At 34.7% G+C, this 144,179-nt stretch overlaps 1 long non-coding RNA gene across 1 annotated transcript; it reads left to right on the top strand.

Annotated features, from left to right (window-relative positions):
* Positions 1–55,084: 55,084 nt before the first annotated feature.
* On the top strand, positions 55,085–121,203 carry LOC109121033 (uncharacterized). The gene is made up of 2 exons (XR_002028437.3): positions 55,085–55,671; positions 120,907–121,203. It is a non-coding gene; the product is annotated as an uncharacterized lncRNA (long non-coding RNA).
* The last annotated feature ends 22,976 nt before the right edge of the window (positions 121,204–144,179 follow it).

Genomic DNA, 144,179 nt, shown 5'->3' with positions numbered 1-144,179 from the left:
AGAGGCCTATCTAGCAATCTAAAAAATGGCACCCTACACGTCAAACAAATCATTGTAGACAGTCCTCACAAACACCTAGGTGCTCTTCATCTGTATCAATCTCGGACTCATCAGCAACATCATCAGCTCTGACCTCAACTCCAGTGGTAGCCGGGGGCACTTTTGAAAAAGCTAGTGCTCGAGCCATCTGAGATCTCCACCATCCCAAATGATAAAATAAAATCTCTCCTAAACCTAGTAATATCGGCGTTCAAGGCCATCACCTCATCTGAAGCACCTCGTGTCTGCTCATAAGTTGCGATCTAACAGTAAAGGAATCTAGTGCCAACTTGTGATCACTCATCTCTGCTGTAAGTGGGGCCAAGGTAGCAACTATCGACCTTTATATCATTCCAACAATAAAGGCCACTACCCCAAAAGCAGAACATCAATCAATTGGGCTATATGGCCCATCTTGTAAAGCACTACTAGAGTGATAAGGGGTCTGGAGGATGTTTTGTTGCCTTTGCTCTGGATGTAGTTGCATCCTCGTTGATGGTTATTCCTTGTTATTGTTTCAGGCTGACATGTCTCTACCAAAGACTTTAGGTCTAGCCAAACCTGCAAAAAAACATGAAAAGCATTAGAAAAATTCTAGAAAAGCTATAAAAATAACTGCACGAAGACTTGTCAAACCCCTTTTTCTATCCAGGTCGGTCTCGCCAAAAGTTAAAGAATTTTTTTTAAAAAAAACAGAAAGCTCGTTTGTGATGTCCAGGTCTCTTCAGCGGATCGCTGACACTAATCGACAGAATAAAAGTAGCTCAACGAAAGTTACAGTGTAAGGAATTCGTGGCACAGAAGGTCGATGAAGAACAACTTTTGGCAAGTCACCGAGTGAACTCGACTAGCTCAGGCGTATCGCAAAAATTTACAGAGTAAACTCATCATATTAGGGAAATTAAGGGCGATCGAAGGGGATTTAGGTGAACCACCGAACCAATTGGTGAGCTCGATGAGCTTGCCTAATAGTTCTTCATGACAACTCTTTACCCCACTCTTCAGAATCAAACCTGTAATCGACGAAATCAAAATTAACACTTACACAATGAAATTAAATCAAGACCCATACTACCCATGCCCTTTGAGTACTCAAACATCATTCAATTTGTTCAAGATTGGACAATTGACGTTTTTTGTTGTAATGACCCAAAAAAGGGGCATGATGCCTCTTTTCTATACCCCCAATACAAGTCATCCTAAAACCCAAATAATACGATAAATGTGAAACTTAAAAATAAGGAGAAAGTTTAACACTAATACTAAAGCGTAATACAATGTCATTTACAGAAATCCCCAAAACGTAATTTTCATGTTCCTAAGACCCAAATGTATTATAATGGATTTGAAAGAAATACAACTCTGGAATGATATTGTTTCTAAAATAGAAAAAGATAATACAAATGGAGAAACATAGTCCGCTGAAGCGAGAAGCAACTACCTTACAAACCTCCATAAGAATCCTCAAACAAGGAGAAGAGAAAAGATCACGGATGTCCGGACTAGTAACCTAGAAAAATATAGAAGCAACAGGTAAGTAAAAGAACAAACAATACATGCAAGTAACAGTATAAACACAAGCTAAGGGAATAAAATAGGAATACTCTTTACACCTCAACCGAACCTCCACAACTTACACCTGCATAAAACAGTCCAACCTAACTTTTCACATTTTGCATAGCAAAGAACTAAACAACAACACTACTAATTACAGATCCTCAAAAATAAGCTCAATATTCATCAATCACAACTTTCAAAGGAAATCACTCACAAGATCAACAAGATCAAGTTCACTAATGATAAAGATATGCAATGCTATGGAATGAAATATCAAGTAGAGTGATGCATGATTTACCTAGTGATACACACCCGTTGTCTCTAAGTCTAAGTCCCATGTCAGACATACCAATCACTGCATCCATAGTGGTGTGTGACATGTCCCTCGCTAATAGTATGTATCGTATCATGTGATACGTCCCCCGATGTATAGTCTCCGTTGTTTGTTTTTGGCACGAGACACTTCTCTCAAAATGGTACATCCTTTTAAATTTCTTATTCCTTCTCGATTCCCATAACACTTTTCAAAATGCATTTATCAAAACAATGCACAATTGAGAATGAGGAGATGACCATTTCCATAACATTGCACAGTTCACAACAACACAATCGTGATACAACACCTACAATTAATCAAGAAGCGCTTCAAATCATTCTCAAACATCACACACCAATATATACTCACATTGCCTTTTATTACCCTTTCTCCATTATTATAATTATTCAACGTAGACGAGTGAATTCATCACAAATTCCCATTACCCCCAACACATACCACTAGGAAATGCGAGATTCTATGCACTTAAAAAGAGTTTAGAAATCCACTTGCCTCAAATAGTTGAACAATCACTCCGGGACATAAGTCTTTCCCTTCCATCAAACCTCAAAATAAATGCGATCTATTCAAATAAGTAATCACAATAATATTTTAAAACTAACAACACTCATATGTCTAGTTTAGATCCAAAACTGTACTGAATTTAAAATAAAGTTTCTAAATCTTAATTTCAACCGATAAGTCAAATCTTATACTTCCTGAATTTCAACTCAAGGGCTAAGTCATAATATCCCCAAACACTGAAACACTAATAGTATTCATATGATATAATACACCCAATATTAAATTGCATATCTCAATATAACATATCTTAAATTATAATATGATAATAAAATAAAACAATTGAAATAAGTTAATAACACAAAAGAGTATGCAGAACGTAAATTAGTTATAATGATTTACTACGTATACCATTCTTCATTCCTATGATTCAATTCTCAAAAGGCAATCATTCCCAATCAGTATCCACCTCAAATTATCTACCATCTAGTTCTCTTAGCCAATCCTTACTATTATATTTCTAACCAGACAATACAATATTGTATAAATTCATGTTGTTACAGCAAGTAATGAATTTAACTAGTGTAGAAACCTAGAATTGAAATCTGACCTCGAATGTGATAAAGTCAGCGACTCAATGTTCCTGCACGGATGAGTTTATACTTTCCATTTCTTTATTTTCCTTTCCTTTTCTCAATTAAAATAACTAGGTAGTAAAAGGGAATCCCACTACTTAATTTAATTATATAGGTCCAGTAGTATAGGGTCTTGAAGAAATTTCAGACTTAGACCATTACTATTAATTAAATTAATTATCTAAAATTACCCGTTAATTAAATAATTATTATTTAATAATTTTTTAGAAGTAAAATAATTGTAGTTATCTAATAATCACAATTTCCAAATCAACTACCCTGATTGATAAAACAAAAAAGACCCGGGCAACTATCATCTGGGGCAAAAATATTAATTTTTACGAAAGTCTCCAAAAATAACGGTTTGGGTCATTACATTATCCACCACTAAAACCAATGTTCATTCCTAAACATAGGGAAGAAAAAGGAAGAATAACCTACGTTACCACAAGCATGTGTTAGGATTCTTAAGAGTCGATGTTCATTATTCAAATGAGCTCCTCCCTAAGACCATTCATCAAAATCAACTACTAAGAATTGAACCTTCAAGTCAAACTATGGAAGATCTACAAATCAAGAGTGATTATCAAGCCACAAACTAACCATGAACTCAATCTAAAGTAAAATCCACTGGACTATAATAAAACCATTACGATGAATCTTTTATCACATAAAAAAATTAACATTCTAAATCAATACCGGCTACAATCAAAAAGTGAACATGAACCAACCACCACACACTCATAATGCACAAACAATGAAAGATCTTATCAAGATTCAATTCTCACAACATAATCTTTCCATGAGCTTAAGCTATAAGAATTTATTCTTTAGACATCACGCACACATCAAGGAAGAATCAAACTTATCTAGATAAATAAAGAAAATTGTTAAGTAAACACCTAGAAAGTGATACTCCCAAGCATACAAAACCTCTAATTTCTCATGAACAAGGTTGTATGAGTCGAACTACTGGTATACTTCAACTATCTCAAACAACACAAAATGTTCATAACTGAAATGACCAAATATGTCCAAGAATTTGTCTCTACCAAGAGGACGATAACAGGATCGGTACACCCAATCCTCTACTATAAATTCACCTATACATAGAAAACACGTGTAGTATAAACAGTGAATCATACTACAACTAATTTCTAGTATGAAGACGTTGGTCAATAAGAATATACAGAACCAAGGTAGAATAATAAAACTTCTTTCATAGTTCGTATAAGAATATACAGAACCAAGGTAGAATAATAAAACTTCTTTCATAGTTCGTATATCAAACATTTTCATTCATATGACTATTTCTTTAATTTTGTACTTATCCACAATAACTAGTCTGTTCCCATCACAATATTACAAATACTCGATTCATCAAACCCCGCATTCTTCTCATAGTAATCTATTGAATTAACCACTCTTAATACCAACAAACAACATAACTACACCAGTCATTTACCTTACTCTCAAACAGTTACTAATATGAAAGTATTCTTAGCAAGCACATTGTAGTTACAAATTTTTTTAACTATGACTCTATCTCTTTCTATTTAAGCATCGAATGGTAGATATGGGTCATACTTAAGAATGATAGAATCGTTTCTAATCTAATAGTACTTTTTATCGAGGTACAATAATTAAATCACACCCAATGTCAGCTTCACACAAAGATTCACATAGAATATTTAAAAAATCATTTCAAACCGACATGTAACTCATTCTAAATCTCAAAGGAATCCTTAGTAACATGAATAATTTTGTATACTATAAGCGGAGATAACCTTTATTCACAATCAAATGGTCATGTAACACATCATAATGGTTTTGTCTTCTCTCATCAATTAGTAGTTTCAATTGCCTCAAAATCTTGAATAACCATGTTAAATTTTAGTTCCATACCATAGTTTACTCATAAGTCATCTACCTAAATTTGAACAATCCAAACCAACCATAAAATTTTTATAATTGTAATACCCTAACATAAAATAGGAAGAATTAGAGCCTCATAGGTATATGGTGGTGTTGGTAACTTGGTTAATATATGAATTATGGCTCTAAAAGTTGAGTTTAAAGTGTTTGGAGGTTAAACATCAAGGAACGACCATGACGTTTGGGAACTAGTCTTTTTGGACTTACTGTGTCTTAGTGCCTTGTCATTGAAGTTTGGTGTTACTTGAGGGATAAAAGGTGTGGATATGACTCTTACACTTAGAACATTGTGTTTAGGGACTAAGCTTCCAGGACGAATTCTCGAGGAACACCAGAGGGGTCCTTGAGGAGTACTCTAACATTGGCCAAAAAACATCAAAAACAACTTGACTTAACAATGCCATCTGTGCTCCTTAGACAAATATACGGTTTGTAGATAGTGAAAATAGGTCAATACTTAGTCTAGGGATCCTTATCTACCTCTACAAAGTTTCTGACTAAGACGACGACAGGCTGTTATGGCTCGTCAAGCTATTTACAGTGCGTAGGTAGTAGATTGTAGGTTGGCATTGTGTTGTTGTCAAGGTTCGACTAAGCCAAGGGTGGGTTGGTTAATTCAACCCTTGGATAATTAAATTCATGGGCATTTATTTTAAGTATTTTAGAACCCTTCATCCCCAAAATGCTCTCTCAGTAAAAGTTCCATTAAAGGTGAAGAGCTAAAGGTTACAAGGTCAATTCATTATATTTTTTCAAGTGATTTTTTTGGATTCTCATATAAAAAGGTATGGTGACCCTTTATGTTTGATTAATCTTCCATTGAAGGAGCCAATTAAAACTAGATTTCAATGATTTTCAAAAGGTCAAAATCCTAGTTTTTAATCTAAGCATGGGTTCATTGTTAAGACATTGTAAAAGAATTTATATTTATTATTTAAGGTTTGGTTGATAATGTAAAGTTTATTTATATGGAATTCCTTGAAGAACCCATGTCTTCCTCAAAAACCTAAATTAAATGAAAATTGGATGAATGAATGTATATGGAATAGCATGTGATAATATGCTGTTGGTTTATGAATTCATGTAATTTATTATGTTTTATGATGGATAAGTGTTGTTTTATTGAGGTATTGACATATTTGTGCTTTGGTATGTTTGGATCTAAGGCATTGAAGGCATATTGTGATTAATGTTTTATAGAATTGCTTATATTGATAATGGAATTGGTTATGGAGATATGTCAATTTTCTTATATATTGTGATATCTTGAATATATGGATTAATATTGGTTCTTATTGATATAGATTTGTGATATATATTTATGTGTGATCCACTTATGGTGGAGGTGCTTATTTCATAGCTACATGAATGTGATTTAAATGAAGTCAAAATGATTATGTGTTGAAGTATATATACTGGTGATCCAATGATTGAGTAATGATCTGATATAGAATGAAAATGCGTATCTTGAATTAGCAAGCTAGTGCATCCTCTTCTAGAATAATAAGTGAATCTTGAGTTAATGTCTAAATGATCTTGAATTGGTAAAACTATTGTTAGTAGCCTCTCTACAAATGAAAAATTGTTGAAGTAATCAAGTATAAATATTATTTTTGGTAAGCCTATTGGTGGTAACACTTTGTGAGCAGTCTAGGTGCTAAATTTGAATGTAAACCTAAAAGAGGTAGACCTAATGGTTGTGGAATACTTTTTGAGTGAAATGATGTACCTAAGAGCGGTAGACCTAATGGTGGTGGCCTCCTTCATGTGTATATGTCTTGGGTTGTTAGGATTAAGATTGGTGGCCTCCTCAAGCACACCTTTATATTGGTAATACTAATATTGTATGGGAACTAAGGATAATCACCAAGTGGATATGGTTTAGATGGTGGCTCTTCCCATCGTTTAGTTGAGAGTCCAATGATCATCTTTGGATATCCCTTTATGTATGTTCCTACGTAGGATGTGTATTAGCTCTACCAATAAGTTGAACACCTCTTTACGATGTGGGTATAGAACACCATATTCTGTTATTTAGCTCTTATGGTCTTTGTCGGTAATGCCTTTTCCCATCTTGTGGGATGTGCACTCTAGTTAATTGATAGGTAATGCAACATGTAGGTTGTAGTATGAGATTCTATCTATATATGGCACGAGTAGGATTTGAAGGTGATTGAGTGAGTTACCTAAGTCTTCATGACCAATGTTGATAGTCCTCTAAAGAAAGCTAATAATGAAAATTGACTTATTGTCCCTACAATGTGATGTATATCCCTCTTATATTGATGGAATGGGTTACTTAGAATGTTATGTTGAATTGTAAAGGTCCTTGTCTTAATGTGACCTTGAGAAACACTTAGGTGTGGAATGAAGAGATAATATAGGCTTCCACTTTATATCTTACTTAGGGGTGGTGTCTTAGGTTAAATTTTGATAGATACCTCAAATGATGAAATGATCTATTAATGTATATGTTCACGTATTGTACGTTTATACTAGTTTAAGCATGATTAATTGAGGGGAAGGTTAAAATGTAAAGATAATGGTTTAAATGTGGTATTGTGACTTGTATTTTTGTTCTGACCTATATTATGCCTTTATTGTTCAAATGTTTATAAAGTTTTACAAAATTATATAAAAACATGACTTTTAGCAAAATATCCCTTTTCATCATACTTAGTGATTAATGTGGCAACACCATCTTCTTCATGTTTTATTACAAGTGTAGTTTAAGGATGGTAGTGTATATTCTAGTTCAAGGATTGGATCTATATTCACCAAAACAGGATATGTCCTCATGGATTTGAGGATAAAGAACTCTTATGTTTCCTTTTGATATAATAGACTCTTAGTAGTTTTCTTTCTACTGTAAATGGTTGTATCCCTATGAAGTTGGTGTGGTGTATAAGATAGTTATATCGAGACTTAGTATTCTTTCATTTTAAAGAAGAGTTTTCTATTGTTGACTTTATTGAGAAAGGTTTTAAGTTATCAATATCTTTATCGTGTATGTGATCAATGAATTATAAGAGGCTTGTACAAGAACCCTTCGGGGTCAAGTATATCGTGTTACAACCTAGGGGGGTTCGCTCGGGTCGTGAAAAATTTGGTATCAAATCAAAAGGTTTTGGTACTAGTTTTTAGGATCAAAGTCTTACAAGCTCTGTCTAGTAAAATCTTGTTCATCAGTGTGACGCGCGACACATCTACGTTTGAGAGGCTATAGAGCGATAGAAGTTACACTTCTTTCATTATTCATGAAATTGTGCCTTAGAGTTCAGTGCTATAAGTATCCTTTACCGAATCCTTCTCTTTTGCTTATAGGATACGAATATAAGAGGAAGACCAACAAGGAGAGTGGAAGAGAATATTGTTAATGATGAGATTCTTCCCCTAGGTCTCGAAGATGGACAAGATCCTCAAAGTGATCAACTTTTGGTGGTTCCCCCGGACATGACCAATCAAAAGATTAGGGCGTCTTTCCAAAATTTGGCCCATGATATCACAACCCAAGCAAATAGGAATGTGGGCCCTAAGATGAATGCTTTGGAAAGTACTATGGAGTTAATATTTAGGTACTTTGTGAGGATGAATTCTCTAATTTTCTTGGTTTTATAGTGGAAGAAGATCCCTATAAATTCTTGGATGGAATTTATAAGATTGTAGATTCTATGAGATATAAAACTAGAGAAAAGGCGGAGTTTGCTTCTATCTTTTGAAAGAGGTTTCTCAAATTTTGTTTACTCAATAGAAGGATAAATAGGTTGGTTGATGTGGTTTATATAGAATGGGATGAGCTTAAGAAGGTGTTTCTTAGTTAGTTTTTCCCTGTGAGAAGGGGGAGGTGAAGATTGAGGAGTTTATAAACCTCGGGCAAGGTAGCATGAATGTTGAGGAGTATTCCTTGAATTTTACCCAGTTTTCTAAGTATGTACTATCCTTGATGCCTAACCCTAGAGATGATATAAAGAGTGTCGTGTGGCGATGCTCAATGATGATATGAATCTATCTAGACTACTTGTTTTGTATACTCAAACTAGAGATGATATTGAAGAGGGGTAGATCTAATGATAAAGGTCAACCTAGGTTCAAGAAGAGTACTCCAAATCAAGATTTCTCAAGCGATCCGAAGGGTAACCAATAGATAGGTGGTAAATCTAAAGTTGCTAAAACTACCTCCCATAATTGAGGAAATAAACATTTGGGAAGCGTCTAGTCAGTGATAGTTTGTTCTTTGGTTGTTGAGAAAAGGATCACAAAGTAAAAGATTGTCCTACTCTTATGGATAGAAGAATGAAGGCCAATCAAGCTTCTCTTAATGGCCCAAATCTTGATGCTTAAAAGAAGAAGACTTGTTTTGATGCTTTTCAAGCCAAGGAGGGCAAGTGGACTAGTTCGGATGAAGGTCACGGTATGTAATAGTTCCTTTTTGTTGTGAGTATTGTATTGAGATACCTTGTTGTGTGCATCATAGCCTTAGATGGTTTTTCCCTTATGTGGGGGATGACATAATTGATAACAAGGTTACGAGGGTTCGTTACCCTTATTCTTTTCTTTCTATTCTTACTCAAGGTTTAGATCTAAAGTTTTCTTGTAGCTTGTATTATGTTTTTGAGTCGTAAGAATTAATTAGTTTTTCCATGGCTTTTTGATGTTATGCATACTTTAATTGAATTCTTGTTTAATGAGAAAAAAAGTCAGTTTTCACGAATGAGTTCCTCATGTTAGTTTCATCTAAAATGATTTGCTTAAATTGCTTCATGAGGTTAAGTGTTTACCATGCTAAAATTTTTTACTAAAAGAGTTGCACAAATTTCTTAAAGTTGTCATAGTGAGCCTACTGTGATTTTGAGAAGGAAGACCCTCCTATGAAATGAAGTGTGTAAAGTTTTGATGCATGATGAGTCTGTCGATGTAGAACCTACTTGCTTGTTGTGTTTTGAATTATTGATGTGGAGTTGATGTTTCCTCATAGCAGTATACACTTATATTGATGTTGCATGCTTCATTGTGGGCAAGTGTCATTCGAGGACGAATGTTCCCAATTGAGGGTTATTGTAATGACTCTAAAATGAATTAAGAAGAACAAGAGCCTCATGGGTGTGTGTGATGTTGGTAACTTGATTAAAAGATGAATTATGGCTTTGAAAGTTTATTTTAAAGTTTTTGGAGGTCAAACGTCACTATTACGTCTAAAAACTAGTCTCTTTGTAGCTATTTTGTCCTAGTGTGTTGTCGTTGATGTTTGGTGTTGTTTGAGGGAAAAAGGTGTGGAGGTGAGTCTCACAGTTGGAAAATTTTGTTTAGGGATAAACGTCCGGGTAAGACTCCCCGATGACAACCCAACGGGTCCTTGAGGAGGACCCAAATGTTGGCCAAAAACTGTCAAAAATAGCTTTATGTACGTATGCCATCTATGCCTCTTACACCAATCTACAGTATGTAGATTGTGGGTGTAGGTCAAAGAAGGTATAGGGAGACTTAGCTCCCTTTTCAAAGTCTATGACCGAAACCATGACAGGCTAGTACGGCCCGTCAAGCCACCTACGGTCCGTAGGTGGTGGATCGTAGGTTAGCACCTGTGTTGTTGTAAAGGTTCTCCCGAGCAAAGGGTGGGTTAATATTACATCCTTGTTTTATTAAATGTATGGGAAGTTATTTTAAATGTTTTTAGGTATTTTAGTTATATTAGATCATTTAAATGGTACTTTACGACTCTTTTATTTCAAAACCCCTAAAGTTAGAACCCTTCTTCCCCCAAATTCTCTCTCAAAGAAAATTCCATTAGGGGTGAACAACTCAAGGTTCCAAGGTCAATTTCTACAAGGTTTTGAAGTGAGTTTCGTGGATTCTCATTTAAGAAGGTATGGGGAACCTTTATCCTTGATTAATTATCCATTCAAGCAGCCAACATAAAATAGATTTCAAAGCTTTTCAGAAGGTAAAAATCCTATTTTCTAATCTATGAATGGGTTTATTGTTAAAATGTTTTCAATGCATTTATATTGATGATTTAGGTTTTATTTATTATTTTAAGTTGATTTTATATGGAAGTCCTTCCAAAACCCATGCCTTCTAAAAAACTCTAAATTATATGGATATTGGTTGATTATGAATGTATATTGAATAGCATGTGATAATATGAAGTTAGCTTTTGGATTCATCAATTATTATGTCTTATGATGGAGAAATATTATTGTATTGAGGTATTGGTGTATTGGTGTGTTTGTAAGTTGGAATTTAAGGCCTTGAAGGCATATTGTGATTGATGTCTTGTTGAATTGCTTATATTGATGATGGAATTGGTTATCTAAATATGTCAATTTTCTTATATATTGTGGCATCTTGAATATATGGATTGATATTGGTTCTTATTGATATTGATTTGTGATATATATATATTTATGTGTCAACCACTTATGGAAAGGTGCTTATTTGATAGCTATATGAATATGATTTCAATGAAGACAAGGTGATTATATCTTGAAGTATATGTACATGTTCTTTCAATGATAGAGTAATGATCTTATATGGAGTGAGAATGTTTATCCTGAATTCCTAGGCCAGTGCATCTCTTCTAAACTAATAAATATATCTTGACTTAATGTATCAATGATCTTGAATTGGTAGACCTATTGTTGGTAGCCTCTCTATAAATGAAAAAAATTGTGAATTGTTCGAGGATAAACCTTATTTTGTAGACCTAATAGTGGTAGACCTTCGTGAGGAGTCTAGGTGATTAATATGAACATACACCTTGAAGCGGTAGACCTAATGGTTGTGGCCTCCTTTTTATGTGAAATGATGTACATAGGAGCTGTAGACCAAAAAGTGGTGGATCTTCGTTAGTAAGATCAAATGAGCTACCATTTATACCTTGAAGTGGTAGACCTTATGGTGGTGGCCTCCTTCATGTGTATGTTTCTTGGATCGGTAGGCCTGATGTTTGTAGTCTTCTCAAGCACACCATTATATTGTTAATGCAAATACTCTATGGGAACTAAGGCTAAGCATCGGTTGGATATGGTTATGATTATGACTCTTCCTGATGCTTAAGTGAGAGTCTAATGAGCATCTTTGGATATCCCTTGAACTATGTGCCTACATAGGATGAATGTTAGTTCTACCCTTGGAAAGTCAAACACCTCTATTTGGTGTGGGGTTTGAAATCCATATTCCATGATTTAGCACTCATGGTCTATGTCGGTTAATGCCTATTCCCATATGTTGGGAGGTGCACTCTAGTTACATGATACGTACTACAACGTGTAGGTAGTACTATGGGATTCTATCTACACATGGCACGAGAAGTGTTTTAAGGTGATTGAGTTAAATCCCTAAGTCTTCACGACTAATAATGACAATCCTCTAAATGAATCTAATAATTAATGTTGACATATTGTCCCTATAATTTGATGTATATCTCCCTTATATTTATGAATTGGGTTACTTAGCATGTTATGTCAAATTGTAAAGGTCCTTGTCTAAATGTGGCCTTGAGGAACACTAAGGTGTGATATGAAGAAATAGTATGAATGCCACTTTATGTCTTACTTAAGAGTAACTTAGGGTAACTTTAGATAGAGGACTAAAATGTTGAAATGGTCTATTTAATATATATGTTCATGCATTGTTTGTTGGTACTAGTTGAATCATGATTACTTGAGGGGAAGGTGAAAAGGTAAAAGTAATGGTTTAAATAATATGTTTTCACTTGTATGTTTGTTGTTACTTATATCATGTCTTTATTGTTCAAACGTTCATGAAGTTTGACAAAATAGCATAAAATTATGACTTTCTCAAAATGTCCCTTTTTGCATGTTTTTGCATGGTCATCATACTTAGTGCTTAATTGTGCTAACACAATCTTTCTCATATTTTTACTACAAGTTTAGGTTGAGGTTTCTAGTGGATTCTCTAATTGAAGACTTGGATCTATATTTCAAGACTTGGTATGTCCTTGTGGATTCGAGGACAAAGACTCTTATGTTTTCTTTTGATCTAATAGACTCTTAGTAGTTTTCTTTCGATTGTAAAGAACCATGTCCATATGAAGTTGATGTGGTGTCTAAGATTTCTATGTTAAGACTTAGTATTTCTTTGTTTTATAAAAGAGTTTTTTATTGTTGACTTTATTGAGAAAGATTTTAATTTCACACTATATTTATTGCCTATGTGATTAATCAATGTTGAGTGGCTTGTACAAGATCCCTTTGGGGTAAAATATGCCATGTTGTGATATCAGGGTGTTCTCAGTTGATGACAAGAATCTTCCATACCTCATTGTTTGTCACCAAAAATCAAAACTCAATCTTCATTAAAGTCGTTAAAAGCCCGTGTAAGTTTGTGTCGAATCAATTCATATCTCATAGTCATATGTGAACTCAAAGACAAAACTCATGCAATCTCCAATTTCAACCAAGGGTCTATATAAGACATATTATTCTTTCATCACTCTTAAATTCTTTTCATGGCACAAAATTTAAAAGCTTAAACTCTTCAATACATCAAACTCGTTTTCCTGTCGCTGACTTGCTTACTAATTTTATCCTTTGACTAACAACCCATGATATTTTTACATTGTTCTCTAAACCAAAATATAACATTAAACCTCCCTTAGGTATAACAATCAAATTTAATTAAATTTAGTAGTCAAAGTATTTTAAAATTTTTCCAAGTGGTTCATATTCAATGTGATCGATCATTTCTTACCTTTACAACCCATACCTTTAAAAAATACACTACCACAAACTAAAACTCACAATGAAAACCTTTAATTTTTAATAAAATGTGTAACCAATCCCTTTATATACCAAAATTAACTCATACCTCGAAGATTTTAATGAATTCATATATCTTAGCTTATCATTGATCGCCTCTCCATTGACGTTATCATATGTTTTTCTTAAAATTTAACCGTACTCAATGCCAAACTCAACCCCTCCAAAAAAAACACTCATGTTGAACATCTATAAACACATTTCTCAAATTTTATGCAATAGTTTTAAGCAATATGATGAACCTGTGACACTGTTATCATAAATAGAAAAAATAGATGAAATCACGCGTCTCTAAACCATTTTTTTATTATTTGAAGGTACATATTTTGTCTTTGCACTAAAAGTTAATACATTTATTCTTCATCGCCTCTTTCCAAAGACTAAACAACAATACACTACTTGTTTCCATTTCTGAGACGAACTCCTTTCAATTCTATTCAAGTTGTGTCTCAAAACATCCTACAACTTCCCATACGACCACACTACTCACAAAATTTGTAGCTAACCACAACTTTATATATCTAGAAGTCGTTATTACCATATCGAATCCATTTGACTAAAAAAATGCATTATCGTTTTCATGCATCCTTGTATAATTTATCATGAACTCTTATTACAATTATATTTAGTAGCCATTGAAATCATCTCGAAGTCAACCTCGTTACGACATGATATCTCAAACCCAACCATACCAATCAAATTCAAAGGTCTAACTTATTTTTATATCCACTTTCTTACTAAAATTCTCAATTACCTTCACACAAGTATAATGGTTGGAAATTCCATTTTCTACAATCTTGTCATCATAATATCGATCCACTTCCATGGAGTTTATGATGAAATCACCACTCATTTAGAATCCTATGGATACACTTCAAACCTAAACACTTTAACACCGTACAAAATATCCACCACAAAATTTTCCTTATAATCCGTAGTGACAAGCTAGTTGGGTTCTAAATGTGAATGCAACATGAAATTTTATCACACTAGCATTTGATACAATGGTAACTCCTTAAGTAGTTAGTGTTCAATATATCCGTTTCTATAAACCACTAGTATCATATAGTGAAAGTTTATTAGATCCACAACTAGAACATATCATACCTACCAAGAAGATTGAACCAAAATAATTCACACATTTCTACCCATCGAACAATGGCAAAATATTATCAAATTCGTTCCGTACCTATCCTATGCTATATGTATTCATTCGTACTTTTATCAAGTCATAATCGATGCAACAATTAATGAATTTAACTAGTGTAAAACATAGAATCAAAATCTGACCTAAAATGTCCTAAAATCGGCGGCTCAATATTCCCGGACGGATGAGTTTATACTATTATTTTCTTTCTTTTCCTTTCCTTACTTTAAATAAAATAATTAAGTATTAAAAGTGAAAAATACCACTACTTAATTTTATCATACGGGTCAAGTAGTATAGGGTCTTCAAGAAGGGAAAATTAGTAAACTAGTCCAAAAACATTAAATAATTAGTAAAACCTCCATACTTTAAAACTATTAGTAAAAATTATTTTTTTAAAAAAAAAAGAATGAGTATCCTAATTTACTTCCTATTTTATTTATCTTTCCTTTGATTACACATCTCCAATTACTTACATATGTTCATAAAAAAATTGTTTTATCTCTCTCTAATACTTACCTATTAGGATTCTACTCCAACATTCATAATTTATTTCTCACACTAATTTTTGCCTATTTCTCCTCCATAATTCTTTTTTGTTTCAAAATTTGAATTCATAACCATCCTTTTTATTTAGTATTCATATTAATCCTATTTTTTATTTGTTTTCTGACATTTTTTTAAAATCTATCAGAATATTTGTTTGTAGTTCAAATGTTGATTAAGGTTTGATAACCTCTAAAATAATCTCCAATAGCTTAATCTAAAAAGACTTACTAGAGGTATACAACTTAATCATCAAATTTATAGCGATTTTTCATCATTTAATCTATGTATTACTCAAGAAATAGTGAATAATGTAGGATACACTGCTAAAATAAGGAAAGAGAGACAATCACAGCAATTGCAGGAACCAATCGCCGTGCAAAACCTTCCTCAAATTTCGAAAAAATGGAGAATTTTCGTCTACTCGTGGAAAAATTTAAAAGGACTATGAATACCAAATAGTTGATAAAGAGGTATTTTATTACTTTTGCATTTTTAGTATTTTGAATGTTGAATTGAAGTTTTTTAAGGAATCATATTTTCAAAAAATTTAGGTTAGTATGAAGTTTGTTGCTTTTATTTTTTGTGAGTATTCAAAATCCATTTTGTATGCGTTTTGATATAAAATAGATTTGCAAATGTCTATAGATATTGTCCACGTTTGTATTGGAGAATATTTTTGTTAATTCTGTATAGGTATTTTGTATTTGCAGTTTTATTTTATTTTTGTATTTTCAAAATAATGTTATTTGATTTTTTTCTAAGTCAATGTAAGGATACATACTAACTGTATTTATTGTATTCATTAATTATTATTTCATTGTTTTATATTTAACTAATACTCCTCATATTTTCTTTGTATTCAAACAAAAAAATATTATTCAAATCATTAACAAATACAAAATTAGAGATGTTAAAAATATTTTGTATGCAAGTTAAATGCCAAGTCATTAACAAATACATAATTAGAGATATTAACAATATTTTGTATCCAAGTCTGCAATGTATCTATTTATAATATTTCTTGCATTATGTTTTGAATAGAACTTTTTTTTTCATATTTCAATGAAGTCTGCCAATATATATGTATGCTAAACAAATATTGAAATTGTATTAAGCTCAAATAGTTACAAAATAAATTATATTGATCATATCCTTCTCGATAAATGATACAACATAGTTAAATAAATAGAAAACAAAAAAAAAATCAAAACACTAAAAATGAATTTACTACACTATTTTCGTAAAAAATTGTAACTGCTCCAATTTGTATTCTGTTAGGGATACAATTTCATTCAAAACACTAAAAACAAGCAATCAATGAAAAAATCATGTCTTCCAAAGATATATTTTTATCTTCATATTCAACTTCCAATAAAAGTTCAACAAATCCACTAAAACTAATTATTCGTATGTTGTTCATGGTACATTCAATTTACAATGAATACAAATACGATTTACAAGTATTTACAAAATTTCACATCAAAATTATAATAAATGAGAAAAAACTTGCCTAGTGTAGGTTACCTCTCCTAGGTTGTGTTGTTTGTGAGCTATTACATAGGAGCGGAATTTCATCTTGTGCGAACCCAAAAGGTAGCGACTGAGGTTTTCTTTATCATCAAAGAAAAAATAAAACCAACTTGGTCGAACTCCTAATAGAAAAATCCTTATCCAAAGTTGTTTATCAATAATTTTTTTTTCTCGTGCTTCGTTCAAATCATTATCAAAAAAAGTAATTTATTAATCAATTATAGATTCAATTGAGTCTTGAAAATATATAAAGTGCATCAACAATGTGATCGGCGATGGCTATTTCATTTTGATTTTTTTAACTAATAAGACTTTTAAACAACTGTTCATTCTTTAAAAATTTCTCTCCCCTAAATTTCTCTCCCCTAAATTTCTCCTTTTTTGTTATTTAACATTTGTATTTTTTCAATTAAAACAAATAATGAAAATAAATAGCACATTACTGTTATTTAAATTAATTATCTCAAATTACCCATTAATTAAAATAATTATTATTTAATAAATATCTATCACTTAAATAACAATAGTTATAAAATAGTCAGAATTTTCAAAGAAACTTTCTCCGATTGATAAAATAAAATTAAAATACTCGGGTCAACTATCATGAGGGGTAAACATATTAATTTTTACGGAAGTTTCCAAATTACTTTTTTGGTCATTACATTTGCCTTTAAGAATGAAGTCAACCGCTCCATCATTTGGAAAAGTACGTCATTCATTAGATTCGGGGTTACTCATACTTCTCCACACAAGACCCAACACATATTCAACACAACCAATGATTTCACTTTGATTTCAAAAATAAAAGGCATGGGGACGAATAATTATTTTTTAATAAAAATTCCGATTAATATACAATCGTTCCATGATTACCCAGCCATATTCCATATAAATACTGATTTCATTCGAGTTCAACCACATATAGAGTTTGCTGTTTGGAAAACCAATTTTTTATGCTAAATGTATTTGAAATACTAGGTGGAAAAGAATTCACAAGACAATCCCGAGCAATGATCCCAAAGAAATAAAGGTAAAAATGCAAAAATATGAAAGATATCGGGGTGAGAGTACGAGAGTTGAAAAATTGATAAACTGAAATATTTCTGAATCGAAAACCGTTTGTTCCTTTAAAACCTTTCAGCTTCTGCTCAATTTGGTGGAGTAATTTGCTCCCCTCTAACCACTCAGTGATGCATTGAATGTTTCTTTGGCTCGCTGAGTTTTACAGAACTCCCAGTAATTTCAGGGTACAGACGGCGGACAAAGTCGGGTTTGCCGTTTGGCGAGTTACCGACTTGTCATATCCCACAAGTACATTCTAGAAGTTAGAGTATCCTTGCGATGTCACGCGGCAAATGAGACTTCAAGAAGTCTCATCTAAGCCTCTCGTATCATTCATTGTATAATAAGCATAACTAAAATAAGTAAAACTTGAAAACCTTCTTCACAAACGAAGAACTTTTTTCATAAATAATACGCAAGCAGAAGACTTTCATTTAAAACATTGGAACTATACAACATCTCATTGAACCATCTAGATTTTAGAGTTTACAACACTTGGGACTAATCTCATACAAGACTTAAGACATATAGGAACATGTGGCTATTGTCCTCGAACAGATGAGGACTCACCAATACTTGATATTTAACCCTTAGAAACGTATCCATCCTTCATAGAATGTCAATATTCCATTTCCCTATACTTTAGTCAAGGAGTAAAAGAAGGGGTTAGAATATTAGATGTACTAAGTGTGGAATCCGTGCAAAAATCATGAAATAGGGACATTTATAAATAAGCATAATTTTCATGAATTTCGATTAAAACATCATTCTATAATCATAAGAACAACATTTTACAACTTAGGAACACATAAAATTCATTTAGCCTAAACGTCACATTTTTTAGCAAACAGTACAGTGAAGTCACTTCAATGTACTGTGAACTCAATTCACTGTTACAGTGAAGTTCCTTCACTTCACTTTAAACCCCCTTTAGCATGTAATATTCTCACTCAAAGCTATCCTAAGATTCACTTAAGTCACAAAGAGAGAGACCGCCCATACACCCTCTCTAGATGTGTCTAAACGACCCTCAAAATTACATATAATAAGTCATATACACATTTAATAGACATTAACATAACAACATGAGATTCTGCTACCCAGGTTACTCTAAGGTTCACTTGAGTGAGTTGTGAAACGACCGTCCTTAAAGACACACTTAAGAGATCCTATAGACTCCCAAAAATAGAATCATTCTCATTTAACACATTAACATATAGGTGATATGACATTCTCCTTCTAAAGGCTATCAAAAGACTTACTTAAGTAAATCATGAAGATAATGTCCATAGTGATCTCTTCAAGAAAACCTAAATAATCCTTAAGATTGCCTAAGTCTTAGATCATGTCCACATAATCAACCAATTTCCCTAACTAGAGTCATTCTTATGACATATCTAGGTAAGGTAAGAAGTGGCCATTCTTATTCCCCCTTCACACCTTAACTAGACAACCCTTAATTACTATAGATAAGTACTACTTCATTTTAACATAATCTCTTAACTTAAGTCATTATATTCATTAGTTCATTAAGAAACATTCATCACATAAAGGACATTCAAGTAATGGTCTTATACAAGACCTAAGGGCTCCAAATAACATCTTCAAAGCCTATTGTGCAATGTCTAGATAGCGTCTCATACAACCACCTAAACTTCATTGAACTTATCAAATGCAAGTAGGTATCCTACATGATGAGAATATGCATTAACCGACATAGACCATGTTATCAACTCATGGAATCTATTCTCACCTACTCCGATGAGGGTGTTCTACTTGCCAAGGGTACAACTAGGACACATTCCATGTAGGGCACTTGGCTAAGGAATATGAAGCGCTTCTTTGTACTCTAGTCTCATACTTAACTAGAACGACTTTCCCTTACCATACTCACTATGTGCTAGTCTTCGTTCTCATAGAGTAATTCATACATTAGGTTCACATAAAAGGGTTCCATAACAAGTTCATGACCCAATCACATTTACCCTACCAAGGAAGGTCCACTAAGGCTACCTCACAGTGGCGACAAGAAGCTCATGATGACTTTTGTTAGAATTGGTATGATGTCGTTTCATCCAACTAACCTTAAGTCCATCATTCCTTTACTTTGAAGGATACGATTACGACTTACTCTTTAACAATCTTAACCTTACCCTGAAGTCAAGTTTTTCACATAATCGACTCTTATATCATCATTTAAGGTCACATATCATTCATGTATTCAAGACTAAGAGTCATAACACCCTAAATATATACATCACATATGCATAATCATATATACATCAAGCAAGTGACACAAGTCAACAAAGACAAGATACCACATACTTCACTTTTAACTCATAATGCAAGTCATGCTAGAAACACCTAGAAACAATCTAATATCTTCAAGTCATCCTATATATCTTCATAAAATCATTAATGTACTCCACATAGACTCACAAAGCCAAGTAGGAATAACCAAGAATTACTCCTAACACTATACTCATAATGTTAAAGTCATAGTCTAACATCATCACTTAAGGCAATATCTGTAAAGGAACACACGTATGACTTCACATGTAGATAGATAATGTCATGCTTCACATAATCAACTACACACATAGCCACATTACTTCAAGTAGTTGACAATAAGGCCATGCTCATCATATTGCATAAAGTAACACTAACAAGGCCACGTTAATTGCAAGTAAAACTCATACCACCACAACCATAAGTGGACCATATTAATCATAACATAATTGAACACTAATTAACATCAAAATAGAGTAATTAGGGAAACATACCCCACTTTATCTTACCACTTTGATTTCTAGGCTAAATCACTCCATTCGATATTTCATGGCCTTAACGAAGGCCATAACCAACAACTCAATACAATTTTATTGATAATCAATGAGAACTAGGTCAATTAAATAAATACTTATAGATGTAATACAATCTAGATATCAATTGAATATAATTATTGCATCATTAGACAGCCCATAGAAAATTACATCTGAAATCATAAGCCTTATGTTAATATCAGTTAAATATGCTTAGCATGCAACTGATCTATGAATATCCATTACTCAATTAATCAAATTGAAACAGCCTATACATAATACATACATAATCCATACATGAATCAAAAGCCCATAACGGTCTACACATGAATTCATGAATATCAAAGCATAATCAATTCACCCATATTTTAGGAAATTTAGAGATTTGAGAAGATAAATGATTCAAGGAAAATTTCGTTGGAAAACATCAATTAAACATCAATAACATCATATCTTATCATTTGGAAACAATTTATGCAAGAACCCAAGACTTAGAGTAGAAATTTGACTTTTTCATCTTTTTGAAATTCATCTTTGAAATTGGCACTAAGGTGATAGAAAGACTTGGATGAAGAACTTCCATACCTTATTTGAAGAATTCAAATCTAATTGAAGAATAAACTCCATTGAAGACCCATTTTCAAGCTCCATCTTCACTTTGAACTCACATGGAGGTTTTTGGAGAAACTTTAGGAGGGAAGGGGTTTTGATTTAGATGTGAGGGTTATAAAGAGAGTTTAATGACTTATATACTCTGAAAATACCCATAAACACCTAAAATAATCTTATTCCTATTTTTAACAGACTTGGGGTGAACAACTTCACCCCTAACATTACACTAAGGTGGCAGAAAACTGCCTCAAAGATGACTTTCCTATCGACGGGGCATCACTACCACGACAGGCTGTCACTAGCCACCGTCGGTGGTTATAGTAGCCTGCCAAGGATTCCTTATTCATCCATGTCCAAGTCCCCCACGACAACACCCTTCGACGGGGCATCAACAGGCCCACGAGCCGTCGACTTCTCTGTCATCTGGGCCAGCCTGGTACTGTGTTGGCAACAGTTTTAGGTCATTTCTCAAGGATCCTTGGTTGGTCCTTGGGGATGTTCGCCCAAAAATTTCTAATACAAATATGTTCTTATACAATCTTAGGACCAACCACAAGATTTTCATAAAAAAAAACACGTAAAAATCGTTGAAACATACATAGCCACATAATGTCGTTTGAAGGAAAGCCTTTCAAACGTCTTGGAAGTTTGACCTCCAAAGTTTACGAAACTTGACACACTGACTTTAAAAACCATATTAACTAATTTAAGAACCATATGAGATCATGAATCACACATAAACATATAAAACCACATATGAGACAATTAGGTGACTTAGTCGTCGAATGTCTTGGTCGTCCCTTGATGTTTGACTTTAAATACACCAAAAATCTTAGCTAGTTCCTCAATATCACATTATAGAAAAAATTATGACCTTATATCACCATTGCAACCACTTTAGGATGTACCTTTACCTAAATAATTTTTGGGGTCTTACATTCTCCTCTACTTGGACAACATTCGTTCTCGAATGACACTTCTAACTCTCCGAACACTTCCAAGAGTAACGATTCAATTAGAAACTCATAAACTTTCCATATAACACACAATAAAAAAGAACACATCAATCTCACATAACTAAGAGAATCACAACACAACAAGAAACTAGAAAACATTCTATAACTCATCATTCTATAAAACTCACATTCTTCATTCCAAATAGCAAAATCTTACTTTATATTCAATATCATACTTATATACATGTGTTGTAACCACATTTCAACAATTTTAAACCAACGAATCAATTAGTCAAAATTCAAAAAAATTCAAGGTAACATCATATAAACATCTTTTACAACATAATCATGACTTCATTAAATACACAATGCAAGAAAATAATGAAATTCAATTTCAACAAAACTTCAACTAAATATGCACATAATAAGGAGAAATTTAGGAACTCATGTACAACCAAGATACCAAGAACTTTTTGGTTTAGGCTTGAATAAACATATTATGAAACGTAAGGGAACCTCACTCCAAAAGAGCATTACCCTTTACCATATTCCCCCACTTAGGAGAAACCCATTTTAAGGTCAACATAACATTTACTATAAGTAACTCCCTCGAGGCACCTTAAACCATACTATTACTTTCTCAGCCAAGTCTATCTCATGGAGACTAAAGGCTTTCAAAGGTCTCATTATCTAACCACTACATCCCCCTTACTAGGAGAACTCACATTTACTCCTTCAAATCCCATCACCTCCCTTCCTATGGTTGGGGTCTTAACAACATCAAACTATCTTAACAACCACTCCTTCAAATTCTCACACTATATCTTACCATTCTTTCAACCTTCTCTGCCCTTCAAAAGGTAACCAAGCCAATCTAAGGTCAAAGCCACCATCTATCACACCTCATTTCACAAGTCACAACTCATTTTTTCCCTCCCTCAACCCAAACTTCATAAAGTCACCCTCTAGGGACAAACATATAAGGGAAACAAGGGAAAGACAGCATATACCAAACTCTTAGGCACGATTAGATGAATAAAAAAGTGAAACTTTTCCTAGAATCCAATAGCCTCCTATTTATAATGTGGCGTACTTCACATTATAAACAAGAATCTACTGGATATAGTTCATACGATAACATAAGACATTCTGTAAACCTTATGCTCTGATACCAAGTTCATCACATCCCACAAGTACACCCTAGAAGTTAGAGTATCCTTGCAATGTCACACGGAAAATGAGGCATATGGAAGTCTCATCTAATACTCTCGTATTATTCATTGCATAATAATCATAACTAAAATGAGTAAGAATTTAAAACTTCCTTCACACACAAAGAATTCATTCATAAACAATACGTAAGCGGAAGACTTTCATTGAAAACATTAGAAATATACAACATCTCATTGAACCATCTAGACATTTAGTTTACATCACTTGGGACTAATCCCATACAAGACATAAAATAAAGACTTAAGACATAAAGGAACATTTGCCTATTTTCCTCGAATCGATGAGGACTCACCAATACTTCATCTTCAACCCTTAGAAACCTATCCATCCTTCATGGCACACCAAGATTCCATTTCCCTACACGTTAATCAAGGAGTAAAAGAAGGGGTTAGCACATTAGATGTACTAAGAATGGAAGCCATACAAAAACATTGAAAAAGGGACATTTAGTGATAAGCATGTTTTTTATGAATTTCGATTAAAACATCATACTATTATTATAAGAACAACATTTAACAACTTAGAAACACATAACAAATCATTTAGGCAAAAAGTAACATTTTTTGCAAACATTACAGTGAAGTCACTTCACTGTGAACTCAATTCACTATTACAGTGAAGTTCCTTCACTTCACTTTAAACCCCCTTTAGCATGTAATTTTCTCACTCAAAGCTATCCTAATATTAACTTAAGTCACACAAAGAGAGACTGCCCATACACCCTCTCTAAATGTGCCTAAACGACCCTCAAGATTACTTATAATGAGTAACATGCACACTTACAGACATTAACATAAGAACATGAAATTCTTCTCCCAAGGTGACTCTAAGGTTACTTGAGTGAGTTGTGAAGCGATCACCCATAAAATCCCTTACACACACACTTAAGAGATCCTATAGACTCCCTAAAATAGAATCATTCTGATTTAACACATTAGCATATACATGACATGACATTCTCCTTTCAAAGGCTATCAAAAGACTTACTTAAGTAAATCAAGAAGATAACGTCCATAATGACAATTAAAGATTACCTAAATAATCCTTAAGATTATGTAAGGCTTAGATCATGCCCAAATAATAAACCAATTCCCTAACTAGGGTCATTCTTAAGACTTATCTAGGTAAGATAAGAATTGACCATTCCTATGCCCCCTTCACAACTTAATAGGACTTTAATTACTCTAGATAAGTACTTCTTCATTTAAACACAATTTCTTAGATTAAGTCATTATATTCATTAGTTCATGAAGAGACATTCATCACATAAAGTACATTCAAGTAATGGTCTTATACAAGACCTAGGGACTCCAAATAACATCTTCAAAGCGTATTGGGCAATGTCTTGATAGCGTCCCGTACAACCACCTAAAGTTCATTGAACTTATCAAATGCAAATAGGTATCCCACATGATGAGAATATGCATTAACCGACATAAACCATGTTATCAACTCATGGAATCCGGAATTCTAACCTACTCTGATGAGGGTGTTCTACTTTCCAAGGGTAGAACTAGGACACATTCCATGTAGGCACTTGGCTAAGAGATATGAAAGTCTTCTTTGTATTCTAGTCTCATACTTAACTAAAACTACTTTCCCTTACCATACTCACTCGGAGCTAGTCTTTGTTCTACTAGAGTAATTCATACATTAGGTTCACATAAAAGGGTTCCATAATAAGTTCATGACCCAATCACATTTACCCTACCAAGGAAGATCCACTAGGGCTACCTCACAATGGCGACAAGAAGCTGATGATGACATTCCTAGGGATTAATATGATGCCATTTCAGCCAACTAACCTTAAGTCCATCATTCCTTTACTTTGAAGGATACCATTACGACTTACACTTTAACAATCTTAACCTTACCCTTAAGTCAAGGTTTTCACATAATAGACCCTCATATCATCATTTAAGGTCACATATCATTGTTATATTCAATACTAAGATTTTTAACACCATAAATCAAGACATCACACATTCATAATAACATATACATCAAGCAAGTAACATAAGTCAACCAAGACAAGATACCACATACTTTACTTTTAAATCATAATGCAAGTCATTCTAGAAACACCTAGAAACAATCTTATATCTCCAAGTAATCCTACATATCTTTATAATATCATTAATATATTCCATATAGACTCACAAAGTCAAGTACGAATAACCAACACTTAACCCTAACACTATACTCATAATGTCAAAGTCATAGTCTAACTTGATCACTTAAGGCAACATAAGTAGAGGGACACACGTATGACTTCACATGTAGATAGTTAATGTCATGCTTCACATAATAAACTACACAAATAGACACATTACTTCAAGTAGTTGCCAATAAGGCCATGCTCATAATACTATCTAAAATAACGTCGATAAGGCCACGTCAATTGCAAGTTAAACATATAACACCGCCACCATAAGTGGACCATAATAATACCAATATAAATGAAGTCTAATTAATAGAAAAATAAAGGAATCAGGGCAGCATGCCACACTCAACGTCAATTGCAAGTAAATCACCCCATTCGATATTACAAGGCCCTTATCCAAGGCCATAACCAACAACTCAATACAATTATATCGATAATGAATGAAAAATAACATTAGAAATCATAAGCTTTAAGTCAATATCAATTCAATAAGCTTACCATGCAATAGATGTAAGAGTATCCATTACTGAATTAATTAAATTGAAACAAACTATACATTATATATACATAATCTATACATGAATAAAAAATTCATAACATTCTACACACAAATTCATGAATATCAAAGCATAATCAATTTACCCTTATTTTAGTGAAATTTAGAGATTTTAGAAGATCAAGGGTTCATGGAGAATTTTGTTGGAAAACATCAATTAAACATCAATAACATCATATCTTAATGTTTGGAAACCATTTATGCAAGAACCCAAGACTTAGAGTAGAAATTGGACTTTATCTTTTTGAAATTTTTAAAAATCATCTTTGAAATTGGCTAAGGTGATAGCAAGCCTTAGATGAAAAACTCTCATACATTATTCGAAGAATCCAAATCTAATTGAAGAAGAAACTCCATTGAAGCCCCATCTTAAAGCTCCATCTTCACTTTGTTAGTAAAGAGTAGTGTCATCCGGGGACGAAAGTTCCTAAGGGTGGGATAATGTAACAACCCTAAAAATAGATATGCTAAGTAATGCTTAATGTGTCTAGAATGCCAACGATTAGATCGGGTTCATACGGATTGATGCACGTAAAATCAGACCTCGGAACCCTTTCTACATACAAGCTAACTATCTTAGGGAGTTATTTTATCTACAAAAGGTTGGTTCCAACCATGTAGGGCTCTCGAATACGAAGAATTACTCAAAGGAGTATTTTTTCGGACTTAAAAAAAGGAAATCTTAGGTTGGAAGGCTCTAGGGGTAAAATGGTCTTTTTCCAGGTTATGTGTAGTATCATAATTATGCTAAATATATAATTTATTATTTAATTAATAAGGTGGAGGGGCATTTTGGGGAGACATGGACTAAATTGGGCTCTTGAAGTGAAGTCTTGCTCCACCTGGGTTCGAACCTAGGTGGAAGCAATAAATTAAATTGTTTTTAAATTAAGTTGGTAAATTAATGTAATTAATTTATATTTATTAGTCATTATCTGATTTAAAATAAAACGAAATCATATTTTTAATAATTCAATAAAACCTTATTACACTAAGTCCTAAACTAGACTCCTAAGCCTAAGAAAACTCTTCTCTCCCACGCTCATGTCTCTCTCATGTCTCTATCACTCTCACTCACGTTTTTCTCTGCCAAATAACGTACAAAAACAGTAGGTAAACAAAAGTCCTTCACACTTGAAGAACTCACAACGAAAATTATAAACAAACAACTAATAAAAATTGCTAGGCAAAGAGAGGGTTTTTCCGTCAAGTTGGTGTTGAAGTTGTTGGATTTGGACGTGTGTTTGGAGGTATTCTTTGGGCAGAAGTTGAAGTTTGAACGTCAAAAAAGGTATGGTTTCTCTTCTCTCTTGGTCCTTTTCCCATGATACCCCTTAAGGTTCAGAATATTCATTCCGAAAACTAGGATTGTTCCCCGTTGCATATCCCTGTCACTAGCTCCCATTGAATCATTGGTTGGTTATGTTTGATGGTAGAAAAATAGGGATGAAAAATGTTTTCGTGATGATTATGTGTTTATATGTATGTTTGCAATTATGTGACGTATGTTGATGTTTCCGAAAATGTAACTACGTGTGTATGTGTATGTTACAATGGCTTTTGTTAGTTCTTTATATTTCATGACACATGTTGATGTAAATGTGATGTTCATATGAGTTGAAATGTGGCTGATTTAAGGATATTCTCTTCTCTATACGAATCCATGAAAACACACCTAAAACGTTCTAAATGCACTACGAAATTCCCCTAAGAACTAAGGTGTAACTTGATGAATGGATGTTGAAAAATTAAAAGAAAATTTCCAGCTTCTAGTGATGAATTTCGGTAAGCAAAGAGGGTTCAAAATGTTGAAAATGAATTAGAACGAGTGAGGTCCTGGAGGATTGAACCTATGACCTCACCATGTTAAAACCCATAAAAATAAAGAAGTAAAAATAAATGTGGTGAAGGGGATTCGAACCATGGGATTGGCTAGAAAATGTAACTTAAAAGAAAAAAAATAAGAAATGAGAGGAGTGGGATTCGAACCCACCAACTCTCAATCAGATTTAAGGAAGAGTAAAAGAAAAACAATATGTGAGGCATGGGAATCAAACCCACGACCTCTACGCAGTGAAGCAGAGTCAAAGGAAATGAAAGAAAAGAGGTGTGAGGCATGGAAATCGAACCCACAACCTCCTAGGCAGATTTATGGGGGAAAATTAAACAAATTAAAGAGGGGTTGTGGGGGGTGGAACCCACAATCCCTCGGCCAAAGGAGAGAAATTTAAAGGCAATGAAAATAGAAAGTAAATGAGGTTGTGGGGGTTTGATCCCACATCCTCTTAGTTCCATTAAGCAAAAAATGAAGAGAGAAATCAAGGGAAAAATAAAATGAAGGCATTGGGGCTCGAACTTGGGTCCCCAAGCCATATGGATCAAACAAAAATGAATAAAAAATGGAAGTGTTGTTCGAGAGATTTGAAAATTGGGTTCCCTTGTCCAAATTCCATATTGATACATAAGTCATACATTAATAAATGTTCAAAAATAATGTTGCCTATATAGATCAAAATCGAGATCTTAACATACTTACAAGATGCATAAGTCTTGTGCCACATAATCTAAGGGAGATATGAATCACTTAAAAGATCGATGAGTGAAGCCTCATGGCTTGTGTGTATATAACCATAAGTCTAGTATACATTTAAAACTAAGTGAACCTAATATGTATGTAACGAAATGACAAAACCCTAGAAGGGTTAACTAAGAGTGTGAAACACACTAAATGGCCAAGTGCATTGGCATATGATGAAATAAACATTCACGAAAAAGGGGTAAGTAATTATGAAGAGGAAATGTGCTAAAGCTAATAAATGTGGTGACAACATGATAAGAGGCTAATGTGAAAGATGAGACCAATATCAAATGATCCAAAGTAAATGTTACCAAAAAGTACTTACTTATGAGAGTGTAAAGCTAAAGAAGAGACCAGTCTCCATGAACACTCTAACGAAAGTATTGAGATTAATGTATACTTAATACTAATGATGAGATGAGAAATCATCTATTGAGCTATGATGTCCTTATACTAGAAGTCATCTTTCATGACGTATGAGTTGAATGTAATGTAACTTTATATAGAGCACCGATAAGCTACCTTTGAGCGGTGATGCCTTCTTTTGAGAAGAGCGGAGGTTCACGTAACTCTAATGAGATGAGACTGTTCGGCATGCTTGGTATGGGTCTTCTTATATCTCTTAGTCTTTGAACCTATATTGCCAATATAGGGATCTAGCAGGGTTCAATCCCCATATATGCTAGCATGTTATGTGTCACTTTGATCGGTGATTCAACCTCTTTTTGGTGTGGGGCAGATACTGGATTTTATGATGCTCACATGATCTATGTCGGTTAAAGTTAAAGTCCCAATGAATGAATGAGGTCAGCCTCAAATGATGCACATAATGAAATGAATGATACCAATGGTGTTGGAATAGGATAATCAAGAGGTGTGATAGACTTAAGTAATGACACTAGGTCATTCTTGATCATTGCACAGTGAACCCGATGAAAGTATTAAACTACATCATAGGTATAGCTGGTGTTTACACTAGCTTATGAATGTATGAAGTGAAGTACGTAGGAATGAATGAAGAAGACTATGTGTTTGCTAAATAAGGCTCCCTAGGTGAGGGCCCATATGGTAAGCCCTCATTTTTGGGGAGTCTTGATGTCTAGTCCATGATTCTAAAGTCTCATGGAGTATGAACAAATGATATGAATGATATTATGTGCTATGCGCAATAGGTTATGTTCTATGTGTAAGACGTTATATTGTGTGCAATATGATACCTATGATGATGCATGTTACTCTCATGGCATGACTTTCCTATTTCAATTTAACAAGTCCACTGACTTTCCTAATCCAAATTTGGCAGGTCCACTAACATTCCTAATCCAAATTTGGCTAGTCTACAGACTTGTCTTTCCATAAATCATGTTGTTAAGAAAGAGTTATTCTTACTTATGCATGTCCTTGATATGTGCTTGCATATACCCATTCGTAGTACAAGTGTGTACTAATCCCGTACGACTCTATATTTGTAAGTGCAGGCATAGGTGGACGTTAGAGTTTATAGAACGACATTGGAGCTATCCGGACATGTATCTTTCATCCTGATTTGGTAGCCCTCATGCTTTAGAGGATGTCTACTGTTATTTTCTAGTTTAGATGCAGGCTTTAGCTAGTGGAGCATGTTCCACTAGTGTTTCATTTCCACTTTCATTTCACACTTTGTATTGGTGTCGTTTTTGCAAAAATACGTTTAATGCAATTACAAACTATTTCTTTCATTTGATGATCTTAATGTTAGATGGTTGATTGTGAACATTTATGAGTTTAAGTAGAATGTCTTTAATGAATGTTAAGTAACAAAAAGTTCGAAAATTTCCGCTAAAATTAACCTAGATAAAGTAACGATGACATATTTAGGCTTGTCTGCAATCTCTGAGAGTTCAACGATGCCGGTCTCGTCTGGGGTCTAGACTCTGGTCGTGATAGTATCTTCAATGTGAATACTATTCCAGCCAAATCTCGGTCATCTGTGGGGTAGTTCTTCTTAAGAGCATTAAACTTTCCAGAGGCATAAGATATAACTTTGTCATTCTATATTAACATATAACGCAAACCAACACTAAATCCATCACAATAAACTTCACAACCTTTTAGTAACTTTCGCTGAAGTCAAAATTTGAAGTAGTCAAATTTTTTCAATTGAAGAAAGATTTTCTAATCATTGAAACTCAACTGTCTGCATTGTCAATTTTGTCAAATAAGACCCTTATATTGAAAATCCTTCAACTGATCTTTCAACTCTTTTTGAACTCTGTAGGTGCCATTCTCTATGGCGGAGAAGAGATAGGACGAGTATTTCAAATGATGTCTATGTAATAGTTTATCTCTCTTGGGAGGGACTCGTAATGATTATCTGGGAAAGCTTCTGGAACTCTTTTACTATTGAAGTTGAAATTGACTACATATGAGGTATCTCAATTCTAGAGTCCTTAACTCGGATGAACTGATAGACACACCCCTTGGAAACTAACTTTCTTGGCTTAAGGTACGAAATGAAACGACCCTTAGGTATTGCTAAACTGCTTTTCCACTTAAAGACTCGCTAGTTTGGAAACTGAATCTTTACAACTCGAATTATACAATAAAATGAGGCATAACAGGCGTGAAGCCAATCCATACCAAGAAACAACTTCGTTCTACTCCTCATATCAACAACCATATCCTTGCTTTTCTTAGCTCAGGGGGAAAGAAAGACCCTATGAAAGCACTCTCAAAATAGTCCAACTCAAAAAAATTTACGTGTAAGCGCGAGTTACATGAAACATCTTAGAGATAAATTCTAACATATGAAAGGAGTACAAAAGAAGTGAAAGAAATCCTAAACGTTGCAGCCTCCTAATTATAGATGTGGAACACTTCACACCGATAACTAGAACTCTACAAACATGACTTCATAAACTCCCCAATAGTCTTGAACTCACTGCTTCGACAAAAATTTTGTAACGCCCCGAGCCTACACTCTGAGTGTGGTCGGCACTTAAAAATCACTGTTGGTCCTCAAGCAAACCCTTGGCCTAGCTTACATAACTCAGCAAAAGAATTAAAGCTGTAAGATAGATTTCAAATGCTTAACAACTTAACTGCCTCAAGCTGAACTCAAATGTTTAAAAACATTTAACTTAGCCAAACTTGAAACTCAATTTTGAACATAAGCCAATAAAAAGATAATGACGAATGACTACCATTTGAGTGACTATCTATGAAGCCTCTAAAAATGAGATGGATGTATGGGAAAGACTACCGATTATCCTAACAACTGAAAATGAAATTGAAAACAATGGAAAATGAGTCATCCGAAATTCAATGAGGCTCACCAACTGCCTCTGAGATGCTCGTTGGATCAAGGGTACGCTAGGTGCCAATCGTAGTTACATGTGTCTACATCATAATACGATTCAAGCAAACTGACATCAATACATTCAATTTACGAGTATGCGAGTTGAAATGCTAAAATAAAATAGGCTTGAAAGAGAATATGAAAGAAACACTTACCTTTGCTCTTTTCAACTCATGAATACATAGCAAAACCCATTTCATTATAATGAAATTTACAACAACTGCAATATAAAGAAAAGGAAAACTATTTAAAACATGATGTCAACTCATAATCATAATATCATAAAGACATACCATGCTTCCTCTGAAAGTCTACTTGTGTAATGCATGAACGAAGCACCATACCCCAACTCATAGTAAGCAGAACTCCTTAAGGAACTGTGCAATTACTACTATGGGAATTTCTCTAATCAAAAACCACCACTATGAGCCTAAGTGATGATACAACATCTTTATCATCACGCTGCTACACTGTCATATACTTGTTGTCCTATAAAACTACTTAACATAGTGGATCCACTGTCTTAACTTATGTGATCATTTAAATAGTATGAACCATTCATACACATGATGACTACATGGTTTATGGAGACTTGAGTTAATATGAACTTGCATCCCCATATTGGTGCTCAATACTACTCCCTCAAATATACTTTTCTCATATGTTTTTAAAAAAACTTCTTTCTTTGGTTTGAGAAAATTACTCAAAACTTAGCTTAAAAGCTCTCCTTAGTAATCGATGTTCCCTTTCTTTCTCAAATGTGAAAACATTTTAAAAGTCCTTTGGAATACTTAGTCCCCAATAGACTTTGAGATGTGAACTCAAATCATTACACTTAGCTTAATTTGAAAATTCTATTCTTTAAAACAAGGGTAAAATATTTGAAAAAGACCGTGAAAACTTTGATGAACTTCACTTGACTTGACTCTTGACTTTGATCTCAACTCTTAATTTAATCAACTCTTAATTGATACTTCGATTGAATAATAGATTTAAGGATTATGATTTGTATTCGAAAAGACACCATCATATTTAGAAATTATTTGGAATTGAGAAACATTAGAAAAGCGACGAAATCTCTGTCTTGGAAAAAGTCTGCGATGGGATGATGCTCCCAAATAATTATTTATGAAATCAGGTTTTGATACAGTGTAGTCTGAGTCCTCTTCATGATGCGGAGTGACTTTATGTTCAAAGAGGGAACAAGTCCACGACGCGGTCTTATTTTACATTACCTGTCCGACTTTTTCCTTCTTCGTTTTGAAGCCCAATTCGCCTAAACTCAAATATTGACCTCTAATTCATTTCAGATCCTGATACCCAACATTAATACTTACGAATCTAAGTTAAAGAAACTCTAACTCAACCTACAGACCTCAAAAAATCCACAAATCTATGAAATTCAGGAACAACATCCAATTTCAAGAAATCATGTCAGGAACATAACCTTTAAAACTCTCTAAGGACGAGCTTTACTAAACTAAACCTGTTAGGCGCGTGGGTTAATGAAACCAACCCTTATGAGATACTCACATACCTTGTGGTGATCACCCGCAATGAAATTCACAAGTTATTCTTGACGAACTCGACGATCTTGGCTCATTTTTCCTTACCTAACCTTTCTCCAAAAGTATAAAACTGAACAAGTTCAGTTTAGGACCTTAATAATATTACCAAAAATGAATTTAAATAAAATGTAAGAGAAAGACCAAAACACTTTTTAAAATCCCTATTGGACTTTCGTTATTCCAACAGCCAAACTTCCAAAAGGCATAACTCACTCATCCCAAATCAAAATTGCGCAAACTCGGCGGCTTTTGAAAGATTGTTTCAAGGGATTTCCAACCATATCTTGAAGTACACATAAATCATCATGAGTTAAATTTTATTGACGTTTGAAATTGACAAAAAACTCACTTTAACTTACAAATTTCCATATTTTTAATTTATTTCCAAAAATAGCTATTTCCAATTTCTAAAATTCCTTATAAGTTATTTTTAGTTTCGAGATGTTACACAAGCTCAAGCTATCCATATACACGGTGTGGAACAAATAGGAGATACTCTTACCAAGGCCCTTTCAGACATAGCCTTCGACATGCACATGTTGAAGCTACGCGTTGTTTCACACTGCCTACCTTGAGGGGGTGTCTCAGTGCATTACTTAGAGTTTACTACTTCCACCAGTATATGTTTTTAGTTATTCTGGTTTAAGTCTTTTAGTTACTGCCTCTCTTTACTGTTTAATCAAGATTACTTTATCTCCCCATTTTGTGGGTAAGCTTAAGATATTGTTAGACTTAATTGTGTATATCATGCTGTAATATTCTATCCATAATCTATTAAGTTCTTCTACGACTTATCTTGTTTATTTAACATACGTTGTTTTTCACATTCCTATTATATCAGATAAAATATTATCAACAACAAAATGATGCATTATATATAAATTGTATCTTATGAACTTGAAATTGACTTACAATAGCAATCTTACAAATTAAAGTTCAACTTCATTCAACACCTAACCAATGCAATGTACTTGATAACTTGATTAGTGATTAATTTGTGTATATACTTGATAACTTAGTTTTACTTAGTTATTGATTCATTTAGGCGGATACATTGGAGTTAGTAGATGATTCATTCATTCATCTAATTGATAACTTCATTGTTATTTATTGTGATACATTTATTGACACATATTATTTTAGCTTACATACACCATTTATTCACAACCTTTTTGTATTACATTATTATAAACTATAAAATGATACATTTTATATGAAATATTTATATTATCAACTTTAAATCTTCCACAATTGTATATTTATGTTATAAGACAAATATTATATATTCGACCAGAAACATAGATTGAATAAAGATTTTCATATGATGCAACAACCTACTAACATTAACTTAAATTTTCTTTTTGATCGTACTATGGAAACATTAAATTAAATCTTGATTTTATTTTATTTTTTCAAATTTTTTCTCAGGTTTAATAGGTGAGCTAAGTCTGACCACATCATTGATACTTCGGAAGAAATTCTACCTAGTTACGGAGTAATATTTAGTATATTTCAATTAGATTTTCTTATTGGATATATTTAATTTTTACTTAAAGAGATTGTATAAGATATTAGCTTGATATAATTTTAATTGTTTTTAATTGTATGGTCGTGAGTGACTTCCCTTGTTATCTTGCAAATATTATTAATTAATTTTCAATTAATGCAACTCCAGTGTAAAGATTAACATCAATATGAAAAAATTAAATGTCATGAAATGATTGTAACTAGTGACAAAATATTTTATAATTAAAATGTAACTTTTAGCACGGTTAAAAGGAACTTTTCAAGACAAATAATTTCGTCATGAAATTTAATAGTTTGTTATAAGTTGACTATATTCAATGAGAAACAATATATTCGTTCAATACTCTCCTTTTTGTTGAATACAAATTAATTTTTATTTTGTGACAATTTTAGTTGACTATTTTCAAAGACTTAATAATCTTAAGTATACTTTTACCGACACACGTTATTCACGCCTCGATCCTACACCCTGGACGTGGCTGGCACTCGAGAACAATGTATGGCCCCAAGTGAACCCTTGGTCTTGCTTACTTAAACAGTGGACGACTTTAAGCATTATTACCATGATCAAATGCACTTTACACAACTGTATAATAAAATAACTTAGAATGTTTAAATGTCAACATTCAACTATGATAATCTAAAGACAACAGAATGACTAACTGTCTATGAAGCCTCTAACAGAAAGAGGGATGTCGAAACAAGAACCCTGATCGTCCTAACAAGGAAATACTGAAAGCAAAATAAAAGGGGTCCTCCATAATGCTAGGAGGATCAACATCAAGGAGGAGTTCGATGCTCATCATGGTTATTTTTGTTTATACAATAAGAAGATGGATGCCAATTGGCATCAGTACATTAAATGGACAAGTATTCGAGTTTAAATGCTACGCATAACATGGGCTTGAAAAGAATTTGAAAGAAACTATTACATTGACTTTACTCAATATAAAACAATAAAATACATGCATTATATGGAATGTTTGTAAAATAGTTGAAAATATCTTAGTTCGTTCAACAAAATGCGACAACAAACTCAACTTAACTCATATAATAAAGTAATATACTTCCTAATAATAAATTTGTTTTAATCATATATTTAAGGTCGAAATAACGTTTTGAGTATAAAAAGGACTCGTTAGTGAATAAATTACATTTTCTCTACCACAAAATACATATAACTTTAGAGACAATTACTATTGTAATTGATTGAACAAAAATGTAGTTAAGATATAATAACTTTTAGTGAAAAAATCATACAACTAGATACAAATCTTTTAAATTTATGACAAATAAATTTGTCACAAATGTTTATACATTTAAGAAAAATTTTCGTATTGTAGTTAATACAAATTTTAATTGACAAACCACTAAATCACCTTAAGTATACTTTTGTGACACACGTTATGTCACGCCCCAAGCCTAAACCAGACGTTGCTGGCACACGAGAACCATTGATGGCCCCAAGCGAACAGTTGGTCTGACTTACTTAGTCAGCGGAAGACCTAAGCAATATTACCATGATCAAATTCACTTTACTCAACTATTTAATAAAATAGCTTAGAATGTTTAAAAGTCAACATTCAACAAGGACAAAATTAAAACTCAAGTCTTATAGGAAATGACATTGTAAAAGACAACGGAATGACTAACTGTGAAGCCTCTAACACCAAGAGGGATGTCAGAACAAGAACCCTAATCATATTAACAATGAACTATTGAAAGCAAAATAAAAGGGGTCCTCCAGAATGCAAGGATGTTCAATATCAACAAGGCTCTAGGTGCTGATCGTGGTTATATGTGTTTGTATCATAAGAAGATGCATGCAGGCCAATTGACATCAGTATATTAAATGTCAAAGTATGCGAGTTTAAATGCTAAGCATAACATAGGCTTGAAAGAATCTGAAAGAAATACTTGGCTTGGCTTTACTCAACTCATGAATAACTCAACTCAATATAAAGAAATATAATACATGCAATATGTGGAAATCTTGTAAAACAGTGGAAAATAATTCAGTTCGTTCAAGAAAATACAACAAGAAACTCAGCTTAATTCATATAATAAATTAATATAGTTCCTATGGGAGTTTCTCTAACTAACAACCTGGACGATGAGTATAAGAGGTGGTACAATGTCGTTCCCACGCCGCCAGAACTGTCCTATACTTTGTCGTCATATAGGACACCTTCAGTAAGTGGATCCACTAGTCTATGCTAAAAAACAATTAGAATTCATCTAAAAAGTATGATCTTCGATTACCCATAATGGTTATATGGTTTATGGAGACTTGAGTTATATGAACTCATCTCCCATAGTATTTCTCAATATTACTCTAAAATGTACTTAGCTCATATATTTTAAAACAAAACTCTTTCTTTGGTTTGAGATAATTACTCAAAACATAGCTTAAAAGCTCTCTTGGAATTTAGTGTTTCCTTTTCTTGTTCAAATGAAAATATATTAAATCTTGAAACTAGTTAGTTCACTTATATCTTTAAAGAAATGAATTCTTACTCTTAGTCAATTCTAAACTAGAACTTAAGTCTTAATAATTAAGTTAAAACATTTCAGAAAGACTTTTGAAAACTTTATGAACTTCTCTTTGACTTGATCTTTAACTTCTAGGCATAACTCTTAACTATTCCTCAATTTAATTATGGATACAAGGATTATGATTTATGATAGAAAATATCTCATGATGTTTACGATGTTCATTAAATAGCTTAACATGATAAAAGATCAAGAAATCACTGTGTGAATGGGGGTCGGCGACATGGAGATGTATTTAAATTTTTGTCGTGAAAATAAATTTTGAAATACAATGGTTTGTGACAATTCCCTGACGCGAAGAAATTTTCTCAAATCTGAGGAGAAGGTCCGTGACGTAGCCCTATTTCCCAGTTTCGCTTGACATTTTTCCATCTTCATTTTCCAGTCCCAATTTCAAAAACTCGACTACTTTTCTCAAATTTTCTTTAGATTCAGATGCCCAAAAAATTTACCCAAGAACCTAACACAAAATAACTCTAAAAATCAACAAAAAGATCTCAGAAACTTCTTAATTCAGCCCAATTCAAAAAAGACATGAAATCCAAGAAAACATGTCAAGAACATTAAACCTTCAACCTTTTTAGAAAGAACGTCGTCGATCAAAACATGTTTGGCTCGTCTGTGAACGAACATAACACTATGAAAGTCTGACATATCTTGTAGGGTTAAATCCTTGGCGAAATCCACAACCGAATAACGTGATCTTAGCGATCTTGAGCTTTTCGATCAAAACATGTTTGGCGCGTGTGTGAACGAACCACACACTATGAAAGTCTCACATATTTTGTAGGGTTAAATCCTTGGTGAAATCCACAACCCAATCACGTGATCTCAGAGATCTTAAGCTTTTATTTTCCTTTCTCCTCCTTTCTCTTTTCTTCCATCCCTAGCGTGAATTTCCAATTGATCAAACTGATCTAATTTTTTTTAACATCCGAACTTCCAATGGGCATAACTCACACATACAAAATCTAAATCCCACAAACTCGACGGAGTTCGAAAGATTATTCCAAGATATTTACTAATATATCTACAAAAAAACCTAAATCATGCTGATCTAAGAGTAATTATAATTTGAAGGTTACCAAAACCTCAACGTATTCTAACATAACAAAATTTCCAAATTTTTCATTCTTTCCAAAATGACTGTTCCAAGTTATTAACTCCTTCATAGTCATTTCAATTTGTGAAATTTTACACATTAAGTTACGACTGAGTGAATTTTTTTTTGACGCAAGTTATTTAGTGACGAAAAATGATTTACAAGTGACAAATTATTTATCCTTTATAGTCAATTTTGTTGTAGTGAATTTACTTTGTTTTGAATAATTTACCGGTGCTACTATAAACTATTTATTTTTTAATATTTAGATGGCTTATATTTAGTAAGGTAGATTTGGTAAAGTTACTCCTATCATTTGCTACTTCCTAATCTCTGTGTCAAGTCAATGGTGGATAATTGTTGTTAGACTGAGGAAATATAATATATTAATAAATATTTCATCGACTAATTTACTTTTATATGTATTATTCAACAATATGCATTCTATAAAAGTGCGCTTATTATTAGTTAATGAATAAAATGTCTTTTTCAAATAAATAGATTCCTATTCCTTTTCTTTAAAACAAATTTTTTCCTTAATAATATGTTGATAATTTTCCATCTTGAATGTTTCACGCCATGAGCCTACACCCTGAACGTGGCCGACACTCGAGAACCATTATTGGTCCCAAGTGAATCCTTGTCCCTGATCAACTATTAGGGGAAAGTTTACTCAACATTTAAAAGAACTCAAAAGTAAGTTGACTCACTATCTCAAAAGGTAAACTTGGAATATTTTCGAAATAGAAAATTCAACTGGCCACAAAGGAAACTCAAGTTTCAACATTTAACAAAAGAAATGGAAAGGACTCTAGAACTACTAGTGTCAATCTATGAATTATCTATTTACTTAGATGGACATCGGGACAATATTGATGAAGTACTAATAACAAGAATAGAATGTTAAAGCATAAACTAGGGATCTTTCGTAAGCAAGGAGGCTCAACAAACAACTTCAAACATGAATGGATCAATTGAGCGCCGGTGACTGATCCAGATTTCTTGTTTTTGTGTCACAAAAGATGCAGGACAAATGACGTCAGTACATGAAATGTATGAGCATCTAAGGGTAAATCTAAAACATGACATAAGCTTGAACTAAAACTTAAGAAACAACTAACCTTGTCTCAACTCAACTCGATCTCAACTCAATTCAATATAAAGCACTGATAAAGCAATATAAATAAAATCATTTAAAACAGCAGATAGCAACTCAATGTATTGAAATTAAAAATAATAATTTAGTTTTATGTAAAAATACAAAATAAATTATGTTTGGGAAATATTCTAACTAACAATCATCTGTATGAGATATGCGTCACGATCCAAGGGTACCCCCTAGATGTAAGAAGGCATATCCATACAAAACACTTAGTCCACATAGCATAAGCAGAAGAAATTTTTTGAGTAAAACAATATTTCAAGTATAAGAATTTTTTCATTAAAGAAAGCGAAAGTCTAGACACTTTGTTTCATCATATCAATTTATTACAATATTGAATAAATTTGGGACGAACTCATACACCATGTCCAATAACAGAAAGTACATGAAAAAAACTAGACATAAGGAAATCCGTCATTGAACCATGAGGACTCACCAAGCTCGGGAACAGTCAAATCCAAGCTCTACCACAAATAAGATTACCTCCAGTGTCGGACCGTAAACGTGAGGAAAATGTCGGCTAAGAGTCGGTGTTAACATAAAAATGCACTAAGTATGGTAGACATGCATAAAAATTCTTTAAAATGCAAAAGGGCATTTCAATTCATGACATGCAATTTAAGAAGCTTGAACATCATATAAAAGATAGATGGAAATCTTGAGTCATAATATAATAGTCAACATAATCTAACATCATATTTATAACTTTTGAACATTTAAGTGATACTTCCTTAAGAATGCCTATTAGTATTATCATTTTTGGAAATAACCTTAACCGACATGAGACCACGTGAGCTATAATAATATCACCCGGTGTTACCCACACTGGAAAGGATTATCCTACTTGGCTAAGCTAGAACCACAATTTGACAGCTTAGGTAGATCCACTAGATATATATCGTACAAGGGAACATAGTTTATAGGATAGGGAGATTGTTAGTAGGCTCCAACCTTTTCAACGGGAGAGCTTCCATCTCAAGAGATTGCTTCTAGAAACCCAGCCTTTCTAGTGGGGGAGCATCCATATCAAAACAATATTTACTCAGTGCTAAGCATAAATCCCACACAGTACTTATTAAGTCATAAATTTTTTCATGTCTCATTAAGGGGTGTCCTGGACACTAACCCAACATAGTTCATTAGGATAGCTCATTATATCACGCGTGAGAAAAACTTTTCCCGTACATGTCTACATGTAAGTATTAAATTCAATTAGGTTAGAAAGTCGTTCAACCCTAGAATCTTTATTATGTGAGAAACCTTTGACATCATGTTCAATATGTGTTCATGAAAATGTCCTTTCAATCAAAACAACAACAATGACATAATCATTGACACTAAACTTTCAAAGTGTCCTTAAAGCATTTAAATAAATATCATAAAAGCTTACATAATCTTATAATTTACCCTTTCAAGGTTCACGGTGTAATTTCAATAAATACATCTAAAATTCAAGCATTACACATGTATTTCATTGTCATTCCTGTGATTCTATCACCCCATGCATAAATCCATAAAATACCTTTTGCATAAACAAAAACCCGCATCATATCATCAACTATGAGAAATATGGGAATTTCATGTGTTCTTAGGGATACATCATAAAACTCATTAGAGATCATCAATTCATGCTTAACAAAACTCAATTCAAGCATTAAAATCAACTTTGAAAGGAACCTATGACTTTTGAATCAAACACTAACATTTGGGGATTTCTTTATTATAAAATTGAAGGTTTTGAGAGAACTACATTGATGAAAGCTACCATTACTGAAAACCACAATACGTTAACAACAAAGACCAATTCTAAGATTCAATAAGACAATTGAAGTGTAACATTGAACACATATGAACTTCCTTTTTCTTCTCCTTCCGTTTCTCCTTCATTTCTTCCACCCCCTCCACCTCCTCAACCCCCAACTCTACCTCACTCTTCTCATCTTCCTCGTCCTCCTCCACCTCCACCACTACCTCCTCCTCTTCCTCCTTCTTCTCTTTCTCCTCCTCAACCTCTTTATGCCCATCCCTTCAACCCTCTCATGAAGTAGTGCAACTTGTCTTCCTCAACCATGGTGCCTATATTTAATGTCAAGGAAGAAAATTCCTTGATATACACCATCATCATGCAACTTTTTTTCAACCACCCAGCTTGTCCCTTAACAACCCAGACAAAATGCTTGGAAGGAATTGAGTTTTCAATTCTTTCTTAAACATTCCCACATTTCAGTATGTGGTAGATTTGAACTTTCCCCTTTAGAAAACCTTGTTCTCCACCAAACCATTTTATCATCACTTAAGCACATTGTTGTGATTGACACCTTTTAACCATACATAACCTTTGCTACCTTTGAAGTAGTTTTTTACATCCCAAGGAAAGTTCTCTCATTTCTTAGCACTCCTCACACAATTGCAATCCTTAGATACTGGTAAATTCAACCTTTTGGGGTTAATAGTACCTTACAACACCCGATGTAGATGAAGAAATTCACCACACAAATCTTCCGTATCTTTAATAATCATTTCTATTTATGTTTAGGCAATTTTATGTTTAGCAGCATAGACTACTTCTGACACTTCAGATTTTTAACTCAAGACCTCTTTATTCAAGGTTATTTCTTCATTCAACCTTTGAATTCAAGCGACCAGATAAAAAAAGTACTCCCGATCATTTGTCCCACAAACCAGAGCCAAACGTGCTATCCTCTCCCATAGTTCAACTACTCCACCAGCCATCGAATAAATCTAAGTAACGCTTTGATACAAAATTGTCACACCAGTAGACTATGTCACCTAATTTCAGTGCAAAAGGTTAGAACAATGTACGGCAGTCAAGTCCAACTTAACTCAGCCGGTTCACAGCCTAAACAACCTAAAATTCAATAACATTTTTCTTTCTTTCTTCCTTAGATTATTATTCAAACCTTAATATTAAAATTAACATAAGATATAAAGTAAAAACCCAACGTTTATATTGATAATCAAAATAAATAAAAAGGGCTCACTCGTTAGTATAACATGTCTATCCCAACTTTAATTTTGACTTCGATTCAGGCATAATCACAAGTCAATTGCTGGCTTTGACAACTTTTTAAACCTTAAAGTTTTTTCTATGTGTCTTAGTGAAATTCAAGACTTAATTCTTCCCTCTTTCACTGTCCCTTTTTTCTGTCTTAGATGTCACCAAGACTGTCCATTTAAAGACCATGTGGCAGTCTTGTGTTTTACAATGCATAGTATTTTGACACATGTCTAACACTTGTCAAGAAATTACAAACTAAATTAAACTTCAGCTGACATCCCCAAATGATAATAAGCATTCATATTTCAAATTCAAAAAGCAATTTAAAGTTACAAGGAATCTAGACACAAGCGGTTACAAAAAAGGTAACCATAGCATGTGCTTGGCATGTGACTTTGACTGAGTGGATTTAGGTCCTTTGCTGCATTTTACCTCCATAATTTTGGTTACAATATAATGTATAAAAATTGTATAGTCATTGCCTCAACAATGTCTGACTGAATCCATGTGCCTATTTTTCACGCATTCTCACTACCAAGGCTTTGCCTCTTCCTTGCATGTGTTTGCCTTGGACATGATAACTTTCAATCAACTTGTGCCATTAATTATTTTCTTTCTGCATTTTTTTCACATTTGTCCATGCCTTAACTTACGTCAGCTTGTTTTTCCAGCACTTGACTAGATTGTGTTTTTCCTATGCTAAACCAGCCCTCAATCGTTGTCTGTCAAAGTCCATGCCATCCCATGGCCTGTTTCCTTGAGAACGTCCATGTAATGTCATGACACTGCCTTAACAACATTGTATGAAATCACTAATTCATGCCAACACTTCAACCACATCTAACATGATTGATTCCACCCACAATTTGGGCCTGGACAAAGTCATTATTGCAAACCCTTTGTCTCTACTTTGCCAATTTTGAGTAGCCGGATCAGGACCCTTACAGTGGTGCACTATTTGGTAGTTAGAGAAATTTTTTTATCGATAATCTCCTTAAAGCGTTTGATGTATGTGTATTAAAACTTGCCAGTCGAGACAATATATACACAATCTCATATGTCAGTATATTTTGTTGAGAGATTTAGGCAGAGAAAGAAATTTATGAGGAAATACAATTCAGGAATTTCTCTTTTAAATATACTATTATTACCTGAAAAATCTTTAAATATCATATACTATAGTTTGATGACCTTACTATTATACTGGATTTATGGATTACTTTTTTAGTTAATGTAATTGTCTTATCATAATGTGTCTGCTATATATTGATAGAAAAGGTGCTCAAAGCAAGAATGTTTGGCTAATACAGGTCCTGTTTTTGATATAGTGCAGAATAGTCCTAAACTTTGTCTTCGCCTCTTTGTTTCACTGTATGAATACCGTGCCTTTGATGTCACAAATTTATCATTTGTGTCTCCCATATCTTGTTGTCATTTAACATTCCATGATAATGACTATTCTTTTGAAATTACAATCTTAGCTAGTCTTCTTTTTGTACAAAAAACTTAACATAAATAGGAATAATGAAATTGCAGGTCATACCCCAGAAAATTACTAAAAGATTGAGGGATCTGCTATAATCTTATGTATGTATTACAGGCCCAAGTATTTCAACTTTTAAGGTACAATATTCTACTATTGGCAATACATTATTCCTCAAAAATGGGTGGTGATAATATTAGTACATTCATACTGTTAACGAAAATAACATACTTAGATTTATGTACATTGGTGCCTCTAGGTTTGATGTTACAATGTTGGGTAGTAAAAGATTGTGTGAGAAAGAAGGTTCATTTTACCTTACAAAAATGTTAGCACGGTGATGTTGCATGTCGAAGCAGGACAAAGAGGTATAGCAGTAAGATGCGATATAACTACTTGATTTGCTGAAGAAAGTTGCAACACCAACTCATTGTCCTGATTTTTATTTTCATTTGTATTCAGTAATGTCATTAATAATATAACATTCCCACTATTTATTTGATCATCAATAATGACATTATTAAATACCAAAAAAAATTAGTACAAAGAGTTGGCATTGCAACTTCCTTTAGCAACTCAATCCTTAGACATTCTATTAGTTGTATCGTTCGTAACTTTTGCAGGTGTCTTTACCATATTTTTACATGCAACATCAACATCCTCACATTTTTTTTAAAACGAACTTATTTTCTCGCACGAGTTTTGACTATTGAAAACAGAAACATCAAACCTTAAGGCTTTAATGTACTTGAATACTAGTAAGTCGTCTTCCCCATTGGGAATGGGCATTCACAAATTCTTTGCACCAATTTATGAGGAATAGTATATCACAAATTGCGGTCATTTCTACAGTCCAAGTTCAAAAACTTAGACTTGTAAGACTTGCTTAAACTTCTAGTTCTTTCATAAAACTTTTAGCAATTTTCTAGGGTATGAACTGTAATTTTATCTCCAAGTTAAGATTTGTGTATTATGTACAACAAGAAATCTAGATCATATAAATAAAAGATTCAGACGAGCAATCAAAATCGATAAGAAGCCATAATATATTTATTTATAACCTTAAATCATTATAAGTAATATATTATCAAATTACATGTTTGGATTACGTGGTATGTCGGATTGTTTTAAAGCATAGTTTTGATGTCTTTGATTTGTTGGATTACTTTTTTAGTTCTGTTGGTTATCTTATCTTAATGTGTCCTTGCTAATGATATATATTTATTGAAGAGGTGCTCAAACATGATTTTGAGCAAACATTTGTCTAATCAAGGACTTGTTTTTTCCTCAATATGCAAAGAGTCCTTGACTCTTTGTCTTCACATCTTTGTTACGATGTATTAATACCAAGACATTCATGTAAGTAATTTCTCAAATCTGTCCACCATATCTTTCTCTTAAAAAATGAGAACGACTATGTTTTGAAAAAAATAGGAATTACAAGTTTTAAAGGGCATTAGTTTTTCAACCTCCCACCAACTACAATATCTGCAAACTATGTGCACCAAGTCTAAAACAGGTGGGAAGAATTACTTCGTGGTTTTTCTCTAGTGAGACCTTAGGGTTATCAACAATTTCATTGAACACTAGGACACACTTTTGGGTGATGTTGCATTTAATTTTTAAAATCGACACTTTGTTGTTTGTTGGTCGCTGCACCGTACGCATGTCGACACCCAATTTTGGCCTGACATTTTCAAAATTTGTAATTTTAAGTTTATCTATTTGATAGTTCAAAAGTATATTTTATATAATTCAAAATAAGTCTATCGATAACTATACTTTTTTATTAAAATTTAGAATTTTTTATTAGTTAATTTTAAAATTGTATCTTTACATGTCGTTATTTATGTTCATTCAAATTTATTTTTAACATTTTGCATAACGTAAAAATTTATTCAAATTAAAATAAAATTTTCACCGATAATTTTGGGCCATCATTTCAAGCCCACACATTTGGGCCCATTACATTTTTTTGCTATTTAGGTTTTGATTAGGTCAAAAATAGAAGGGGGGAATAAATTTTAGGGTTAATTTATTCAGATTTGGCAAGTCAAAAGATTTTTCTTTAGTGCTTCATATTTTTCCGGCCACCACCCTCGTCAGAGCATTTTTTTGGGTGAGGCCAAAACCCCATTATTTTTTAGAAAACAACCAGTTCCCTTTACCGTCTTTCTCCTCAAACCAACCAGAAAACCATACCCTCACCTCCACCCCGTTGCCTCTTCTTCTACGACCAGTCACACTGTAAATCAACCAGAAAATCAACCTCTAGACCACCCAAAACCTTTTTCCAACAAGCCTCAAGCTCCCAAAACCACCAGCTCAGTCAGATCCCATCCCGTTTTCCCTTATGTTTGCCTCTCCAAGTAATGCAAGCGAGGAGCCCAACCTCCGGTGGTGCGGAGTGAAGCAGTCATCAGTTCCAAAGCTCCAAGTTTCGGCAAAAGTAAACTTCCAATCCCCATCTCCTTTCCCCATAACATTTTTCTTTTTCCATTTATGCTAGCAACTAGCGATTCAAACAAGTTTCATCTACAAGCTCTCCTCTAAACAACCCAAAAACATTTCTAGCCTTTTCTATCGCAACAAACGAGCTAGAACAGCTCAAATTCCGGGGATGCAACAGATGCACCGCTCTTAACTCTCTAAACTCCGGTCACCATTATTTTTTCTACGCTAGTTTTGTTCTTTACACTTGTTGTAAGCCGTTGTTTTACCATTAAACATTTCTCTAATTTTTTAATATTTTCTGCATGCTAAAGAATGACAAAATGTCTGACATCGGTGGTTAATGTAATGGGTGAACTCCTTATAATGCTTGGACAATTCTCATCTATTTGATCTTACTTTTGGGGTGTGAATTAGGCCTAAGACCTAATTTCACATAGAATTAGAGTAAAGGACGTCTCACCTGATGTTGGGTCCCCCAAATAAATATTTTCCACGCACCTGATGCTAAACACTGGCATGAGGTGGGCTGTTAAAGAATGACAAAATATCCCACAGTGGTGGTTAATGAGATGGGTGGACTGCTTATAAAGGTTGGGCAATCCTCATCCCTTTGAGGTAGCTTTTGGTGTGTGATTAAGGCCTAATACCTAATTTCACATTACATAATTGATGTAATTATAAGTTAGTGTTATTTTTGTTTCTTGTTTTATTGTTTTTTATTTTAAAACTTTTCTCTTAATTTTTTGTTGTTATTTGCATAATTGCTATAATAAGTTAGTGTTATTTTTGTTTCATTTGTTTTATTTTTAATTTCCATTTCATTACTTTAGTTTAGATTGAAACAGTGCACTTTTAATGATGATTAAGCTTAATCAATTTATTGTTTCTTATTAGTTAATTTTATTTGATTTTCGTATTGTTAGTTGCTAGCTTGTTTTCACTAACTCATTAAATTGTTTTAGCAATTTTTGTTTGACTTGTTTGAGTTAGTAGTAATTTCCCCATTTCAGTATACTATTTTTTTTTATATTATTTATGTTTTATTATTTTTCGATTTTCCATTAACTTTAGATATGCATTGCTATTCCATTTGACTGACATATAATTTTTCTTAATCGATTTATTTGGAATAACTTCCTTCACTATTTAGTAAAGTGTCGGCAATTCTATTTTGTTCATTTTATTTGGATACCTTTGTTGTTTGTTCTTTTTTATGTCATTTTAGTTGTTACTAGTAAAAATTGACAGTGATAAAATCTCTCTGTAGGTTTTGGAGGCCTTCCCAATGTTTTAACGACAAAAATTTTAGTAAATTTATCTATATTTATGTGATAAAATAGGCCGATGAAAAAATTAATGTTGATTTTCAAGGACTTCGATGTATATAAGACGGATTTTATTTTCAGTTATTTATTTATTATTCATATTTATTTATCACTAACTCTTTTACTAAGTGTGTTTATAGGTACCTAGGAGTTGCTTCTCATCGAAGCTATTTAAATGGAATTCAAATATGTTTTATATTCATCATATCGTATATTATTGACGTTAGGTAAACTTTAGGCCGTTTCTTATATTTTCTTATTTTATTATTTGCCCATATTATACTGATACATTATTTTATTCTCCTCCTTAATGTAAAAAAAATTAAATCAGTCACGACCTACATTTGCGGATCCCAAAGGGTGTCTAACCCCTTCCCTCCAGAATAATTTGAACCCCTTACCTAGAATCAAATTGGTTTCGTAGATCTCTTTAATTTTGTTTCATAGTTTTCCTAAAATTAGGTGGAGACTCATTTAAAATTCCTTTATTCGTTAAATTCTTTTAAAATTGAATCAATTAGTTATTTTTTTAGTCAACGCAACGTTTCTCCCTATTTAAATAGATTAGGGATGTAAACAAAATGGTGACTCAGCAGGGGAGTTGGAGATTCCAACTAATATTAAATCACATTTTAAAATTGAGGAGCATTTTCTTTTATTGCGTTATAACTTGCATATTGTATATTTTCTCGATTATTTGTATATTCTACTTGTTGTTCATTCATTATTTATTGTATTATATGTATACTTTTATTGAATTTAATGACATTTTCTCTTGTATGTATAGTATATTTAATGATGATTTTGAAGAATCACAATAAAAATTTTTATACTCAACCCTTTTTTGAATGATCGACAATTTATTAGTTGCTCATGCGTCCAATGATTGTCGTGAATTCTAGCCTAAGTTGTCTTGGGTTCCCGGTCTTTCAAAAGCCACTCATAGTGATATAGTGTAGAGCTAAATCAAATCCCGAATTCTAGCGCATTTCCAACTAAGTTGACCTAATACACAAGGTGTATTGGACCAATTAAAGGCCTACCTTGTGTCTATCTAGCCTATTGGTCAATAAAAGACAACTTATGTGTATTTGTTTAAATTTGAAGGATATATATGTCATTTGAAAAATCATTATCACTCGGGGTAGGAAGCTTAATAGTTTATTCGAGTCGAAGAAGGATCAAGTTACCATTTTATCTACATGTATTGTTGTTCCGAGTTAACAATAAGTTAAAGAGAGAATACCTTCCACAAAGGCATAGTTTATGATTGTTCCCCTTTGTGGGACTGATCTTATTTTGTAATCCTATTTGAATTATTCATAAAATTAAACTAAGAATTTTGGGGGGAAATAGAAAGTTGTCAAATGGCGTAATACATCCTTCAGATCGATAGGCCTACCCTTGGCATAAAAGGGTCACATATTTGTATAGGATGCGTAATAATCGTTTGTATGTTATGTATTTAATTAAAAATACTCTTTAGGTGTAAATTAATTCTCGTGTGATATTTACATTACCCATTATAAACACAATCTAACACTTTTACCTTTTGAGTCTTTTTTCCATTTAAGTTAGAGGTTGATTTATGTCAGAATTTGAAAGTCATAGTTCGTCCGAAGTCGCAACGCACAACAGGACTCGCGAAATCTCAATCTCAAGTTAAAAAGACAAATCAGGGGAGTCGTTGACTATAAAGTTACACTTATTTATTTAATTTTACTTTTATTATTATGGCCTTACTTTCATACATTTCTTATATTTTTTCAGGAAAACCATTCTCGACAATTGGCGGGGATGGTCATAACAGTATCTGGTTCCGTGAATAATGGGGAGGAGACACTGTTGCAAGAAAACATTCAAAAAGAGTACAGAAAGTCATTATTGTAGAAATTTGTAGCCTACATTTAACACACATTATAAAGATTGACGATTAAGAGGATGTAAAACATATTGCAGTGAAAAAAAAGGGTCAAAAACACTTGATGACTATAGATGTCAGTGCTGCTACACGTACGGGGAATTTCTTTGATTTTTGTCTAAATCTTTAAATTATTATATGTCTTCTCTGAACGAACTATTTGAGCCTAATTCTCATTCTGGTGAGATACGTAGGCAGCGCTTCTTGGGATCGGTATTATTTATTCCAAAAGAAAAAAATAAATTAATATAGTTTGTGCGTATTTTCAAAATCATACCTGTACAAACTATGCAAACCTGATTCTCATTTTTGTGAGATACGTAGGCAACCCTTCTTGGGTTCGGTATCCATTTTCTCAAAAGCAAAAAAAAATAATAACAAGATAATATTGTGTGAATATTTTCAAAACCTTAGATGCGAACTACGCGAACCTGATTCTCATTTCGATGATATATGTAGGCAGCTCTTCTTCGGTTCGACATTCATTCTTTTGAATTCAAAAAAAAAAGTAAAATTGTTTGTGCATATTTTCAAAGGTATAACTGCATGAACTATGATCACCTAGTTCTCATCTCAACGAGATATGTAGGCAGCCCTTCTTGGGTTCGCTATTCATTCTTTAAATAAAATTATATATCAGAATAGTCATGTCTTCGACTTAGTTTTGACTAATACAATTAGGATCATGTAAAAATAATCGATATTATGGTACTTCTCATTTGTACTTTTGTGATGTTTGAAAGTTATCTTGCAGACATTCAAGAAAAGAATAAAACCAATCTCCTGATTTCATGTGCATGGTGTGGATAGCTTTTAGATCAAAATTCAATTGCATCACATTGTCGATCTAGAACTTGGCCGAATGTTTTTTGAGGCGAAACCTGAGTAATGTTTGGTTGCGGAAAGGATTGTAGGCCTTTTTTGATCCGATTGTGCTTTTCAAAGCCTACAAAATAACATCAATCCCTAGTTTTCAAACTTTTGAGCCTGAAACCTTTTTTTTGGACAACCACATTTGAGTCATTACCCTTTTTAGTGCTTATTTGCACTATCCTTCTCTTGGCCCAACCTTTTTGAATGTACCAAGATTGTGCAAATTATAAGAGAAGATTCATGTTTGAAATTTCCAAAAGCAAAGATATCGAGTCTCATGAAGTCAAAGAACAAAAAAGAAAAGAATTCAAGAGAAAGAAAAAAAAGAAAAAAGTTTAAAGCAATAAAGAAAGACAAAATTTCCCCTACAAGGTCAGTAAAAAAAATACTCCAACAACAGAGGAGAAAAATTCAAAGGAAATGAGTGAAATAAAAGAAAAGCTCCAAGAAATGAGAACTTAAAAGAAGTCTAACGAAAGGGGTGAAATAAAAGAAAAACTCCAAGAAATAGGACTCAAAAGAAGTCGAAACAAAGGGGGTGAAAAAAAAGAGAAGAAGAAGGAAAAAGATCCATAAATTTATAATTCAAATGAATTCAAAAGAGGGGAGGACAATGAAGAGGATCTGACGCCAAAGGCATATAAATCATTAAGGACACAAATTTAGTGTGACGCTCAAGGAGGAATTAAGTAAATTTTATCCCAAATAAATATTCTACCCATCCCTAAGACTATGTTACAAGCCAATAACAAAGCCCTATATGGTTTCATTCCAAATGTTCTCACATTAGAGGAGATTTACATAAGGCCAAGCATATGGTATCATAGTTGTATGAATTGAACATTCTAGTGAGTGTGAGTGCAGTTTGAAAAAAAATGTCCCAAAAAAAATGTTTCAAATATGTGTGAATCGGATCAGTCTTTGTCGTGAAAGAACTTGAACATGAGGATTGGAACAATTCAAAACCTGTGTTTTAAGTAAAATGAACGAATCTTGTTGACCCTTAAGTATTTTTGAGGTACCACTTGAAGCTCTATGAATTACCTTGAATTCAACCATAATTTTTAAAAAAAAGAATGAAGAGATTTACTTGTAATCAAACAGTTGGTAACAATTGTAGTCAAGATTTTGACTATCTCATCACATTCTCTATTTTTCAAAAAGAAACGAAAAACAAAATAAAGTAAGCAAGAACCCACGTTTTAATATTTTAAACCATTTCTTTAGAGTATTTCCATTTTTTTTTAAAAAGAGAAATAAAAGAAATTGCCTTTTTGAGTTGTTTATCGCAAAAAGTGTCATTAGGTTAATCTTGTATATGCGAGAGTCTTATTTTACTTTATGGGGTTGTTTGTCCCAATAATTTGAAATGTATTTTATCTCTAGGCTTTGAATATCACATGGAATATTATTTTCCTATTTTATCATGTTCGTATTGTGCATTTTCTACTAATGATCTTGTCTAGAATTCTTTGTAGTATTCATCATCTACAGGGCTAAAACTACATTTGACCTGTTTTTGGCTCAACGGGATGTGTAGGCGCCATGATGGCATGGTCATATACCCAGTGTAATTTCTCTTTTTCCTTGTGCTAAACACTGGGACAGAATTTTTTAGAATATCTCAAAAAATCAAAATGAATTTGATATCTTTATCAAGTCAAGATTAGAGATCGTTTTCAGATTAGTCAAAGTTCTAACAGGGAACTGAATTTTTGAGGAAGACCTCAGAAATTCCAATATATACCCTGAGAAGCTTGGTAGCTAACTCCAAATGATCCTTCAACGTTTGAAGGTCAAAATCAACTTGCGAATCTTCAGCTTTGTCATGGCAATGCAGCAGATCCTCGCAAAGTTCTCAATAAAACATGATTTACAATAAACATAAAAAGTTCAAGAGTAAAATGTTGATTGCTCACATGTGCTAAAGTGACCATACTTTTATGCACATTCTCTTTTTAAAAATATATTTTCTCAAGGTTGTTGGCTGAGTCGCTATCTAAGACGACATTGTGTCTGCTAATTGTTTCTTTTCAAGTAGAGGAACAGGCAAAAGCACTAGGGGGATGAAACTCTCCAAACAGTTATCTATCCATCCACTTCTTTACAGTAGGACAATCATCGAGTAATCCACCTCGTCACAGCAAACAATTCCCGAGCCATCCATCTCATTACAATTGGACAATCATCGATTTAATCTCCCTCCTTACAGTCGACAATCCTCGAGCCATCCACCTCTCTAAAGTTGGATAATCACCGAGCCGTCTACCTTGTAACAGTGGAAAATCATTAGGCCAGCCATTAGTTGCATTTTCATTGCATTTTTTATTTGTCAAGAGGGCCATTGCATTTTTCATTTGCCATTTCATTTAAGTAGCATTTATTCGGTGGTGAAGGATATGTACCATATCTTTTCAATGTTCAAGTCGGTGGAAACTTGCATTCAAAGACATTTGCATTAAGTCGCATCTATTCGGTGGTGAATGATGTGCACCATATCTTTTAAATGTTCAAGTCGGTGGAGACTTGCTTGTAAGATATTTGCATTTGAGTCGCATCTATTCGGTGGTGAATGGTGTGCACAATATCTTTTCAACGTTCAAGTCGCTGGAAACTTGCGTTGAAAGATATTTGCATTTAAGTCGCATCTATTTGGAGGTGAAAATGTGCACCATATCTTTTTAACGTTCAAGTAGGTGTAAACATGCGTTGAAAGATATTTGCATTTAAGTCATATCTATTCGGAGGTGAAGGATGTGCATTCTTTTTTTTCAACGTTCAAGTCGGTGGGAACTTGCTTTGAAAGATATTTTCATTTCAGGCATGTATTCTGAGGTGAAATATGTGCACCCTATCTATTCCACGTTCAAGTCAGAGGAAACTTGTGATGAAATAACTTTATTCATCTACCGATTGACATAAATTTTAAAGTCCTACCGATAGATTATCTTGTTCTCGTTCATCCTACCGATGGACATACATTCAAATCCTACCAATGGATCATCATCTTTTTCAGTCGTTCTACCAATGAACATATATTCAAAATCCTACCGATGGATTATTTTTTAATTATTCGTCCTACTGATGGACACACATTAAAAATCTTGCTGATGAATCATTTTTCTCATTCATCCTGCCGATGGACATACATTTAAAATCCTACCGATGAATTATCTTTTTTCATTCGTCCTAACGATGTACATGCATTTATATCCTACCAAAGATAATTCTCAATTGAGTCACATGTGCAGACAACTTCAAAAAGCACGCAACACAGCGTGGAACCTTTTGGAGGAAAGTCTGGGATTAACTTCCACCACATTTCAACCACACTTTTTATAAAGGTCATGTGTTCGGCCAAAATCGGGTTTGTCAATTTTCGTTGTTCACGATTTCTTTCATCAATCATATCCAACGAAAGGGACAATTGTTGACACCCAATTTTGACCTAACATTTTAATAATTCGAAATTTTAAGATTAATTATTTAATAGTTCTAAAATATATTTTTTTATAATTTTAAATAAATTTATCGATAAGTATCCATATTTATTAAAATTTAGAATTTCTTATTAGTTAATTTTAAAATTCCATCATTACATATCATTAGTTACGTCATTAAGTTCTTTTCTTTAATATTTTGCACAATGTAAAATTTTATTCAAATACAAATAAAATTTGTCACACATAATTTTAGGCCACAATTTCAAGCCCACACACTTGGGCCCATAGCATTATATTTTCTATTTAAGTATAGATTAGGTCAAAAATAAAAGTGTGGGATATAAATTTTTTAGGGTTAATTTTTTAAGGTTTGGTAAGAACTTATTTAATCAATCATTTGGAATCATAATAAACTAAAAGTTGCTGCTACTACTCAGCGGAGAGCCTTGGACCTGCTGTAGGAGTAACCTATTACCTTCTGGGTGGAATTGCCACAACATGGACATTCTTATGCCTCTTCTTATCCGAGCAGTCACACCAGAAATCAACCAGAAAAGCAACCACCAGAACACACAAAACCTTTTTCCAGCAAGCCTCAAGCTCACAAAACAACCAGCTAAGTCAAATCCCATCCTGTTTTCCCTTTTGTTCGCCGCTCCAAGTAGTTCAGCCGAGGAGCTCCAAGTTCTGATGAAGCGGAATAAAGCAGTCAGCAGTTCTAAAGCTCCGTGTTCTGGCGGAAGTATACTTCCAATACACATCCCCTTTCCCCTTAACATTTTTCTTTTTCCATTTACGCAGGCAACTAGCTGTTCGAACCAGTTCCATCTACGAGCTCTCCGCTAAATAACCTGAAACCCTTTCTAGCCTTTTCTATCGCAGCAAACGAGCTGGACAAGCTCAAATTCCGGGTAAGCAACAGATGCACCGCTCTTAAATCTCTAAATTCCGGTCACCGTTATTTCTTGTGCGGTAGTTTCGTTCCTCATACTTGCTGTAAGCCGTTGTTTTACTTTTAAACTTTTCTCTAATTTTTTATTGTTTTCTGCATAATTGCTATAATTATAAGTTAGTGTAATTCTTTTCTTAATTTATTGTTTTTTTACTTTTAAACTTTTCTCTAAATTTTTTCATTGTTTTCTGCATAATTGCTATAATAACATTGTGTTATTTTTGTTTCATTTGTTTTATTGTTAATTTCTATTTCATTATTTTAATTTAGATTAAAAAGTGCATTTTTAATGACGATTAAGCTTAATCAATTTATTGTTTCTTTAGTTAATTTTATTAGATTTTGTTATTGTTAGTTGCTAGCTTGTTTTCACTATCTCATTATATTGTTTTTGCCATTTTTGTTTGACTCGTTTGAGTTAGCAGTAATTTCCGCATTTCAAATATATGGATGTATATGATAGTTTTTTTTTTAATTATTACATATGTTTATTATGTTTCCATTTTCCATTAACTTTAGATTTGCATTGCTATTCCATTTGATTCACATATAGTTTTTTAATCAATTTATTTGGATTGACTTCCTTCACTATTTAATAAAGTGTCCGACAAATCTAATGTTCATTTTATTTGTCTACCATTGTTGTTTGTTCTTTTTATTATATCATTTTAGTTGTTACTAGTAAAACTGGTCAATGGTAAAATATCTACGTCGATTTTGGAGGTCTTCCCAATGATTAAAAGACGAAAAATTTAGTTCAAATTTATATATATGTATCTGATAAAATAGACCGATGAAGAAGTTACCGTCGAGTTTCATGGTCTTCCATGTCAATAAGACGAATGTTATTTTCAGTTATTTATTTATTAAATACTCATATTTGTTTATCACTAACTCTTTACTAAGTGTGTTCATTGGTATCCCGGAATTGCTTCTCATCGAAGCTATTCCAATGGAATTCAAATATATTTTATATTATTGACGTCAGACAAACTGTACGCCGTTTCATATATTTTCTTATTATTTTATTTGTTCATATTAAATATTTATTATACTTTGTACATTATTTATTCTCCTCCTCAATTTTTTTAAAAAATGAATTCAGTCGGGACCCACATTTGTGGTTTCCGAAGGGTGCCTAACCCCTTCCCTTTGAAATAATTTGAACTTCTTACATATAATCAAATTGGTTTGGTATATAACTTTAATTTGGTTTCCTAGTTTTTCAAAAATTAGGTGACGACTCCTTTAAAATTCGTTTATTCATTAGATTCTTTTAAAATTTAATCAATTGGTTATTTTTTGAGTCACCTTGCAGTTTGAGTTAGGTATTGTGAGCCTCCTTGCATTAAGGGGATATCATTTTGTTTTCAAATTCATTAAGTTGTCGTGGGTCATATCCCGACTTCTATCTTTATTATTTAAAGGCTTCATAGATAGACGGTAAAGTTTGCGAAATCCGTCTTTTGTATTTTATTAAATATTTTAAAGACTTGAGATTAGTTTTTCTGGTGAGTTTAATATACTATTTTATTCAGAGTTAATGATTTTGTAAATGAGTTCATTGCGCTTTATTCAGTTTTAAGCTTTGTATGTTTGAGTTAGTCTCCCCCTTGTAGTCAACCATGAGTGTAAGCTTGGGGACAAGAAATAGTTCTCCTGTGCTGCCCCCCCCCCCCACGCTTATATATATATATATATATATATATATATATATTCTTGAAATGTGTATATAGTGATTTAAATATTTGATGAAAGAAGTGTCGAATGACACCCCTTATTGTAAGGTGGGTCGCCCTGATTGACTTAAATACTCGATAAGATTTCCAATATTACAAATCAACAAAGAAAAGGAAGAAACTTTCAATCACACAATCAATGTCAAACATTAATTTATTTTTAAGTTATCAAGGTCAATAAATTGTAGTTAAATAGAAAAAAACCCTAAACCCCTTCTAAGTTGACACTGAATAAATATGAATTATACAAATAATTCCCTTATAAAAGGAGACATTACAACAATTCTAACAAGCAAAACGATAAGGAAAAAGGAAACATTCCACTGAGAGAAAATTACATGAGTTTGATCGAAACAATCAGTTTCAATAAGATCAAGAAACGTAAAGAACAAATCAGCTGCACAAAAAAGAAAGAATGGTTAATCAAAGAAAAAAAAATCATGGTAAAAAAATTACCTATGGAGAAGAATAAGTTGTACAACATTTTCGAAATTTGTTTTCAAAGATAAAACTCAATTCTAGCATGTCAAACACTTCAAAAATTGTTGTTTGGAGAGCTATCATCATTCAACAAGATGTGTTCACCTTTATTAAAGGTATTCCAAATTTAATAAAAGTTGCTTTTATCTATGTGTAACATCTCATAAATGAAAATAGCTAGGATTAAACAAAAAGAACTTAGAATAGTTAATTTAGGAAAGAACAGGAAAAATATGGAAAAATTTTGAAGTGTAAAAGTTATTTCTTTATCATTTTCAAACGGCCATAACTTCTAGCTCAGGATGAGTTACTGCCAATTCTTTATATGATTGGAAAGACGTTGTAGAGACCTTTCTAACGCCACCGAGTTTGCTCATTTTTGATGTCCTATGAGGGACATGTGCCTTTCGGAAGTTGGGTTATTGGACTTAGGAAAATTCAATCCGGGTTTTAGTAAGGGTAAAGTAGTCTTTTATCACTACTATTTACTTATTTGTTTTAAGGTTATATAAGGTGTAAAATTAAGCCTTATGCTATTTTTTAAAAGATTGAATATGCTTAAGTCTTGGGAGAAAAGAGAAGAGAAGAAGGAGAAACGAGAAAAGACTAAGAATTCTTGAAGAACGCCAAATCGTTGAAAGGAATTCGTAGGGGGTGATACCTATAACGCATGTGAATTTTTTTTTGTTTTAGGTTCTTCCACTCACACAACAATATGCTTAATTCAGCGCAATTAAATTAGATTGAATGATGAACATTGATGTTCTTGATGAAAATCATTGAATTCTTGTTGGTTGAGTTGTAAAATATCTTTGGCTGTTTGATTCGTGTTTCCGAGCTGTTTTACAAGTGTAACATATTGTGTATTGAGTATTTTAGTAATCCTATGTGTTTGAGGGTGATATCCATGGGAGTTTGGAAGATTTTGAATTGAAAATCCGACAAGAAAAGTCAAAAATCGAGTCTGACAAGCCTTAGGGTGCCACGCTTGCCAGAGCCCCTAAGGGCAACCTTTGTCTAACAGGTCCTAGCGCGCCGTGCTAGTCATAACCTCCTCGAAAGGTCCCTGTCCTTCAGGCTTTGGCACCCGGCACCTCTCAGAGCGCAGGGTCACTTGAAGATCTCATTTTCTCCCAATCTTTTCATACGATATCCTAATTTATGTACCTATAATTCCTTGTTGATTCGAAAACTCTAAGTTACATCTATACATCAGTAAATCATCGACTTACATATGATCATGGTCCTTGAATCCATAATAAAATTCAAGGAAAGTTAAGAACAAAGTCGAAGAAGTTAAGAGTCAAGTCTAAAAGTTAAGAAGCAAGTCAAAGAGAAATCTTAAAACTTTCAAGAGTCTTAAACAAACATTTTTTTACTTTGTTTTAAGGTTCAATATACAAGTTGAGTAATGAGAAGTGAGTTGAGTTTAAATCTCAAAAACTATAAGCAAACTAATATTCCCCAAGAGTTATGTTTCAAGTAAAGTTAAGAACAAAAAGCGAGTTCATTTCTCAAAAGCAATAAGGGAACTAATTAGTCCTTAAGAGTTATAATTCTTTTCACATTTTGAGAATGAAAGAAAGCTAGACTTCCACGGAATCTTTGATTAGTTTTGAACACAGGAACTATGATGTCCAAGAGAGTTTTTTAAAGCTATGTTTCAGCAATTACCTCAAACCAGAGAAGAAGTCGTTTTAAAAAACATATGGGATGAGTATTTCGGGAGTATTATTGAGCACCGATATGGGGACGCGAGTTCATGCCAACTCAAGTATCCATAAACGATAAAGCCAGCATGGACAAACAAATGATCATACTTTTAGATGATTCCTTAGTTCTTTTTAGTATAGACTAGTGGATCGACTTAGTAGTTCGGATTCAATCGTTACGCATGGTATAGAGTGGTCCTCTTGCAACGTGAGGTAAGATGTTGAACTGTCACTTAGGTTGATAGTGATGCTTGTCGGTTAGAGAATCTCCCACAAAAACTATATTAATTTTTTCATATAAGTAAAGTTTAGTACATAATTGCATTACTTTTAATGAATTAAGTATTTACACTGTTTTGCAAGTTTTATATATACTGCATGTGTCTTTAGTGCTTTATATTGCGTTTTGACTTTTTTTAGTTGAGTAGAGACAAGGTAAGTTAATTCTTAATCATTTCAAGCTTAGTAGTAGTTGTTAAAATTATAACTCACATACTTGTGAATTGAATGTATTGATATCATATGTCATGCATCATCTTATGATGCACTCGCAGGTAACCCAAATCAGCGTCTAGCGCCTTGTTGATCCAGCTTGAGAATTCAGAGTTAGTTGTGAGCCTCCTTGCATTGACTAGGACTTTTTAAATTTCATTCCGTAATTACTTTATATAATTTTGTGAGGTTTTTCCCAACATTCATCTTAGAAGTAGAAAAGGCTTCATAAACAAATAGATAGTCAGACAGTAAGTTTTGGGTTTCTCTTTATTAGAAAATATACATATATTGTTTTGAGACTTAAGTGTCATTTTTTCCAAGACTATAGTTTAAAGTATTTTTTATGAGAATATTTTATGTTTTACACTAGAGTTAAGTTAATTCTTCCACTTAGTTAAGTAAGCTAGGACAAGGGTTCACTCAAGGCCAGTAAGGATCGTTTGATGCGGACCACATTCAGGGTGTAGGCTCTGGGCGTTACAAACTTGGTATTAGAGCCCAGAGTTCAAGAGTTTTAGAGAGTCTATGAAGCCGTGTCTATAGAGTCATAATCATTAGTGTGAAGCGCGCCACAACTATGAAAAGGAGGATACACCATTTAGGAATTTCTTACTTCTTTTGTATTTGTTTCATGGGTTAGAATTCATCTCTAAAATTCTCTATCTGATTTGTGTTTGCCCGTGTTTCAAATAAATATGCCTCCATGATGAACAATACGAGGTCGTCTAATCAGAAGGAATATTGAAGAGCCAGAGGTTCCTAATGAACCGAATGTGAAACCTCAAGGAGAGGTTACCAATGCTTAGTTACATAAGTCTCTCTAGATTATAAGCCAAGCAGTGAATAACCAGGTTGGTCACAGAAAATCTTTTATCAACAATGGGCCGACACCTCGAGGATTCGTGAGTTCCTGAGAGTGAATGCTCTCGGGTTCACCAGTTCAAGCACTACTTATTATCCAGAAAACTTTGTCGAAGAGTTCAAAAAGGTGTTTGACGTGATGCATGTGGTTAATACCTAGAGGGTTTAACACATATCAACTCAAAAATATTGCTAGGACTTGGTTACATCAGTTCAAGGAGAGTAGAGGTGAGGATGCACCACCTCAAAATTGTGCTTGCTTTGAAGAAACATTATTGGGGCGTTCCATTCCTTGAGAACTTAAGGAAGCAAAGGTATGAGAGTTCCTTACTCTGAAACAAGACTCCTTGAGTGTGCATGAATATCGATTGAAGCTTACCCAACCATCTCACTTCGCTCCTGAGATTGTTAAGGACATAACGAGAAAAATGAGCTTGTTTGTTATTGGCTTGGGTCGTGCTTTAAGAAAAGAAGGTAGGGCAACAATGCTAATTAGGGAAATTGAAATTTCAAGGATAATGGTCTCTGTGCAACAAGTTGAAGATTAAAAGGTGAGGCATAGAGAGGATTACATGAATAAGAAAGCTAAGACAGGAATGAGTCTGACCAACATAAGGGTTGATCATGTGTATCAACATTATATAAACAAAAGGGGCATGCATCATCATCTACTAGTGCACCTGCGCCAAGAAACAGAGGTGAGTACAATGGCCAGAATTTGCAGAACTTTAAGGCTAGACCAGCCCAGTCCTAAGGTAGTATGGAACAAAGAGGTAGTTGGGCTCCTGCATGTGGTAGGTGTAGTAGAACCCCACACTAGTAAGTGTCATGATGGTCAGTCAGGCTGTTTCAAATGCGGTAAAGATGGTCACTACATGAATGAGGGTCAAAAAAATAAGCAGGGAGGTGGTAATCCGAGCAGTAAAGCCCAATCGTCATTAGTTTCTCCACTAGATGGCTTTGCACCTAGAGGAGAAAGTTCTAGTACTGGTGGAGGGGAAAACCATCTCTATGCAATCACTAGATGCCAAGAGAAAGAGAACTCTCTAGATGTTGTCACGGGTATGATAAAAAATTTTACTTTATATGTTTATGCTTTGCTAGACCCATGAGAAAGTTTATCTTTCATAAGTCCTTATGTTGCATATAAATTTGAGATTCAACCTGAAAAGCTTTGTGAACCCTTCTGTGTTTCAACACATGTTGGGGAGTCTATTCTAGCGGAAAGATTCTATCGTGATTGTCTAATGTCAATCAATCACAAAAGCACCATGGCTGATAGCTAGACATGGGAGATTTTGATGTCATTCTGGGTATGGCCTGGCTTCGTCCCTGTTATGTGTCAATAGGTTGTAGAACTTTGATTGTAAGGTTCCAGATTCCTAATGAGCCATTAATAGAGTGGAGTAGTAGTTCAGTAGTGCCTAGGGTCGTTTCATTTCCTACCTTAAGGCGAGAAAGTTAGTTGCAAAGGAAAGTATCTATCACTTCGTCCGATTTTATAAATCAAGTGTTAAGTTACATTCCCCACATTCAGTTTCTATAGTGAAAGAGTTTCCAGAATTCTTTTGTGATGATCTACCCAAAGTCCCTCGTGAAAGAGAGATAAACTTCAACATAGACATCATTCAAGATACTCTTCCTATCTCTATTCATCCATATAAAATGACACCAACAGAGTTAAATAAGCTAAAATAACAATTAAAAGATTTGTTAGATAAAGATTTTATTCGGCCAAGGGTCTCACCTTGGCGAGCTCCGATTGCATTTGTGGGAAAGAAGAAAGGTACCCTTAGGATGTGTTTAGACTACCGTCAGTTGAATAAGATGACCATTAAGAGTAAATATCCTCTCCCAAGGATATATGATCTTTTAGACTAGCTTCAAGGTTCTTATTACTTATTGAAAATTACTCTCAGATCAGACTACTATATGTTGAAAGTTAGGAAATGTGAAATTCCAAAGATAACTTTTAGAACCTTATACATGCATTATGACTCTTTGATTATGTCCTTTCGTTTGATCAATGTATCAACAACATTCATGGATCATATGAATAGAGTCTTCAAACCTTATTTTGATCTCTTTGTCATCGTCTTCATTGATGACATACTGGTCTATTCAATGAATGAAGAAGTTCATGCTAGTCACCTTAGGATTGTTCTACTGATTTTGAAAGATAAGGAGCTATATGCCAAGTTCTCGAAGTATAAGTTTTGTGTTAATCCTGTGGCGTTCATGGGCCACATTGTTTTTGGTGATTTGATTAGAGTTGATACCCAAAATATTGAAGCGGTTAAGAGTTGGCCTAGACACACATCTCCATCCGATATAAGAAGTTTCTTGGGTTAGGTTTCCTATTATGGGAGATTTGTCGAAGGGTTTTTTTCTATCTAGTCTCCGATGACCATGATAACTCAGTAGATAGTCAAATTTCAATGGTCTAAAGCTTGTGAGAAAACCTTTGAGGAACTGAAAAAAAGATTAACTAATGCTCTAGTTTTTACCTTACAAGAGGATACTCAAGGTTTTGTGGTGTATTGTGATGCATCGAGAGTTGGTTTGGGTTGTATGTTAATGTAGAATGGAAAGGTTACAACTTATGCCCCTATATAGTTGAAGGTTCATGAGAAGAATTACCCCACACATGACTTTGAACTAACTGATGTAGTTTTATCCTTGAAGATATCACATTTCTTATATGGTGTTCATGTTGACATATTCACGGATTACAAGAGCCTCCAATAAGTGTTCACTTAGAAGGAGCTAAATCTCAGACAGAGGAGATTTTTAAAGTTACTCAAGGATTATGACAAGATTATGCTGTACCACCCATGTAAGACTCACATAGTTGAAGATGCTTTAAGTAGGTTATCCATTGTGGGTACCACCAGTGTTGAAGAACAAAAAAGGGAGTTAACTAAAGATGCGTACAAAGGTTGACGTCGTGAACCTCTTGGTTGTCACTTGTGAATTTCGATGCTCTTGTCGTTTGTGCAAATGGGTGCTTTTCTTTAACCACATAATTTGGGTCGGGTTGAAGGAAAAGAGAATGGAATGGATAGGATATGCGAGGTTGTGGCTGCTCGTACAATTTGTTGGGCTTGGAATATTGGGTCACGTATTTGGAATTTAAAATGGGCTGATAGATGAGGGGTAATGAACATAAAATGGGGGGGGGGGCTGATTGCTGAAAATTGACATATAGGAGCCCAAAATGGCTTGCCCAAATGGATTAAAGTATTTGGTAAGTAGATGAAATATATTGAGATAAATTAATTAAACAAGCTTCTTAATGTTAACAAAATAAAAATAATTAATTTGGTTATGGAACAATTAACCAAATTTATATTTTACTATAATTTATAACTCTCAATCTAAATTTATATTTTACTATAATTTTAATATACAGACACACACACACACACATACACCCACCCACCCCCCCCACACACAGAGACACACACGCACACACACACAGACACACACACAGACACACACACACACACACAGACACAGACACACACACACACACATATATACATACTAATTTATAAAATTAATCATCTTAAATTACTTGAGAAGCTCTCTAGTTAATTACTACCGAGGAGAGTGAAAATTGGTTGTCAACAACTGTACCTCGTTTTACTCAGATTGATGAACGAAATTATAGGAACATGAAATTGACCAAGCCAATTTTTACCAACCACATATTCGTCTGTAAGACAAGGGTTTGACAGAGATCTTTAAAAACTATGGCCGAGCCCCAGAAATGGGTTTCCTACATATCTCAGGTTATATGAGAATTCAGGCCACTTGTTGTTCCATAAGCTTGATTTAACGCCTGAATTTGAAGGAAATCAATAGCTACTTCGATATCAAATTATGAAGGTATTGAAAAGCTCGAGAATAAGATTCGAGAGCGATTGTTGGAATATAGCCAAGTTTTCAACATTGAGCTCGCCCACATATCCTTAAACCTCAGGAATCAGGCTGCTTTAGTTCAAATCTGTTGGTGGATGAGAAATCGATTGTGCTAGATGTATTTTGCCTTCGTACGAGTGACCAATTAAATCGAGTATGAACAAGGAGGCTTGTAACCTCTTAGTCATGATTGTGGTGTAGTTTACACCCATAATTAAGAACTCATAGGGACGTAATTTCCAAAGCTCTTGGTGCATAGTCACTCTGATTGGAAACTTTCTTCCGGTAAATATCAAGATTTCCAAATGCGAGACCGAAACTGTCAAAACCCAAAGAAAAACCCACATGCCTTCTAAAAGGGATGTGGTTTGATTGTGGTGGAAGTCTTTTCCTCTGCTCGCGTCCTAAGAGTTTGACACTCCTCTTCGGACTTTGTCCTAGTTCGCTGCTAAGAAAAAGTTCCACGTTGTGCTGCATCCTTTCTGATATCATCTTCACCTGTGGTTCCCTCTCGTGATGCATAAATTTTTGCATTGTATTAAATCTTCTCGTGATGCATAAATTTCTATGATGTATGAAATGTTCTCGCGATGCATGGATATTAACTCGCGATTCATGGTGTTCAGCGATGCATAAATATTGACCCGCGATGCCTGATATTCTATGATGCATGACCTTTTGCAATGCAGGGATATTGACTTGTGATGCATGGATATTGATGCGTGCTCTTCCGCGATGCATGTATATTGACTCGCGATGCATGATCTTCTGCAGGGCATTAATATCTTCATCCCCGGGTGATGCATAGTATCATTTTTGACATTATGATGCAAATGACGTCCTTTATGGAAACCATAAACTCTTCCTTGAGATTTTTGGTTTATTCACCTTCGAATACAGCTGAACAATCCTTACAAACATCATGTTTGTGGGAAATTGACTGAAATAAGCAAATCATATTCCCAAGTCTACGCCATAAGCGATATAATATGATTCCTTCACCTTTGAAGACTGTTGATTTTGGGAGAGTTTTCTCCCTTTTTGAGTTCTCCCCGTTACTCGATCAGAAGAATTTTGCCGGTAACAAAGTACAGCGATAGACCTGCATCCATAGAAAAATCATTGGTTTTAAAACGGATTGATCTGTGTCGATTTCTTCAATTGTCTGCTCCTTGCCCTGCTATCTCCTATTGATTTCCCAATCTCCCGACTCTCGATAGATAAGACAAAATACTTTATGCCAAAACAAATGAAACATAAAAGGGAAAAAAATTAAGAGAAATAAATTTTCGAGGAATAGTATTTGAAAAAGTTCACTGCTAAGTAATGTCGTATGAGGCTTAGCAACTTCTTTGAGACTAATGCTTGGAGGTTTATCTGATTATTCGCTGGGGAATTTTCAGAGTCACTCCGAACATGTATATCCATGCTGAAATTTTGAGGCCCTCCTCAAAATTTCTGTCCTAGTTAACTGTCTTTCTTATCTTTTCATTGTAACTGAGTAGATCGAAGATCTCCTCAAAAATTCTGTCCCAGTCACACATCTCTAAGTATCTTCAGCCTTGAATTGCTAAGGAAGAATCTTCTTCTAGAGAATTTTTTGAGTCCCTCTCAAAAATTCTGTCCAAGTTTCTGTTTTAAAGAGGAATAGACATCTTATGGGAGATATGATCGAACCCTTGTGGTGGCTACATATCCCGTGGAGGAAGGAATCCGGTTACATGTAGTTCCCCCTCAAGGTTAAAGGAAAAAGAGAATTTTATAAAGAAACTGACAGAGGCCTACATAGGCCGCCTGCGTATTTCATTCTTGAGAATTCAGGTCGAACATAGTTCAATTACAAAGAAATATATAAAAGAGAAAAAAGGGGTGACTGAAGCCGACATAGGCTGCCTACGTATCCCATTCTTAAAAATTCAGGTCGAACGTAGATCATTACAAAGAAATAAGAATTTAAGCAAAACAAATACAAGCAAACAGAATGATTACAAGTAAACAACACAAATGCCAACCGAAGCTTCACACATAGTATCTCTTGACAACATCTGAGTTGATCGGTTTCAGCCACGCGGAGCCATCCACCTCCAAAAGCACCAAAGAACCTCTGGATAATACTTTGCAAACTATATAAGGACCTTGCTAATTCGGTGCGAATTTCCTTTATACTCATCATAATGGGGAAAAACTGCGAATTTAAAAAAAATCTGGCTCAGACTCTTTGTGGAAAGCTCGAATCATTCTCTGTCGATATAGTTGACCATGACAAACGGCAACCATTCTCTTCTCGTCGATCAAGGCCAGATGATCAATTCACTTGCTAACCCATTCCGCATTACTCAGCGCAGTTTCTTGGATAATTTTCAAGGACGGTATTTCAACATCGGCGGGTATGACTGCTTTTGTTCCATATACTAAAAGTTATAGAATACCTCCAGTCGACATTCTGACAACCGTTCGTTAAACCAATAAAGTATATGGAAACATCTCGGGCCAACATCGGTGGTTGTCAATCATTTTCCTCAAAATCTTCTTGTTATTCTTATTGGCCACTTCTATAACTCCATTCATCTGAGGAAGATAAGCGGTTGAGTTTCAGTGAGTAATCATAAATTGCTCACATATATCTCTCATCAAGTGACAATTGAGATTAACACCATTATCAATAATGATGGATTCTGGTACTCCGAACGTGCATATCAGATTGATGCAAACAAAATCAGCTACAACTTTCTTGGTTACCGATTTCTAAGAAGCTGCTTCCACCCACTTGGTGAAGTAGTCAATGGCAACCAAAATAAATTTCTGTCCATTAGAAGCGGCTGGTTCTATAAGACCTATGACATCCATACTCCAAGCTACAAATGGCCAAAGTGAACTCATAGTATTAAGCTCGTGAGATGGCACTCGGATCAAATCACCGTGCACTTGACATTTATAACATTTCTGCACAAACTCTCAACAATCATTCTCCATATTCATCTAGAAATAATCGTCTCGAAGGATCTTTCTTGTCAAACTGAGCCCATTCATATGCGTGCCACAAACTCTTACATGTATTTGTTCAATAAGCTTTGCAGCTTCGACGACTTCAACGCCTCTTAGAAGACCCAAATCTTGAGTCCACCAATAAAGGACATCTCCACTTAGAAAGAAATTGAGATAGTGCTCACCAGATTCGGCCATGTTGTTCGTGCAATTAAATCGGAGCGTAGCCTCCATGCGATAGTGCTCACCAGATTCTGACACTAAGATTGCTCTCATACTTTTATCTTGATGATTTTCCGCTCCATCAAAGAATAATCCCCAACCTGGATAAGCTTCAAAATATCTTCACCCACAAATGACAGTTTTTCATCGTGAAAATAAGTTTTAAATGGTTCATACTCTTCATCAACGAGCTTTTCTGCAAGATGATCAGCCAAAGCCTGTGCCTTTATTGAATTTTGAGTCACATTCACAATGTAAAATTCACTCAACAACATTTGCCACTTAGCTAACTTTTTTGTCGGCATCGCCTTCTAGAAGATATACTTCAGTGGATCCATTATGTAAATGAAGTATGTAGTATAAAAAGACAAATAATGTCTCACCTTCTGGGCAAGCCACGTCAAAGCACAACATTTTGACAAAGTACGCATCCGAATGCACTATATGAGACTGACAAATACAACAACGAAGGACTCCATTCACGCGGAGGAACCAATACCGGTGGATTGGACAAATAGTTCTTGATAGTATCAAAAGTAGCCTAACACAGTTCATCCCAATTTGTCGGGCCGTCTTTCTTCAACAACTTTAAAATAGGCTCACATACCACGCTCGATTGAGCTATGAATCGGCTGATGTAGTTTAATCTCCTTAAGAAACTCATCACCTCTTTTCTCGTCTTCGGCGGAGATAACTCTTGAATTGCTTTAATCTTAGAAGGGTGGAGCTCAATACCCCTTGTGCTGACTATAAATCCCAACAACATTCCAGCTGGAACTCGTAAAGCGCATTCGGTGGTATTTAACTTCAAGTTGTAAAGACGCAAACGATCAAAGAATTTCCTTAAATGAGTCAAGTGGTCCAAACTCTCGAGGGACTTGTTCATGACGTCATCCATATAAACTTCAATCTCCTTATAAATTATGTCATGAAATATGGTCTTCATAGCCCTCATATAGGTTGCATCAACATTCTTGAGTCCAAATGGCATCACCCTATAATGATATACACCCCAAGGTGTAATAAAAGCTGTCTTTTATGCATCTTCTTCATCCATCACAACTGGTGGTAACCTGGTTAACAATCCACAAATCACTACATTTCATGCTTGGGATAGTTATCAATTAAAATGTGATATTCGACAACGGAAAATTATCCTTCGGGCTAGCTTTGTTGAGGTCTCTATAGTCAATGCAAAATCGTGATCTTTCCGTCTTTCTTGGCAACCGGAACAACATTGGCTAACCAAGTTTGGTATTGTGTCACTTCAACCAATCGAGATTTTATTGGCTTCGTGATCTCTTCTTTGATCTTTAAACTTAGTTCTGTCTTGAACTTCCGAGTCTTTGCTTTACCGGATCGAACCCAAATTAATCGAAAGGTTATGAGATACAACATCGGTACTCATCCCTTGCATGCCACTGACTTCCCTAACGAACACATCAAATATTCAGTAAGCAAATGAATCAATCCCTCTCTCTGAGTTTTATTTAAATGGATGCTGATTTTTAACCTCTTTATGGGTACTAAGACTACTTCTCTGATCATCACGACAAACTAGCAGGACAAACTGTCATTGCTACGGCGGTCCGTGATGCACTTCGTTACCCCACACATGGTCAGACTTCCCCATCATCATTCAGCAGCTTCACTACAATTCCACCTACGGATTGTCACTGGCACGATGGAATGTCAAAAGCTCCGTAGGTGGTATTTTTGTACATTTCTTGCTCAAAAACACCCACTTCATCTTTAGACAGATTTCATGCAAATAAAGAGAAACATACATAAAAATTAATACAAGAAGCCTTTTGGACTCACACTAAACTTAAGGAAAAAGCTTTAAAAATATCGTGAAACCACGGTATATCAACACCCTCAACTTAAATTGGTTGTTTGTCCTCAAGTGACACACTATGATCCACTACAAAATCTTTGTACAATAGTATCCATGTTTTATGTTTCGCAATCATTTGGCTATCAATCCCGATCATGCTCATCATATTTATGCATGTTATCACTATTAGGCTTGAATTATGTGTAATCAGACAATGACACAGACTCACCCCGCACTAAAACCTATCCTCTTCAACCTCTCAGCGAAGTGCTAATATTTCCGGTATTGCAACTACTGTCCTCACTTCAAAAGGACATCTTCATTTTTCACACAATGATTTCATTTTGAGTATAGGGATTAATTTTTAACACTCACTCTCAGAACAAATTCACAACTTATTCATACATAATTTCATAAGCTTGCCCTTATTTTCAGTGCTTTATGTTCGCTATACAACTCTTAGGATCACGATAGGACTTTCTTAGCTTGTAACATAGGCTCCGGGTCAGGTAGGGTATATTTAGGTATACTTTAGTGACTTTTTTCCCTCCTTGACATATCGGCTAAACATACCTGTTTTCATCATTTTGTTTCAGCCAATTTCTCATATTCTTTTACCTTGATATTTTCCCTTCTTTCTTCATTTGCGTAACTGACTCTCTTCTTTTCTTGATTGTATTTATTGTATTTTTTTATTTAACTTTTGATTCAACTGTTTCTTGAGTCACTTTACTTTTGTTCTTTCTCTCTCTTTGTTCTTTCAACCCCACTTTCCAGAGCATTCCTCATAATAGCACCCTCAACTCATGGCTTTTCCATCAGTCAATGTACACAATACCCTTAGTTGGGTCATAGCCATGAAAAGATCAGTTGGGGTGAAAAAGAAAGGTCTAGTTTAATCTCAAATCATTTGAATCAAAGAGGAATTAATTTCATTTGTGTTTTTATTTAGGCTAAAAATGGTCAATATTGAACAAGTGCCTATTATCCTTTCCTAATTGTCTATTACAACATACTTTTAGCAGGATTAACCTGTCATGTTCTAGCTTAGTACAAATAGTGGACTATTCAAATCTTCCTCACACTCACTTGACATCTCATTACTCTACCTGATTATCAGACACCTAGTTCGAATATTAGAGTTAGGGTCATGCAGTGGTGTATCTCTATGTCATGCTTAGAGCCATACATTTATCAATTACTATGCCTAGTCATGCATCATTTTCATTTTATCAGGATATTATTTTAGCCATCATGCTTCAGATTTAAACTATGTACACAATATATAGACATGCCGATTTAACAATAAAAATAATCAGTCTATTGGGGAAAAAGATCACACGCAAGAAAACCACAAAAGAGGCTAGTCAATTGGGCCACTCAGACTTCACCCTAGTACTCACTTTCCTTTTACCCCAACCCAACAAAAGACATTCAATTGTTCCCAATGCCGACGATCAGAAAGCTTGTGGGTCCGGTTCCCGGGAACCCACTACCTCTGTAATCTTGACACTCTCAGTAGCGTCCTGATGAGCAATAACACTATCAGCAGTGGCTCCCACTATCACCACATCTCTGGAGCCAGATGCCCCAATAGCTGACTTTACAACACTCATCCGACGTGCCTCCTTATTAGCAAGAGAGGCTCTCTTCACAGCCTCCATCTCACGGCGCTCCTTCTTCCGTGCTCTAGCCTCATCCTCCTCTCGACCCTTACGCCTCTTTGCATGCTCTTGAGGGGGAGGTTGTGGAATCTCAGAAGTGGCGAATAAGGGCGCCATCACTGTGTCCTCACCAGGCTCTGCAGAAGGTGCCTTCGACTCATGCACCCTAGCTTCTAGGATCATATCAATGTATTCTCGAAGACTCTCAACCTCAGCCCAAAGGGTCAAAACATCCACCTGAGGGGATGGCCGGGCTCGTCCAAGCGTTGATGAACCTTAGAGATCTTTCGCTCTGTGTGCAGGACCATTTTTCTCTCCAAGCGCTTTTCTGCCTCAGTAATAGACCTTTGCATCCAAGGTTGGATGTGATGCATAAGTGTAGCCATCTGTGCCTCTAGTTTCTAAACCCTAGCAAGAGGGACCATAGCGTAGAAAGGGGCTGAGTGAGAGGAGCTTGGGGAACTGCTACTACCCGAGATAGACTCGATCAGGATAGTCTTACTGGTGTCAGAAGCATCTTGCCTAGCCTTGCGAGCCTCTGCTACCGTCTCAACCAGATTGTCACGAAGTGGAGGCAACTCTTGACGGGGCCCTCTTCGTGGAGACAACTCATTGGCCTCATCCCTGATAAGGCCGATATCAATAGTGCCCAGTGAAGTCATGCGCTAATCAATTTCCCAGCTGGGCACACCTGCGGACCTGTTAAAAGGAAATATCATGCACGAAAAAGGGTAAGTAGTTGTGCCCTTAAAAGACCTCTTGTACATGATCGCTTCTAGAAAACAAGCAAAGTCTACCTCAAACTCGGATAATCGCCCCCATCAGAACTGCACGATTCCACATGACTATATTATCAGTGGTTGTGGTGGAAAGGCAGTGGCGGACAATCAACCATAAAACTTAGCCGTGAAGGTCATGTTTGTCTTCTTGATGGCTCCTTTCGGCTCGGTTACCTAGTCGGCACCCTCTCCAGCAACAGACAAGTGCAGGGCCATCCACCTCTTGGTGGTCTCTCTCATCGATGTCTCACACAAGAATTGTCCATCTTTGACAATTTTCCACCGGTAGTCAAACTCGGCGGTGAGAGGGGTCCGGTTGGCATCAACATCCTCGCTGTATCGATACCGACGAATGGCAGGAAGGGAGATATCAACCTGAATACCACGTACTCGGACATGCTCAAGTGGGGCCTGTTTCGCAGGGGCAGCCCGCCTTTCAATCTTTGATCTAAGAGTAGCCACGTAGGAGGCGTATAACTCTCGGACCAACTCTTCACTATAATGGCCCAAAGAACGCGTTGTCCACTCCAGTCAGTGTCTTGTGAAGAGATTGTGGATCTCTGGAATATTAGGGAGACTGCCCGTGAGTACCCGCCTCTCCAATGTAAGGGTCCGTGTCATGACTCCTTTATTATTCAGAAACATTGCGTCTGAATAAACTTGATACTGCCCGTCAACACACCATCGGTTGGGCTGGTCGGCAACCGGGATGACAGCATGAGTCGGTGATCCGGGAGTGGATTCAGAACTGTCAGCCTCATCATACGAGGCAGACTTTGCAGCTATGGCGAGTGTAGGAACTTCAGGTGACCCGGAGGCTTCCTCCGACCTTGAAACTCCTATGGAGCCCGACGCTCCTTCGTCAAGAGTAGATGACCCAAAAGGTGTGCCGGTTAGTGTGCGCTCCTCATCAAACTGGGAGGCAGTGACTACGCTTGACTCCACCTTTTTGGGCGTAGCTCTGGCAGCACGTGCAGTTCGGGATGGAGTGGCAGTGCCTGGGGTAACATAATCGGGGTCACGCTCATCATCAGAGCCAATAACCAGGCAGAAAGACGGGGCGACAGACTTTGATTGCCCACGTGCGTAAACTCTATCTTGTTTTGGTGCCATAATAGATAGTACCTGTAACAAATAAATATTAGTACGAGAAGGAGCAAAGAAGAAGAGCAAAAACGAATCAAAATAAATATAAGAGCTATGCTGCAATGACTTTTCTGTAGTAACTATGAAACATGATGGACCACGTGACGGTTCATCGTACTCACGACGAACCGTCATGGGGTCAGTCATGTCTTACACCAACTATGTTGATGTGGAGACCCCTGAAAGAAAGTCTATGACAATTATGATAGATAAGCAGGATGAACCGTTGTGATGATGATAGTCCTTCATCGATGTCCGTCGTGGGACACTTTGAACAAGTATGGTTACCCTTAGGAGAGGGGTCTCTGACCGTCATAGCGGTTATGCAGGACGGACTATCGAGGGTATGACGGTCCGTCGTAGATGTCTGTAAGAGGACACTTGGAAAAAGTTTGAGACCTTAGGAACAGGGTCTCTAAAAACCAGAATGGTTGTGCAAGACGGACCGTCGAGGGTATGTGGGTCCATCATATTTGTCTGTAAGAGGATACTTGGAAAAAGTGAGAGACCCTTAGGAATAGGGTTTCTGACAAACAAAGTGGTTATGCAGGACAGACCGTCGTGGGAATGACAGACCGTCGCTTGTGTCTGTTGGTGGACACTTGGAGAAAATTTGACAGTGGGGTGTTAGGGATGTTGGAATGGACCATATGACGGTCCGTCGTGGGTACGCCCGTCTGTCATCGGGGTCTCGTTCTTTCATTCAGTGATAGAACATAGGATGCCACATTCATCCTCTGTGACTCACATAGAAAACTTAGTGTTAACCTATACATTTCTACCCAAATACCTAGTAACTAGCAATGCTAAATCACCTATTTCTAGAATGTTAACAAGGCAATTTAAGGATTTTTAACCTAGGTTAGACAAAATTGGATCAAATAATGAAGACCCATCAATAACAAATAGGCTAATACTAATTGAATAAAAAATGCAATGTAAATGGGTAGAAATCATAGACAAAAACTTGAGAACATAAGAAAGACAAGAAAGTGAGGCACTTAGTTAGCAAGAATAGAGCAACAACAGCAGACTCCGACTAGTAGAGAGTGGATTTTAAGAATTTGGGAAGTTTAAAAAGGAGGGAATTGGAGAAAGAGGGAAAGAAACTGTTCAAATGAAGCGGTGGGGGGTTTTATAGGTTGATTTTTTTAAAAGTTACCAACTGGGTCGGTTCGGGTAGGCTGATTAATGATGCAACAAGACCCCGACGACGGTCCATTGTAGGTGCGAATGTCCGTCATTGGTTCCTTAATGTGTGCCCTATTTTTGAAAATAATTGAAAGACGTACCTGGCACGACGGATTTATGCGACGGTCCATCGTGTGCCTGACGCTCCGTTGATGTGTCCATCAGTGACTGTTGCAGAATGATTTTTTGCAGAATTTCCTAGTGACGTGCCTGCAAATTTCAAACTCATTAGTAGAAAATGCTACCATTACTAGAAAGAAAAAGTATAAGTATTGGGTTGCCTCATAACAAGCGCCTGATTTAACGTCGTGGCACGACTGACGACACTTGATTACTCAGCCTTCATAAAGATGGTATGCCTTGATCACTTCATTCTTTGATTCAGCATGCGTAAAATAGAGTCGTTCTCCATTAACCTTAAACCGCACTCCCTCTTTGGTTTCCAACTCAACTGCTCCATGAGGGAATAATTGGGTAATCAAGTAAGGCCCAATTCATTTGTACTTGAGCTTGCCTAGAAGCCAACGCAACCTAGAACTGTCTAAAAGCACCAAATCTCTAACCATAAATTCTCATTTTTCACTTTTTAGGTCATAATCCTTCTTCATCTTTTCTTTGTAGGATATAACATATACGGATTGGAGCTCACCACTCTGCCTCATGGATCTACAAATGTTGAAGGTCGCTTCTTCATTGTTCAACCAAAATTTCATCTGTAACTTTTCAATATCAACTAAGGCTCTACCCGTAGCAAGGAATGACCTCCCAATAATAATAGGCACTTAAAAATCGACTTCACAATCAAGAATAACAAAATCTGTTGGAAATATGAACGAATCAACTTTTACTAGCACATTGTGGAGTATCACTATAGGCCTTTTCACTGTTTGATCGGCCATCAGTAGTCGCATGGCAGTGGGTTTTGGGTCACCCAAACCCAACTTCTTGTAAATCGAGAGGGGCACGAGATTTATACTTACCCCCAGATCATATAATGATTTCGCAAAATGTAATGATCCGACTGTACAAGGAATAGTAAACAAACCCGGATCTTCTTTCTTTTGTACGATAGAGCTTGTAGCAATTGCACTACAATGTTGCATTCTATCATCATCCTAAAAAATGATCAATCTTTTCTTTCTAACCAGATCTTTCATAAACTTGGCATAACCGAGCATTTGTTCGAGACCTTCTACCTAAGGGACATTGATAGAAAGTTCCTTCAACATTGTTATAAAACACCGATATTTGTCATCCTCGGTTTGTTTCACTAATCTTTAAGGAAAGCGGGGGTGGTGGTATAGGCATGGGAATTAACTTTATAGGCACTTCAAGATCTTTTCCCATATTATCTTCTACTTCATCACTACCCTCTACCACCTTATCATTATCTTTTCACATTTTTCTCCTTAGATGGCATAGGTGGGTCAATGGTGTGCTTACCACCCCAAGTAGTGATTGCAATACAGTTCCGTCATTTTTTAGATTTTGGAAAGTGTTGCTAGAAAGAGTGCCCGGTTGCCATGTGTTCACAGTCGCAGATAATTGGGCCATTTGCAATTCAATATGCTTAATTGATATTGCATGTATATCGACTTTCTGCCGAATACCCTCTAAATCACTCCTTAACTCTTTAATGTGCTTATCATTAGTGTCAAACCTCCTCATCATTTTGTGCAACATATCCTCAACACGCGCCATACTATCTCCACTATCCCTAGAAGTAACTTCACAATTTAGAGGAGGGACATAGGGTCCATTCCTATCATTTCTATTACCATAGTTACCCCTATTGAAGTTGTTGTCGCGTTTATAATTTCCTTCTCGTACATAATGACCCTCACGGTTATAGTTACCATAGATCCGACCTTGGCGCCAATTCTCCTGATTAGAGCCTTGGGAACTCGGTCAGAAATCCCCTGTCTACTCATTTACTGCATAGGAATCCTCCGCATAATGAAATTCATCATGTGGTGGTGGTGGTTTAGATAGGTAGTTAACAAAATTTATCTTCTCTGCACCCCAGTGATATGTTTTAATACCAACCCAAGAAGCTCAATTCTCATCTGAGCCATCTTTTCATGAATCTCATTTGTGGCTGGGTTGTGAGTGGATTGAACTACGAAGGTATTTATCCCAGTATCTGACTTTCTAGTACTCCAAGCTTTATTGTTCCGAGTGATTTTCTTTAACTTTTCAGCAATCTCAGCAAAAGGACACTCTCCATAAGAACCACCCGCAATAGTTTCTAACACCGCTATATTTTTATCATCTTGTCCTCGATAGAAGTATTCTTTGAGTGACTCATCATCTATGTGGTGATTGGGGATGCTTCTCAAAAAAGAGGTGAATCTATCCCAAGAACTATTAACTGACTCTCCTGGTAGTGCCACAAAGTTGTTCACTCTGTCTTTGTGGTTCAGTTTCTTGGAGACCGGGTAGTAGCGTGCTACGAAAACGTCCCTTAGTTGGTTCCAAGTGAAAATTGAGTTATAAGGGAGCTCAATGAACCAAATAGCAGCCTCTCCCGTCAGTGAGACAGGAAATAGTCTTAGCCCTATTACATCTAAGTCCAAGTCAGGCCTCTCTACACAACTTTTTACACACTGCCTTTACCTTAGCTATATGGGCATGTGGATCCTCAGAAGGTAGCCCTGAAAATAAACCTCTGGCATTAAGCATTTGCATCAGCCTACTAGTTACCACAAAGGTATGGCCTGGTGGTAGGGGGCAAGACAAGTGGTCCATCGGAGTCTGCTATATTGTCATAACCTCTGTAGTATTCTTGAGGATGTGGAGCAGGATTCTGTCTACTCTGTTGGTTTTGAACCAGAGCATCGAGTAATAACTAACCATGAACATCAACCGAAGCTGAGATGTTCAGTAGTGGACCATCATCATTAATACCCAAGTTTCGATTCATGTTGCGTAGTGTATGCTCTAATTCGTGATCGTAGGGAAACAATGGTTCTCTACCTCTCCGTGTATTTGTCATACAAGGAAGATAGTTCTTCAAGAATCAAAAACAATAAACAAAGTAAAATCAAGAAAATACTGACTAAATTTTTAGTAATAAGTTTAAGTTAATCTAAAAGCTCCTTTCCCCGGCAGTGGCGCCAAAATTTGATACGCTCAAACTTCCTTCTCAATTAAGAAGTAAAGCAGTCGTATCATGTATAGAACCCAACTATTGAGGCTAGGATCGTTCCCACGAGGAAAATAGTTCAGACTGAACTTTAATCTATTATTACTACTATTTAGTCAATTATTTCCTTGGAGAACAAAGACAATAAAAGGAGGGGTTTTATTTCAAAATGAATAAAATAACTAGCTAAATTAAAATAGACAACTAACAGATTTAAATAATGGATTTTAATCAATTAATAAAAGTAACTAGGGTTTACATGTTCCCCACAGGTTCCTAAATTGATAATTCTAACTATAACTATTCTTTTCTAGTATCTTGCATGCGAAGTGATAAGTGATGTGTTTTTAAATCCTTTGTCTGGCATCTAGAAAGTTTCACTTTTAACATGGTCCGGCTACGTGTTTTGCTATACTTACCCATATTAATCATTTTATTTGATATTTGACTAAGTTATTACCTCGTACCAATCAATACTAGCCTATTAGATAGTATACACTAAATCTATGTTGATAATTCTTTTCCAATTATCTACCTCCTTGGTTCGGCAGGTAGCATTAAGGCGAGTTTTAACGTTAGCCATCCGTTAAAAAGACTTCTAAGCGAAAGAATTATCACTACATTCAAGACACTATTCTTGAATTGTTATTTTAGTTAGATTTTATCTTATTATTCACCCATGGTTCCCATAACCCTAGTTATGGAGTTTAGTTACCCATAGTCATAATCACAATATTCATATATATAATATAAGAATTCATGCACTTAGTTCAATGAGAAAGAATAAAATCCCGAAATTTACTTGATTAATCAACAAAATCACCAACAATCAACTCCAGAGAAAAGTGTAACAATCCAAAGTGTAATAATAAAAATAATATACTTATAAAGAATCTAACATAAAAGTTTATAATCACCAAAAGTCTAACCCCAAAAAACGAGGTTTTTCAAACTATTTATAAAAACAAAAACCTAATCAAAGAAGGACTCTATTTGCTGAAAATCTGTCAAAACGCGGTTGGGTCGACGGACCTTGCGACGGGTCGTCGTGGTCACGATGGGCCGTCATGGACTCCGTCGTCCTATAATTTGCAAAGTCTTCTGCTGCTCATTTTATTACCCTTGACGGCAGGTACGCCGGATCGTCACAGGCACAATGTTCTGTCGAGTGTCTCTATTCCATAACACTTAAATTCTTGGAATTTAGGTACTTGGACTACTTCTTTGATCATCACGATGAACCAGCATGACGGACCGTCACAGCTAGGATGGTACGTCATGCACTTCGTAACCCCACACTTGGTTAGAATTCCCCATCTTCCTTCAGCACCTTCACTACGATGCCACCTACGGTCCGTCACTGGCACGATGGACCATCACAAGCTCCGTAGGTGGTACTTTTCCTTTTTTTTGCTAAAAAACTTCAGCATTCATCTTTAGACAGATTTCCTTCAAATAAAGAGAAACTTACATTAAAATTAATACAAAATGTCTTTTGGACACACACTAAACTTAAGGAAAAAACATTAAAAATACTATAAAACCACGGTATATCAGGCTACATGTGCTATCATTCCTGATTTTAAACCGTCCTCGATAGTCTCACCAATCTTGACTATCTCGGAAAACTTCGCTCCAACGAGCATCATAATTCCATCATAAAATTAAGGCTCTTGAACGCGCACAAACACTTCAACCATTTCTTTCCCAGACATGGGTGGTCTCACCCTTGCCGTTTATTTCTCCACCTATAGGCGAACTCCCTATAGCTCTCAGTTTATTTTGCTTCATGTTCTCCAAAGAGTATCGATCTGGAACAATTTTTATGTTGTAAGCGAATGGATCGATAAAATGTTTGTCGAATGCATTCTAGCTCGGCCATTGCCTGGTTTAATGCGAGGTGAACCATTCAAGAGCTTTTCAACACAGGCTTCGGCTGAAGAGCCACATCAATAAAGCTTCATCCCTTCCAACTCCTATGAGCTGGTCATAGTAGGCTCTCAGATGAGCCATTGGGTTGACCACTCCTCCAAAGGTATGAAACTTCGGAATTTTGAATCTTTCTAGAAGGTTCAAATATGGATGAATACATAAGTCTTCATAACTAAGCCCGGCGATATTAGGGACGCATTGAAACTCTTTTATGGATTTCTTGATATCTTCCTTTATGTCGATGTTTACCTCTGCCTTTTCCCTCCACTCCTTTTCTTGTTCCTTGTAATGGTCCAGCTCAAAACCGTGCACATCGTGCTCAACAGGGACATGAATTTGGAAAGTGGCTCTTTTTTGTAAGGGTACGTTTGAGGATTTGTATTCTAATTTAACTGGTGGTGGAATGTTTGTGGATTAAATGTATTTTAATTTGGATTTTTGTTTTGATTTTGAGGTTGAGCAGCAGTTTGATTGTGGGTATTTTGAGGATGGGATGGCATTTCAGGATGGTTGTTTTGAGGAGAAAGTGGAGTTTTGTAAGATGCGGAAGCATATTGGGGATTTTGGGTAATCATATCTATAACTGATCGATTATGAGTAGGTGTAGATGACTGCTTCTGTGATGGATCTATATTTGAAGATGGGAAGTAGATTGAAAGTCTCCCATCAACATCGTTAGCAGCAAATTCTGGTGGATGTAGATCTCGTCTCCTTTGCATCTCTTCCCTCATCTTTGCAATGTGTTGCATAAATTGTAGAATCAACTTATTCTGGTCCGCTATGGTTGGTTGAGCCACCACAAGATCATTAAGACCTACTTCTTCTTTATTATCCCCCATAACACTCTTTTCTTTGTTTGAGCTTTGTCTAGGGAATGAATTTGCGGGACCTTTTGATCTGGTGAAACAGAAATGATCTGCTAGGTTTTGATCGACATAGATCAGTTTCAAAGTACCTAAGAAGGAAAACAACTCAAAGGCAAATTTGCCAGTGCAGATTCAGAGTACAAAATGCATAATATCACACTGAGAGAAGATAAACACACAAGTATCTTTGTTTGAGGATATATTCAACCCACGAGTCAGGACGGAAACATGTTTTTTTAACAAGCAGGTGTTTGCTTGTTTAAGTTTGACGCTGTATCAGAAAGGCTAAATCACGTTAAGCTACAGTTTTCTTGCAGCTGCTCTTTGACGCCTGTTGATCTGGTCTTCGTATCTTCTCATAAAATGAAGGGGGGAATGAAATTTTCTAAAGATAGGGGTGGGTCCTAGGAAGGCTGCCTACGTATCTCACAAGGAAAATTCACGCCCAACGTAGTTCGAGTACAATATAAAACATTTTCATTCATTCGTTCATTAAGATTACAAGAAAATTTAAAGGCAGCAATAGAGCTAAAACATAAAATGATTACGACACGTCAGTCATTTCCCTTCTTTTTACTGCATTAGGCTGCTCCTTTCAGACATCCTAGGAATGGAGGTTTGTAGACGATTTCCTTTTCGTTGTTTTCCCAGTCGCTTTAGGGTGAGCGTTATCGGGACCACTAATAGCTCCTTGCTCGTAGACAGGGAATTTTTCTCCCATTTTCCGAAGTTTATTAATCATGTTGTTATGGAAGACTTTGTTCTTCTTCCTCAGTATGGCCATCCTTTGTCCTATATAGGTGAATTCTTACATTTCCACTGTCAGCTCTTCATCAAGTGACATGATTTTAGCTAGCAGAGCGGCAGTCTCCGATTCTATCCTCGCCTCTCTCGCTTCTCTATCTTTCACTCTCAACCAAAGCATGTCTAATTTCTCCTGCAAGTCCTCTGTCTCCATCTCAACATCGTTCTTTCACTTCATCTGTGATGCCTGATCCTCATCCAACGTCATGATTGCATATTTGTAGATTGTGGTGGCCATGTCGACTCTGAGCCCTTCCTCCTTGTTTTTTGAATTTAACGAGTGATCTATTCAATCTTTCTTTGTAGTTCTTCTCCAGTGAGTTATATTTAGATGTTATTACCTTTGTCTATAGCAGTGATTTTTTGCCTTATCTGAGATGGTAGAATGAATGTTTTTGGATTTGTGGTACCAGAGGTGTCTTTTGAATGAGAAACTTATGATTTGGAAATTTTGGTCGGACATTTTGTAATATTGACTTCTGTATGTTCTTTAGAAATTTCAGGATAGGATTGAAATTACAATATCCTCATTCATAGAAACATAACATATAAGTAGTTAAACACACATATATTGCGTCCTGACACATACAGAGGGACCCTTCGTGCCAGGGGTAGGCCTAGCACATTTGAATGATGTACGTGTGAATTTGAATTAAACAAACAATTTCCCCCAAAATAAATTTCACTAGTGAATAATTATGTTCACAAAGGGGAAAATAAAGGATAAAATATTAAAGACAAACCCACGCGGGGCCATTTGAAAATGCGATAAAGGCAGGCCCACGCAGGGGCTAAAAACAAGGTAAATACATATAAAAGCCCACATAGGGGCGAAGTCCACTATGCCGCTCCGGATGGTCCTGCAGTGTCGTCCTTCCCCTGAGTCTTGTACTGCTAAAACATATACCTTTGTATAAGTAAGAACCCTTCACCCAGGAATCCTTTGTCTTCGAAGCATTCGTATCACATCCTCTTGATTTTCTCCTTGACCCAGGTATCAAAATCATCATAACCACGCCTTAGTCTTTCCATCTCTTGCGTCACCTTCTAAAGAATACCTTGGTTTTCGACAAACTTAGCGTACACTTCTTGGGCCTCTTTCTTTACATCTTGTATCTCGGCCACCGCCTTAAGTTTTCTATCCATAACACTGCAAAAGTTGTGCGGGGTTTGGGAGGATATGTTTTGTATGTCCTTTTTCAGCCATTCTTTGTAACCCTTTTCATATCCAGCATTGAATTGGTCAAGGGAGATGGTGTATCTATCCATACGCTTGGTACTTTTCCATTCTCTAAACATTTTCAGACGCGTCGCGCACTCTATCATCTCCAATATTGTATCCATAAGCGCCATAGTACACTTCTTTGGGTACAGTTTGTCTCCTCCCGAACTGTCGCAAGACACAAAAGGGTGCATAAGGGCGAATTCCCAAAATACCTAAGTGAGAAAGAATAATCTGTCTGCGGCTCTCCACGACGACTTCTTTGGGGATGAAATGGTCAATCATCCATTGGAGATCTTGTTCTCTCAATTCAGAGAAAAGCTAAGCTCATCTTCGCCTTGTTCTCCGATTATCCATATTCGCCCAGCACAACATGTCATTCCAATCTCTAGGGGTGTTTTTTTTGTCAAGAGTATACATCGCCCGATTCCCAGCACCCTTCGCTAAATGGTTGAGGATCCACCATTGAATGAGTAGGTTGCACCTTTTCAAGTATCGATGTCCCTCTTTACACTTTCCCAAGGATCCATACATGTTGGACAGGATGAAAGGAGCTATAGGGTAGTATTTTTTTATTCATTGGTTCTCGTACCCTCTGAACACAGTGTGCCCGAGTGTTATAATACGGGTATTGATGCTCAGACTTCGGCAATTCGGAAAGACCATCGTTTCCAACAATGCTACAACGTAAGCTAGAGGACGTATTTCATTCCGTTCTCTGTAAGAGACGTTGAACTCTCGGTTGTAAGTGGAGTAGAAACTCGCATGTCCAAATCTTATATAAAGATCTTTGAATTCTATGTGGGATTCTTGGTACCACTAGGCAGAGTCTTTCCCCAATTCGAGCCAGTCCACAATATCTTCTACGGAAGGCTTATTAGAGATGAAAATGTCTTCTTGTTTTCTTTCTTTCCTTTTTATCCCAGTGCCTATCGTGTCTATGCAGTAACGTATTTCGTCAAAAGTCATGGAAAGCCATGCCACTTCCATTTTCCTAATGCATACTACCTGCCCATTGGCGGAAATATGCCTTGAAAAATCGATATATATATATATATATATACATATATATATATATATATATATATAAAAACATTTATATATACAGATATATGTATAGATATACATGATTTATATCTATATATATATATATATATATAAATCATATATATATATACACACACACACATAGTAATTTATAAAATCAATTATTTAAAATTGTTTCAACTTAAGTAGCTCGCTAGTTAATTACTATAGAGGAGCGTAAAAATTGGGTGTCAACATTGTGTAGTTTAGGATACTCTTGAGAACACCTTACAAGATATCCTCTATTGACTAGATCATACTTAATTGTGTTTACATACATGTGAGCAAACCTTTCACATAACACCTTTAGACCACATATGTTCATACTTAATTTCTTGGATGCATAAGTGGTACAAGTGTAACTATATCAGCCATGCTTTCATATAAAACATTAAGACACTAGGTATAATCATACTTCATCATACCACATACTTAACACTATAACATATAAGACATGTTCATACAAGACTCATGCATTCATATCCATGTACATAAAAGACCAAACCTAGGAACTATCATATCAAGGTCTCATACCCTTTCCCATACTAGTACACCTATTAAGTCATCCTAGTTAAGGAAACACATATCATACTTTCATTGACATAAACTTAACATGCATAGTAATAGACACTACTGAATATGACCACAATCTTTCATTAGACACTATGACCCTATACTACTATTAAGCATGAATAATGTGTGAGTGTGTGTGCACATTATTCAACATGATCACATAATGGCTATCAAAAACATTGAGGCAATCACCCTCTTAAGACCACATTACACTTTCAAGCATAGACTACACAACATAATTTAGCATAGGAGGCAAGATAACTTCATATTACACTTCACGACTCCTAACATTAACATTTACACATTTATATTGGGGGTACATGGGTAGGGGTCATTAATCCTTAACACTTCATTAATGTAAGCACCTACACATGATCTTAACATAGATACATGCTTATATAATAGTCTTACAACCTAGATCACAACTAGAATGGGAAAGTAGGCATAAGCTTCACATAATGTGATCATTGTAACCATACACTCATGTAATCATCAATTTTCCTTCAAGAACATAGTCAACACATATATAATGACAATAAAGCAAACACCGTAACCATATGTGAATCATACCACACGATGCCATACAAGGCTTCAATATTTAACAATACTATAGAAAAATAGAGAAGTAGAAGAAGAGTATAGAAATTCTTACCAATCCTTTAGCCTTTGGTCATCATTGACCATTACTATTCTTTCATAATTAATTTGTATATAAGGAAGTAGCTAAAGTACAATAATCATGAAAGAAACCATGTACAAATCTTAACAAGATCATACTACAATCTAATTTTATACATCACATATATACTTGAAAGTAGAGATTTACACCTAATTATCATCATATTATATATACAGGCAGTAGCTAAGGAGAACTCACAATAATTGAGTTACATGTCAACCAACCTAAGTCAAGATCACAAATTACCACTTGATAGACTAGAAGAACCTAGAACAATGCAAACCAAGCCTTATTTTCTTTGATCATACAAGATTGATATCCACAATTCAAGCATCGTATTATCCTAAGGTAGTAGCTAAAAGCATCCTATCATAAATGAACTCCAATTTTATGCATTATAAAACCAATGTTACAGAGAATACATGGAGATCTAAGCTAAGCATGTTAAAATCGTCACACATTGATCCACATGAATCCTTCATGATCAATTCATCATTAATTCACGTAAATAACAGTAGGCATATGCAATTCAACGTAATAGAATCACAATTCAACTAATAACAAGTCATGATCACAATGCCCATACAAGGCTAAATCGAGTTTAGGAAGGGACATGGGTTCACAATGCAATTGAATTGTTTTACACATTAAAACCAATAAATTATCATTAATTAATCATGATTAAGTTTTTGAAAACGTTTTTAGAACGAACATATGGCTAGATTGAAAGATTGAAAGTTTGATCATTAAATCTCTTCGAAAACATTGAGATTAACTCTCGAAGAGAAAGTTACTTAGGGATACGGGATCACCATACCTTTATTAGATGAAGAATTCACTAAAATTTGGTGAATCAATCCATGAAGTTTTTCAAACGTAGATTCAATCTTACCCTTATTTTAAGAGTCCTAACAAATCTTGAATTTTCTTGAATGTAGTCTTCTACTTTGATTTTTTTTCTTGAGGTTTTGTCCTAGAGTTTGAGAGAGAAGAGAATGATGAATTTAAAGATGTAATTAGGACTATTTAGGTTTTATAGGACTTGTGAAATCCATTTTATTTAGGTTTTCCTAGTGAAAAAGGTGAGGAAAATTACCTTAATTACTATTTTCCCGCAGCCAAAACGGAACTGAACTATAGTATTCACTAAAATGATCATAACTTTTTACTCAAAAACTAGATTGATGTGAAATTGTTGGCTTTGAAAAAAGGATTCAAATATCTTTAATGTCATAGGTAATGACTCACATAGTTCTTTATATTCTAAGAGGTATGGTCATTTCAAGCAAAATTTCAAACGTCATGGACCTTAATGGATGTTTGACATCCAAACTTCAAGAAACTTGATACACTGCCAATAAACACTATAATAACTCATATAAGAACCTTATTAGATCATGAAACAAACATAAACACATATAAATACATGTAAGGCACATAGGCGACTTAGTTGTCAAACGTTTTAGTCATCCCTTGACGTTTGACTTCTAAATCACCTAAATAACTTTAAAGCACTGTATTAACATGTTATCAAGCTTATAGGCGCAAGTGAGGCTCTAGAAACCCTAACTCATTTTGGGGTTCTTACATGCTCAAGGTCGTGTTGGTGTATTCTGATGCGTTTAGAGTTTGTTTGGGTTGTGTGGTAATGCAGAATGGCAAAGTTATATCTTATTTCTTAAGCCAGTTGAAGGTTCATGAAAAGAATTATCCAACCCAAGTCTTAGAATTGGCTTCTATTGTTTTCGACTTGAATATATTGCTCCACTATCATGGAGTTTATGTTGATATATTCACTAGTCATAAGAGCCTACAATATGTGTTAACCTAGAAAGAGCTCAATCTCAGACGAAGGAGGTGGTTAGAAGTTCTCAAGGATTATGCCACGGGTATCTTTTATCACCCAGGTAAGGCCAATATGGTTGCTCATGCTTTGAGAAACTTATCCATGGGAAGTACCAGCCATGTTGAGGAATAAAAGAGGGAGTAAGGCAAATAGGTGCAAAGACTTGCACGCCTGGGAGTCAGACTTAAGGATTCCACAGAAGTAGGAATAGTGGTGACTAATTGGGCTGAATCCTCACTAGTGTCAGAGGTGAAATAAAAATGCGACCAAGACCATATTTTGCTTTATTTGAAGGAAAATGTTCATAAGAAAATAATATTGGCTTTTGAACAAGAGGGAGATGGTGTCCTGAAGTATCAAGGTAGATTGTGTGTGCCTAGGGTGGATGGACTCCTAGATAGGATCATGGCGGAGGCTCATAGCTCCAGATATTCCAACCATCCGGGTTCCATCTGTCACGACCGGGGAGTACACCCTAGTCGTAACTGGCGTTGTCGTCCTTGGAGAGGACATAAGCAATCCCTTAGCGTTCGTCATAACATTTAATAGGTTAAAAATGCCTAAATATTAATTTTTTTTATATATTGAGGTTTACTTAGATCTCTCACATACTACTTGGGGAGTTTACTTAGACTTCTCTCATAGGAAATTTACATAGGTTTATCCTTTAGACAATATACATAACATATAAGAATTTAGTTTAATGTATCGTCTCACATTAAACCATCTAGAACGGAGTACAACATTCGATCATAGCCTATACTTCATAACAACAAAAGCCATATAGGATTGTAAAATAACAATCTTTAAATGAAAGAAAAGTAAACTAAATGTCTTTAGACAATAAAACACTTGGGGTAAAGGTTCCAAGTCTTCTTCAAGCGACCTTTGAGAAAATCTATGGGCGGAACCTACATATTTGTAGAAAACATAGAAATATGGGTAAATACAACAACTTATAATAAGTATAAATATATGCACATAAAACATTTAAAATCATGCAAACAAAGACATTTTGTTCAAGTCATGCTAAGTCACCTTTGAAATCCGTAATGTACAAATAAGAGCACATGAAAGCTAATTACCACATATTAATTAATACAAGTCCATATGCAACAGAAGACCAAAATCATCAATAATGTCAAGGCAATCTGGATTCTATTAACATAAGGTCATATCAATATGAATAGTAGCATATCAAGATCATATACCCAAAGTAACTCCAACATAATGTCATAACAACAATCCATGTACAAGAGTTCATATTATCGTATTAAATAAGACCCTTACTCACAACCCCTTCCCAAACCTACAAATGCAATGCCTATATGAAGTCCCACAACCCCACATAGTCAAACAAAGAACAAAAGAGATCATAAATAGTGCCTTACTTCATTTAACATAGCATCAAGATTATTAATCATCATATATAGAAACTTAGACCAGTAGCATATTCATTAACATAGTAAACATTTCATAATACATGATATAATAATTCATAAGATCATCTTCTAGAACTCCTTTTAGAGTAAACTTGTGGAGTGTCTAGGTAGAGTCCCATACCCCTACCTATCATAAGTAGACTCTCAAGTCATCCTAATCAATGTCCATCTTCATTTACATTTAGTAATTCATTTTACTTTTGCAAATAATTGCCTTAACCTACATAGACCACATGAGCTAAATGTGGAATCAAGTTTCATTAACTCATACATCAGAAGAAAGTGGTCTACTTGCCAAGGTAGATCTAAAACATTAACATAGCATTCTAGGTGGATCCACTAGCTAGTATTCCTTTGGGGAGATCATATTTCAAGAACTAGGAGACATTCTTGAGACCTTCTTTATGCACATTTGCATTGTAATATCTATCTCATGAGAACCATTGATAACCTACCTTCTCAAAGGGACTGATCTTACATCTAGTTCGCTCGCTTCTAAGATAAAGTACCTTTTTGACATGTGTTTAATTCATTCTTAATCATCATAACTTAATATAGGACATATGAGACTAAACCCTTGTATATCATATCATTAGCTAATTTGGTATTGCATGAGAATGTCCTTTCATTACAGCCCTTCATTGTGAGAGTAACACACCAGGATCATCACATCATAGTGAGGCACATAAGTGATTCACAATCAATCTTATATAATCATACCTGAATCATAATATCATAAGTCATATAGTCAAGACATTTCAATTACATCCATCATATAATCACCTATTTAATCTAATAACATGTATTACTTCAATTAAACATCATCCTCAACTATAGAAAATCATCATTGAAGTAAGGATTCAAGATCAAAAAGTCTTACCAATTAACCTTCATAAGTCTTCTCAAAATTCTTACCCTCAAACAAGTCATTTTCATCCAGCAGTAGATGAAATAACTTCAGCTAATATTAATATATACAAGAACTATATGAATTGTATCATCACTATCCAAAGTAACTTCTATTCATTACCTAGGGTTAGGGGAGAAAGGGTTCATCATGAATTGTTGAGTAATTAGATCTAATACAAACAATACATGACCTAGGAAGTCCATGAATGAATTAGAATAGTTAAACAAGTCTAACAATCAATAAATTCATCAATTCCAATAAATTCATAAGCAAGATCCATGATTTGGGGTAATTGGTAAAAAGACATGAATCAAATTAAATATCCATTTATCAACATCAATTACTCAAAAATTTAAACATAATTACCCATTGGTAATCACAATTATTCATAAATAATCATCAATTTCAAGTTTAGAAGAAAACCCATTTGTAGTGGAATACCCTTGGTATTGGGTGATTTAGAAATCAACTTTGAAAGGAAATCTTGGAGAAAAGAATAAAAAATGTGAAGATACCATACCTTAATAAATTTTTATCAACAAAATTATAGTAAGAACCTTTGATACTTTGTCTTCTTCTACTATCTTTCTTGTTCTTCCAATTGTACTTGAATAGAGAAAGTAAGTAGATAGAGCTAAGAGTTTTTAGATTTTGATTTGAAGATTTAATTTTGAGTGAGTTAATGTGAGGCAAAACTGATTGAAAATAAAATATAACCCTCCGATAAAATACCCAAAAGACTCCTCACTTAAGTTTACTTTTTAATCAAGTCATACTTGATTCCAAGTTTTAGATTTTCGTAGGGAACAAGTTCGCATCACGGACAGAAACATGGACCAAGACTTTTTGTCCTTAGGGGACCATGTCCGCGACGCAGAGGTATTCCATCTAAGAACATTTTCTCGCTTCCTTAGACAACTTGTTTGGCCAAGGGTGGGGTCCCTTCAAGGACCCTAGGGCGGTCCTTGGGGGGTCGGACCTGGACATTTTCACCAAATATACATCATTTTATCTATTAAATGTCTTTTTAAAAGTTTTAGACATCCTTTGACATTCTCAAACATTCACAAAACCTAAGGACATTTTACTAGTTCAAGTGGACTAGCTTCCAGACGTCATGGACATTTGTTGACATTTTGAATCTAAAAATTCCTACTAATTTCAATACATTAAATTAGGCTTAGAAACAATGTTTTAGAATTTAGTTTATCATGTGATGCTCTATATTAGGTCATGAACTTTCTGACTGTTACTCTATCACCCCTTAGGAACATTAGTCCACGAATGACACCAAAATCATTATAGGAGAAAGATAGACTCAATACTAGAATCCCAAAAAAAGAAATGTATATAATCATCATGAGTCACCACATCTCATAGGCGTACTGGACAACTCCATTCAACACATATCAACGACATTACACATAACAACTCAAGTCACAACATGTAAGAGCTCAACATTTTACAACACATTATGAGGAATTACCTTCTCAAAATCAAAATTATCTCTAAGTGACATTGAAGAGTTACCATGCTATTCTTTTCAAGAAAACATCAAAGACCAAAAATCTCAAGAAGGCAAAAACATATATTCCACATAAGTGCAAGTTAATCAAAAGAGCATTTTAATTTAAAAACTCATCTAAGAATGAACCTATATAAAAATAAGCACATACTTGGGAATCAAGCTAAATTCATATTATTCATTATTTTATTTTTAGAGGAACTACTTGCCTCAATAAGGAAAAAGATGAGGATAACGGGATTTCATGTTGGCCTCGGCCTCCCATGTTGCTCCCTCAACCAGGTGGTTTTTCCTTAGCACTTTTACGGAGTCCACCTCTTTGTTCTTCAACTTCCTAACTTGGCGATCAAGAATTTGCACCGAAACCTCTGTCACGAGTCGGATTTGGGAATCCAGATCGCAACCGGCATTGTTGACCTCTCAGAGGTCGCAGACAAGCCTCATCTTGCATTCCTCACATTCATATGGTTATTTTTAGTGGAAAATTTAAAACTTTTAAACGTATGAAGTATACATAGACTTCATATAGTTATTTCATGAATTCATCATGTACTGAGCTCAACATAATTATAACAACCATCGATCATAATAATCAATTTGAAATAGAATAAGAATACACCATAAATACGTTTTCCAAACACGACCTTATTACAAAAGCTTCGAAATGAGAGTACAAAAGAAACTCTAGGGTAAACATCCACTAGACTTTTTAAAACTTAGGCTAGACTAAAAATGTAGCATCCTCAAAATCAAGAGGACCTAACAAATGGTCTGGAGAAATGCTGATGTTCAACAATACTAGAATCCCAACAAACGAAATGTCTATAATCATCAAGAGTCACCATAGCTCATAGGAGTAATTGACAACTCCATTCAACACATATCAACGACATTACACATAGAAACTAAAGTCACAACACGTAAGAGCTCAACATTTCACAACACATTATGAGGAATTACCTTGTCAACATCAAAATGATCTCTAAGTGACATTGAAGAGTTACCATGCTATTCTTCTCAAGAAAAAATCAAAGACCAAAAATCTCAAGAAGGCAAAAACATATATTCCACATAAGTGAAAGTTAATCAAATGAGCATTTTAACTTAAAAACTCATTTAAGCATGAACCTTTATAAAAATATGTACATACTTGAAAATCAAGCTACACTCATATTATTCATTATTTTATTTTTAGAGGAACTACTTACCTCAATAAGGAAAAAGATGAGGATAACGAGATTTCATTTTGGCCTCGGCCTCCCATGTTGCTCCCTCAACCAGGTGGTTTGTCCATAGCACTTTTACGGAGTCCACTACTTTGTTCTTCAACTTTCTAACTTGGCGATCAAGAATTTGCACCGAAACCTCTGTCACAACTCGGATTTTGGAATCCGGATCACAACCGACATCGTTGACCTCTCAGAGGTCGCTGACAAGCCTCATCTTTCATTCATCACATTCATATGGTTATTTTTAGCAGAAAATGTAAAACTTTTAAACGTATGAAGTATACATAGACATCAAATAGTTATTTCATGAATTCATCATGTAATGAGCTCAACATAAATATAACAACCATCTATCATAAGTATCAATTTGAAATAATAAATACGTTTGCCAAACACGACCTTATTACAAAAGCTTCGAAATGATAGTACAAAAGAAAATCTAGGGACAACATCCACTAGACTTTTCTAAAACTATGTCTAGACTAAAATTGTAGCATCCTCAAAATAAGGAGGACCTAACAAATGGTCTGGAGAAATGTTGATGTTCAAACCGTTACAAGACTCGTCAATCTGTCCCTTTACCTGCATCTATAAAATAGTAAGCAGTAGGGGTTAGTACACCACTTGTACTAAGTATGGGTGTATGCACACATACACATAAGTCTATGCATGATCAAAGAAAGCTCTTTCTAAACAACATGCTATTTCTGGAAAGCCTAACCACTAGACTTTGCTAAATCGTTAGTTTTGAATTGTGGTATGAATATGATGTATTATAATCGATTCAAAGCACACAACTCATTTTCTATATGATTACAAAATAATATTATCATCAACATAATTTTTGAACAACTCAGTCAAAGATTTGAGATTTTTGATCCTCTTAGATAGAGAGCTCCTCTTTGTACACTTAGATTACTTTTCAATCTTTTTCTTCTTCCTGTTGTGTAGTTCAATAATTCTTTTAGTACTATGTTTTATTTAAAATTCCAATGATTCATTGTAGTGCCATACCCATAATGAATCGAAATATGTAATCCAAGGACTAAGGAATGATTTCCTTACCTTATAGTAAGTCATTCTTTACACCATATATTCATTACCTTTCATAAGAAATATCTATTGATCATCAAATTTATTTCATTACGTTCATGTTTTGTATATTATACATTTCATATACACGGGACTTTGGAATCGTTGATGTAGCATAAAGACATCTCAAATGAGGGCCCAACATATGGGACCTCAACCCGAGGGCCTTCTTTAGAAAACACAGAGTCTACTTCATTCGTTCATTCATACTTCACATTGTTAATTTCATTGATTCATAGGGTGATGTACACATCAGCTATACCTAGGACAAAGTTTAAGAGTCACATCGGGATCATGAAGTGCAATGACCAAGAATGAACTAATGTCATCAGTTGAATCTGATTTCACCTCCTAATTGTCTTGCACAAACACCTTTGGTATCATTCATTTCATTATCTTTAAAAATTTGAGGTTGGCCTCATTCTTTCTTTGGGAACTTTAACCTAAACTGACATAGATCATGTGAGCATCATGAAATCCAGTGTGTTCCCTACACTAAAAAGAGGTGGAATCACCGACCAAAGAACCAAAACATGTTAGGGTATATAGGGAGTCAAACCTTGATTGATCCATATATTGGCAGTATTAGTTCAAAGACCAAGAGATATAAGGAGACCCATACCCGGCATGCCGGATAGTCTCATTTCATGAGAGTTACGTGAACCTCCGCCCTTCCCGAAGAAAAGTATCACCGCTCATAGCTAGCCTATCGGTGCTCATTATAAAGTTCCATTACATTCAAGTAATACATCATGGAACTTGGCTTCGTGCATGAGGGAATCATTGCTCATTATATGATTTCTCATCTTATCATTAGTAATAAGTGTGAATTGTCCTTACACATACATATACAATATGATTGAGACTTTTCTCTTGATAGTCAACACTCTCTTAGGTTAGTACTTTTAGTGACCTTTACTTAGACTTCGTTTAGACTTGTCTCAACATTCATATTAGACGCTTAATAGGCTGTCAAAATTTTCATTAGCATCATAGACAAAGATTATTACTCATCTCATTACGTGAATTTTCAATTCTTCTTTATCTATTAGTATTTACTCAAGCATTATGGAGGCTTGCTTCTAGATTGAGATTTACTTACTGTGTTGATGACTGTTCGTCCTTACTTTACATTGATGTAATGTGAAGTTGCCTTACAAATCATCCTTTGGTGTTAATGAGACTGGCTCACACATTCTAACACCTTCATACGTGTGTATTCTTTTAACATAGTAGCATAGGTGTAAGTTAGACTTGCCTCACTTCCTTTAACACCCCATTCTGGTCACTTACTTACTTTAGACCCCTTTAATTATGCTATAACTCAGTTACTTACTTACATTAGTAAAGTAGATTCATATGATAATTTATGAACGATGAGGCCTTCATTCAATGATTTTCATGAGTTCATATGTCATTCTCTTCGAGCATGTTGGGAGTTGTCCCAATGAGTTGCATGCCCTTTATTATGCCTTCTTTTAATTATCTTAGAAGTGCTTATAATATATTTGATACTATTACTACACAAGATTGACATAAGATTAGTATTGGTATAAACATTTGGGTATAGATTACATAACCATCTTTGTTGACATAGGCCAATTTTACATTCTTTCATGCTTGGTATGATATGTATATTATTCATTAGCCAATCTTTTAATTATTTAACATAATATTATATCCATTTGCATGCATCCCTTTTTGACAATGTATTATTAGCCATTTTATCGTTATAAACCAAACAATCACTCAAATTATTATATCATGGAGATCTTTTTAGAAAACCTTATAACATAACATTAGTCATAACATTATTAAACATCTTGAACAACATAATAAGATCATTTAATGAACACAACATCATAAACAAGTCACATTTATTGTAGGTATGCACAACAAACAGTAATCATCGTCATATATAACAGTTTCGGACACATCTTAATATAGTATCATTCTCTTAACCAATCTTGGTTAATGAATTTAGGGTAACATTTTAAAGACATATTGGACAGAATCATATTAATATCTGATGAATTTAACACCTTTATAACGTCACAATAACAGGAATGCAACATTCGGACAAACACATCATAACTTAAAACAATTACGGGTGCAACTAACACATCGTAAATTCTGGATTCACATTTTAAGAACTTAACTTTATATGATCACAACTTTATAGTTTAATCGAAATTCATAATTAAAGAACATTACACATAATATCAGCCAGAACCACATACCAACAACATGATCTCTAACCTATTCAACATGGAATCGAAAAGGATACTAGGGACAAAGAAGTTCGACGAGAACATGGGAACAACCTTAGTTTTCAAGATCTTTGAATCATTGGAAAGAATGTTATCTTGGAGAATGAATTCCAGGAGAGAAACCCGTACCTTATGTAAATCTTAATCTACGAAGACCACCTTGAATGAAATCTTGAAGAAACCTTGAAATCACCCTAGAGAAATCGATAAATTTTCTGTCTTTTTCCTAGATCATTGCTTACTGTTTTTGCATTCTTTTCGTCTATGAGTTTGAACGTGATTTTTTAGGTTTAAAAATTTATCTTGAATTATTCAACTTAGGGTTTATTAATTCAATTAAATAAATAAATTCACCAATTACTAAAAAGCCCCTCCTAGATTTACTAGAACTAGAAAAACACAATACTTGGTCAAATCTGAAATTTTTCCTAAGAACATCATTTTGACAATTTAAATTAATTAATTAAATTTATAGTGTAATTAATTAAGTTACCTATGGTAACTATTAAAGTTCCCCTAAGTAATTGTAACAAAAAGTAACCCTTTTGGATCATCCTAGGTTAAGTACTAGGATGTTTCTTCAATTGTACTAGGTTAGTGTAAGAATTTCGGTTTGACTCCTTTAATTTAAATAATTAAATGTCTAATTTAATTAATTTAGTGATCTAGGGTAATTACTAAATTACCCTTAAGTCGTTATAGCCATAACTAATCCTTTTAACCATCCTAGATTAGTTACTAGGTTGTCTTTTTCTTATTTTAACCGAAATCAGGATATTGCTTTGTGATTTCGGTTTTGCCCCTTTAAATTAGTTATTATGTTGATAAATTAAATAATTAAGTATCCTAGTATAATTACTAAATTACCCTGAATTCGTTTTGATCTTAACTAACTCTTTGAACTATACTAGGTTAGGTACTAGGTTGTCCCTTTTTTGTCTTAACCAAAATCTTAAAATTTTCTTTTTATTTTCGGTTTTAGCCCTTTTAAATTAATTAATTAATTTTAAATTAATTAATTATGTAACCTAGGGGAATTAAAAAATTACCCATAAGTTTTTAGGAGCGTAACTAACCTTTTGGACCATCATAGGTTAGGTACTAGGTTATCTCTTTAACTAGTATTAGGTTAGTGACAACCCGGTTTTGGTCCTAGGTTGTCGGGTGCAATATTGGGTCCAATTCAGTTAGTCCTAGGTCATTTAGTTATTTAGGGCAGTAGTTTAGAGAGTAGAACTGGTTGGGAGGTTAGGCCCCACATGGAGTGCTCCCTTGAGCACGTCTTCCCCCCTAACTACCCTAACTGAATTCGGTTAGGGTGGTCCCCTCCTTTGGTAGCTTCTTCACATGTCTTGCACATGGGTTGGTAGAAATTTCCTAACTAACTATTATTTAAAGTTCATTTCGGAATGTTTACTCATTGTCCCAAGGATCCTCACTATGTCCTTGGCCTCTATTTAATCTACATGATCATTTTAAATGATCATGTGCTATGGTACTAGGCTAGAAACTTGGATGCCTAGTACTTTGTGTGCAAATACTACAAAATATATGTTTTTAGCTTAGGGTCTTCATTGCAGGTACATTTCTTAGACAAGCTCATTAATTTTACAAAATTGGCTAACACCCTTTAAGCCAATATTTTCTAATATGTCCAATATTTTGCTTATTTTGGTATTATGTAGAAATTTGCTAATACCCCTTAGCCAATTTTCTATAGTATGACTGATATTTCTCAATATTAGGCATTGGGATGCCTATGTACCTCCAGTACACAATTTTAAAGACCTATTGGGCTCTTCACTAGACATCTAATTTTCAGGAATGTTACAACCGCTTCATAGCAAAGGTCCTCACCCACACCTAGACCTTCAATAGGAAGAATGGACACGGGATTTCGAATGCACTTCTTAAGAATGCAGACATGGAATGCCGAATGAACCAATGATAGTTCATTAGTTAATTTCGACTCATATGCAACCTTCCCAACCCGTTGCAATATCTCATAGGAACTCACATACCGAATACTAAGTTTCCCGTTGTTGTCAAATTTCATCACCCCTTTCATAGGTGAAATTTTCATGTAAACCTTATCACCCACTTCAAATTCAAGTTATCTTCTCCTATTGTCGGCATAAGACTTTTGCAGACTATAGGGCATTTTTAATCTATTCCATATCACATGAACTTTCTCTTAAGATTCATAGATTAGTTCGAGACGAAGGAGTAAAGACTCGTCAACCTTAAACCACCCAACCATAGACGTACATATCCTACCTACCATATAGTGCTTCAAAAGGAGCCATGAAAATACTCAAGTGGTATTTATTATTATAAGAGAATTCAATCAAAGGCAACTGTTCATCCCTACTTCCCTTGAAGTTAACAACACAAGCTCTAAGTATCTGTTCCAAGGTTTGAATGATACGCTCCTCTTGACCATCCATTGAGGATGAAAAGCGGTGCTTAATATTACTTGAGTACCCAACCCATTTTTGAATGATCTTGAAATCGAGAAGTTAATTGAGAAACTTTATCCAAAGTGATTGCCAAAGGGATCCCATGAAGATTCACAATCTCATTAATGTAGATTGTAACATACACTTCCGCCCAATAAGTAGACATAACAGGGATATAGTGAGCGGATTTCGTCAATCTATCCACAACAACCCAATTTGAGTAATTTTTTTCCTCCAGGTTCGAGGAAACTCAACAACAAAGTCGACATTTATTTCATCCAACTTCCAAGAGGGAACTTGCATTTCTTGAAGTACGCCACCCGACTTTTGATGCTCGACCTTATCTTGTTGGCAATTTTGACACCTAGCAACAAATTATGCTATACCCTTCTTCAAACCATATTACCAATAGACCTCTTGAAGGTCAAAATACATTTTGGTTGCACCCGAACAAATACAATATCGGGACCTATGAGCTTCTTCCAAAACCTTTCCTCTCAAATCTTCAATATACGGTACACAGAATCTACCTTGGTACCTGATTACTCCATCCCCCCATTGGGAGAATGACTCATTGAATTTTGCTAAGTACCAATTTCTTCAACTTTATCAATAGTGGATCAAGATGTTTCTTAGACTTCACCTCAACCTCTAAATATGACTCGAAGTTATTATGAACCATAAAACCACCATTAAGGAAATCTTCTATCCAAACACCTAATTTAGACAACCTATGAACATCTTTACTAGGTCATTTGTACCTTCTTCTACAGAAGACACACTACCCATAGTAATAACACTTAGAGAATCCACAACCATATTGGTCTTGGCTGGGTTGTAGAAACACTCATGTCTTAATATTTCAACAATTTCAACCATCTTCTTTGTTGGAGATTCAAATCCTTATGAGTGAACACATTGTGAAGAATCTTATGGTCGGTATACCCACCAACATGCACACCATACAAGTTATTTTTCATATTTTCAAAGCAAACACTATGGCCGCTAATTCAAGATCATGAGTTGGATAATTATTCTAATTCACCTTGAGTTGTCTAGAGGCATAGGCTACAACCTTCCTATGTTTATTAAGGAAACAACCCAAAGATACTTGGGTAGCATCATAATATGCAACAAAACCCTTGGTACCCTCTGGTAAAGTCAACACATAGTGGAGTTAAGACTGTCTTTAAAATGTTTAAAGTTTCTTTCGCATTCCTCCGACCAATAAAATTTCACATATTTTGGGCCAAGGTAGTCAAAGGAGAAACAATGGATGCAAAAACATCCACAAACCTCCTATAGTACCCAACTAAACCCAAGAAGCTTCTAATGTTGGTTGGAGTCAATGGTCTAGCCCAATTCTTAACTGCCGCAATTTTCTTTGAATCGACCTTTATACCCTCACTTGAGATAATATGATCAAGAAACACTACCGATCTCAACAAAACTCACCCTTGCTATATTTGTCAAATAGTCGGTGTTTCTTAAAGACTTGAAATACCACTTTCAAATTGTCCATGTGTTCACCCTCAGTCTTTGAATGTACCAAGATATCATCAATGAAGACAATGACAAAGGAATTGGGGAAATTCTGGAACACCCTGTTCATAAGGTCTATAAAAGTTGTCGGGCTATTAGTGAGACAAAAAGACCAGGACTAGGAAATCATAGTGACCATCGCTAGCTTTAATAACCATTTTAGGTATGTCCTTACCTCTCACCATAAGTTTGTGATACCCAAATCTCAAGTCAATCTTAGAAAAGTAGTTTTCCCCTTGGATTTGATCAAACAAGTCATCAATCCGAGGCAGAGGATACTTTTCCTTAATTGTGACCTTGTAGAATTGAGTACAATTAATGCACATCCTAAGGGAGCCATCCTTCTTCTTCACCAACAATACTTGAGAACCCCATGGAGAAATACTAGGTTTATGAAACCTTTATCTAATAAATCTTTTAGTTGAGCCTTCAACTCTTTCAATTCAGCTGGAGCATCCGATAAGGTGAAATTAAAATGGGATTCATATCTTGTAATAAGTTGATACCAAAGTCAATTTTCCATTTGGGAGGAATTCTGGTTAATTTATCTTGAAAAAATTCTGAAAATTCCCTCACTACGGGAACTGACTCAATAGGAGGAACTACGGAGTCTAGATCTTTGGCCATTACAATATGGTATAGATACCCTTTAGAGATCATCCTAAAAGAATTAATACGAGAAATTATATGATCTCTAGGAATTGAATTTCCCCTCTTAAACTCTAAGACGACTTCATTCGGAAAATTGAACTTGACTACCCTTGTCCTACAATCTATGGGTGGAAAACTAACATACAACCAATCCATTCCCAAAATGACATCAAAATAAACTATATCAATTTATACTAATTAAACATGAATAAGTCTATTGGACAACATTATTGGACAATTCCTAAATACCCTTTTTGCAACTACCGAATCACCCATCGGGGTAGATATCATAAAAGGTTCATTTATCATATTGGACAATGGATCAAACATTCTATCTATCAAAAAAGTAAAAAATGAAAAGGTAGAACTGGGATCAAGTAAAGCATAAACATTAATATAGAATACTTGTAACATACCGATGACCACATCGGGGGAACTCTCTTACTCACCCTTAGAGCGAAGAGCATAAAATCAATTCTTCCTTGGAACATCCGAATTAGGACCTCTTTCTTGTTCTTGACCACTCGCGTTCCCTTGACTCCTCACATTAGGGAAATCCCTAACTTTATGGCCTTTTTTTGCACAACCAAAGCAATTTACCGTTCCCATAAAACATTCACCCCTATTGTTCTTACCACACTTTGCACAATTAGGCTTGTCACTTGGTTAATTTTCACTTGTTCTCTTTTGAGACTTAGGGTTAGGCACCTTATCCTCTTTTGCCTAAGGTAAATTGAAAGGAACTTGGTCATAGACCCTCCTCTTGAACCTAGGCTTGTCTTGAACGTCAACTACCCTTTGAAGTACCTCCTTCATAAGACTTGGCCCGCTTAAACTATCTATTCTTCCTGTTGAGCCTAGTCTCTTCAACTTGTTATGCAAGAACCATCAACCGACAGATATCCATATTGATACTCTTCAACTAAGTCATCAGACACAAAAGCGACTCATCTCATCCCTAGGATTGGATACCAAGGAAGGAGCGTATTTTTACAATTTAGTGAACTTCAAGGCGCTCTTGCACACTCATACCTCTTTAACGAAGGTTGATGAATTCTTCAACTTTTTCCTGACTTTTCTCCCTAGGAAAGAAATGACAAAATAAAGCCCATCTAAACACCTCCCAAGTGATAAGACCTACTCTCGAGGCCATATTATCTCTCCATTGGGTGTACAATGTTTAAGCCATGTCCTTGAGTTAATAGGAAGCTAGGTAGGCCTTTTCATTTGGAGTCAACCACATAGCATAGAGAATCTTGTAGATGTCACCAATGAAGTCTTGGGGATCCTCGTTCACTTTTGACCCATAGATCATAGGAGGGTTCATACTAATGGAGTCTCTCAAGAGTGAAGACATTTTGCTAGCAATTGGTTGAACACGGAGTCCAACATCCCTATTTACTTGAGCCGTCTTAGCTTGAGCTTGGGTGGTCATGGATTGGGCCGAATTCACAAATGTCGACGTTATCTCTCCATCTATGATAGGTGAAGGAATGAACCAATCTTGGTCGGGTGGAGGCACTTGATTGCTCCGTGGACAGACTTGGTTCTCGAAGAGATGAACTCCTGCATTAGCCAAATATTCCTCCATTCTTCTTGCGACGTTCCTTCTCGTACTTATCTCCTATATCCACAACTAAATGATTATATAAAAACGCATACATATAGTTTCAACTCATAAGGAACGACTTTCATGATTACCAATAAGTGAGAATTCCTAAGCATCACACAGCCTCTCATTCATATGTGTGGCACACTTTACACCCATGAACAAGTCTCTACATTGACGTGGTTTAGTGAGACATAAATCCTAATTACTTCAACCTCATGCTCTGATACAAAGTTTGTTACGACCGGGGAGCACCCCCTAGATGTAACTGGCATCGTCATCCTCGGATAGAACTTAGACAAGAACTTACCATTCGTTATAACGTTTCATAGGTTAAAAATGTGGAAAAATATATCTTTTATATATTGAGGTTTACATAGACCTCTCACATACTAGTAAGGGATTTTACTCAAACTCCTCACATAGGATGCTTACATAGGCTTCTGATTTAGACAATATACATAATATATAAGAATTTAGTCAATAATACCGTGTCACATTAAACTATCAAGAACAGATGATCACATTCAGGCATAGCCCATCTTTATTACAACAAAAGCAACTTAAAGGCTTATACAATAATAGTCTTCAAATGAAAGAGAAAGAAACTAAATGTCTTAAAAAAACAACATCATAAAGTAGCTAGAGAGTGGCATCAACCTCGAAATCATGAGGACCTACCAAACACTTGGAGAAAAAAGTCCACGTCTTCTTCAACCACATGTACTAATTATGGATATATGCACATAAAAAATTTGAAATTATGATAAAACGGACATTTTGTTAAAATCATGCTAAGTCACTTTTGAAAGCCTTAATGCACATATAAGAGCACATGCAAATCAATGACCCCATATTCATTAAGACAAGTCCATATGCAACACTAGACCAACATCATCAATAAAGTCAAGGAACATGAATAATATCAACATAAGGTCAAATCAAGATGAATAGTAGCATATCAAGATCATATAACCAAAGTAACTCAAACATAATGTCATAACAACAATACATGTACAAGAGTTCATATCATCATATCTTATTAGGACCTTCCTCACAACCACTTCGCAAGCCTAGCAATGCAATGCCTATATGAAGTCCCATTACCCCACATAGTCAAGAAAATAAGGAAAGAGATCATAAATAATGCCTAACTTCATGTAACATAGCATCATGAGTAGTCAAAATCTTATATAACAACTTGGCCTAAGTCATCTTCGGCCACTCAAAGTTGTCCGCATAATTCATTTAGACACCTCAACTAATCCTTGTGCCACTTGAACACTTTATTTGTTCAAAAGTCATTCCTATTAGACACAAAATGCTGACATGGCAAAAAACGTGTAATTCATTTTCCTTGAGCGCGTTAATTTATTAAAAATAATATTTTTCTTTTTTTTCTCTCTTAATTTATACCTCTAAGTTAATTTTTTTTAAAAAATTAACACAAAAGAAGAAGAACTGTTGTCTTCTTCTTCTTCTTCCCTATTTCTATCAACCCCAACCCAACCCAACCCCCATACCCATACACCAGTGGTTATCTTCTTCCCCCATCATTCTAATGATTTCAAAATTTTTAGTATCAGTTGTTATCTTCTTCCCCCACCATTCTAATGGTTACAAAATTCTTAGCATTTTGTTTCATTTATAAATTTTTCGAAGAGATTCTTTTCCCCATCTTTCTCTACTTAAAAAACGAGATGAAATAAAAAGTTATAATTAATAAAAAAAGCTGATGAAAAAAAAATTGTCGGATTAAAGATGGAACTGTACAGGGAGGGGAGGGTAGCCATTAATGGAGTTGGGGGAAATATATGTTTTGGTCCACTTGAAGGAAGGGAAGTTTAGGTTTTAATTTCTTTTTTTTCATTTTTTTTACTTTAAAATAATTTTTATTTTTTTACTTTATAATATAATGTTTAAATAATTTTTTGGATTAAAAATAACACATGTCATTATTTGATTGGTTAAATTGACATGTCAGCGCGAGTGTATTTCACACATCCTCTACTTTTTGTTTATTCTCGAAAAAATGTTCAAATGGTTCAAATTCAGAATGGTTGAAGTGTTCAATAGGTAGTACATCTAGTTGAGGTGTCTAAATGAATAATCGGGACAAGTTTGAGTGGCCGCATATGACTTTGTCCTTATAACTTAGACCAATAGAACATTCATTAACATAGTCAACATTTCATAGTAAATGATATCGTAATACATAAGAACATCTCCTATGACTCTTTTTCGAGTTAACTTGTGTGATGTCTAGGTAGAGTCACACACCCCTACCTATCCTTAGTAAACCCCTCAAGACATCCTAATCAATGTCCACTTAAGTGCATTTACTCGCTGCCTTAGGCAACTTGCTTGGCAAAGGGGGGTCACTTAAAGGACCCCTAGCGAGGTCCTTTGGTGGTCGAAACTAGAAATTTTCACCCTTAAAGATGCACTTTGATTGGAGAGAGGTATATTGGTGTCAAGGTATGAAGAAAAATGTTGCTGAGTTTATTTCCAGGTGCCCGAACTGATAACAAGTGAAAGTACAACACCATAGTACTGGAGGTTAAGCTCGAAAAATAGAGCTTCAGAAATAAAAGTGGAAGATGATTAATATGGACTTCATCAGAAGCTTGCCAAGGTCTCACAGACAGAATGATTTAATCTGGTTGATTGTCGATAGAATGAACAAATCAACCCACTTCTTGCCGGTAAACACCACTAATTGGGCGGAAGATTATACAAAGTTGTACATTCAAGAAGTGGTAAGACTTCAAGGAGTCCTAATTTCAATCAGTTCAGATAGAGATGCACAATTTATTGCTCAGTTTTGGAAGTCTTTCCAAAAGGTTTAGGTTCAAAGGTGAACTTAAGCACCACTTTTCATCCCCATATGGATGGACAACAAGAACGTAGTATCCAAACCCTAGAAGATTGATACGCTCAAATTACACCTCCCTAAAAAGCATAAGCGACCGTTATCAAGTAAAGAACCCAACTAGTAGGTTGGGGTCAATTCCACAAGCCTCTAATGTGTTATAACAAAATTAAAAAAAACACAAGTTTTAAATGATATTGTTTCTAGAATAGAATAAGATCATAATTAAGAAGAAAGAAGGTTTGTTGAAATGACAAGAAACTACCTCATAAACCTCCACAAGAAGCCTTAGACAGGGAGAAGAGAAAATGTCACTAAGGTCCGGGCTAGTAACCTACAAAAATGGAGTAGTAAGAATCGACTACCAAACTACAAGGTACTTAGCAAGTAAGCCTCTAAACACAAGTTATGGGGATAGATTACTCCTTACACCCCAACCGATCTTCCATAGCTACAACCTGCATAAAACCAACCCGATCTAACAGTTAACAATTTGCAAGCGCATACCTCATCAACATTCTAAAAATAACATATTCACAACAACATGCTCAATGTTCATCACTTACAACTTCCACAACTACAACCTGCTTAAAACCAGCCCAACCTAACACTTCATAATTCACATAGCACACAACTCAACAACAACACTAGTATTACATATCCTCAACAACAAGCTTAATATTAATCAAACAAATTAAAAACAGAAAGGCACTCAAAAGATCAACAAAACACAATATTAAGTTTGCTAATGATAAATATGTACAATGCAATGGAATGCAATGTAATGTGTATTCATGCATGTCTGACCTAGGGATACACACCTGTTGTCTCTCAGTCCTTGACCCATAGGGTACATATTTGTCCATGCCTGTGTTGTGACGTATGACAGGAACCTTGATAATAGTACCCATTGCGACATGCGACACATTCCTTGAAATAGGTATCAATTGCAGCGTGCGACACGTCCCTCTAAATGGTAAATTTTTTATAATTTCATATTATTTCTGAATTCATAAAATAATTTTTAGAACCATGTTTCAGAACAATGCAAATGACATGTTCACATAAATAATGAGGAGACAATCATTTTCATAATAATTCACTATTCACAACAACACATTAGTGATACAACATCAACAATGAGTCAATACAACTTTCATACAATTCAAAACACATCACTTACAAGCAATTAATCACATTGACTTTCATTACCCCTTTTTCATCACTAGAATTATTCAATATTGACAAGTAAATCCATCATCAAGTCCCATTACTCCCCAACATATCCCACAAGGAAATACACGATTCTATGCACTTAACAAGGGTTTAGAGATCTACTTGCCTCAATCAATCTAGCAATTACTCCATAATTTGATGTTTCCTCTTTCAGTTGACTCCCAAATCAATATAATCTTATCAAATAAATAATCACAATGAGATGACGAAACTAACAACACCGATATCACTACATGTCTATCCTAGACCCATAAAAATCATGAAAACCTATAATCATGTTGCTAAATCTTGATGTCAGTTAACATGTACACTCTTTTAAATTTCCTACTAATTTCAAGTCTAGGGTTGAGTCTCAATTTCTCCAACGTCATAAATCTAATTCTATTCTATTATATATTACACTTAATATTTAATTTTCTATCTCAATATATCCAAAACATAAATTATAATGTAAGGAGAAGGAAAATAATAAAAACTGAATCGTCTGGTTATGAAAATGCTTAATAGACCTAATTCATGTAAACCCAATTCCTAATTCCTAAGGCATATATGGCAATAATTGCGAATTATTACTTTGGACAATAAGAGGAATTGATAAAATAAATTATGATATTAAAGTTGATGCACTAATCGAATTCTTGACTTTCAGTTGGCAACTCCTTCTCTTTCTGTCCATCACACACACACACACACACACACACAGTACTCATGCAATCAACAATCAAAATTTTCCATGTATGAGAATTGATTACCTGCACTTTTTTTTTATTTGATACCGCCGCAGGTTCGATTATGTCCTTCCTCTTCTCATTTTTTCTTTGATAAATTAATTATGTACTAATGGTTACTATTAAATAAATTATGGGCCTATACCATTAGTTAAAAACTAAATTAATTATCTATAAATTATAACTTAATTAATTAACTATAACTAAATGGATAGCATTAAAATTCTCTAACCAACATCACGAATAATAAAAAATGAATAGCACATTATCGAGAGGGGTAAAATGGATATTTTATGAAAATTCTCAAAAACAACCTTTTGGGTTATTATGTTATCCACCACTAAAAATCATGTTTTTCCTTGAACATAAAGAAGAAAGAAGGAAGAATGTCATATGTTACCAAAGGTCTAAGTTATGACCTGTAGTCGGTGTTCATCTCTCTGAGTCAGATCCTTCTTAAGACCATACCTTGAGGATTAACTACTACAACTGAACTGTCAAATAAAACTTTCAAAGATCTGAAAACCATGAATGATTATCAAGTGACAAACTAACCTACGAATCTAAATCAAAATGAAACACTTTGGACAATAACACCATAATATAGACAAATATTTTTTACATAACAAAGGAAACATTTTGAATCAATACCATCGACAAATAAGAAATGAACTTGAGCCAACCACCATATACTCATAATTCACAAACCATCACATATCTTATCAAGATTTCCTTTTATAAACACAATCATTTCACGGGTTTAAGTTATAAGAGTATGATCTTTAGATATCGAGTAATCATCAAGGGAGAATTCAACTTATCTCACCAAAATAAGAACAAGATCATATAACCACCCAACAAGAGATACACTTCAAAATGCAGAACCTCTAACAGTACTTTGAGAAAATTGTAACTCTTCATAGTAGCTCTTATGTAAGTTCTCATAACAAAGGTTGCACGTGTGTAGAATCATTAGTATAGTTTATCTATACGCAACAATATCGAATGTTCCATAACCGAAATAACAAATTCTACTCAAGGATCGTACCCTATCAAGATGACATAAGACGATCGGTACATTTGATCCATCACCAGAGATTCACCCATATATGTACAAACACACATGAGCATATGATGAGAATCATAATTAAACCATGTCTTAGACAAATATGGTGGGTCACATAAGAATTGCAACACCAAGGTCGAATAAAAAAATAGGCTCTCTTAATAGTTTCCATATCACACATATCCATTCATCTGGCTCCCTACCCTTAATTTTTTTGCCACCCACAACCAACCTGTCTAGTCCTTATTACAATCATACACGTACTCATTTTAAAAAATCTCATATACTTCTCATAGTTTCCCCTGAAGTCATCTTTTTTAATACTAACAAACGTCATTCCCACATCGGTCATTTTCCTTACTCTTAAACCATCACTAGTTCAAAGTTTTCTTAGCAAGCACATTGCAGTCTCCAAAAAATTTTAATTATGAATTCCTTTCATTAAGAATCTCATGATAGATATGGGTCTACCCGAGGAAGATAGGACTAATTCCAAATCTAATAGTATATTCTCCTCGACATAAATCTATGGAATCATGTCCAATGTAAACTCCACAAAATCTTTCACATGCCAAGTTTCAATCATTATTTACACCATCATACACCTCATGTCAACATTTGAGAAATTATTGGTCACTCCAATAATTCAATATACAATTAGCACATAACTTTTACTACTCACCACCAAATACGTATGTAACACATTATAATAGTTTGTATCGTCCCATCAACAATGTAGTTTCAATCCATTTTGGATCCTCATTAATCATGCAAAACTGTAGATCCACATGGTCGATTATCCATAAGTTAGCTATAATTGTTTTGGAAATCTAGCTTGACACAACCACATATAATCTTTTACACACCATTTCTTGTCACCCAAACAAAAATCCAATCTTTAGAAAAGTTTATGATAAATTCCGAGTAAGTCTATGTCAAACTAGTTCACATCTCACAAATATATCTAAACTCATAGGCAAAAATCAATAAATCATCTATAGACCCAAGTGCTTATACGAGAAGTCTTATTCCTTCATTTTTCTTAAATCTTCCCATGATATAAAATATTATTATTTTGAACTCTTCAATACACTAGATTCTTGTTCCTCTTGTTATCTTGCTCATCAATCTTATTATTTGGCGAAAAAACCTTGAAATTTTTACCTTATCCTCCAAATAAAAACATTAAATGAGACCCTTAGGTCCTTTGAAAATCAAAATAACACATTTTGTGGATCAAACCATGTACAAGACCTTCCAAATATTCATTATTAAACTCCATCAATCATTTCTTAACTTATCAATCCGTACCTTGACAAAACATACCATCACCAACAAAAAAACACCAAGAAAAACTTAAACTTTGATCCCAATCATTTAATGTAGTTACATTATGAAAATGCATGCCTTATCTTAGCTTATCATTGATCGCCTCTCCATCAACATGACTCTATCTTTCATTAAAAATTCAACCATACTAATTACCAAACTCAAAATCATAAAAGAACTTATCACCACACTTGAATCAAACATGTGTAAAGTTCTTTCTCAAATCTTATGTAACAACTTTTAACTTATATAACTGATATGTAACACTATTACAATAATCTAGGCAAACAGGCTGAACCACGTGTTTCTGAATCAGATTATCCACCCTTTCTAAAGATACATCTTTGTCCCTTGCAATCAAAGTAAATATCATTGTTTTATCCTACTTCTAAAATTTAAACTACATCGCACTAATTATTTCTATTAATGACTCTAGTTAATTTTTAGTTCTATTCGAGTGGTGTCTCATCACCTCTTATAAGTTTCCATGCAACCACATTACTTATCAAATAGTAGCAAACCATAACATTAGATACTCATAAGTCTTCATTAACATAAATATCCTTTGAACTAACAGTCTTTATTATATAATTGCATCCTAATCATAATTCATTACAAACTCTAATTACCATCATGCTTAGTTAGCTCTTGTCATCACCATGAACTCTATGTTTAATACATATGACATTTTAAACCCAGTTATACCAATAAAATCCAAAGGATTAACCCACTTTTATATGCACTTTGTGCTCATGTAATGTTTCTTACAATCCTAGCCTACAGCCTGTACGTACTTGGCACTCGAGAACCATTGGTTGTCATCAAGCGACCCTCATTCTAGCTGACTATAAGTGGAATACTAGCTCAAGCATACATAAGTTCAAAAAAGAATTAAATTTAACTGAACTCAAAATACTTGGCCTTTTTAAAAGTCTGTACAATACTCAAAAAAATATAAAAACTGCTCAATTTTGCCAATCTATGAAACCTATACTATTACAGAAAGATATCAGGACAAGACCCATGACATCTCAAAACTACTAATTGTAAGGTAAATGTAAAGTCCTCCACAATATAAGAAGGTTCACCAAATATAACATGAATATCATATGACCTCAATTAAATGCTTGTTAATGATCCTAACAAATGTATCTTCACAACGAAATGATGCACGCCAAATGGCTCAGTTAATGCAATGTATGAGCATGTAAAAGAAATTCTAAAGCATGAACATAAGCTTCAACTTGATAAAAAGGAAAAATAGTTACCTCTTCTCAACTCACTCAACTAAACCCTAATAAAGAATCTGATACTCTATTCAAAGATTAGATACTCAACTCCAAGGTATGAAACTCAACTCAAAGGTACTCAACTCAAGATACTCAATGATAAAACAAAATAAAAGATTCAATTTATGAAATACTTTTAAAATAGTAGATAATAACTCAATTTTATCAACGTTTATGATAATAACTCAATTTCAATATAAAAAACTACATAACTCTATGGGAGATTCTCTAACCGGCAACAATCACTATGAGCTACGTCATGATACAACATCTATCCTACACTGCCAGAACTTTCATATACCTTGAAGGAGTATAAAACCTACTACTAAGTGGATACTCTATTCTGTGATAAAAACATTAAGCAATGATATATAAAGTAAGACCATCTCTACCTACGTTGGCTACAAGGTTTATGGGGGTTGTGTGTAGTATGAACTCTCCCCTACATCATTGCTTAATAATACTCTAAAAATAAACTAGGAAATATGTTTAAAAACATAACTCTTTTTGTGTTTTGATATTATTACTAAAAAGTCATTCTCTTAAGAGAGATGGTACACAAACTGCTCACTAATCATTTGGAAATCTTAGTTTTTTCTCATCATAAAGGTAAAAACTTTTATTCTTGGGAATAATTAGTTCCGATATATAATTTTTTTAATTAAATTAACTCACTTCTACTATTCCTCAAAAAAGTGCTCAATTAATTAAAACAATTTGTAAAAGGGATTCTTAAAATTGGATTCAAGCCAAATTATTGACTTAAAAACTAAATTCAAGGTCTTTAATTACCATGCATGGAACTCAACACTTGGAACTCAAGAATGCTTGACATAGAGGGTTCATGCAGAATTATTTGTATGAAGGGCTCAACTCAAGGACTCAATGTTACCTATTATCTCAAGAAGACTCAACTCATAGGGTTCATGCATAATTATGGTCATGAACTACTCAACTCAAATACATTAATGGGTAACATGTAGTAGCCCCATTATTAGAAATATAATCTAAAAAATATTAGGAACTCAATATTCAAGAATTAAAACTTGAACATGCTACTCCTCTTATAGATAGTAACTTGATGGAGTTCATGTGAAATTTATTGGCATGAATTAATTGACTCAAAGGTCTAAATAAAAATATGTAAATCATGTATATGACTCTTCCCGTTATCATACTTGTTTCCTCAAAACTCAATTTAAAACTCAAAGTGTTGGCTTTATAAAACTTTTCAAGATTTATAACTTAAAATAGGGTTCATGCAATATATAGACACAAATAACTCAACTCAAAGTTTCAATAAAAATATAGAAACTCAATAATTAGAAATAGAATTTTTAGAGAACCAATTACTAAAGAACTCAAATATAACATTCATGAACTCAAAATAATGAAAATCCTAGTTTTTAAATGTTGGTGCCATTTTTAATGGAACAACCCACGGATTATAGTGCGGATCACAGTCTGTGGTTTGACCTATAGACCCTGGGTGAGGATCTCTAGCCAATTAGAGGAAAATTATTCTAAAGTCAACCAGAAATGGTCATGTATTATATAACAAAATGAATTAGATGGCCCATGACCTGTCAAATGAAAGATAATACAATCCTCTTTCCAATTCATGAAATATAATACAATCCTCTTTCCAATTCCACTGGTTTTGCTAAAATCCCATCTTGGAGTAAAACATTATTCTCATTTTAGTGAAACCAAATCATTCAGAGCTTGATGTATTTTATCGACGCTTGGTAGGTCAACTGATGGTGTGTTAGTCCTGTACTAGGTGGCACTTGTTAGATATAAGTCAAGGTCATTTTGGTCCATTCTCTTATGCGTTGGGAACTTAAACTAAGTTGTTTTTATCTTGTCTAGACCTAAAAAGTTTATCAGACATATGCAGAACCGTCATTCTCCAAAAATTATCCACTCACGAAGCAAAAAGAAAAAGAAAAGTTAAGCAAACCTCCCAAGAACAAGCAATATTATTATTCAAAGTTCATCCCCAAAATCCAAAGGATTTCTTCATAGATTTTTTAACTGGGTATATGGTATTTCACTAGTGAGCTATTTTCATCCCCTAGGTCCCTACAATTCAGTTAGTTTCCTGATTTGACATAGTATGTTTAGTCTATTGTTTGTAAAATCATGGGAATTTATTGTGATTTCTGTTGTTATATATATATATATATATATATATATATATATACACATATCATGTTTTCTTAGAAACGTTACACAATTCATTACATGAAACTCAAAACCTAAGTTGGTATAAATTCTCGTAGTTCATGGATTATGATTACTAAGTTAGTTAAATAGATAATGATGCTCTAGATTTTGAATGTCACATTATTAGTATATAAATGATGCATTCTGTTATTGCATGCCCAACCGAGTTGATTAGGGTTCAAGATACCTTCATAGTGCTAGAACTACGTGCCCCTATAGGATTATACGTCCGCTCTACTAGGTGTTAGAATTAATGATCATGCTAGCCATATCTTTATACCCCTTAAAAGGTATATTAAATTCTATTTATGGAGAGTATACATCAAACTCCACATTCTGCTTACTTGGATTTACGCCGGTTAATAGTAGCTCAAATAGTCAGACTCTAGGTGCATTTGAACAAGTTATCAGTATATACTTCAAAAATCAAATAAACTTGTTATCTTCATGATTAGTACTTACTTAGTATTTCAGTAACATTTCATTATTTATATTGTTACAGTTTATGTCACTGCACATTTATCCTTTGTTCAGTGTAAATGTATTTGCTTAGCTTAGTGGTATATCTTGTATGCTAATACATTCCAAGTACTGATGCATACTCTTTTCTACATTTTTTAATGATGTAGGTTCAAGTACTCAACATTAAAATTATGCTTATTTAAAATCTTGGTCCGCATTCAGGAGCTTTAATTGTGAGCCTTCATATTTTGAATATAATAGAGATGGTTTCATTTTATTAATTTCAATTTTCAGTTTTGTTTGAGTTATCTAGGGGCATGTCCCAACGACTCAAATCTGTTAGAGGCTTTACTGACATAGTAATAAAATCATCTTTAATTGTTAAGTTCATATTTTTGTTGTTCTTAAACTCTTAATAGTTATATACTTTCAGATTTATTCTGTATTCCCCATCTTTAATTATCCATTGTTTTAGCTTTCACATAGAACATGTTTATTTTTCCGAGTATGCTTAATATACGAGAGACGTAGGTTAGCTTGGGGTCATCATGATCCTAGGTCTCATATCACGTCAAGTGGGTAGCCTCAGGGTATGACAAATGTTATATAAGCGCATTAGGTCCAAGAGTCCTATGATATCTGAAAACCACTAGAGTCTCTTTTATGGGTGTGAAATGCACCGAATCTGTTAGAGGCAGGATACAAACTGTTGTATGAAAAACATCACTTTTCTTGTTATTGTTATCTTACATGAATATGAACTCTATTCAATATTGTTCTAACTCCTGCTCTTCACATTTCAAAAAATTGCCTTCTAGAAGAGCTAACACTATGACTCATCTAAAAGCTCCACTATACTCATTGTAGGATCAAGTCACGTATGCCGAGTGTATGGATGCTTACCAAATAATTTCTTACGCCATGACTACTAAGGTAAATTATTAGGCTATGGTCCTTACTCTACCACCGACTATCATTTCTATAGCAGGGATCCAAGACTTTACTCGAATAAAACCTATAAAGTTTCATGGTTATAAGTTAGAATAAGATCCACAATAGTTTCTCAACAAAATCTAAAAGGTAACAAACATAATGGGTGTAACTCAAGTTGAGAGTGCAGATGTAGCCGCCTATTAGTTAAAGGAGTGTCCTATACTTAGTACGAACATCAAAAGGAATCTTATGTTACTAATGCATATCCATAAACTCTTCCAGAACCCTTCTCATTCGAACTCTAGTTGGTGGCCGAGTTATTGGTAGAATGGTATACCGAAATTGCCCTGTCATAGTCTCTCAGAAATTCACCTCAGTAGTCTTATAGAGTTAAAAATGGTAGATTTTCATATCATTGATTGGTTTCATTTTTATTATGCTTCATTTGAATAAAGAACATGAATCGTTTTGAATTGAAGGATAGTAACTCAATGCCTATGGGCAGATTTATCTCTTACTTTAAGGCTAGAAAAATGATTTCCAAGAGGTATGTCTATCATCATTTTTGGGTTAAGGATTTAAACTCTTAAACCCCAACTCTCGATGTACTCCCTATAGTAAAAGAGTTTTGAAAAGTGTTCCCATAAGATCTTCTCGGAATTCCTCCTGAAATGGAAATTGACTTTGGAATAAACCTCCTTCCATATACTCAGCCATTTCAATTCCTCTTAATAGAATTGGTCTAGTCGAGCTTAAGAAATTGAAAAAACAATTTAAAGCAATTTTAAATGAGGGTTTCATCCGACCTCGTATCTTTGCGTGGGGTGCTCTAGTGTTTTTCGTGAAAAAAGAAATTTTGTTCTGTTAGAATGTGCATGGACTATAAGTAGTTCAATAATGTCAAAATAACGAATAAGTATCTCATCCCAAAATTCATGACATATTCAACCCACTCAAGGGCGCTAATTGATTTTCTAAGATCGGTTCTGCCTATCCTCGACTCAGAGTTACAGATAGTGACATTCCAAAAACAACTTTTAGACCTTGGTATAGTAATTATGAATTGTAATTATGTCTTTTGGACTATCAAATGCTCTTGCAGCTTTCATGGACTTAATGACCAGGGTGTTTAAAAAGTATTTGGACTTGTTCGTTATCGTCTTTATCGATGATAACCTCATTTATTCTCAGAGTAAGGAGGAGCATATAAATCATCGAATATATTTTAAGTAAATATGAATTATGGTTATTGTAAGTCCCTTTCCTTGTTCATGTGGTATCTAGTGAAGGCATTCAAATAGATTCTCAAAAAATGAAGGCAGTGAAACAGTGGTGAGACCCACCTCTCAGAAATATCAAAAGTTTCTAGGGCTTAGGCTGTTATTATAACAGATTTGTTGATGTGTTTTCATGCATAGCTTCCCTATTGAACAAGTCGACTCATAATAAGGTCAAATATCAGTGTTTAGATGAATGTAAGAAAATATTCTCACATTTGAAGACTAGGTTGACTACAACTTTGGTATTGACTCTACCTGATGGTTCATATTGTCATGTGATTTATTTTGATGCATCTAGGGCAGCCTAGGTTGTGTTGATATATCAAGGAAAGGTCATAGTTTATTCTTCTATACAACTTAAGGTCCATGAGAAGAACTGTCCGACTCATGACCTCGAGCTCGCAGCTGTAATATTTTCCTTAAAGATTGGAGACACTATTTGTAGAGTGTTCATGTTAATGTATTCACAGATAAGAAGACCCTTTTGTATATGTTCACATAGAACGAGTTGAATCTTCATTAGAGAAGATGGCTTAAATTCTTCAAAGCCTATGAAATGAATGTGTTTTATCTTCCTGGTAATGAAAATGTAATGGTTGAAGCTCTCTGCAAACTTTCTATGAGTAGTCTAGAACATGTTGAGGAAGAAAGAAAAGTTTGACAAAGATGTTCACCGGCTTTCTCTCTTAGCAGTTTCAGTTACAAATACATTTGATAGTGGGGTATTAGTTTATAATCTTCATTGGTAGCGAAGATTAAGTGAAAAAGGATACAGAGTCTATATTACTTTAGTTGAAAGATTTAGTTCATACATAGAAAGGTGACGTTTTATCCCAATGGGGAGATAGTGTACTTCGTTACTAGTTTCAAAAATGTGTTTCTGATGTGGGTTAGTGAGACAACAGATCCTTATACCAGCTCATATCTCTAGGTCTTCAATACATTGAGGTTCCACTTAGACTCACCATGATCTACGAGAATTTTTTTAGTGGAGAGGCATGAAAAGGGAGATGTTCTGGCTAAGTATTCTGACTGCCAACAGATTAAGGTAGAACATCATAAACCAAGAGGTATGAATTAAGAGATTAACATCCTTACATGGAAGTTGGAAGTGATGAACATGGACTTAATTATTAGTTTACATTATACTCGCAGACAACATGACTCAATTTGGGTAATTATATAACGTCAGTAAGTCCGCTCACTTCTTTGTTGTTGAGACTATAGATTTAGCGAAGGACTACACCAAATTTAATATCAACATGACTCAATTTGGGTGATAGTAAAAATTGTCACTAAGTCCGCTCACTTCTTTGTTGTCGAGACTATAGATTTAGCGAAGGACTACGCTAAATTTAAGATCAATATTAAGGTTTCATGGGTTTCCCTTGGCTATAATCTTATATAGAAACCCTCTGTTTACGTCTTATTTCTAGAAATTGTTTCATGAAGGTCTTGGTACTCATGTAAATCTCAGTATAAAATTTTTAGGAAGAACATATCAGTAAGACATTAGGGTTTGCCTATAATAATAATTTTGAGTGCAATACTCAAATGGCCCCGTATGAGGCACAATATGGGCTGAGATATATATCTCCTATTGGTTGGTTTAATGTAGGTAAAGCAGCCTGATTGGGGGCAGATTCTGTTTATGAGGAGGATATGGAGAAAGTTTAGCTCATCAGAGATAGACTAAAGACAAACCATAATAATCAAAGACCTATGAAGATGTGATGAGAAGGGACTTAGAGTTTGAAATCAATGATTGGGTTTTCCTAAATGCATCACCTTTGAAGGGGGTGATGATATTTGGCAAGAAATTAACGCTTAGTCCTAGATATGAAGGTTTTATAGAATTGTAAAAAGGGTTAGTGATGTGGCATATGAGTTATATTTGCCAGCAGAACCAACAATTATTCATTCAGTCTTTCACATTTTCTTGTTGATGAAGTGTGTGGGTGATCCGACATTAATATTACCATTAGAGAGTGTCACTATGAAGGATAATCTCACTAATTAAGAGGCTCAAGTTGAGATCCTTGATTCTCCAGTTCATAGGCTGAGAAATAAAGAAGTAGCTTTAGTGAAAGTTTGTCGAAGGGTTAGTGTATAGTGGGAGGAACCTCGGAAGAAGGAAAATCCATGAAGCCCAAGTATCCTTACCTTTTCCTTCGTATTCATTTTCATCTTGAGGTACTAGTTTCTCTCCAGTCTCTCAGTTCACTCTTGCATAAATTTTGCCTCAGTTTCTTGCTCCTTCAATTATTCTTGCATTTATCATGTTTACATGAATAGGGAACTCAAATCTGTTAGATATTAGTTCTTTGTATATAATGTTACGCATCATAACTCCTTCCATACATACACAACTAGTTTAGACCTTGTTTGAGGATGAATATTCCCAAGGTGGAGATAATGTAACACCTCATAATTTAAAATTAAGATTGGTGCCAGTACAAAATTGAAACACCCATCGATTGTAGGTAAGCTTCCATCACTAAGGTCCATATGGATTGTCTCTAATACTAGCCACGGTTGACCAGTGCACTTCGTGGTTTGACCAACAAACTGTAGTTGAGGATCAACAACCAATTAGAGGAAAATTATTGTTGGGTGAACTTCATACGTTCATATTTTATAGTAAAAATTAATTAGGTGTCTCATAAACCATAAAATGAAAGATAATCGATTCCTCTTTCCAACGCCACAGAGTTTGCTAAAAATCTATCCTGGAGTAAGAATTTATACTTATTTCTGTGAAAGCCTATCATGCACAGCTTGACTGACGACTTCTATTGATGGCTAGTACGGCAACTGTCGACCCTTAAGTCCTGTATAGGGGTACTAATTAGATTTAATTTATGGTCATTTAGGTTACTACCCTATACGTTAGGCACTTAATCTACGCTGTTTGATGACTAAACTACGTCGTTTTAATTGGTTTAAGCCTAACAAGTTAGTCAAACATACAAGAACCATCATACTCCAAAAATCATCCCATCTTTGAGAAAAGAGAAGATAAATAGTCGTCGAAACCTCCCCAGAAGAAGAAACAATGTTCTTCAAAGTTCAGTCCCAAAATTAAAAGGTTTATCTGTAGATTTCGTGAATAGGCATATGAGATTCAATAATTGGTTCCTTTCATCCACCAGATCCCCAGAATTAAGTCAAATCCTTTATTCTACATAGCTTTTTTAGACCTAGGGTTTGCAGAACAAAGGAAATTATTGTGATTTCAGTGGTTGTATGATCTGTATTCTAAAAATCATTTTTCCAAGAAACATTGCTTAATTATTTGTATGAAACTCACAATTCTAGTTGGTATAATACTATTAGTACATAAATTATACTTGCTAGGTCAGGTAATCAGATAATCATGCTTTAGATTTTGAATTTCATGTTATTAGTATATAAATATTGTATTTTTAATTTGCATGTCAGTAGTTTGAGGTATTCAGTATTTCGATTATATTTCTATCATAGACATATTCTGTTGGGAGTAGACGTAGCTAGGAGTTGACTAGGGTTAAGTGTACCCTCATAGTTTTTGAACTATGTGTCTCTGTAGGATTTTAAGTCCCCTTTATTAGGAATCAGAATTAGTGATCACACTAGCTATTTCTTTATATCCATGACAAGGTGTATTGGGTTCTCTCTATGGGGCATATACATCGGATTGCATGTCTACTCACACAAGTTTATATTGATTAATAGTAGCTCCCACAGTCACAGTCTTAGTGAATTTTAAAAGGTTTTCTATATATACTTCATAAATAAGTTTAAAATGCTAATTTTATGATTAATGAAACATATCTTAACTTGAAATAACTAATATTAAGATAATATATCAAGAATAATCATTTTTTTAAATAAATGGGAAATCTAGAAAATTACCTAAGTGTAAGAGTGATGTTTTTGGTCATTTTCAAATGGCCATAAATCCCAGATCACAATAAATTAGAGTGAGGTCTTAAACGGGTTGGGAAGCGCTTGAAGAGATTTTTCCAACTCCGTCGAGATTGCAAAATTTTGATATCGTATGAGGGAGATATGCGCATCGGATGTTATGTATGTTGATTGAGGAGAATCCAATTCGGATTTTAGCAACGGTAAAATAGTCTTTTAACCCTACTATTTCCTAATTTGGTTAAAAGGTTTATTAAATGAAAAATAAGACTTAAGTAAGTTTTTATAATATTGAATATGCTTAGGGCTTGGGATAAAAGAGAAGAAAAGAAGGAGAAAGGAGAAAAGACCAAGATTTCTCCTAGATCGTTAAGATAGTTTCGTCGAGGATGATACTTTTTAGGCATGTGAGATATTTTGGTGTTGAGTTCTTACAGTCACACCAAATTTAATTCAATTCTGATAGTTTAGTGGAGATTGATTTATGAACATGGAAGTTCTTGATGAACAATGGTTGAACCCTTGTTGGTTGAATTGTAGCATACCTTTCATTTTATGATTTATGCTTCCGGGCTATTTTACGTGTCTAATCTATTGGGTATTGAGTATATTAATGATTCTAAGTGTTTGGGGGAAGATTTATGGATGTTTGGGAGATGTAGAGTTAAAAATTATTGAAAAAAAATCGTAGAACCCGTCTAACAGGCACTGGGGTGCCGCGCATACAAGAGCCCCTTGTGAAAGACTGTCTGTCAGGCTCTAGCACGCCACGCCAGCAATAGCACCTGAAGATAGTCTCTTCGTCAAGCTCTGGCGCCACAAGCCTCTTAGAGCAAAAAGGTAATCTGGAGTCCCCATTCCTCCCACATCTTTTCATACTAGTTCCTGAGTGATGTACCTATCATTCCTAGTTGATTCCAACCTTCTAAAGTACATCTAAACATCATGAAATCATTCATAAACATGATATTATGATCCTTGAATCCATAATCCAATTTAAGAGAAGTTAAGATTTAAGTCTAAAAGTTAAGAAGCAAGTCAAAGTAAGTCCCTAAAGCATTCAAGAGTATTAACAAACATATTTACTTTGTTTAAAGGAACAAGAAATAAGTTGAGAAAAGAGTAAAGAGTTGAGTTAAATTCTCAAAAGATACAAGGGAACTAAGTATTCCTGAAGATTTAAGTTTCAAGTAACACAAAGATTAACAAGTTGAGTTCACTTCTCAATAGAAATAAAGGAAATAACTAGTAACTAAGAGTTTAAACAAAATGTTTTCAAACTTTTGAGAAAGAGAGGAAGCTAGAATTCTATGGAACCTATGACTAGTTTTAGTAAATCAAGAAGGTAACTATCATTTTCAAGAAAACTTTTGAAGCTATGTTTGAGAAAATTATCTAAAACTACAGAAGAAGTTGTTTTAAAATCATATGAGTTAAGTATTTTGGGAGTGCTATTGAGCACCGTTATTGTGACGCGAGTTAATATTATCTCAAGTCTCAAAAACCATGTAGACAACAAGGTCAGATAAATCATCATACTTTTTAAATGATTTCTTAATCCTTTTTAGCATAGACTAGTGGATCCACTTAGTGGTTCAAATTATATACTGACGGCAAGGTATATACAATCCTCTTGTAACATGAGGTAATACGTTGTACCATCACTTATAGTAATTGTGATGGTTGTCGGTTAGAGAATCCCCAAAGGTAAAGTTGAGTTTAATATTGTTTATCTTCAATGAACTACGTGGTTACACTATTTTTTAAGTTTTCCTCATATTGCATATGTCATGCTTTATATTGCGTTATGAGTTCTTGAGTGAGCAGAGCCAAGGTAAGTTCATTCTTACTCCTTTCAAGACTTATAATTGTGTTTAGAATTCCAATTTGCATACTTATACATTCAGTGTACTGATGTCACTTTTCCTACATCGTCTTATGATGCAGATGTAGGTAACCAGGATCAGCACGCAATGCGTTGTTGATCCATATTGAGCTCTAGAGTCAGTGGTGAACCTTCTTCCATTCCAGAGGATCTTTTTATTGCTTTCTAGTTAGTTTAACAGAATGTTGTGGGGGTTTTCCCAACATTCATCTCAGTCAGTTTAGAGGCTTTGTAAACATATAGTAATTTAGATTGTTCAGTTCTATTTCTCTTTTATATTACATTTCAGATGCTCTAACTTTGAGACACAAGTGAAATTTTGGATAGATTATTACATTTAGAGTATTTTCCCTTTAAAATGTTCTTCACTGTTATATTAAGATAAGCCTTGCCAAGGGTTTCATTCAAGGCTAATGATGGACCGAGTGCCAGTCTTCCTAAGGGTATAGGCTCCAGGCATGAAAAAATTGGTATCAAAGTTTGGTTTCAAAATTCCTAGGGATATATGATGTTGTTTCAGTAGAGTGTTAGTCATCGATTTCAAGCACACTACTTATAAGATTACGAGGCTACAACATTTAAGAATGTCTTAGTTTTGTCATATTGTTTTAGTGCATTATATTTTATCCCTATAAGAATCTCTCTAACTCATCCTTGCACGTATTTCAGTGATTTAGAATGCCTACAAGAAGAACAACGAGAGGTCCTCCCGCTAGAAGAATTATTGAGGAACAAGAGTTACCCAATGCACCTGATGTGCAACAGTAAGGAAAAGTCACAAATGCTGAGCTACGTGAAGATATCCAGATGTGGAGTTAAGTTGTGACCAACCAAGTTGGGAAACAAAGAGGAAATCAATAAGAAGAGGCTGAAACATCAAGATTTTGGATTTTTTAAGGATGATTTCCCCAAGCTCTACTGGTTTGAACACTACTCAGGATCCGAAAAAATAGTGTAGAAGAGTTGAAGAAGGTGTTTGATGTGATGCATGTGGTTGGTGCTCAGAGAGATGAGTTAAATGCATATCAACTAAAGAGTATGGCTAGAACCTGGTTTCCTCAATGGAAGGAAGGTAGAGTTCAGGATGCACCACATCCAAATTGGGCTTTCTTTGAAGAAGTCTTCTTAGGTGTTTTTTTCCCTGAGAAATGAAGGAAGAAAAGGTGCGAGAGTTCCTTACCCTGAAACAGGACTCCCTGAGTGTACATGAGTATGGGTTGAATTTCACCCAATTGTCTCGCTATGCTTTAAATATGGTTAAGGATTATGATGAGCAAAATGAGTTTGTTTGTCGCTGGTGTAGGTCGTTCTTAAAGAAAAGAAGGTAGGACTGCAATTTTGATTAGCGACATACATATTTTCAATGCTAATGGTCTATGTGCAACAAGTTGAAGAGAAAAATTTTAGGGACATAGAAGAGTATAAAAACAAGAAGTCCAAGACTGGGAATGAGTCTGGACAATAAAATGGTTCTTCAAGTCGACCATAATTTCCTTATTAAAAGGGCATGCACCATCATCTACTAGTGCACCTATGACAAAAAGCAGAGGTGAGTATAAAGTTTAGAATTCACAAAACTACAAGTCTAGACCAGCCCAATCCCAAGGTAGTGTGGTACAAGGTGGTAGTTAGGATCCTACTTGTGGTAGTTGTGGTAGAAACCATGCCGGTAAGTATAATCAAGGATCATTAGTTGCTCCACAAGACAGGGATATACCTAGAGAAGCCACTTCTAGTATTGATAAAGGGGAAAATCGTCTCTATGAAATCACAAGACGCAATAGCTAGAGAACTCTCCCGATGTTGTCACGGGAATGATCAAAATCTTTACTTTAGATGTTTATGCTTTGTTAGACCCAGGAGCAAGTTTATCTTTTGTAACTCCTTATGTTAAAACAATTTGAGATTCTTCCGGAAAAACATTGTGAACCCTATGAGTTTCTACACCTGTTGGAGAGTCTATTCTAGCGGAAAGAGTCTATCATGATTGTCCGACATCCATCAATCACAAGAACACCATGTCTTATCTAGTAAAACAAGACATGTTAGATTTGATGTCATTTTGGGAATCCACTGGCTTAATGCCTGTTATGCGTTAATAGATTGTAGGACTCGAGTTTTCAATGTTCAGATTTTGAATAAGCCATTCATAGAGTGGAATAGTACCTCAGCAGTTCCTAAGGGTCTAAAAGGGTGTATCTAGCACTTAGTCCGAGTTAATGACTCAAGTGTTGAGATACCTTCCCTTAAGTAAGTCACTATAGTTAGTGAATTTCCAGAAATCTTTCCTGATGATCTACCCAAAGTCCCTCTAGAAAGATAAATAGAATTCGGCATAGACATCATCCCATATACTCTTCCTATCTCTATTCCTCCATAGAGAATGGCACCAGCAGGGTTAAAAGAGCTAAAAGAACAACTAAGAGATTTGTTAGATAAATATTTTATTCGACCAAGTGTCTCACCTTGGGGCGCTCTAGTATTATATGTTAGAAATAAAGATGGTTCTCTTAGGATGTGTATAGCTTACTATCAGTTAGATAGGGTGATCATACACAATAAGTGTCCTCTACTAAAAATAGATGATCTTTTTGACCAGTTTCGCACATGTTTCTTGCTTCTCGAAAATTGATCTGAGATCAGGATACCATCAGTTGAAAGTTAGTGATAGTGATATTCTAAAGACAACTTTTAGAACTAGGTGTGAGCATCATTAGTTTTAGGTTATGTACTTTGGGTTGACAAATGCTTATGCAACATTCATGGATCTGAAGAATAGAGTCTTTAAACATTATTTAGATTTGTTTGTCATCGTCTCTATCGATAACATACGGATGTATTCAAGGAATGAAGACGATCATGCAAGTGATCTCATAATTGTTGTGCACAACTTGAAAGAGAAGAAATTATATGTGAAGTTCTCCAAGTGTGACTTTTGGATTATGTTTGTGGCATTCTAAGGCCACATTTTTCTTGTGAAGGAATTTGAGTTGAAACTCAGAAGATAGAAACAGTTCAGAGTTAGCCAAGACTTACATCTCCAACTTATATAAAGAGTTTCTTGGGTTTGGCAATGTATTATAGAAGATTTGATTAAGGGTTTTTATGTATCTCGTCTCATTCGACCAAGTTAACTTAGAAGACAATCATGTTTCAACGGTCTGAAGCTTGTGAGAAAATTTTTCAGGAGTTTAAAAAGAGATTGACTACCCCATCTGGTTTTGATCGTACCAGAGTGTACTCAAGGTTTTGTTTTTATGATGCATCCAGAGTTGGGTTGGGCTACATGTTTAGCAGAATGGAATTGTTATAGCTTATGCCTCCAAAAAGTTGAAGACTTATGAGAAGAATTGTCCAACTTATGACTTAGAATCGGCTGTTGTAGTTTTTTTGTTTAAGACATGGTGTCACTACTTATATGACATTCACATTAGAATATTCACTGATCACAAGAGCCTCTAATAACTATTCACTCAAAAAAAGATAAATCTCAAATAGAGAAGGTAGTTATAATTGCTCAAAAATTATAGTATGAGTATTATTCACCACCCGTGTAAGGCTAACATACTTGTTGATGCCATAAGCAGATTATCCATGAGGGCTACCGCCCATGTCAAAGAAGAAAATAAGGAGTTGGATAAAGACATACACATACTTACACATTTGGGAGATGGACTTATGTATTCCATAGAAGGAGGGATAATGGTTACTAATGAATCTAAATCATCACTTGTATCTAAGGTGAAAGAAAATGAAGACCAGAACCCGATTTTGCCTGAAATGAAGGCAAATGTTCATAATGAAAGAATATTGGCTTTTGAACAAAGGGGAGATAGTGTGTTGAAGTACTAAGGTAGATTATGTATTCCTAGTATTGATGGACTCCAAGAGAGGATTTTGGAGGAGGGTCATAGGTCCAGATATTCCATACATCCGGGTTCCGTAGGATGTACTGCGACTTCAAAGATGTATATTAGTGGGAAGGCATGAAGAATGATATTGTTTAGTTTGTTGCAAAATCTTCATATTGTCAGCAAGTGAAAGTAGAGTACCAAAGGACAGGAGGTGTGTCTTAATCTGTAGAACTTCCATAATGGAAGTCGAAGATGATTTACATGGACTTTATTCCATGTTTTATAAGATCTCGCGGGCAACATGATTCTATTTGGGTGATTGTCGATAGAATGACAAAGTCACCCCATTTCTTGCCAGTAAAGGCTACCTATTCTACAACAGATAATGCTAACTTGTACCTTCAAGAAGTGGTAAGACTTCATGTAGTTCCAGTCTCCATTATTTCATATAGAGGTGCACTATTTATTGCACAGCTCTTGAATTTTTTCAAGAATGGTTTGGTTCAAAGGTGAACAAAATCATTGCATTTCATCCTCAAACAGGTGGACAAACAGAGCATACTATCCAGACCTAAGAATATATATTGATAGCTTGTGTGATAGACTTTAAAGGGAATTGGGATGATAACATACCTCTCATTGACTTTGCTTACAACCGCAGCTACTATTCGAGCATCCAAATGGCTACATATGAAGCTCTTTATGGGTGAAGATGCATATCTCCAATTGGATGGTTTGAACTTTGTGAAATAGGGTTGATAGGACCAGATCTAGTTCACCAAGCTATGGAGAATCTGAAAGTGAGTAAAGAGACATTGAAAATGGCATAGAATCACCAAAGGTCCAGCACAAATGTTCGGAGAAGGCCATTCGACTTTGAGGTGAATGATTGGGTGTATCTGAAAGATTCATCAATGATAGGTGTTATAAGGTATGGTAAGAACGAGAAACTTAGTCCCCGATATATCAACCGAAGTAAAGTACACTTAGAGTACTAAATGTATTCGTAGTAGAAGAAGCCCATAAATTCTATAAACTCAAATGAGAGGAAATTCATCAATTAATAGAAAACAATGGGTAGCGTGAAAAGATTCTCATTAGGCGTTACTAGAAAGGTCACAAACCTTTAGAATAGTCACAATCTTTAGGAAAGATTACAACCTTTCATAAAAGTCTCAACATTTCATAAAAGTTGCAGCTTTTCATAAAATTTGCAACAATAATTGAAGTTTTACTCTCAAAGAAACATAAATCATTTTCATCAATTCCCCTAAGAGCCTGCATATCTTCTTGAATTCATCTTTCATAGTTCAAAACCCACATTTGATCATCATAGTCAAGAATGATTTCATGGTAATTCAACATTAAAATGTGAAATTTATTCAAATCATGAATAGGAAAGCATATAAAAAATAAACTAGGTCAATATTGGAAGGAACCCGCAATAATTGAAGGAAAAACATAATTTGATCAGAAAATCTAACTTTATAGAATTGGGGATTTTAAAAAACCCGTGGAAGAAAGAACTCAATAGGTGAAGAATCATACTTCCATGCAAAAATCTTGCATTTAAAAGTAACTGTCGACCTACCCCCCCCCCCACGACCCCATTCCCCAGACCCACAATTTGACCTATGGTCTGTTGATCCAACCACCGACTCTTTTGGTCAACCAGTGTGGGTTCACAATTAATTACTTTGGGCCTCCAACAATGGGACCCTATGTACGATTTGTGGTTCCTATAAATTGGGTAAGTCTAGGAATCACCTAAGAGACCTACCTATGACTTGTACATCTAATTACAGACCACCGTGGTGAACTATAAATGTCACACTCCTATCCTAAACCCTCGGTGCGGCTAACACACGAGAACCATTATTGTTCCCAACTGAACCCTTGTTTTTGCTTAACTCTTAAATGAAGACTTAATCATTATAAAATCACTTTAAAAGTAAAATTTATAAAAAAAATAACATAGAATATTTCATGAGTAAGTATTAAACTAGAAAAAGTCACAACTCAAGTCGTAACATAAACGAATGAAAATGAAAAAAAATGAACTAACAATATCTAACTGTCTATGAAGCCAAGGTATTTGAATCAATTTTCAATGCAATGATTATTAAATTAATTCAATTTTAGAGTGAAAAATGATGATACTTTTCATAAACTGATACCCTTCTGTTATAAATTAGCTGACGAGAAATTAATAAAAAGGGTCGCTTTTGTCCTTTTCCCTCAAAAAACAATAAACAAACCGCTTGAAAAATAACAGGCTCAAAATAATCAGATTTTAATCATTTATTCCATCATTCTTTTCTCCCTCAAACACTTGGGGAAACCCTTAGAAAAAATCACAATAGAAGAATAAGTGTCTTTACACATAGGTAACATTATAGCTATATTATAAGAACTCAACCATACTCGGACTTGAGGACTCACCGGCAACTTGGGGAAAGGGTCCAAGTCTTGTTTGCAAAATGGCCTACAAGCTCTTCAATGGCTGAAACCTACAATGTTGGGGAATAAGGGAATAAATATGGGTTATTACAAACCACATTTACTAAGTATGGCTCCTATGCATAAAATCACAAATGCATGGAAAATGGACAATTTAGTCAACCAGTGAAAAAACGAATAAAGGTTCTTTTAGGGTTTCAAGAAGTAAATCAAATTTCAAGGCCACTAGAAGAGTAACAAAAGGGAGTGGCACTGGGATCTAATAATGCATAAACATCAGTTGAAAATACTTGCAATAAACTGGTTAAATCCTCTTAAAACCCTCTTTCTCAATTCTAGATCGGAGAGCATATAAGTAATTCTTCTTGAAGTACCACAACTTGAGCCACTAGGAAGATCTTCAGTACCCTCTCTATCCTTGGCGGCAGGACAATCTGTTTATTGATATCAAGCTTTTCCACATCCATGGCACACACCTGTAATAGCAAGACATTTTATTTTCATTCTTCATGCCACACTTGGCACATGTCAATATCTTCACGGGAGATCAACTCCTATTGTATTCTTGAGACTTATTGTTACACACCCTTTATTTATTGGGACTAGGATCATTGGAGGGTCTTTGGTTAGTAAACCTCTTCTTAAACCTTAGTCCCCATTGACCCTCAGACTTACCCTTAATAAAATTTAGTTCATCAGTCCTTGTCCTCTTCACCTCCATAGTCTTGTTCCTTAGCCAACTCTCCCTCACTTGTTGAGCATAAACCATCAACCGTGAGATGTCCATGTTGCCATAGAGCATTGTGCATGACACTCTTCTTCAATGGCATCGGATACACCGGTCACAAACCAGATCATATCATCCCTTTGGATTAGCAACAAAAGATGAGGATATTTGGATAACTTAGTGAAATTCAAAGATTCTTTTTCGGACACTGCTACCTCATTCGCAAATGTTGATTAAATCCTTAACATTGGATTCTCCCTTTTCACTGGGGAAAAACCTATCAACGAAGGCTTTCTTGAATATTTCCCAACTAATGAGACACATTAATATAGGTTTATTACCCTTCGTTGAGTGTACCATATTTGGGATACATCTTTCAATTGATATCCAACTAGTATGATTTCTTAACGGTGGTAAACCCCATAACATACACTATTTTGTAAATGTCTTCTACACACTCTTGTGAGTCTTCATTCACCTTGAACACGAAGAACATAGGAGGGTTCATTTTCGTAAAGTCTATCTACCTTGATTTTATGGTACTCACATTAGGATTTGGCCACACATCTTGATTAACTCAGGCTGCAAAGCTTTATCTTTAATGGTGACGGCTTATGTTTGTACCATCATGAGTTGAGTCAAAGATCGGAGTGCCTCCCTTATCTCCCAATAAGACATAAATTCTTCAACATTAGGAACTTCAGGGTCTTGAGGACCTTAAGGGGGAACCTCCTCATTCATATTCTCTTATTGTACCCTTTTTCATTCGCCCTTCTAGTATTCATGACCTATAATCACAAAAAGGACTGCATATAATTAACATTCTAATGCATGACTAAAGACTAATAAGTGTGGATCACTTCACACATATTGACAATATTCTAATACACGTGGTACATGAGACATCAACCTATTTATCATCTCAAAACTTTATGCTCTGATACCAAGTATGTCACGACTAAGAGGTATGATGACTCTACAAATTGGACTCATTTAGGGGCATATTTAAATAGAATTAGTGTCCTCGTTTTCTTCTTTTAAGCCAATTATGATAAAAACTCTTAACTTTCAAGTATTTGATGATTTGAGGAAAGCATGGACGCTATGTCGCAAAAAAAAGTAAAAAGGATGAAAAGAGTCAATAAAAGAATGCCATAGCATCTTCGAGTCCACTTTGCGAGTCTCCGAAAGAACTTACTTCGCTCTTTGTTCTTTAGTGCAGAGTGCTAAAAAAAGATATCAAATAAATGGTGAAAGCAACAGTCAGTGCGTCGCCGATCAGTTTTGTGAAATAGTACCATACCTCCCGATGATCCATGACAGGAAGATGTTGTGGCAAAAATGGAAAGCAATAAACAAGACGAAGGGAAAATCACCAAGTTGGTCGGCGATTACATCTTAAGTCACCGAGTGATCCGCTGCAACATTAAATTTGAAAACTATAAATACTAGTTTTATTATCAGTTTTAGGGAGTTCCAAACAGAATTGAGAATTATATTGATTTTTAGTCTTGAATATTAGTTTTTCTATATTTTAAATCTCAAGTTGTATAATCGTTTTTGGAAGACATTTAAAAGCAAGGGTTTCATCTTTTTCAATTTCAAAGAATGTTCCATTTATGCTTCTTTGTTTGCTCAAATTAAGACTTAAATCTTCATACCATTTGATCTTATCATCATTGAAGGTATATTTTCTATTCCATGATGCATGGCTAAAAACACCAATTCTTAGGTGTGATTTAGTGAATATTTTTTAATATTATTGTTGGGTATTGATTGTTGGTAGATTAAATGTAGGTTAATGGTTATTTAATCTAGTGGTTATAATTAATCTAATGGATTTGTAGTTCACCGGTTTCTTCAAGTGTGGTCAGAACAATTACTTTATGAAAGAATACCCTAAGAGAAGGCAGGGTAATGACAATAGGGGAAATAAATTCCAATCCTCCTCAATTGCTCCACCAAGAAAAACGGCTAGAGGAGCTACTTCAGGGTATGACAGAGGAGCAATCCGTATATATTTTATTACTAGTCGCCATGAGAAAGAGGATTCACCAGATGTTGTTACTGGTATGATAAAGGTCTTTAATTTAAATGTATATATATGCTTTACTATATCCAAGAGTGGGTCTATTGATTTTGACTCCCCACATTGTGATGAATTTTGATGTTCTTCCTGAGAAACTTCTTGACCCATTAAGTGTTTTGACACAAGTTAGTCAATTTATTCTAGCCGACAGAGTCTATCGTGATTGTACCATTTCAATCAACCACAAAAGTACCACGGTTGACTTAGTTAAGTTAGATATGGTAGATTTTAATGGAATTCTAGGTATGGATTGGATTAATGCATGTTATGCCTCAGTCGATCGTAAAACTCAATTAGTTATGTTCCAGCTTGCTAATGAGCTAGTCTTTTGTGAGGATTAGTAGTGCAGCAGTGCGTAAGGGTCAATTCATTTTGTACCATAAGCAGAGAAAGTTTGTTTCCAAGGGGTGTGTATATCACTTAGTCCGAGTTAATGAATATAGTGTTGATAGACCTCCTATTCAGTCAGTTCAAGTAGTAAGTGAATTTCCAGAAGTCTTTCTTATTGAGTTTCCAATAATCCCTCCTAAGAGAGAAATAGATTTTGGTAAAGATGTTTTTCCTGATATTCATCCTATCTCTATTCTGCCATATAGAATGGCACCTACAGAGTTGAAATATTAAAAAGAGAAGTTGATAGATCTCTTTGAGAAAGTCTTTATTCGATCAAGTGTCTTGCTTTAGGGTACTCCAGTCCTATTTGTGAATAAATGTTATATGGAAGCTGAGAAACTAAACCAACGTCATAAGATGATGTAGTGCACATATGAGTCAGTAATTAAAAGGTACTAAGCATGATGGATAGAGTAAATATGAAATAACATATAACTTAACAAGTCAATAAAGTAATGTAATTATCTGAACATGATAAAGATACTCAATGCATTGACCAATTTATAACATTATAAAATTTAACACTGGATATACCGATAAAAAGGTCAATGAAATAGAATCTCATTGAACTGTGAGAGCTACTAATAGCCGATAATAAAATCACATGATCTAAATATGGAGTATGATATATATGCCTCATCGAGAGGACCCAATATACCCTATCAGAGGTATAAAGGCATGCTAGCGTAATCACTAAACTAATGCCCACAAAAAGGACTTAATACTTACGTGGATAGTAATTCTGGACTATTTGGGTATGCTGAACCCCAGTTCAACTCGATATTATGCTACTGCTAATGAATTATGTAATTTGCACATTATGAATGAAGTTTTGTAATACTGGATTACTCAAACTGAACATGCAACCTGAGAATGCAACAATTATTCTGATAATGATTGATTAATAACTGAGGCATGTATAATTGAATGACTTACATATCTTACGTATCATGTGTAATTGAAGAACTAAAGAAATACATTGCTAGGGTGTTGAAATTCATGCAATAAATTGATTAGTAATCAGATAATATGATTTAGAACATATAACTAACTAATTCATGATGATCTTTTTTAGTTTTAGAAACCCTAGGTCTTTATAATAAAGGAATAAAGAAATTGATTGAATTCTACGGAACTATTAGGCGAAAGGAACCCACTTGTGAAATCGCACATACCTGGTAACAACTTCCACCAAGAAATCTTTCGATTTCCGGGTTAAAATTGATTGAAAGCTATTGCGTACTTGAACTAGGCTTCTTGACCTTTTTATCCTCTCTTGTTTCTAATTTTCTATGTTTTGATTAATTATTTTGAATTAGGTAAGTTCTTGTTATGTTTGTAGGCTTAAATTGACTAAAGCCTCATGATTTAGGGTCTCAACAACGTATTTAGGGGTCCAACAAAATAGGAAAAGTCCAAAAGGCCCGTAAATTAGTTTCTATCAGAGTGGCAGAAAGATTAGACTTATGGGTCGTAGTTCAATCTATGGTCCGTAGGTTGGGTCTGTAAGTCTAACATGTTCGAAAGGCCTTAAATATAACAAGCATAACCTTCTACTCGAAGGTTGGTTTTTAGCAAAGTCAGTTGAGTTGGAAAGAGGATTTAATTATCTTTATATCATAGGTCATGGAACACCTAATTACTTCAGTGCTAAACGTTATTTCTATTTGAAGTTGACCCAATCAGTAACTTCCTCTGAGTGACTGTTGTTCCCCACTTACGGTCAGACCTATGAACCGTAGATCGAAGGAAGGTTCCGGGTTGGACGATGGTATTTCCTTTATGAGTTTGGGTAAAGGGGTCTTGATATTTTGATAGAGACCACAGATCGTGGTCTAGCTTAAGGACTGTAGGTCTGTCCGTGGGTCGAGTCTCCACCAATTTTTCTTAGTTGATATTTGGGAGGGGATGCATTTGTGAACCACAGACCTAGAGAACAGGCCATAGAAAAGAAAACAAATTACTCTAAGAATATTCTCTCTCTAGCAACTTGAAGAAGTAGAAGAATGTGGAGGATTAACCTAGGGTTTCATTCTAAGGTTAAAATTCCTCCATTGAAGGATAGTATTAGGTATGATAGTCTTCATACATGGATTCCTTGCATACACAGAGTACTAGAATCTCTCAATTTCAAAAGGACGAATAACCTAATTGAGTTAGGTTTTTCAAAATTTATCATTAGTTCTCTTTACTATTGATTTAAATAATTTATTTATGATCTATTTTTCATTAATTGCTGATACTTGATAACTTTTTTTATGATTTTTTCATGAACCCATGTAATCTTCCATGTTTTCAAGTTATGAATCATATGATGTGGGATTTTGATCTTCATTGATGAGTTTTATGAATTTACACATGTATTGCAAGCTTTAAATGTATTTATGAGGAAATCCATATCTAACCCATGTTTTCTTAGACTTAATGATTGAAAGGGGACGTTTACTTAAAGAGGTAAATTATGCACTTATGCATTATTTATGAAATCTATGCAAATTTCTCAAGGGTGCTTGGAGAGTAAAGTACCTACTATGATGTTGTGTTTTGGAAGTATATTCTCACTAAAATACATACTAGCATGATTTGAAAGGTTTTCTCACATAGAAAGGATACTTAGGTTAAAAGGCTTTGTCACCTAATTGAATCAAGACAACGAGCTTCACTTCGTTTTTCAAGGGCACCTTTTCATGAGTAATGAGGTCAAGTAAGAAATAACTATTCTTTAGAAATTTATGTTTCACACCAATTGGATATTTATTGTGAGATGAATGTTATCCCGTTAGGAGAGGTCGGGTTTCCAAGGTAGACGGAATCTCCCCCCGTTTGTAGAGGTTTGGTTTATAGTACAAATCTTTTTATCCCATTTCTGTATTCCCCATTGTTTGATTAGATAGTTGATCCATTTAAGCTAGAAGTTCGTGGTTGTATCTTTTATAAGTAGGACACCTCTTTTTAAGGTATATAGCAAATTCCATGTTATAGGTCACATGGTCCCAATGTCGGTGGAGGATAATTCCCCCTGTAATAATGAACTTATGTTACTTCAAGAAGTATACCATAGGATTTCAAAGATTATAATGAAGAAGTTATCTTGCATTGACCATGATTTATGATTTATGTTTTATAACTCATTCATATGATCTTTTGGTTATGTGAATTGCATTTCATGAAATTAAATGTCCCTTTTTAGTATGATATAAATATTTTATGAATGTCTATCACACATTATACATTGTTTTTTTCAAACACATACTCTTGCCTAGATTTTTCCAAATTTAGGATCTAATATTGAGGGTGCTCAGTTTTCTGTCTAGTTGGTGACTTGACTAATTCTCGACCTTTCGGCAGTCCTCATGCTTCGAGGATGGTAATCATTGTTTTTGTTTCTTCGTGTATTGCTCTTTTTGGATATGAACAATGGTCTAGGACCAATTTCATTCTATTGTATTCGATGGGTATGTTTAGACATGAGTTTATACTTCTGGTTTTTCATTTTATAATGTTTTTTGTCGTTGTATTATTTTTTACTCATATATTTTTTGTCTTTAAAATTATGAGATGTAAGAGGTTTGCATGTTGTCCTTTGGGGTTCTATACTCCATGTTACATCTAGGTGTTCCACTATGTTTTCCTTTGGGGTTCTATACTCCATGTTACATCTAGGTGTTCCACTTAGCCAACCATGATTTGGCAATGAATTTTTTGATGAGGATTATGAAGATAATATAATGAATGAATGTTTTCATAAATTTAATAGTAATGGAAATGTAATACCTTTTTTTTTCAAAAGAACTAGAAAGAGCTATAATTAGAAATAGACGTTTTCAGAAATAATGAAAAATCTGGAAATTTAGATAAGTTGTGTTAAGTTTATGTTTTGGTTCAACTTCAAATGAGCATAACTCCTATATCAGGATGACTTACACTTTCTACAAGATATCATAGGAATGATCATTGAGTTATTTTTCCAATACTACTCATTTAGCTCAACTCTGAGTTAGTTTGAGTGAGATATGACCATTTGAAATTTGGTTGTCTAAATAAGGAAAGTCAAAATCTTATTTTGGAAGGGTAATTTAGTCTTTCCAATACCCAGTTATTTAATTTCATTTTTAGATGTTTAATTTGGGTCTAATAAAAATTAGATGATTTTACTCTTTTTCCAAAATAGTCTAGGGCATAGAAAAAGGAGAAAAATGAGAAAGAATAAGAAAAGCTCATAATTCATGAAATTCTTGCAATTTTGGTTGTGCATATCGCCAAGTATTCAATCCTATGAGGTATGTGAGAATAGATAGTGTTGATTTCACCATCTCGGCGTAATTGTGCTCTTGAATGAACTAATTATGAGTTCTTTATGAAATTGTTTTATATAATTCTAGCTTCTTCTTTTTGAAATAGGTGAGATGCTTCTTGAGTTCATTTCATAATCTTAGGGGTTGTGTCTAATATATTTATATTTGTTTTTGTAACATAGTTGAATATAAGTATATGGGAAAAGAACCAATTGAATTCAAAGGTTAGACTTGAGATACGAGGAAGAAAATACAAAGATTATTTTAGGAGGGGTCTAGGAAGCCGCAATACATAGTAGCTCAACTTGGATTTTTATGTTTGGCCTCTGCGGTGTCGCACCATCCAGTTCTTACAAAGCCCGTGTATGAAGTATACCCTCTGTAGTCCCGCGTTACTCAGAGCGCCAGGGATGCATGCCTTCTACCCTTTCCCATTGCATTTTGTTTGGGTTTCCTAGCAATACACCTAAAGTTTCTAGTTAAATTCTGCACTCTAAGATACATTTAAACATAATCAAAATCATCCATAAGCACTAAATCATGAGCCTTTAATCCATAATTTAGTTAAATGGAATTTAAGTGTCAAGTCATGAGATGTTAGTAGACTTTTCAAAAAGCCTTTTGAAAATGTTTTAACTTTATTTTAAGACTTCAGTTGTGAGTATAGAAAAGAGTGAAGAGTGAAGTTCATTTCTTTAAAACGATTATACTGAGACTATTTATTTCAAAAGAGTAAATGATTTCACATTTAAACAAGATAGGTAACATTGATCTCCATGAGAGACTTGAGCTAGTTTTTGACTATTTACCTCAAACCACATATAGAGTATGTTTTGTTTTTAAAACATATCAGTTGAGTATATTTTGAGGGTAGTATTGAGCAAATATATGGGGACAAAATCTTAACAAATCCAATCTCAATAAACCATGTAGCCATTGTGGGTTATAATGGGCCATACTTTTTAGATGATTCCTTAGTGTTTTTAGCATAAACTAGTGGATCAACTTTGTTGAGAAGTTTTGTATCACATTAAGGCATATGAAAGTTTTGGTAGCATGGCCGAGATGTTGTATCATCATATTAGCTTATAGGGATGTTTGTCGGTTAGAGAAACTCTCACATTATAATATTACTTTATATGTAAACTTAATTCACAAATTGTTATTGTATTTCTTTAATTTGTTGAGTGGTGACTACTATTTTAAATGCTTTTTATAAAGTGAACCTTTATTTTTGTTTTATTTTGCATGTGAGTTGAGTATCCATGAGTTGATTGAATCTAACGTAAGTATTCTTTTGAGATTCGTTTCAACCATATGTAATGTTTTGTTTTCCCATGGCATACTCGTACATTCAATGTAGTTATGCCATTTGGCTTGGACCGTTTTATGATGCAGATACAAGTAAATGAATACAGCCTCCTACGCTTCATTGAGCACTTTCAGTCAGTTGACGAGACTCTTTTGTTTAGAACAATATACATTTTATTTATTTTATGTTAGTGAGTTGCTAGGATGATCGGGGTTCTTGTACCGATATCCCTCTTATTACTTAGTCTTTATAGGCATTTAGATATGAGTTCTTCGATGCTCTATTTCAGATATTTTGATGAAATAAATGAGTTTCCACTTAGGGTAATTTGTATGTTTATCCTCAAACATTCTATGTTTCTTCGGCACAGTTGTTTCTAAAGATAATTTGAATCCTTATATAATGCTTAAATATTCCGCGATAAGTTAATCCAGGCCAACAGTTTGCTTGGGGACTACAATAATTCTCGAATGCCAGTCCTACCTCCGTCGATAGACACTTAGAAAACTTTTCTAAGGTTAAGATTTGCATAGTCTAAACTTAACGATAGACCAACAAGATGGTTGGTGCTTTGCCCATCGACTGACAAATGGGGCGTCGACGTGGTCTCGTCTATGAGACCACTGGTTTTGCTGGACATTTTAACTTAATTCATTTAATTAGTTGGATTATTTAGGAGGTTAATTAAGCGTTAGGGAAGGTATAATTACGGTATTTAACTACCTATATAAAGCCTCTAACCTAATTAGACTAGCCTAAGCTATCATAATTCCCGAAACCCAAAACTCTCTTCCTTCTCTCTTATTTCTCTCCCAAAGAAACCACATTGAAAACCAAGCTAGAGGTGGGTTCAAGGGCTTCAAAGGTTCATGTTTCTCCATCAATAGTCATCAATTAGTAAGGTATGAGATTCCTTTCACCTTTGAGACCTCTTTTCTCAAAGGTTCCATCAAGTTGATTTCAAAAGTTGAGTTTTCAAGTGCGTTTCGTGCAATACGAAATTGATGTTATGAATTAATTGTTTTATGATTTATTTTGTATATTAGTGATAGATTAACATGTATTTTAACTCAATTATGTTATATCTTTATGGATCGGTCTAGTTTGTAGAAGCTGACAAATTCCTCATAACCCTTAGGTTATTTGTAATGTTTGTTAAATTGGATTGGTTATTGGTTGAATTACTTTAGATGATGTTATTGTATCAAATAAGAATATGTTAAAATTAATTAGAGTCCTATCATTCTAGTTCTTGAGAAATCGATCTAGGTTATGAAGTGTATTATGGATTTTACCTAAGCCTCTTATCTTAAGCTATGAACTAGTAATGAATTGTGATTTAGCGACACAATTGACTATATTATCAAGTTGTTTGTTTATATGTTATGCCCTTGTTGGGTTTAGTTAAAGGTTGATGGTAAGACCTTGATGATGAATTATGAAGTAGACTTTGTAAGTCTTGTGATCCCAATTCTTTACTTCAGTTATGGTTACTTGTTGTTATGTAATGACGTTGTATAACGGTTGATGGTAAGACCTTGATGATGAATTATGAAGTAGACTTTGTAAGTCTTGTGATCCCAATTCTTTACTTCAGTTATGGTTAGTTTTTGTTATGTAATGACGTTGTATTGAAGTATGCCTTGTTTTATGATTGATAAGGTTGGTATGATGTTAAATTAAAATATCTTGACTATGGGTTGTATGTTGTTGCCTAAGATGTAAATTATATACGGATAGTGATGATTACCAATGTGCCTTAATATGATGTGACTATTAAAATGTGCTAATCTCACATGTATGAATTGTAATGAAAGGATTATACTCATGCAATTCTTATTGAGGTATGATGATGATGATTTTTATACAAGGGTTAGACCCTCTAACCTACATTAAGTTATGATTATTAATAAAGGTATTAAAGACATCCCAAAAAGGGACTTATCTTAGCACCGAGTGAACTTGACAATGGGAGTAGTTGAATTTCTATAGAGAAAGATTCACCCTATAGCTCCACATATGGTGTTGAATCCCCTATTAGGGATACTCATTTTATGGATTAGTATGAGAGGATGCTCAAATACATGTAGAGATGTTGTACCTATATCTTAGTTCTTGAACTATGTTGCCTCTATAGGAATACTAGCTAGTGGATCCACCTAGAAATCTACGTTTACATTTTGTTTTACTTTGGCCGGTCGACCACCTTCCATTGGTGTAAGATTTTACAACACCGGATTCCACACATAGTTCTTGTGATCTATGTTTTCTACGTCAAGTGTTCCCTAAAATAAAATAATGTAATAGAGTACAAACCAACATGGGTGACTTGAGAGGTTGACTTAACATAGGTAGGGGTATGGGACTCTACCTATGCCTTGCACTAGTTATCCTTGAGGAAAACCTTAGGAGGATATTCTTGTGTATATATATGCTTATAAATGATGGTGATATGTATATGATGACCATACCTTTTAATGACACTTCATGATGTTGATTACTCTTATGAACATAAGTATGATATTATGTACTCTTCTTGTTCTATTATTTGAATGTTGGACATTGGTTATGGTGTTGCTAGGTTTACTTGATTAAGGAAGGTTATGTGGCTTTGCTTAGTAATTACACAAGTGCACTTAAAGAGGGTCATGAGTATTGATCTTGCTTTGGTTATGTTGAAATGTACTCTTATTCATGCTTGTTGCAAGTATAACTTGATGATAGAGTTACTTTGATTATGTGTTCAATTATATGATATGAATGTTGACTTGACAAGACTTGATGTTGTTGGTCTTGTGATGTTACATGCCTATGACTTAATGAATATGTCTTATTTATTGGTATGGTCATATTGAATGTTTATAAAGCTTTTCAAAGAAAATTGCATAACTTTATCAAATGTCCTTTTGTTAGCATGATTTTATGATATGTGTGCATACGTTCTCATACTTAGTACAAGTGGTATACTAACCCCATTTCTTCATTTCTCCCAAAAATTTTAGGTTCCGGTCATTGAAAGGATTTCGGAGACGACTTTGAAGAATACTGGTAATTTTAAATTATCCATGTTAGGTAGGTCCCCACTTTCCGTGGGCAATGCCACTATCAAGCTTATGAAGTTGTTTTAGTATTAAGACTCTTATATTCTTTCCTTTTCATTTGGATACTAGACATCGTATGACCTATATGGGGTCTTGTTATATTGATGTATGGGCTAGCCCCAAATTATTACATTCTTATTAGATGGTTATGAGATGAGACGACTATTTGAAACTCTGTGTGTGTGTGTGTGTGTGTGTGTATATATATATATATGAAATGAAATTAGAAGACCAAATAATCTTCCTATACGAAGGGTCTATGTAAACTCGATATAACTATATTATGTGTATGTGGTCGTCTATGTAAAACTCATTGTAGAAGTAGAAAAAGTTTTAAATTTATGCTAATTTTGACCTATGAATGTAATGATGTAATCTAAGAGGCTAGTTTTAGTCCGTAAAGAGGATGACGCCGCCGCTTACGTATAAGGGGTGTTACCCGTATGTGAAAAACTTGGTATTAGATCATGAGGTTAATTATCTTTGAGTCGATGTCTCTCTCAACCACATCTATGTAGGTTCGTAATCATAATTGTGAAGCGAGTTACACTTATGAATAGGAATATATGTGATGCTTAGGAAACTCTCACTTTATTGGAAGTCCAAATATCGTGCCTCTAGAGTTAAGCTCTATGTGCTTTTGTATCTAATCCTCTTATTTTGATAATAGGCAGTGAATACTCGAATGGATGAGTCATGAAGTCCTGAAGAAGAGATTGTGAATGTGGGAGTTCCTCCTCACGGTGATCAAGTTCCTTCTCTTGAAGAAGATTTTAATAATGACCAAGCTCCAGTCGGTTCTCTTTTTGATGGATGGTGCCATATAGCCTTCTCCTTTTCAAATGTCCCAATCCATTACTACTAAAGAACAAGCTTCCACAGCTCAAGCTCAATCTATGACGACCAAAGCTAATCGGGAAGTTGTGCCCTGAGCAAACTAAAAAGTTGCTGTCACGGCCTCCAATTTGAAGAATTTCACTACGATTAATCCCCCTACTTTCTATGGGTCCAAGGTTGAGGAAGACCCCCAAGAATTCATTGAAGAAATTTACAAGATCCTCTATGATATGGGGTTGACTGTGAGTGAGAAGGCCGAGTTAGCCACTTACCAACTCAAAGATGTTGCCCAAGCTTGTTACGTCAAAAGGAAAGATAATAGGCCTTTAAGGTGTGGACCGATGACATGGGAGGTGTTCGAGAAAGTTTTTCTTGATAGGTTCTTACCAAGGGAGAAGAGTGAATCCAAGGTGGTGGAGTTCATTGACTTTCGTTAAGGAGGTATGAGTATTCTTGAATACTACAGATTAAAATGTCCTTTTAGCATGATTTTATTGCATTACACCATACTTAGTGCATTCTAATGTACTAATTCTATATATTTTGTCTTATCTCTAAAGGTGTAGGTGGCAATTGAGAGGAGTCATTAAAGTGAATTGAGAATACCGTTTCTTGATAGGGTATACTCTTGAGTTGTGACAACTGCGTTTGATGTAGTAGGCGTTGCCAATGTATGGTGGGCTAGTTTAAGTCTACAGAGCCTAGGCCGCGAGGCATAAATTTGATTGAGGAGGATTTGGACTAGGCGAGAGTGATTCAAGATAGAATTAGGACAACTCATATAAGGCACCAGAGTTGTGCGGATCGAAGGAGTCAACCTTTGAGATTCTCTGTTGGTGATCAGGTATTTCTCCGTATGTCGCCCATGAAGGGCGTGATGAGGTTTGGGAGGTCGGGAAAGCTTAGAACCAGGTACATTGGCCTTTTTAGATGCTTAGGAAAATTGGGGAGGTCGCTTATGAGTTGGCCCTACGTCCAGTATTTTCAGCCATCAGACCGGTTTTCCGTGTGTCGATGTTGCGTCAGTACATTCCTGATGAGTCCCATGTGATCCAGTATGACATAGTTAAGTTGGATGATCATTTTAACTTGATATTGGAGTAGTTATCATCCTAGCCAAAGATGATAGACATATGCGGTCGAGAGACATTCTTGTTGTTGAGGTTTGTTTTAGGCATTGTGAAGCCGATGAGGCTACTTGGGAGACAGAAAAGATGCAAGACCACTTCGCCTCTTATTTGAGCCCTTAGGTACACCCTTATCCTTTCCTTCGCGAATAAAAGTTATTTTGGTAGTAGATTTGTAATGAACCTTTAGGTCATTTTTTCCTTAATTCCTTCTTTATATCGGTTAGAACATATCTATAGCATCCTAAGTCATTTAAGACTTGCTGACACTTACAATTCGGTCGCTTAGTTGCTTGCTTGAATTTTGTACAACTTTTTGTGTTTTAGAGGCCTTAAGGCTTAAAAAGTGACTTTTAGTCAGCTCATCAGGTAAATGACCTCAAAATGAAATTCTTAGAGTTCCAATAGCTCCAAAATGAAAAAATTAGGCTAGTAGCATGGTCGTCACTAGTTTCAAGGTCTTCGGTGCGAGTCTGGATCTTTAGGCATTTTAGCCTTTGAAATTTGGCCTAAGGATTACTTTTGTCAATATTCTTGGAAAACGCGCTCGAATGAAAATTCTACTAGCATGATAAGCTCCAAATTTTGAATTTTGTCTAGAATGACCTTTTGTTTGAGTCCCGAGGCCTCCAGACTCTCTCCGAGCCCCTAGGTGGATTTTGGTTTTAAATTGCATTGGAAGTGGGACTAACTTTTTATCGAGATGACCTCTGATGGAAATTTCGACTACACCGTTGAATCAAGAATTTTGATTTTTAAGTTTTGTTGAAAGTAAAAAATGTGTTTTAGCTGCTGTCATAGCTCATTTTCAAGCTCAACTGTTGGGAAATTTTAGAAGATGTTTGCTTGTCCATTTGAGGTCTGAATCTGGTGCTTCAATAGCCTAGATTGTGGGTTTTTTTGTGATGATCTTCGTGGTGTGATTGGTTTCAGGAGTTGGACCTTTGTTTATGTTAAATTCTTGTAAATAGTTGTTGCCATTGTTGTTGTTTTTATCATAACATTGGTTTTTGTTGCATGTTCATGTTGGGACTATTTCGAGCCCTGAATTATGTTCTAATGTGGAATACAAGTTTGGATAGCTGTTTAGGACCTATATTTGGGCTTAATTCTGAAATTTTTTGGGGCAGTCTCACTTTTTTTGTATTTACTCCGAAATTGGTATGTGTCCTTTTCTTTTGATTTTAGTGTCTAAATGCCTCAATAACGTTGTGACTCTATTTTTGATAGTGTGTCATTGTTTTGAGGCCATTTGGAAATGAAAATCTCTTGAAAAGTGATTTAAAGAGAACGAGTGATCTGGCTACAAATAGGCTACGATTTCTTTTTTCTAGATTGAACTCGTACATGTGAATGCATGTTGATTTGTTGGGATTTGGGTTGGGTAGTTATTGAATCATGCATAGGTGTAAAAATCATGTTTTTGACCTATTTCTTGAAATTATCAGGTAACTGTGTGCATATTTTGTGTTATTAATTGACCCTACTTGCTATGTGGAGTACTTGTAAGCTTGATTAGTATTTATTTTAAGTATGTTGGTCCTTAGTTTAGGTTTGACTAGGGCTTTCCTTAGAAATACATGATTCGGAATCAGTAGGACTTAGTTTTGCCCCGACGTCACTCGGTTGGCTTAAATCCTTGTAGAGTGGTGTAGCAGACTTGAGTCTGATAGTTTCGGACTTAGTTAGAATTGAGATTTATCCAGCGATAATTATCCTTATTTCTTCTATGGTATGACTTCACGAGTTATGTTTGTAACATTGATTTCTCCTCCACAATTCGAAGTCAGTTTTTGATTCGGTTCTAAGGTCTTACATTGATTGGCTAATTGTGGATGGAGTTCCAGGGCTCTTATGTTTATGGATAGATAGAGATTCTTTCAGTAGCTATATTGACAACTTTGTTGGGTATCCGGATTCACGGTCTGACCTTTACTTCATTGATAATTTTTTAGGAGCATTCGATTCAAGGTACCACATTGATCATCTGCATACTTATATAGAGAATCCGGTTCAAGGTACGACTTCGATCATCCGTATACTTATGTAGAAAATCTAGTTCAAGGTCCGACCTCGATCATCCACATACTTATGTAGAGCATCTGCTTAGAGGTCCGACCTTAGATACTTATACTTGTGATTGACTATGTGGATAAATTCTGGTGAGCATCCAGTTCAAGGTTCGGCCCCCATACCATCACATTCCACTTATTAGGTTTGACGTTGTGGTTCGATGTTGTCCAGTTTTATGTTCTCATATGCAGTTCTCTTTAGTTATAGTTATTATGTGTACATGTCGGGCTTATGGGGGTTAATTAAGGTTTTTAGTTAATCTTGTGCAGTGTGTAACTTATGGGCTTATGGCGGTCAATTTAGGTGTAGTTAGTTTATATATTACTTTGGCTAGTTCTTTCTACAGTCGTGTGCATTCCGTTGTTACTTAGACTTTTTCTTCTTTTCACATTCCTTATGCTTTTCATGTTTAGTCGGCCTATGATACCTACTAGGTACCTGTTGTTTGGTACTCATGCTACGCACTGCATCTATTTTTGTGATGCTGGTTCGAGCACCAGTAGCCGACGTTGATCGAGTTTGGAGCAGTCAGATCTACAGACGGGGATGAGCACATGGCGTTCAGTACTATTTGAGTCTCCATATGTATATATATAGACTTGTCTTTTACCTTTTGAGATAGTCTAGTGTTGCTACTCAACTTTTGGGTCTTGTACTTTGTTTTTTTCATAGCTCTTTACTTGTGACTTTCAAGTTGTGGGAGGGATTTTTAATTGTGTATATATTTTTGTTTGCTACCACTTGTTTATATGTTTATCTTATAAATTTTCCTAATCTTGTTTGGTTTCATCCCTTAGACCCATTACTTGCTGTTCCGGGTTACAGGTGTCATACCTACTTGTGAGTTATAGTAGGTGCCATCACGAATCGAGAAATCGGATCGTGAAAAAATCCTACCAAAAATCTTTTTAAAAAGAAAATTTGTTGTGAAGGAATATAGTATACATGTCTACGAAAACGCATTTAGGTTGTTTAAAACCTTACAAGGAAACCCCAATGGGACAAAATATTGTAAGGAAAAAGATTACAACTCCTATTTACATCCCCTAATGAGAACATCATTCCAG

This window comes from Solanum lycopersicum, chromosome 9 (genome assembly GCF_036512215.1).
Source record: "Solanum lycopersicum chromosome 9, SLM_r2.1".
Lineage (NCBI taxonomy): Eukaryota > Viridiplantae > Streptophyta > Magnoliopsida > Solanales > Solanaceae > Solanum > Solanum lycopersicum.
This window is presented reverse-complemented; position numbering and strand designations above follow the sequence as displayed.